This window comes from Plectropomus leopardus, chromosome 9 (genome assembly GCF_026936395.1).
Source record: "Plectropomus leopardus strain MGB_pleo_1.0 chromosome 9, ASM2693639v1, whole genome shotgun sequence".
Classification (NCBI taxonomy): Eukaryota; Metazoa; Chordata; class Actinopteri; order Perciformes; family Serranidae; genus Plectropomus; species Plectropomus leopardus.
Window position 1 is genome coordinate 31402730 of NC_142184.1, and position 144179 is coordinate 31546908.

At 39.0% G+C, this 144179-nt stretch overlaps 1 protein-coding gene across 2 annotated transcripts; it reads right to left on the reverse strand.

Moving 5' to 3' along the window:
• Positions 1–10449: 10449 nt before the first annotated feature.
• On the reverse strand, positions 10450–117807 carry LOC121947225 (vitamin D3 receptor A). 2 transcript variants are annotated; one of them, XM_042492180.2, is made up of 10 exons: positions 117728–117807; positions 116120–116279; positions 52321–52468; positions 49698–49828; positions 35441–35625; positions 31275–31374; positions 28590–28767; positions 25529–25680; positions 24792–24908; positions 10450–20286 (listed from the first exon to the last, which is right to left on the reverse strand). In XM_042492180.2, the coding sequence occupies exons 3-10, from the start codon at positions 52464–52466 to the stop codon at positions 20033–20035; spliced, it is 1263 nt and encodes a 420-aa protein (XP_042348114.1). In that variant the 5' UTR covers positions 52467–52468; positions 116120–116279; positions 117728–117807; the 3' UTR covers positions 10450–20032. The 2 variants fall into 2 exon arrangements, with proteins under 2 accessions (XP_042348114.1, XP_087938627.1); XM_088082501.1 differs by lacking the exon at positions 10450–20286 and adding an exon at positions 20323–22526.
• Between the last annotated feature and the right edge of the window lie 26372 nt (positions 117808–144179).

Sequence of the window (144179 nt, forward strand, 5' to 3'; positions counted from 1 at the left end):
GATCTATGGCAAGCTTTCTAATATTGCTGAAATAAATGAGCCAAAGTTGATGAAATGTTGACCCTCATGAGGAAGATTTCATTGTTTTTGACTCCAAAGTAGGTGGGACATACCGTAAGAATCAATGGGGGTAGTCACTGTCATTTTCAGTCAAACAATATCTCAAATCGCCAGTATTTTTTGTTGAACCTCTGGGAAACTATTAAAGGCCCCCATGAGTTCACGTTTCGGATTGATAGACAAGACAAAGGCGAGAACATGATGATCTGCTCAGCTAGAGTGACTCAACTTCCTTATTTTACACTATGGTATCTTGTCGACACATGGTGTGTAGACAGGGAGGATCAGATAAACACTCGCTGTGTTTACTCTGCTCATTGCTGTAAAAACGTCTCTGACTGTTCTCAGCACTCCCGTTTCCTTTTTTAATGACTACGACCGGACCGACACATCATCAGGTTTCTCAACGGACCAAAACTCCCTTTATGATTCACAGGACAAAAGGTAGAGGTCCAAAATGATGAAATGTTGGATAAAAGTTACCTAATAAATCATTGATAAGATCCCTAACATATTATGTTAACATATGTAAAAATAAATAAAATAAATAAAAAGATATTTATTTTTTTGCATAGCTAGGTAGCTAAATGGTAACCTTACATAACTTCATGGTTTAACGGCAAGTCACGGCAAACTGAATGGACAGATTATCAGCCTGGCCAATTATCAGGGCTGATGTTTGGCAATTATCTGTATCAGTGTTTTATTTTAATGATTGCTGATAAAATGAATTAATGAAAAAGTGGACACATTACACTAAAACCTCAGGAAGCTATTTTTATTCATTAATTTATTATTTAAATTTTCGCTTAACTTTATCTTTAAAAAAGTTGCAGAGAACTTGTTGTATAAGAGGTTGAAAGATTCTGTTTTGATTAAACATTTGCTAAAGGCATTTAAACAAAGTTTTGTGTTGAAGGTTTTTATATACCAAATTCTAAATTTTGACAGAAATATTTTCATGTTTATTGTAAATGCATATCGGTTCCAAATATTGGTTATCAGTGTCATTAAGTATATTAATTGGTATCTGTATCTGCCCTGAAAATTCAATATTGGTCGACCCCTAATATAGCCTTATCGGAAAGCACTGCAATACGTCACATGTATATAAATTCTAGGCTTTTCTAGGCACTAGGGAAGTTACAGAGATATAAAATGTCCATGGATTAAAAAGACGAATAATAGACCTGGTTTTCAGTCCAAGGTGTCCTGCTAACTGTGTCACAAATATTTCTTTTTTTATACCCCTGGTTCATTGAAAAAATTTTATAGGGTTGCAGGGAATCTGTTCTTTGCAAAATCACAAGCCCAAATCACATTTTGTCCACTGGTTTGACATTGCAGACGGCTATAAATATTACAATACCCATGAGAGTTAGCCACCCTTGATATGTAAATGAATACAATCAGAGGCCAAAATCAGGGCAGGAAAGAATTCAAACCACAATGCCAAGTGTCTCTCTGACCACTGGGACTTTCAGAAAGTGTGTTCACGCATCTGCAGTAAAAATGAATGAATCATTTACCATTTTAGTTCCTTTTGGGACCACACCATAATGTTATGCAACATGACCTCTGACAGGGAACATTGGGTCAGTTTAATATTACTGTGCAATTTATTCAGTGTGCTTCAGCCACAGTCTAAAGAGGACAGTCACAGCAACATACTCGTTTGTCACTCAGGAACAAAGTACCAGTCATTAAAAAACATATGACATATTACACTCTAGGTATCCTTTTGCAAGTACTGTTAATGTTCCAGGATATGCGTGGTGGGATTAGGCAACAATAGCTTGTGACGATGTTTACGCAATAAAAGTACATAGCAACCAACACAGTGATGTCATTAAAAGCACATGGTTAGTTTAAGGTAAGAGATAGAAATGGTTAAGTTTAGAAAAAAAAAAAACATGGTTTGGCTGTATATTCAAACAGGAAGCAAACATCAGTCTCCTGGGTGAGAGTCCAGGGTTTGTTGGACCCAATAACCCCCCCCCCTTACATTACATTATTAATGTAACGGATACATAGTTTCTGGCAATGTTTCAACCTGACACTGTCTAGTGGCGCATCGTATGGTCGCAACAGGTCACATCCAGCTTCGGTATAAACTGACTCTTCCCATCTGCATATTATATGGCCATTCCAGGTGCTGTCCAGCCAACCGGGGGTGTACCATAACACCGCAAGGGTTCAGTCTGGATGCAATACAAACTGACGCTGCCTGCACATCACCATAAGCTACTAAAGATGGCACCTTATGCCAAAATCCTTGACAAAGCAGCTGTATTTGAGGACTTTTTGGCTGTATGATTCAACCAGCAGAGGTTCATGTCCATCCAAGCCATAGTGGTGCCTCCACTGTGAGTTGCTGCACACTATTTACGGAAAAACTAATTAAAATCCAACTTCTGAACTTAAGTTGCATGATTTGTTAGCTACCAGAGGGTCCTCACCATCAGTCACAATTAGTGCATTTAGGACACCTGTCATGACATAGCTCTCTCCATTAATCCTTTACAACTTGTGGGTGAATTCCCTTTCTCATGCCAGCGTCTCCACCTGCTGCTGCCGTGTGTCACTCTATTTTCCTTAGTTTTGCTTTACCTCTCATGTTACCCCGGTTATTTGGACTTTTTACCCCTGCCACAGTTTGCTTCTGACTTTGTTTGTTTGGCCTTTTTCTTAAGTGTCAGATTTATTTAAAACAAGTGGTGAGTGTTTTTGGTTTCATTGTTACTTGAGGAGGAGGAGGAGGAGGAGCAGGAGGAGGAGAGAAAGCAGGAGGAGGAGGAGGAGTGTCTGGGGTTTGGTCGTGGTCCCTTGTGGTAATATTTAATAACAAACATTAAAAATACCACAGAAATCCTTTACCACATTCCCACGCTCCGACAGGCCAGAATACACACACACATGTTCACATGAGCGTGCAACCACACACACATACGTGCCCTGTATACATACCGATAAGACTTTCTATATGTCTCACTTGCACGAATACTGAACACACAAACACACAGATGCATGGACTCACACAGCCATGCTAAAATAAAAACACTTGTAGGGTCACGCAAGCATTTGCTGAGAGGCACACCCACCACTCACATGCATGGGTGTGCACATGCTGTCGGACAAAAACATATCCAACATAAAACTCTGTGTGTGTGTGTAGTAAAAAGGTACACAACAAAGATGCTCAGCGAAACTGTCAAACACAGCTACACAAAAAAGCAAAACATAAACCACTCAACACACTGGCTAATTTCAAAATGCATACACACACACACGCGCACACACACACACACACACACACAAGTACACACCCAGAGAGGAAAGGAACAGGGACAGCAGAGTGATGACAGAGATACTTTTTGAAATTATGTCCTCGAAGACCGAAGGTGTGTGTGTGTGTGTGTGTGTGTGAGAGAGAGAGAGAGAGAGAGAGAAGTTTTGGGTTCACTGTACCGTTCCCTCGCTCCTCGTGGTTTTCACGATCATAACCCCATCGATGATTATCACCTATTAAACTACTATTTACTGTTATTATTACCCTGACTTTTGTGTGTGTGTGTGTGTGTGTGTGTGCGTATGTGTGTGTGTGTTCGTCATGTCGCCAGTGGCTTTCTGACCTCGTCTCGAGGTTTGGCGATCCCTGCCAGAGATTCCTTTCCATCCCTCCCTCCCCTCCATGTTTCTCATGTGCGTCAGCAGTGTTACCGCAGCCTTCTCTCTCTCTGTAACCCCATGATCTCCTTGTTTTAAACACTCCACCCTCATGTTTTCAGCCGACACCTCCTCTCCCTCAGTCTCATTCTTCCTTCTCTTCACAGTCCCCCTCTATTTCTTTTTTCCTCCCTGTCCCCCCAATGTTCAGTTTCATATTCATAATATTTAGCTGCAGCTCTTCTTCAGACTGCCCTCCACTGAGTTCAGTAGTGGAGTGATCCTCAACAAGCACGTAAATATCAATTCAGATGTCTAAAATAATCATAAACCCCCTGGTCGTTCCATCAAAAGCAGCACATTTTGTACAGATAACAACTGCTCAAACTCTTTTGTGTAACACAAAGGTACTTTGGGTACAGCTCCACCAACTACAAACTAATACCATACTTTTAGGGTCACTTATCGAGCTAATATCCTGCCAAAACAACAAAACAAAAAAGAAGCGTTAGGGTACAAATACACAACATATTTCTTCTACATCATGTGCGGAAACCAATTCAATTCAGTTATATTTATAAATTCCATTATCACAAATCACAATTTGTCTCAGAGGACTTTACAGCATACACTATCCCTCTGTCCTTAGACCCTCACATCCCGCACAGCACAGTCTTAGTACTTTACTTTAGTTACCTGATTTTTTAAGGTGATAATTAGTCAAAATTTGAAATTAAAACAACTGATTTGAAATGAAAGTTCAGAAGACTTTGAAATCATAGACGCGCATTGCACCACAATTTTACTGCTGTGGATAGAAATGAACACATTTACTAAATTTATACAATTAAAATCAAAAACCAACTGTATCTGCACAGCTGGTTCTACTTGTGATTATAATTGGACAGACATACACGAGGTTATCTTCTTTTTATAAACATCTAAAGAGATTTTGATCATTTTGAATACCTACAGTACTCTCTTTGTTTCACAGTTTCAGTGACGCATGAGAGCAGGCAAGCGTGTGTATGTGTGTGCGTGCACGCACCTGCGTGAATGCGTGCATGTGTATCTGTGTCACATTTATTGTGTAAAGATGGCAGTCTATTTGAGTGCGAGTCTGATTAACTGTGAGAAACAGGAGGCATAAATTTGAACGTAATATTGAAGACTCAACTCCTCCATTTGTCTGCCGCAACAGCTGTGGATGTCGGGACGCTTGGCTTGAGAAACAAGAACCTTATTCACGAAACACTCCTCCTCCACTGGGAAACGCTGCACAGCACTGGGAAATGCTGCTGTGAGGATGATACAAGTAAGAAACACTGGAGGTGACTCCCCTCTGGGGCTGGACAATATTGCACCGTTCTGGGGCCAGAAATAACTCTGCAGACAATGTGTATTCATCCACTGCTGAAAATAGTCCCCAACAAATATCTACTCCTGTTTGGGTGACGTTTGCCAAAAGCTATAGTGACCAGCTCTATTAGGCAATTATTGCATCTTTTTTTTTTTAAAAAATAGATAACTATACATACATTTGGGGCTTGTTTTGAAAAACGGATGTCAGTATTAGGAACTAATGTGATTGATGCTTAGTGTTACATATAGTGTAAGGAGGTACAATGCGATACAATGCGATGCGGTACAATACGATATTAAAGCTTGCATCTCCCGTGGGTGGGACTGAAGGCCCCGAAACACAAAGCAACATCTGTGAACTAGCAGTGATGAAATTCACCTGCTGCATCGAATCAAAAGATGCACAATAACACACCCACAAAGACTACAACCAACAGCTAGTCAGCACGAATGTTCTGCACCTGCGTTAGATAAAATATCCCTCCATACTAGCAGATGGCAACAGTCTAAACCGGAAGACCGTTTTAGCGCTAGTTAGCTTTTAGCACATTAACAACACAATCCAATGTTGAAAACACAAAACATATAAACAGTGCGGCAGTAAACAACAACACAAACCATCAGGAAATGTACAGTATCTGCCAAAGAGCTAAATGGGAAAAGAAAAAACATCTTACCTTAAATGACAAGTATGTTTTGATGTCACTCCCTCTTGATTTTAACCCAGGACACACGGCCAACACTGCCTGATGGCTGACTGTCGGGTTGGTGTGTCAGGGCCTTAAGATGTGAGGTCAGGAGGCCAGGGAAACTATAAAAGAAGGAAGGGTCATAGTGTCAATGACAGCATTCGAATTTTGACTTCGAATGACTTTGGTTCTATAGAAGTCAGTGGGGCGGGAAAATCACACTATTACCCATCATATCTTGTTTCACTTTTGACTGAAAAATCACACACACACACACACACACACACACACACACACACACACACACACACACACACACACACACAAAAGAACCGTCATTATGTGATGTTGACTGACTTTTTGAATCCCAATGTGCATATTCATTTTTGTGGTCCCCGAACACATTATGGCTCTGTCCGTAAACTCCATATAAGTCTGCTCTGAGGTTTCTTAAGTCCGTTATCACAGATCACATTTTTCCTCCGAGAGCTTTACAACATACGACACCCCTCAGGTAAGGAAACCTCCCCCAAAAAACCCTTTAATGGGGAAAATATATAAAGGGTCATTTCTAAAAAAGAAAAACTAAAAAAAAACAAAACATAAAAATCATGTCTCTCATGTGTCTTTTAAAATGAATTCAGGCATATAGACAGTTTACCATAGTGCTCATCAAGTCCTGATTTGTTGCAGTGTTACGACATACTGTAACATCACAGTCAGAGCTGTTTCCCGACACTGCTGCCTGCACTAATTACGCAGGAATGTGACTGCAGCAACACTTGAGACTCCGGGTTCCTCTGCCTCATCCAGAACTGTAAACCTCTTTATATGAGCCATGAAAGCCAGTGAGATAATAGTCAATCAAACACAGTGCAGCGTGAGCCATTTGCATCTGGTTGGCGGTCGGAGGATAACTTAATATGGGAAAAGCAGTTATAATGAAAACCGCAATGAGTGCATTATTGCGGAAGTGTTGACGGCTGCTTTGCTGTAGTTTATTTCAAGCCTGAGAACACAGTCATCTGACCATGAGGAGCTGTCATCAGCATGAACAAAGGAAAAAAGAAATAAACTGATAGCAGTCGTAACCTTTTTGTCATAGCTATCTCTCTTTGTCTCTGTTTCCAGGAAGTCCACACATGTGCATGCGAGGCGTCTTCTACGGGGTAACATGGAGGAAATCGTCCTAATGATGTTTGGATGACTCTCACCACAGACAGGCCAAAGCACTCTGTCATCCTCGTGCTCTGCGGACCTGGGTCATGAAGGGGTTTATACGAATAACTCAAGCGTTTGTTTGATCCTGCTCAAAGGGGCCAGCCGGGTGGGGTTTGTCATAACACGGGCAAATTAGGAAAGTGTCAGATTTGTCTGCAATCAAAGAGAGGTCTGAAATGATTTTCACACTTTCACACGTCTGAGCTTTCCCACTCTTGATGAGTTATTCTCTGTTTGTCTGTCTGGTTCAGTGCATCATGTCAAACAGGCTGTCTTCTTTTTCCTTTCATCATGATGCAGCTGCTATCTTTTCATTGCAAGGGGGAGAAAGAAAATCATAAATCAGGGGGAAAGTAGATGTAACATCTTTCACAAACAAACAATGCAATTTTGTCTGCTGTTGGAAAAAAAAACAGCGATTTGTACAGAACTACTGGCTCTGCAATAAGTGGTAGATGGGTATTTTTTGAGTTTTGGATTAGATTTACAATTCAGATGGCATCAGTTTGGCCATCCATCACAAAAACTTTGTTGCAATAAAATTTTAAATTTCAAGACAGATGTAGATTTCATGAGAACAGAATTGCACAATAATACTGCTAAATAATACGTTTACCAGAAGAAATGGAATGTTTCTATAAAAATAAACAAATGATAGTTTTCATTGTTCAATCTCCACAAAAATGAAGAGAATAATAAGAAAAGTGAGCACTTTAGCACCAGTCTTCTGTTTGAGGGAAAGTGCCAAGCCTTAACCCCTTAACCCCCCAAGCACATTGGCTTGATTTCCTTCAAAAACATGGAAAGAAAACAACAAGCAATTTGACAAAATAGGGCCAAAACTGATCAAGAGATTAGTAAAAAGTAAGCTGCCTTTAAATAAGGGGAAAATAAAACAAAACAAAAAACAAGAAAATGCTAATATTAATATAACAAATATAAATGTAGTTTGCTAGATTTTTCGCCAGGTTTTTATTTATTTATTTATTTATTTATTATAATATCTACTAATTACCTCAAGCTAATTGTCAGGTAATTTCTTTGTTACCTTTTAGTTTTCTTTCTTTTTTTTTTTTCATTTTGCAATGTATCAGGCATTTCTCAGCAAGTTGCAGTTTCTAAGCAATGTTTTTCTCTTTGTTTTCAAAAGAAATCTAACAATTTTATCAAGTTTGAGAGGTTTAAAGAAGTTAATGAAATGCATCTGAACGCAGCACAAGAAAACGGACGTTGATCCAGGGTTTAAAGAGTTAAATGCATTGTAGTCCAGAGTCCCCTGTCTTTTTATATTCTTGCTGTGAAGTGCCTAGATGCATTGTGCATATATTTAGTGTAACACTAAACTGCATTTATCCAGTTTTTTGAGTATTTGAGATTTAAAAAGCTAAAACTAATTAAAACTACTGATATATGTTATACAGAAATTTTTTTTATTAAAGTACAACTAAAATACCTTTAGAAATAAAAAAAAAATCGGGTTTTTTTGTGTTTGTAAACAAACAATAAAGTAGGAAAAGGAGTACACACAGTGCCTTTTTGTGAGTCAAATAGCTGCTCATGACAACAAAAGCATCTGAGTGCCCTCTGCTGAACAAACACATGTACCTGCACAAGGTTAAAAATGACTTGCTTCACTATATATATATAATAATATATTCAGGATAATTATTTGTATGATTAAAAAGAAATGTAAAGCCCTACCATACTTGGTTGACCAATTGTATTTATCTTCACTAAAATCTGTGCAAAATGTACCTTTGTAACTGCAACTAGTGTTCTACTTTACTGAAAGCAAAAGTATTAAAATTAAAAGTGTATGCTTTGTGTCTTTTCCTTCATATTATTTTTTTTTTTTTAAATCCCTATTTTAAAATTTTGGCCTTTTAAACATTTTAACAGTGTTAGAGATTTCAGTTGTGTTGGTCACAGCATAGAAAAATGACACTTAAATATTCAAACAACCGGTCTTTCTTAGAATAATTAAACCCACAGACTGGGAACTTGTATTTCTTCTGTGCTGTAAACATCACAATAGAATTTTATAAGTGTCTGTTTTTAGAGGGATATCTTAGCCCTTTTTTTTTAAAGAACAAACAAAAAGGTTTTAAGACACATAAATAAAATGCATTTTTATTAATTGGGCAAACTGACCTTTTATCAGCGACAGAGCAAGAGTGCTGGGTTGCAAACCTTCGGCATCCTTCAGGATAATCACGTCATTTGCATCAGCTGCAGCGCCACCTGCGTCTGATTCAAAGACAACAGCACCATCATGTGGTTAAATTTAGGTATAACAGCGCACATTAATACAGCAAAGAGATCAAACCAAAACTCTAGATTCATTATAATTTCAATATTCATATTTGTAATAAAAAAAACAAAAAAAAAACAAAAAAAAAGAATAGGGCCTGACCTAACATGGAATCATTTTCAACTCTTTATGAAGTAAAGAGGTGATAATTATCCATTAGGTGATAATGTGTTCAATTCATGCATCAAATATCTTACATGTCAAAGTAATAAGTTCCACATTGCCTTTGTTTGCTTGTTTTTTTTTTTTTTTTAGAATTACATTTTTGAATTGATGTATTTTACTATTGTTGTTGTTGTTATTATTATTATTATTATTATTATTATCATTCTTTTTAGTGAGTGAAAGTGAAAAAAGTTCAATAAAATAATGAAAAAAAAGGTTCCTTCTCACTAAATGCAACACACTTTCTCAAACACCACTGATGCATAATTTTAAACCTTAATAAAGGGTGAGTCATATCAAAATTAACCCTGTACAATTATGATGAATCAGGGAATCAGCTATAAAGGCTAAAACTATTTCTGTACGAGGCTGTAAACATGTTAATTTCTTACATCAGTGTTTTAGGGCAAAGAATAAAGCCATAATATTATGAGAAAAAACTCAATAATGCTGGCAATATGTTTATTTTCGTAATATAATATCCGCTTTCTCATAAAGTAACAACTTCATTCTCATAAAATTACAACTTTTTCCTCGTAAAATTGCAAATTATTTTCTCGTAAAATTGCAACTTCTCTCTCGTAATATTATGAGTTTATTCCCATAAAATTACAACTTTTTTCTCGTAAAGCTACAGCTTTATTCTTGTAATATTATAAGCTTATTCTCAAAAGTATTACTTTCCATCCTGGTGGACAATAAGATATATTCTATTCTATTCTATTCTCGTAACATTATGACTTTATTCCCGAAATCTTTGCCTCTAATCCTCCGTCGTAATTTCTGCTACTAAAGTTAACATGGGGACTGACTCACTTCTGGAGCCAGCCTCAAGTGGCCTTTAGAGGAGTTGCAGTTTTTCCAAATTTCTTTGTTTTCTGAACTAACCTTTTAAACTTTATTCTCGGAAATCTACGTGTCTCTATCGCAGAAACGTGACAACTCTGAAAAGAAAACAGAAACAGGAACACCGGGGATGTTTTGCATCATTATGTACAGCTGTTTTATTTGTGATTTCCCCAAAACATTATCAGTAATTTACTACATACAATGCATGTAATCAAAGTACAATGGATCAACTTCAAAGACAAGAAGAGCAAAAATAAAAGAAAATAGCAACACAAAAACAGGCGGTGATTTTGACCACAAAGAGAGACATTGGTTAAGGTACTGTATGTATAACACTATTTCTTTTTTTTATATATGTAGAGCTATTGATGGTGCCACCGACAGCAGCGCAATGGCAACAGCATATGTTGAAAAGACAAGTTCCTGCCAGAAGCACTGAGGTCTGGTGAGTTTTACTGCATGGTGATGTGCATGTGTGAAGGTTAAGGTACTTATCTTGGGACTCTGCTGAGAACAACTACAAATTTAAAGTTGTTTTTTTTTCTTCTGTTCTCCTAAAAGTTGATGCTGTGGGAGGTCACAGTCTGCTGGACATTCTTTATGAAGCTGAAATTAAGTCAAATCGTTTTAAAAAAACAAGGAGATCTTGCATTGTCACAAGTACTTGATATTTATTCATTCTTACCATGTAGGCTTCATGAGAACCAGCTTTCACTGAAAAAATCATCCAAGGGGAATAAATTAAACTACTGAATACAACAAAAGAACAACCAGCAGTAAAACTCAGGACACCCTAGTCAGGACGTGCACCTCCCACAAGCGAGCTACTTATGACTCATAAAACTGATACAATTTCAGAAACTAACAAATGTGTGGATATGAAGAGAGGAAAAAGCTACTGAAACTAAATGAAAACTGTCAGCAATACAAAGACAGATAGTCCTGTATTCTGGTTTATAACCCCTGATATTGTCCCAAAATAAGGCTGTGGGTTCTAGGCACACCAAGGTACAACTGAGCTGAGCAATATGTGCATTTATGTTTGTTTTTTATAAAGACATGAAACTTTCTGTAGGTATACTGGATGAATTAATGCTCAATTTATTTCTAACCAACCTGGCTAGCCCAGGATTTACTATAGAGATTAGAGACGCTGTTTTTTAAAAAAAAAAAAAAAAAAGAAGAAAAACAAAGATGATGACAATAAATCATTTTTAGACATCACACATTTTGCAGAGCTTTTAAAAAAACACAAGTGCATCATTGGCAAAAACTGCTGGTGAGGGAGAGAGAAGTACACACAAGTGTGCATTGTGTATGTGTGTGTGTGTCTATCTGAGTGTGTGCGCTGTGTTCAGTGTCTGTTATTTTCAGTCAGCGTGAGTGTATGTTCGCCTGTGAGTACAGTTGTTTAAGTGCATGTGTGTGTATGAGCAAGCGCATATTTAAAGAGGTAGCGGAGAAATGCGATCAGAGCAACAGATGACGACCATCCGTCCGTTATGACAGTAGAAAAGCCGACTTTCTATCTACCTGCTCTCCTCAGGTTCGAACACGGGCGACAATATTTCAGTACGAGCCGCAGAGCAAACTAAGGTCTACTCCAGAATCTGTCGAAAAATATTCAGTATGTTGATTTCCATTTTGTTTCCAGGGTATAGCTGATGTAAGTGTAAACACTGAATCACAAAGAAGCTTCCAAATATCTGTTTTGAAGGGCTTTTTGCCACTTTTTCCAAGTCAAATCCATTACAATGTTATCCTTTCCAAAAAAGGTTATGTCAGAGGTAACATGTTGATGCAATAAAAGAATTACATCAATAAACATCAAACACTAATACGAACTGAACTCAATTTCCATATCTGCCCAAAGCTTTCCATCCACAATGGTGAGAAACCTAGAGGAGCGCTAACTTCCACATGCTGTGAGCTGAAATGTGACTCATCAGTCGATTATAGTACAAGAGTGATCACTAAAGGCGTGGCGTGTCGTTCACAGCATATATTTTGAAGGCCTGGTTTCCTGAAAGCTGAGTGAATGCAGCGAATAAACGAAGGATTCAGAACCGGAGCTGGAGGGAGTCAGAGGAAGGCAGAGTGCTGAGGTTGGGCTGCAGCCAGTGTGTGAGACTTGGCTGGTTGCCGAGTAGAAAAAAAAAAAAAGAAACGTAACAATACAAGCTGTTTGTAATCTAGAATATCTAATATGGGATCCCAATGTTACAAACCCTTATCAGACGTTAAAGCCACAGCTGGAGACAAACACACCTGCGGTACGAAAGCACAGCAGACTGAGAGAGACACCGATATGAAGGGTGTCAAGTCCAAGCAGCAGCCACAAGTTTTTACATTTTAGCTGTTAGGACAGAACGGCTATCAAGACTAGCTACCGTTCCCCTCATCCGAGTCGGTTTGAGTCATCTCAGAGAACTCTGTCCTTTGTCTCTGAATACTTGGATAAAGCTGCGAGGGTTTCGCACAAGCCTGATGAAGAGATCTCTAGCACTTTCTAGCACTTTAAACCCTATAAAAAAAAGTCCAGAGTACAATGGCAGCTCTGTGGAGACCCATCAGACAAACAAGTCTTCTGGCCAAAGCAGGTGGCACAACACCTGTTAGCTTAGTAGCATCAGTCTTTTAAAGGTGTCGCTAAAATCTTTCAGGATCAACTGACCCTTCTTAAGTCCCGCCCCTGTTCGCTCTGTGCTCCAATAACAGACGAGCAAGCTTTGAACCTGGCAGAACATTGGTCAACTCTCATCGTACTTGTACAGGCTAAGCTATATGCTAGGCTAGTCAATGTTGAAAAGGAAACCAAACTTTGAGGATGGTTTACAGATGTGGCAGGGGTACTGTCACAATCTTCAGAGCCATATTACATTTTATATAAGTCACATCTTAAATAAGCTAATGTTGGCAAAATGCTAGCTAACGTGAAGCGGCATCAACAGAAGTTAGACTAACATCAGCCGGGCTTACTTCCTCCTCATTTCTGAGCTATTACTTAAGAGATTTGGAAAAAAATGATGTATAAGTTAGTTGGCATGTATTTTTAAGATGACAATAATTATTGTTAGCCAGAAAAGATTAAGGCTAACGTCCACAAGTTCATATTATCTTCATCAGCTAGGTGCCACCCTGAAGTAGCTAGCGTACCTTTCTAAAGTTAAGTAAGCACCGTGGTCTGTGTTCACTAACAAATATAGCAAATGCATGTCAAGCTTGTCCAACCTAGCAACAGTAACTAAGAAGGACAGGACTTGAGAGGGGTCAATTCAAATTTACTTGGTAAACTCAAGCTAGCTAAGTCTCTTATTTTCCGTTAATTAAAAAAACAAACAAATATATTTTCTTTTTCAAGTTTGCAATGACTCAGATTTTGCTTTGTCATTCAGACTGGTACTACTGCTTTCATTATATTTCAGTGTTGTAACTGCTTTGCTGTTTAAAAATAAAATAGTTATAATATGTTTTAAATATGCTTATTTGTTTTCCTGCTGAGAGTTAGCTGAGAAAATTGATACCGCTGATATTTTTACTCTATATATAATGCTATAGCCAGGATACTGTTAGCTTGCCATAAAGACCGAAAAACAGCCAGCCTAGCTCTGTCCGAAGTTAAAAAATCTGCCTATGACTGCCTCTAAAGCTCATTTTTTAACATACAATATGCTGTGTAATCAGTACAGAAGTATTTTGTAAAAAACAGACAATGATTAATGTTTTTCGCTGCTTAAAAGAATTAGAAAGTGTCAAATCTGTGTCAGATATGAAAGAATAAAAAGAAGTTGACACTTATAGCCGCTGTCTGAACGTAACCTTACTTTCATGCAAAGATTTTAACATGCACTTATACACTTCAGAGGCGAAGTGATGCTAGAGAGGCCTCCGATTTACTGAATTTAAAGGATCAGTATGCAAATCTGAAGAAAAAGAATTGATTGTTGGATCCCATTCCCAGGTGGTCAAATGCAGATGCTTTGGGCTGATAGTTGGACTGAACCACAAACCCAAAACTTCTTTTTGGCAACCTGGAAATGAGACTGTGAGGGTATTTGATAACCTGGACATGAGACTCAAAAATCTCTCTTCAAAATTACATACCTGCACCTTTAAGATTTGTAGGCTTATATTGAGATTTGAGGTAAAAAAAATCATCCAGCATTTGAAAAGAGATAAAGAGGGATTTACTGTACATAAACACAAAAATAAATCCAACTTCTAAATTAGTGTTAAAATAAAAATGGATGCTGTATCATAAACACAATCATGCTGCAACAAATATATATATATCTATATACGTATATATAGATACATATATATGTGTGTGCGGAAGGGAGAGGTAGTATGTTTGGTTAAACGCAGCGCCAAAGCTAAGCGGCACGTCAGCTGTTTGTAGAGACCGAGACGACAGAATAATAACACAGAATAATGAGGCAGAGATGAGGATCAAGTGAGTAAAGCAGGAGAAAAATAAGTGACAGTTAACATGTAGAAACATTGGGATCCACTCATATACTGACTGGTCTACTGGCAAGAGGACTCTACTGGACAACCTTTTGTCTTTGTACAACTGGCAACTGGTTTTACCGTACGTTTGACGTAAAAACACTGCAAGAGGAGTTGTGGTGTGTCTGTGTGAGTGTATGTGTGTTGTTCATGTTTGGTTCCCTTAAAGGCTATTGTGAAAAGTCATCCTGTAAAATATTGAGGTATCTGTTAGATGTTTCCAGCTGAGAGAGGTTTCTGTAAGTAAGGCTACTGAGGTGGAACTGCTGACCTGGGTTTGAGGGGAGGAGGGTTTCAGAGGGGAGAGAGAGCAACCTTTTTCGGGATCATTTGAGCGCTAATGGCCTCTCTTTTCAGCTGCAATACTCGGCCATTAGTGAAGAAAAAAATAATTGTGAGTCAGATCTGTCTTTCTGTATAAATACAACCCAAAATGTTAACATTAATTTGGGAAATGTCATTATCCAACGTCATGTCGAAATAGTCAATGTTTCATACTCGGGACCCTTTAAACTGAGTGCCCTCTCCCCCCATCACCCCGCCCTGCATTCCTTTTGAGACAGATGATGTAGATGATGTTGATGCTGTATGTAAAAAGTCCACTTTTTTCTGTATTTCAACAATTTTTCTTTAACAAACAATGATTTTTTTTAAAAATCTAAAATTCCAAGAGCTGCGATGCGAGACATAGTGAGAAAGGTAATGTCACACTTTGGGTTTAGGAGGCGACATCTTGTCAGTCACTGCACACTCTGCCTGTAGAGCACGTCACGACACCTTGCCTGCGGCAATTCTCATTTTTAAAAATACTTTTTATCTCCTAAAATCTTCTATACATATTCTGTACAGTCTTCTGGAGGTCCAATCCAAAGGTTTCTTTCTGGGTCAAACAGGACGAAAGGAGCCAATTCCTGAATCGTCTTTTTTTCACAGTAAAGTGACACGTCCGATTCCACAGCAGCTGTCCCGCTAAATCTCCCGTCAGCCCTTGGTGCACCACAGTTTTTTCAAAAAAGCAGAGCCTGACTGGCTGCTGAGTTAAAGCTATGAAGAGTAATCCTGCTGTAACTGGCTATTGCAGAAGAAGAGGCGGTTAGATGGCTGGGTGGCTGCTGCTGCGACAGTTTGCTGTTGGCTAAATCCTGTGTCAGTCACTTGAGGCAGTGTTAGTTCATGATTGTGTTTGACATCCTGCTTCTGGAAAAGCAGATTCAGCTTTTTCTACTTAGCTTGGGACTGCCTTTTTAATCGACATCGAAAAGATTTTACTCCACTGCGTGCAGCTCCAGGTGTAAAGCAGCTGCACTGACAAGTCTTTTTTTTTTTTCTAAATTCCATCAGAAAAGGGAAATTCGAATGAGCGCCTATGTCCCATCTTTGTCCAAACAAGAAAGTTGAAGCCGCATCTTTAGTTATAAAGGGCTATTTCGTGTTCACTCTGTTGAAATCGAGAGGTCTTTCATTTGCACTTGGAAAAGGCTCCAGGAGTCCACCAGGTTTCATCTCTGCCTCGTGAAAACGACCCCCCGGCGCAGCAAGCCAAGCACTAGCGAGACAGCAAACTCTGACACATATTAAAATTGACAATCTCGAAAAAGAACAAAAACAATAGAGAAGAAAAAAAATAAAATAAAAACAGATTTTTCACCAAAGTGAAAATATTATGGATATACTGTATAACTTTCAAAAGCTTATCGATAGACTTTAGAAAGAGAGAGAGAGAAAAGATGTACATCCATAAGCTTGGAATGGACAGAGAGGACACTCGCTGGGACTGAGTTGTTGGGTGCCTTTAAGAGGCTGTCGGAGAGTTAAGGATGCTCACACTGATGTTCTGATTGTGCATGAGACTCAGCCAGTTGGAATGATCAACACAACCACCACTGGGAATGTTCAGTCACATGAAGCCTTTGCAATAACACATCAGATTTCTGAGTCATTGCACTAGTGAGAGCGCCGACCAAAACAAGGTTGGACCTGGCCACTTGTCAGCGGCTAGATTGGGCAGCTTCTCAAACCTGCTCTCGAAACACCTAAAATCAGTGTTATGATGTTATGAAATTGTTTGATTTGCTGATTTTTGGCTGCCAAAAGTCATGGTCAAAACCAAATCAAACAGTCCTCTTCAGCGCACCCTAAAACAACTCAGTGCCTCGACCAGGATTGCCACCTCTGCCAATTCAAATTGAATACAACATGAGAGTCCATCTCCTAATTGCATATAGTGCTGTATCTCCAGAGCATCTTGCCATCGACAATTGACTTCTCTTAGTATTTTGCCTACATTAATCTCTAACTATGTACAGACTTAGCAAGTGGTATTTACAAAGTTCGTCCACAAGGGGGTGATCCAGGCCTGCATGAGAGGTGAGCGTGCACCGTGTCGACTGAAAAAACGTGATATGATATGTAGTGATGTCGAAAAACTTAACATCCTAAAACCTCGCTTATGTGGCTGGTGTTGAAACGATATAAATGTGAAAAAAGAGGTATGAGGCTTGATTTAATATAAAAAAGTGTGTTTTACCACTCTGTCCAGCTGATTAAAAGCATCTGATCATTCTAATCACACTACATCGTTTTAACTACTGTACATTGCTACCTTCTGAATATTCACTTTGCCCTGAAAAATGAACTTAAGGCTGATATCGATCACATAATTAATCACACGAGGTGACTCTGCACGTTCAAATGTAGCCGTTCAATGAGAGACTTTTAACAATGATCTCTAAAGGATTGTATGATCATGCAGACCATTTCTTAAGAGTTTTTAATAGTTAAGTTCAGGAATGAAAATCTTGTTATTATTATTATTTGAAAAAAGTTTCACTTTTTTTTTAGCTTACTTGCGCTGTTATTTAGTATGTTTAGAAATCACAGTGATGCCTTGAGCTTCAAAAACAATCTCTGTCTTATGATTGTAAGCTTACGCCACACACACCAGAAACACCAAGAACACAATATCATCAGACAAACTTTTTCCCTGAGGCAACAGCCGGTATAGCTGGGTTCTGTCCAACTATCTAGCTCTGAACTGTCTTAGCAGCAATCTAACCAGCCGAACAATTTTTTTTTTTGGATAATCGACTATCCATGAAACATGACGTTGTGTTGTGTCAGTCTACGAACTTCACAGGTCCAAAAATCCAACAGAGAAGTACTTCCCTGCACTGAACCCTCGCTCAGAGCCTGTACATGCACCCCCTTGTGGTCCATCAGTATTCTCATATACTGTACACACATCACAAAAATAGAAGGACTCCTCGCACACTTGTCAGTGCTTACTTATGTGTGTGTGCATGTCTTTTGAAAGACGACTGACACACACAACCGAGGAGGTTCCTTCAGATCCTCTACATTATACAACACTCTTTGCTTCCACTGAAGCAACCATTTCGTTCTCTTAAATATATATATATATTCATATATATCAGCTTATACGTATTATATATATTTATATAGCATTATACATACATTCTGGTTTTGTGAAGTTCCCTTTTGTCTTGTGAACAGGGAATTCCAACCGAAGCAAATCCCTCCATCAACCCAACCTCCTTTACTAATTTCTCCGAATCTCCCCTTTCTTCTCGCTGTTCCCAAACAGACACATTCCCACTTGAACTTCCTGTCTGACCATCTAACACCTCTCTTTGCACATACACAGATACACAGGGCTGAGCAGCCCATCCTAACCAAGGATTTTAAAATAGTAACCTTTACATTGCTGTGAGCTTGCTGGCCATGTTGATGTTTAATATATTTGGATGTCTTTGCTGTCAATAAACTGTAAACAACGATAGTTTTTAAGCTAACACAAGTGACGCAACATTGCAAGCAGGTTAAATGTACCTCACAAGTGCCAGCACGGTTAAAAGATCTGTGTATCTACTCCTGTCTGCCATCGCCATGATGTGAATATGAAACAATGTAGGATGATGGCCATCAAGCTGTCTTCGCCGTGAAGAAAATGGCAGGAATCGAGAGCTGATGTCCGGGCGAAAGGTGATGATGAGGAAAAAAGGCATTTGGAGTTTGTGGATTTGGAGAGGATGTCTGTCTGTTCCAGAAGTCTGTGAGTCAGGACATCACGCTGTGTTTGCGAAATCCAGAGGTTAAAATATAATCTGGTTATTCGAGTGCTGTGAAAATGCACAGCATATTTAGGTGTCCATAAATCCAGAGGTCCAGGCGTTTGAGAGTTGCAGCATGAGGTCAGGAGGAGGAGGACGATGGGCAGATGATGAAGAGGTTGCTGTTTACTCGTATGATTAGCCATCTTTTCCCTTCATGTCCAGGTATAACAGGGCTGGGGTTCTCGTGGGGGAGAAGGCGGTAAAGGTTGAATAATCATCCTGTGATGTGTGACGTATGCGAGCGTGCCTCCTCCTCTGCTATGTAGTGTTCATCTTGTCCGGTATTTGTAATGTAGTCTTAGTCTTGCGTCAAATGTCCTCGTTAGTCCTTATTTAGTCAACCTCATCCTTTTTTTAATCACATTCTAGTGACTAAAAGTCTACATTTTAGTCTTTAGTCAAAGAAAACTGTTTTATTCCCCTTTTATCAATGGAATCTGGAATCTGCCAAAACAAACATTTTATTTATGTGAGTAAAACTTAATCCACATGAGATGTTATTGTATTATCTGATGATTAAAAATGCAGCTTTGCTGATTCTCTGGTCTTGTGGTCTGATGGTATCATCCAAATGAGGAACATGTTCTGAGCCTTAATGTGTCTCGTCATATTTGTGGTTTTCTTATCAGCTGTTTTATGGCCACATTGCTTCCCCTCCCTTCCTTTTGTTTGTTTCTTAGCCTCACTGTAACAAAAAAAGGCCCAAATATCACTGTGTTTCTTTCTCTCAAGCACTGTTGTTGTCATTGTTAAGTTAAGTTACTCTGCTCTTCCTAACTGTGCTCATTGTGTGCTGCTGGAGTAGTCTTAATATGGGTTAATATGGACTGTTAAAACTGTCTTAAATCTTTCAACTTTTTTTGTCAATGAAAATAAAGAAAGATTTTAGTAAATTTTTAAACTGCATTTTAGTCACTTTTCTTCAGCGACACTGCGTGCTGATGTACTCACAATTAGTGTTGTTTAGAGTTTGTCGGCGCTGTCTCGTCATAGTCTCGTCTTAGTCACGGAAAAATAAAAGGTCGTTGTCAAACATATTGAGTCAAAGGTCAAAGTTAACACCACCGCTATGACACCTCGCTGCCGAACACTTCCAGCACCAGCGGGGTGAGCTGCAGGCTGTGCTCGGGCTGGAAGGAGAGCGAGCGGTACTGCTTGGAGTGCTCCTCGTTCAGGCTGCGCAGGTCGGCCAGCTTCTGGATCATCTTGGCGTAGAGGAGGCGCCCGCCAGGGTGGTTGACTCGGATGTAGGCCTGCAGTGCGTCCGACAGGTGATCCTGGAGCTGCTCGATGCGGCCGTGGTCTTGGACACCGGGACGATCTGCCGTCGTGGAATGAAGAGGGTGCAGCGTGGAGGGAGTGTGTATGTCCATCATGAGGAGAGGTCACAGAGCAGAGGAGGGAGGCAAGTGGGGAGGTGAACAAAGAGAGAGGGAAGGGCACAGGGAGAGAGCAGAGGAGAGGAAGAATCAGGTGGGGAGGTGGATGGATAGAGAGAACATCAGTCAGAATTTTTTGTTGTTTTGTTGTAATGGATTGTTGGATATGTTTATTGTATTACAAATTGTGGTTACTTCTTAGCTACATTTTCAATGAAAACAGATCTCACAACATGCACTTTATTATCATGCTGGCTGATTACAGTTAACAGTAGTGAAGTACACTGCCACAACAAAATATAAACACACCACACCTACTCTCCACTTTCTCATGTGGTTAGTATCATGCTCACAACATGTTCTGGCTTCATCTTTTGAACCACAGATTGTATATAAAGACAGACACATGGCAGTGAAGTCAAAACATCTAAGTCACTCCCCTGGTGGCTGGCTGCAGTACTGGTCAAAAACCCCACCGCTTCCATGTTAGTGAATGGGACATGATGCCAAGCTCTTTTCTGTCATTTTAGGTCTCTCACCACACTTATGTTTGATGAGTGTTCATTTTTCTGATACCTTTGTTTTCTAATTGGTTATTTGTGCTATAAAAAGGTTGTATGATCTTGTGATTGACAGCTATGTGTGCCAATCAGTGTGCTTGCAATCAATGGCACCGCTAACAATTTGTTGGACGGATGTATGGGCAAGACCTCAACAACACAAAGATTGTCACTGCGCGAAATCTGGCTCCAAATGCCATTACCAGGGAAAAGATGGCTGTGGCCAAAACTATTTTCAGTTAGACACAGTCCATGTTTTGAATCCCTATATTTTGCCTGGTTTTTACTATTTTTATTTATAATTGCAAATAGACATCACATGCATACTTACACAGACAAAAAGTTATTTTCAAGATAAGTTAGGTTACTCAGACATTTCTTCAGAAGGCATATGTGAATGGTACATGCTCTTAAAGAAAGAAAGGATTGGACAGAGGAAAGTATCAGTGTTAATGAGAGAGTCCCGCCATCAGGGGGAGCACCAGAGGGTACCCTGGCCCGAGGCCCAGGTGGGCCCATGCAAAGGTCTATGGTTGACCCTTAAACAACCATTTACTCACAAACATACATCCTGACAGTACAGGTTATATGTATTTAAATGATTAATAAGTGCATCATCATTAAAGCACATTTTAACTTTATATCTGATGCCCCGACCCCCACACAGCCGGGGTCAGATGGGCAGAACACACACGTACCACTAAAATAAAGATGTACAGAGAACTGCCACCTGACGAGCTAAGTCAAAAAGCCACAGCAAATGTCAGGGAGAGAGAACGAGGAAAAATAGATCAGAGAGGCAATGGCCAAATTTCTGGCCAAAATAAAGTGTGAGTAAGCACCAGATATTACAGGCTGAGCTGAACATGGCAAATTGAAGCCTTGGGGCTTTATTGTGTTATCCTGACTTTTACTGTTACTTAAGCCTCCACAGCCTTGGCTGAGTCGCTGTTTTCACAAAAGTAAAATGTCCAATAACATCAAATCAAAGCAAAGGTGAGGAGCACATTAGCAAAGAAAACCTGCTGTAGCAGGCTCCGTTTTAAAGCTAGAGTGAAGATACTGGTTTTATATGACTCTATGACTAGACAACCTAAGGCACACTGGCACACAACATGTCCTCCTATCTTGTGGCAAAGGGGCACATTAAGGTTGCAAAGTCATGCCAAATATTGGCGAGGGAAAAAAGTGGAATTGCCACTTTTCAAAATTGTGTATTTGAATATTTCTGCACACTGCAGTCCCTAAAAGTCTTTGAAATGTTTTAAAAAGGTGTTACTGGAAAACTTGTGGACCCAATGACCCCACTGTATTTATGGGTGATGATGTTAATCCCCATAATAGTCATTTTATTGTAGTGACACCGTTTGAAATTGCCCATGTTGCCATTAGAGTTAAGGGTGGGTTGGTGGTGGGGGTGAAGTGGGTGTGGATGAGGAGCCTAATTTGGAAATATTTGTCCCCTCGTCTACTCCTGGGACATTCTGAGCCTAACTACAAAAAAATGTACAGATTGTATAAAACTAAATGCACATTTTATGGATTCCATCACTGCTACTGTTTTTCTTTTTTCTTGTGGGATGGATACACCTGAAGAATTCTTGCTGGAATTTGTTCACATTCTGAAAGAAGGTCATAAACAGAAGTTTAAATATCACATTTGTTTAAGCTATTTGGCTCATAAACTTACAATAGTGCTGAACAGGGAAAGCAGAGATGTTTTAGATGGTGAATGAGACTGCGTCATCTATTCTTGCAGTGGCCTTGCTGCTTGTTCACCTCACTCAGTGATTACGTTCATTCACTGTTTTCAACTTGTCAACAGAAGCTCACAAACATTCATTTCTGACCTTGTGTGGTACCTTCATGTTTTAACACATGATACTGCAATCATTAAACAAAAACAAAAAAAAAAAACACTCAATCCCAATACACCCCTTTGCCCTCCACTCAGCCCTTACCCCTCAGATTTGCACATTCACATGTAGCAGTAGGGTCCCTGTATTTTCACTGTTAACAGTTATAAAAATATGATAACCACCATATAGGGTTGAGCAGAGTTGCAGATGAAATGAGTATCCTGTACAGACAATGTTCTTTTTATGAGTACAAGTATCAACCAAGTAAATTGTGTCAATATTTGTACTTGTGATGAAGGAAAAATTCTTATTTGGGAAGCTCCTTTCTGTTCCTCTTGTGATCAAAAATGGTCTGAAGCTCAATCCTGAGGTTCTTCTGCAAATAATTGTCTAATAAATAATAAATATAGTAATTTCTGATCAACCTATATCAATATCAGGTTAAAAATAACTTTGGGGCAACCTCTAGCTCACTGGGTAGAGTGTGCGCCCCATATGCCTCAGGCTCTTGCAGTGGCCTGGCTTCGATTCCTGTGGCCCTATGCTGCGTGTTGTTCCTCCTTCTCTGTCCCACCTTTCCTGTCTCTCTCAAACTGTCCTCTAAAATGAAGGGAAAATGCTCCAAAAAAATAATCTTAAAAAAAAAACAAAAAACAACAACTTCTAGTTAGTTCCCACCCACTTCCAGTTAAAACCTCACCCACTCTGAACATAGATACGCATACAGATAATTTAGCTGGTTGAACAGATACTAGGGCTACCCCCTAAAAATCAATGATTCGAATCATCATTTAGAGACCCATAGAGCAATTTTGTTTTTTTTGGTTTTTTTGTTTTGCTAGTAAGTGTGTATGCAGTGTACTTCTGGGGATATTTTGGTTTGGTGGATTTTGCTGCAGAGAGAGCGCTCTTGACTTCCATGCTACCCCTTGATAAAAGCTGCAGACATGGAGGCAGTGAGTGACACGGAGGACATATCTAGCAGACAGGGAGGACGCGGCTGTACTTCTGTTTAGAAGTGGTGAGATTACAGCTCACAGCAAGTTAATACAACACAGACTCTGGCTTTTCTTTTGATAATTGTTGAAAATAATCGTTAGCGCCATTGGCTTGTTTACTATTTTACATGACACTGAGCATCTTGCTGAACCCCATTCAAGCTTTAAAACTTGATATGGAAAACAAAACAGATCATCGAATATTCATATTGAACTGTCAAATAAGTTGTGTCAGGTACAACAAATACCGATACAGATACTCTCATCCATGCTATCATAGTTTAATGTTGTTTCAATGTATTAAGCATCACAAAAATACTGGTGTCTCAGTGGCTAACTTAGTAACTAGCAAACCTCCCATTGTTTCTGCTGATATATGCATAACAGTCCCAAATTTTGACATGTTTCAATGTAGCATTTCCCACCTTTGATGACATATGACACCTGAAATTTAACTTGAGTCCAGCAGCAAAGCTGCTGCACTTGTTACTACTCCTCTAATATAAGTTCAGAATGGCAGGGTAGGAGCATGAGTTGCTAACATTAGCTTATAGAGAACTGCTAATGGCCTGGTAATGAAGCAGTGCATTTTTATTTTAGAATTTGTTTGATAGCATTGATAACTTAATTCTGAACAAATCAGGAGTGTCTGTGCTTTTCTATCTCCATCAGATGTCATTGAGGTCCATTATTGCCAAAGTCGTGTCTGTTTCTGTAAGCGGCTTCTATCACTGCTGATGATTTGTCAGAGTTTTAAAGAGTTGGTCCATGTCACAGGAGAAGATTTCAACCACTTCAACCACCCCTTGTAACGCTCCTGTTCTGACTGGTAAAAATAAAAATTGGGACTGGGTCTAATTCTTGAATGAATATTATTCACAGACCCTACGCTACACTGTTTTTTACTTCTCCTGACATGTGTTGTTAGTATTCAGTCAATCCACCAAAACTCTCACTCTTAAAAAATGCCTCAGCTGGATACTCACCTCTACCGAGAACACACAAATTAGCACACTAATACAAGCAGTACCTGGGGAGAGCAGGCAGATGGCCATGAGCAGCACGTGTTCCTCCTCGTGCAGGTTGAGTTTCTTCAGACCAACCTGGAATTTCACCAGCGGCTCCAGCAGCTCCAGAGTGTGACCCGCTGTGGAGGACGACACAAACACACGGTCAGTACTGCAGAGTCAGTTACATTTATGAGGGAAACACACTTTATCCAGCAGTGGGCAGTTGGGGAGAATCATTAACTTACTATGTATATTCATACATTGCAGAGAGAGCATTACTTCTTGCCCTGTATGTGTGAGAGTGTGTGTTTGTGGCCGCTTTATTGCGTCCATCAAAATACCTGGAGTCTAAACCTCATAGTAATGTGCAAGTGTGCATAGAAAAGGAGTGTGTGGGTGATCCTTGTAAGGCTCCGTTATATAAAGTGGGAGAAAAAAAATCCCAGCTGTGTCATCAGCGCTGACAATGAACACTTTTCTCTCCTTGAGAGTGCGTAATTGTGTGCGCAGGCACGTTTTACCAGTGTTGCGGCCTTGATGGAAACTTCCGGAGCATCGGGTACACAGGGGAGAAGAGGAGTGTGTGCATTCAGAGGATGTGTAATCAATAAGCGAGGTCTCTGGCATGCTTTGTGTGTGGTCCAAACACGCTGCATATGTGTTCATGTACTGATTGCAGGTAAAACTTACAGCGTGCAGCCTTTAATCATGTTTTATTAGTTTCACTGTGGTGCTCTAACAGTGAGATGTAACCAACCCTTTGTAACGTCATTGATGCAGTATTTGAAGTCAGGTCCCCCACAGCTCCAGGACATGTCTTCCAGACTGAAGGACTGGTTTGAACGGAGCATGATGATCTCAATGGCACTCGACTTCAGCAGAGCAATCTGGTCCTCTGCTGTCAGATCCCTGGAACACACAGTCATAGATGTTACTGTATAAATGTTTAAATTAAAGCATGTGCACACATCTAATTTAACCAAATTATTTTACTTTTCATCTTCTTTTAATTTCAATTTCAGGAACAACAGATTTCTTTGTACTGCATTAACTCCTCAAGAATAAAAAAAACATTCTCTCATACTAACTCTACATATATCCTTCCAGGATTTTGTGATGTTGGCCCTGCAGGACCTTGCGATTTTGTCCAATCGCTGCAAATTTACCCAAAATTTGACCATTTAAAACAGGTAAAATCCCATTTCACTGTTGAGCTGCATGCAACGTATTGATGCGCTCAGCCTCTCTTCCACTGTTTCTCTCTGTTTATCATGAGACTACTACTGTGCCTGTGACAGAGTTACACAAGCACCAACAGGAATAATCACACAGCTAATGTTACCCAATGTTTATCAGCAGCTTTAATGACAGTCGAGCTGTTTTGCTGTTGATGTGAGATTGTTTAAGGCCTTTTAATGGCATAGTGTCCATTGCTCGATGCTGCTGTAATGTTGGCTTGTGCCAGTCTGTCAGAGAGTGGGAGTAGAGTGGCTCACAGAGAGTCAGTCCTTCAGAGCTGATTAGCAGCAGCTGGCCTCTGTCCCATCCATCCCACTTACATTCATGAATAGATTCTAAGGGAAAAACTGAATGCTCAACATAATAAGCTCAGAATCTAAGAAAGTATCACAACCATTGGGTGAGGGTGAGAGGCTGTTCTCAGTTATTACGTTGGTCTCAGGGAAACGGAGGTCCATGTGGATACATGGGATAAGAGAAATTACAAGAAGCCTCACCTGGATGATCGTCATTACAAGGCTAATATTAGGATGAGCAGGGGGACAGTCTGACAATCTGCTGTCAATCTTGGGGCCTAATTGTGGTTGGTAAGCAGCTGAGGCAAAGATTTGTTCAGATATATCAAGGGTGACGATAAAATCATGAACTGTTCGCTGCACTTGTTTTCGTCAACACAATAGAAGGCCCACCTCTTTTTTTCACTCTGAAAACATGAGCAGCACAAAAACAGCAAGCTAAATGCATCCCTGAAAACAATAATAAAAAGACCATCAAGGCTGCTTAAACACACTGTCTAACTGGGGCCTCATAGAATCCCTAAAATTCAGTCATGGCTTTTGGTTTTGGTGTGCCACCCCAAGATTTTCAGTGGCTCGCCCTTGCCATCCCAATGAAAAACTGCAGGATCTTTGAGGTAAACAGAGAAACCCCTGACTCTTTCATACTCCCATAGGAAATCCCCCTAACTACATAAAGCTGATACTCCGCTCTGGCGAGTGGTATGAATAAATGTAAAGCAAGCTGCATATCAACAATTATTGTTTCATTTTTGTTTCATAACATGCGAACACACACACATGTATGCATTATTTATGCCCATGTGGGTCATCTGTATTCTTTTATTACATGCTCTCTGTACGTGCATACATTTACTAACTTATCTGTCAGCTCAGCGTGTGTTTATAAAGCTACAGCCTGTTCCAGCGTATTCCTGGAAGAGCTTGTTTTGGGAGTGATAATAGCATCTCACCTCACCCAAAAACGTCCCGCATACATGTAGGCAGCAGATCAATGTGCTCTGCGTGTGGGTGGGGAGCTCATTTAGGCTGCTAGCCTCGATGTTTGTACGTGCTACTGGTGGGATTCAACTGAATTTTACTAGTCAACAAATCATTACCAGAACTCAGTAAAGCAGCAGATAGCTGCAGGGGTAATAAAGTTTAATTTTCAACATAACCAGAGTATGATTTAGGGCACCACAGGATAATAACATACCGATATCAGAGTCCTTCTGAGCCAATAAGCGGTACAGGTCAGCTTAACTTGCTTTTTTTTGTTGTTGTTTTTTTTTTTTTTATCAATTAATCTTTTTGTCTGAAAATGTAATAAAATGAGGAAAAATGTTTATCAAGATTTTCCAGAGCCATGGTGATACATCATATTATTAGAAAATATTATTATTATCTTTAAGATGAACAAAAGCAGCAAATCCTCACATTTCTGGAGCTGGAACCAGCAAATGTTTGGCATTTTTGCTTGATTAATGACTCACATGATGAATATATTATTACAATAGTTGCCGTTTTAATTTTTTAAATACAATTATATCAAATGAGTCATTTTAGATGCAGTAAGAACAAAACAAACAGGAGTAAAGCTGACTTGACTCTGTGACAAGTGATTAACAGCTGTTCAAATTCAGAATAGCAACAGTTGGGTTTAGAAATTACCATCACATTTTTAAAGTTCCACTGTTCCAAATCAGGAACATTTTTAACCTTGTTGAGTACTATGATATAAACTACAATTACAGCCTTGCAGTTGCATGCCTCCAGGAACCAGTCATGCTTCACTAACAGTTTACATCCATGTCTGAAAACACAGATACTTCACAAACATCTTCAACCTGGAGCACACAAGATCTGTACAATCAGCACAGTTTCAAGATTAATGTTACCAATTCAGTATCAGACCAAATGTCTCCCCCTCTATTCCTGAGTTATGATGTTAAGCAATGGCCCAAAAAATGATTTCGCAGAATGTTATGATGTCACAGTGACCTTGACAAAGAGGGCGTTTGTGCCAAATTTGAAGAAATTACCTCAACGAGTTCTTGAGTTATTGCATTCACGAGTTTGAGACAGATGAGGTCACAGTGACTTTGACCTTTGACCGCCAAAATCTAACCGATTAATCACCCAGTCCAAGCGAACGTTTGGGCCAAATATGAAGAAATTCGCTTAAGTGGTTCTTAAAATTTCATGTTAGCCAAAGGCATAAGGCCACTGCCAGCTGCTCTCTGCTTCCTTGTAATGATAACTCAATATCTACCAGCAATTGCAGATGTCCTTAATTTGTACCTGAAGCCCGGGATCATCTTGGCGAAGCCAATGACCTTCTGGATGCTGTAAGAGACCAGGTCAGCCAGGTGAGGCAGCATGGAGAGCTTTGTGTCCTCTTCACTGGAGTCCGGACTGCTCGCGCCGTCCTGGTACATCATTAACAGGTTGCTGAAGTTCATCTTGGTGTCCACAGACTCTGAAGAGGGGATTAGGAGACAAGATGAGGTCAGAGAAAGAAGGCAAGGAGGGGGGAGGGGCTGAGCAGTGAAGCAATTTATAGGAGGCTTTTGGATCACAGAAATAGCAAAGAGCCAGTGAAAGGTTAAACAAGATGACAGAGCAGGTGAGCTGATGGTGGCGTTAAAGATCTCAAGATGGGAAATCACAGCATTGAGTATTAACTGTTTTAACTCCACACGATGTAGCAGGGTCAAGGACAAATTGTTATTTCATTTTTTAAACTACGAGTCTGTTTAAAAAATGATGAAAAATCTACCTTGTGCCTTGTAAATGTGTTCTACCTGGATTTTGATCATATATGAAATTAGCAAATAAGTAAAAACGGAAACAAAATACTGGCAAAGAATGTCTTTTAAACTCAAACTTTTAAACTAGTTTATTTCTATTATTTACCATTCCCATTAGCTTCTATCATAAAACAAAACTTATATGAGCACTATTACATATATAGAAAACAGGACAAGCCTCCGTTTTTTTAACCTCAAGCCTTTACAGACTTTCAAAGACCTCTTATATTGACATAAAACAACATACAATATGGGGGAAAAAACATACTGCATTGAATTTTTAGTGCAAAATAACACACTATGACAGATATCTGACTGCAAACCACTTATTAGTAAATTACAGCAGGAAAAAGGACACCAAGGACAACACTGTAAAGACTGTCAATAGATAAATACACAACTGCCTTCGTAAATGAATATAACATTCAACAAAATTGATTTTATGCCATGAATTTAGCAATTGGAATAAAAACAGTATGTGCTTGTTTCTCCAGTGAGGAGCCTTGCTGAGTAAAACAGTAGTGGTTATACAACTATAAATGGGAATCTCTGGGCCCCTCATGATTTGATTGGACTTTTATTCAAAGGACTATGATACAATAATAAAAACAATAAAAATAAAATATGCTTGATTTTTATATGTGATCAGTTTTGAGTGTGACTACTTGCTACATTTAAAACACAGCATATTTGCAATGAGCCATAACTTGAAAAAAAAAAAACCCAACATGAATTTCCTTGGATATATTGTGGCTCCTTTACAGGTTTCTTTTCCCTTCAACTCCACAGGAGACAGGATGCATCCATACCCAGCTTTTAAGCCAGAAGGCTGTGATATAGACTGCATTTATATACGGTTTGTCACGCTCTGCCAGCCTCACCAACACCAAGTAAACTAGCTTAGAAAATAAACACGACACAGATATTTATGTCTTTTATACCTCACCTTTCAATTGGTTCAACTGGTTTGTCTTACACAACCGGCACAGGGGATCATAAAGTCCAGAATAGGATTTTATATTTCTGATTATTGAATTTTCTGCAACAAGACTAAGGGCCCTATCTTAAACTGACTAGTAGAGTTCTCAACGGGTCGAAAAAATTACAACCCGAACTGAACCGACCCATGTGAGCTGAAACCCCATTACATAAAATACTGAGCCTGAGCCCGATCAAGCCCTAAACCCCAAAGCACTAGTTGACCCTGTGCTGAAACAGAAGATGATATCAATCATGTGAATAAATAAATATCTAATATCTATAGATTAATATTTGTTGGATTTACATTTAAAATGCACAGCCCGAGTCCTAATTGACCCAGCCATTCAGCACACATTTTCACCCTGAAGTGTCATACTTTTTGGTGCAGTTGTCATTTCCACAGCCAGCGCCCACATTGTGTTAGTAGCAAATGTACTTGTACCCACCTGTGTACCCATGGGCGTGTAGGTCTTAAAAGGAGGTGTGGTTGGGAGCATTGTTGGCATATTTCAATTTTGCAGCAGCAGAAAGCAATAGCATCATTAACCAGTGAAAACCTGGTCTAAAGCCAGCATTGCTCAGTATTTTCCTGCTATTTAAAAGGCACATTGCTCAGATAGATGAAGATGAGGCGGGTTCACAAGGCAAGTACACTCTGCGTGTTACACACACAATGGATGCACAGACGAGTTGCAGGCAGGTGATATAATATATCACTAATGAGGAAAGTATTATTTTTTTTAAATGTGAAAAGAGCTGCTGGCTGACTCCCCATTAAGAGACGCTGTGCACATTTAAGCATGAGGAGTTCATTCATTATTTCAAAAGGCAAAATTTCTGTTTCCTGTCAGGTTTATAACAACAGTGTGTAGTTTTGCTGCATAATATCCTTCAATATTTGCTGCAGTGACATTCCTGCTATTGCACTTTAAACTATGCACTGTAGATAGTTAAAATAGGGCACATTGTCATTCAAGAGAAAATCGTGATGCACATTATCGATTTGTTTTCCCACACTCCTTGGTTGGGGCTTTCATTGGCATACTGAAACTCAGTATGAAAGCAGAGGCAAATGGTTTATGCTTATACATGTTTTTAAATCAGTAGATCTCCTGACGACTGCGTCCTTCTTGAAGTCAACCTTGAAGCATGAAAGAGAACAAGGACGGGAGGAGAAGGACTCTGTGCATCTCACCAGGTGAATGGTTGAATGAGTCAGAGGAGGCATCAGACAAAGAGTGGAGGGAGGCGGCTCTGCTGGCACTGCGTGTTACTGGGCCTTCACGCACTGGAGGCTGCAAATACACAGAAATACCCAAATATTAATATCACAACTGATATCTTACTGTAAAACATTCACAACACACTGCTGGGGCTCCTGCTGCTGCGAGGGTTTCAAATAGAGGTTGGTGAAGCAGTGAATATCGTTGATCTATCATGACTTCTTCCACATGGGGTTTATAAAAACAACTACATCGCAGACATCTAGTATAATCTGTCATGTCATTTTTTTAAGCCAACCACATGAGACACGCTGGAGCGAAAGTGCAACTTGCAAATGTTATTAATATATGAACTAAAGAGCTGTTAGTTTGTTTTCAGCTCACAGTGAAAAAATGCTTAAAAGGCGCTCTGTTAATGATTTAACTTTCTGATAACTAACATCTAACAACAACACTTGCCTGAGACAAGCCGAGTGCTTCAAATAAATGAACCACTAGTTCCACTTTGATTTATTTAATTATAATAGTATTTTGTTTAACTTTATTATAACAGTATGCAATTTATTTCTATTATCACAGTACTTCAATTATTTGTATTTAGTTTAGTTTAGTTTTATTTGCACATACACATGTATAGAAAAGGCAGAAAAAAATGTAAAAACAATTGAAACAGTCAAATTTACTACAAATTCATCAGTTAAATGCTATAAGTCTTTGTGTAATAGTTTTCAGATTTTAATCTTATTTTATTTTTTATTTTATGTATTTTTTATTTATAATACAACAGCACTTGATTTATTTTATTATATAATAGCAGCTATTCTACCTACTTTATACTTCCTCCATGATACTTCACTGTACCTGTAGTTTAACAATTTTACATGTTAACAGTCTACAGTAATATTGAGAAGATTTCAAAATATTGAGATACACATTGTGTATCACAATATTGCAATATTATTTGTAAATCATAACTCCACACCATAGTTTAAAATCAAGTAGAAATAATCACCAACACTTTGTTAGCTGGGTAAATCTGCTGAGTAAAATCTGGGGTTGTTTCGTTTAGTTTTGCCTATGTTTCATCTTAAAAAGCATTCTGGGTTTTATTCAGCGCTATCATCAAGCTCAGTAACTCAGTAGATTCTGCTTTGTGAACCAGCATCTAAGGTTAGGAAGTTAGGTTAGATTTTAAGGGAGCGTCATAAAACCAAATGTAGTTCTCTAAAAAACAATGTGTGTTTTTCATAAAAATACCAGTTTGTTTGCATTGTCATGTTCTTATTAAGTGTGCATCCTCTTTATATGATCCCAAAGGAAACAACTGGTAATCATTACAAAAGCACAACCTAGTTTTTAAGATGAAATGCTTCAACATTTGGGTGGATGTGCCATCTGTACAGTGTGTTCCAGAATCACGCTTGACACTAATAAATCACAAACAAAGAACAAAATGTGCTGAGACTTTCTCAGATGTTCCATCCAATCTGCATCCTCCATCTCATTCACTCTGGACGACCCACTTGTTGTGTCCCGCAGAGAGGAAGTCATCTCAAAGTATCAGATTCATGACGTAGAGGAAGAAAAACGATGCGGCTGTCGGGCGGATAAACACCTTCAGTGACTCGTGTTACGGGTGTCGAGTAAATTGAAAACACTCACAGGCAACGGTGGCTGATGTGTTGCTCAGAAGTAAATATGACTTTGGTTACAGACATTATGCACAGATATCTCCAAATCAAAGGAGTGTGGCTTGAAACCAATACACAGCACAATAACTTAACACCACACATTAGTAAATCTGGCTGTCACTACATGTATGTGTGTGCCTCGTGTGATCTTAACTGGTGCAAAGATCAGAGAAAATGAATTAAGAGGAGTACAGTCAAGTACACAAAGATGCAACAAAAGTTAAGTGTATTTAATGGCTTTGACCAAAGAAAGCACAGCATGGATGTGATTGCATCCTTTAGTATAGTTTAGTATATATGTATATATTATTACGTGCTTATTATCATACCATTTAACTCGTTTTGAGATCTTTTCAAAAGTTTCAGTTTCAACCAAATTTATGACAGATTTTTTGGATAATCCTCTTTTTCCTTTTTCTTATTAAAGCATTGCAGGTAAATACAAAGGTGAGTAGTATATGTAGCCATGTGCAGATATTTTAAGTAGGAATATGGTTATTAGAGTGAGTTGCCAACAGGTTAGTGAAAGTATGAAGTAAAAATACAGAATTAGGTTCAGAGGTAGGTTTAAAGATTTCTAACATCAGAAATGTGGATTTTCATTCAATAAGTCACCCAATAGAATTTAATAGATTGATAACTTTATTTAGATAAAATGTTTGTGGCAACTGAGACCTCACAAATTCAAATTTAAGACTATTAAATTACGTTTAAGGCCTAATATTTATAAAAATTGAATAGACTTAACCTGTTTATGATCAGGTTTTTGGAGTATCCTGTTACGCTAGCTGAAGTAATCCAAAAGAAACCAGGATACTGTTGCATGTTTGAACTAGGGTTGGGTGCTGTCTACCAAATTGGCAATGTCCAAGGGGAAACATCCCAATGGACAATGACTGTTGTTTGGGCCAGTGAAGGGTGGGGTGATGACGCAAAAATATGTGTTAATCAACTACCCGAACCGTGCATTTTTTGTTTGACAGAGAGAGAGACAGAGAGAGTGAGAGAGAGAGAGAGAGAGAGAGAGAGAGAGAGACTTTTTTTTCTTTGACCTCCTTTATTAAAAATATGTCCACTAAGCTAAGAGTGCAAGACAGAGACACCGAGAAGAGGGGAGAGAAGGTGTAAGGTGGACTATTACATGGGATGTATCTGTTGGCTATAGCATTAGTAGTACCTCACTCAAAATGCAGCCAGAACCTGTGATATTTATATAATTTTACCAGTGAATTTAATTAAATTTAAAAAAAGAAGTGAGCTATCATCTCAGCCTCAACCTTAGCAAGCGTATGTATTTGAACTCCGTTTATGCACTCCACTGAGCAGAGACTATACGCAAGTTCTTCACCAGGCATGTTGCTTATTCATGCCTAAGACTGTATAATCAGAATTGTTTTAAATAGAAAGGTCTGATATGAGTGAAAATGCATGTGTTTGACAAGCATTGGGCATACCACAGGATAAATGAGACTTGGATTATACTGCACATTGCACAAGTTCTGTGAGGGTTTGTAAATGGACGTAATGGATGATGCGATATGAATTTTCTCCTCATTTGGATTCGTTATGTACCGTGAAAGTAGGCGAGAGGTTCTCTTAAAGAATTAAAAGTAACACAGGATGAGTCATTGATATACTGCACACATGATCATTTTTGTAGTCAAAATATTCATTTAAGTCTCCAACAGTTTGCTGGTTTGGTTGTCCAGATTATTTGGAACACCAAACGCAAAAATAAGGCTAGCTCCGTGATGTTTAAGCCTCACTGATGATGTGTTTCCCACAATTTAATCCCGGTGCACTCATATAGAGCTAAAAACACCCACATCACTGGTGTTCGGTTATACTGTCTGATTACTTATGTGAACCCAGCCAAACAACACTGAGAATTCGCAGTGGCCATGGTAGAGAGGAGTTGTTTCACATACAGTGACATACATTGCCCCCCTGCTGAGAATCAAACAGGAAGAAGTGGCCGCTTGTCCTGCAGTTTTAGCTATAATTATAGCCTACTTCAGCCAATTACAGTCATGGGTACAAACATAAGAGAGCATGCCAAGGTCTCTAGTGTTGTGGTAAACCAGAGCAAGTGATATCCATATCCTATTATTACATTTTTGTTTGTTTGATCTGTTATTAGCCTTTAACATCCGAGGAATTTAGTTTCTGTGGTGGCAGGCTGCTAACGTGAAAATGCACAATGTCCACCACCAGTCCACTGTGCTGAACTTGTGTCGAAAAGCATTAGGCTTCTATATCAGTGAGCTTTTTACTGGAAATTGTAGCATTGCAGCCTGATGCCGTGATTCACAGAGCCCTCCTCATCTGTTGCATGACATCATGACCTGCTCCACCCATATTTCTGGTGGTTAACAGCAATTTTGGCTGCACAGACGATAATGTGAACGTGGTTTTGGTGAAGAAAAGAAACTTTGTACTGGGCTCACCCTGAAGCGGGAGAAGTCGGAATAGGAGGCATCGTAGGTCTTGTGGTGAGCTTCCACCAGACTGGAGATGATCCGGGCCTGCTCTTCATTCAGACGTGGCCTCATCGCCTCCCGGGCTGCCTCTTCCTCTTTCCTCTTCATTATCATGTCCTTCTTTCTTTGGACCTCCTCATCTGTCAGGATGACTGCAATAAGGAATGAAATGGAGGACATATTAAAATATCTTGCAATGAAGTGATAAAAAAAAGTCACAAGCACACACACATTCACAAACTCCTCATATTTAAGGGCTTGCATTCATACCAATGTGATTGCAAAATTCGTTTGAATCCATCGCTGCTAACATGTCTTGAATTTAATCAAGAGGCAACTCCACTAACACTCCACGTATCATTAGGTTGTAACTGATCTGAGCTCCTCTCATTGTGTCTTATCTAGTGAAAGTATTTGAACAGCTTCTTATTTAAAGGGGTTGGGTTTAATAGGTTTAGTAGTGCTTTTTCCCCCCATTTATGTGTTATATGACAAGATTGAAGAGAAAAAAAGGGAAATTAAAAAGTTAAGTTATGATCCACAATGAAAGAAAAGCAGTTCTTAACTGTTAATAAGCTTTACCTTAACAACAGTTTGGATGACTTGATGACAATTTCAAAATCCATATCTTCCCATATATTTTTCCTGAGCTGGCTACAACAACAGGAATATTTCAGTTTTGGGATGCATTGTAGCTCTAAGAAAATAAAAGTTAGCTTTCAAAACTAAGTGAGGGAGCCGCAATGTTAGCTCCAAATATTTCCATCCCCCGTTACATGAACCATACATCTCCTGAGCTTCGCACGCAGAAAAGGCCTGTCATGTCCGCTGCCTTTTTATATGGCTGATGCGGCGGGTGTTGGATGTTTAAGTGCCTTTTGCCTTATTCATGCTGCAGAAGGAGAGACTTCAGGCAGAGTGGAACAGTGGTGCAGAAAGGATTAGACACACTGTTTATAGTGACTCTTCAGTTTGACTAGATGAGAGGACCTTTTGGAAACTCCTGGGTTTGCATGCCACTTCCACATGTCTCAAAGCATCACATTACTTTGGAATCTTATATTCACAACATTATTTACTGCAGATCACAACAGATTTACATCTATCTCTACTGGATTTTAAATAAAATGCAATCCGTGACATTAAGAAAGTATATTGGGACTTTAAGTGATTTCATTTTTATGACTGAGGGACTTTTACATGTAAATGAATGTCCCTTTCATTCTAGTCATTGCCAAACCAGCTCACACATTGCTGATTATGCCTATGGCAGCCAGGGAAAGCTTTCTTTCACAGTGTACCAGAGTTATTGAGTATGCCCGTGCAAACCCATTGAACTGGCATCACAATTTACATCCATGTCTGGCCAAACTCTTTTGTAGCCATGATAGCAGACACTGCTTCAAGTATGGGTGTTGCTGCAAAGAAGCTACAAATTCTAAAAAGTGGATGCTTCACACACATCTTCAATCCAGCAGCATTGAGGATCTTTATGATCAGCACCGTTTCAAGTTGACTAGTGTCACAAATTGAGTATCTGACTTAATGTCCCCCCTTCTGTCCCTGAGTTATGCTGTTAACTAATGGCCCGAAAAAAATCATCCAACATGCTGATTTGTTTTTGCAATATACATTATGATGTCACAGTGAAGTTAACCTTGACCTTTTGGAAATAAAATGTCATCACTTCATCAATTTATTCTATTAGACATTTATATGAAATAGACATATATATGAAACAAGGTCACAGTGACTTTGACTTTTCACCTTTGAAAATAAAAATCTAATCAGTTCATCCTTGAATCTAACCAGACTTTTGTGCCAAATCTGAAAAAATTCCCTAACGGCATTCTTGAAATATCACATTCACGAGAATGAAACGGACATCCCAAAAACATCATGTCTCCAGTCACTGCTATTGCCATCAGAGAAAGTCAATTAGGCAATTTTAGCTAACCTCACTGAAATTGTCAACATTTACTGAAGTGGCATCCAGGTATAGGCCAAGCATGGCCTTCACACTAAAATACTGTGACTGGGAGGAAAGCAGGAGGTGAGGAATTAGTGGCAGCTTGTCCTATGGCTTTACCCTTTGAGATCACTTTACTGCAGAAAATGAACAGAAAAGGGCAGAAATGAAAACTCTGGCACCTCTGCTGTGAAAATAAGGTATAAATGACAGAATGGCTGCTGCCAAGCAGTGACAGATAAGGCAGTGCTATGCACTGAGTGCTGGAAATACAACTGTGATGGCCCATTAGAAGATAAATATAGCGGAAAGACTAAGTTAGTCACATTAGCAACATCACCTCTCTCTACTGGCTTTGTAAAATTTCAATTTTAAGTCATAGTGCAGAGCGAGTCTCTGGAGGTCGTTCTATGGCTGGTATCTCAGAGCCCTCTGAGATCTACCCAAACCAAACAGCTGCTGTTAGTCTGGTTGCTCCAGTTAAAATTGTTGTGATAGAAAGGCTTCTTTCAGCGCTCAAGGGAGAATGGCCTATACCTAACCCAACACACAATTCCCACAGTGCAATATTTTTTCTTTTAAAGACACCTCTCAGTCAGCAACAGAGTGAATGACCAACATCTGGATGTGTGTTGCTTAGTGGCCACTCGTGGTGTGAAACAGGAAACCTTGGAATAAAAGCGGTGCCTGAAGAGGTTTTATAAAGATGAAAAACAGGCGGCTCCAATGTTCCATATGTGGATGTGAAATCTCTAATGAGGTGGTTTAAAATAAATATCTCCTGTGTTACATTTCTTGTTAGACTACATTGTAAAAAGAAAAAGAGTGAGTTAATTACTTAAATTGAAACATATTCAAACATTATATCTCTGTCATTGTTTTAAGTTGCGTTTTAAGGTTATAGATGTCATAAAACACAAACCATGCAAAATATGTGCCTGTAACTGCTTATTATAGAGAACCAAACTAAACAAATACACACCCACATGCACTATATTAAAGTACATGAGTACATGGATAGATTAAAAATGGGTCTACCGGGCACAGGCCCAGGGTCCCAGAGTGCCAGGGGCTCTCTGGCCTTCACCTGCACAATGTCACTCAAGTAAGCACACAGCGACTAGGAGGAGACACAAAATGACCACAGAGACACAAAAACAAGACAAAGGGATGCAAAGGAACTGCAGAGAGACACAAAACAGCAACAAAATCAGCATAACAGTCACAAAATGACATGAAGGAGATAAAATAACTTCAAAAAGACACAAAACTGACCAGAAAACACAAACTATTACTTCAAAGAGACACAAAACGACTACAAGGAAACACAAAACAATCACAAGGATAAAACCACCACAAAGAGACAGAAAATGACAAAAAAACCCACAAAATTACCTCAAAGACACTAAATGTAATCAAAGAGACCAAATGACTACAAAGACAAAGACAAAGACAAAGACAAAATGACCAAAAAACACACACAATGACCTCAGAGAGAAACAAGATGACATCAAAGAGGCAAAATGAAAAACAAAACTACCACAAAAGGCCGCAAAACGGAACAGCAAAACGACACATAACAAAAACAAAAACAGGCAAAACAGCCAAAAAATGACTAGAAAGAGACACAAAAGCCACACAGGCACAAAATGGCTTCAAAGAGACACAGAGCAACAAGAGACACAAAACGACCATAAGGACACACAAAATGACTCAAAAGGACATGAAATGACAGAAAAAACTGCGTAACTACTACGAAGACACATCATCAACACAACAACACAAAAAGGAGGCAAAATCACCACAAAGTCTTTGTCTTGTTCCTTGTGCATATCTGTGCCCAGGGGCCCACTGTCTCATTATCCACCCATGCATACCTATATATTAAACATACTTGTTTCAGAACACGATGTATCTGTTGAGACCAGAGAAAGAAGCACGAAGAGTGTTATGTCATCAGTGTCTGATGATAAGAACACATTGCAAGTTTCCCAGCACACACAGGACACTGAGCAGAAAATGAAGAGCTAATATAACACAAGAAGAACTGCGCAGTAATATATTCAGAGCAAATATTTACCACTCAACCCAAAAAAAAGGATGTATTTGCTAAACCACATTTCATATCTCAATCGCAAAATCTAGCAAGTAAATAGCACACAGATTTTCTTCCTCAGTACATTGTGACAACCTTAAAATAGCACTAAGGGATCAAGTAAACAGAATATAGAAATACTGCTCAAAAACATAACAGAAAATGCACTACTATTGTAGTATTTAAGTTTAAGAGCTGAAGCCTGGCTCTGTCTCTCAGTGCTGGAGCATTGCACTGACCCCTGAATGCCTCCGCCCATATTATCCCCTTTGACTCGCTGCCACGGTGACCGATTGCCCGTGAAGCACTCAACTGTGCAGACAGACAGACAGACAGCATGACTGCCTGAAAAACCACGACTGCCAAAGAGAGACAGGCCCCGAGCCATGAGGTCACGATATGCGCACATACAATCTGACCGTCTGGCAGCAACAGAGACGCTGTCTCACTATTCATACTTAACTGACATTAAATTTAGCTCCATCAAATGATGCTATTTGTTTAGGTTTTTAGGCATGCCGTGTGCTGCTTTTAAGAGATAGAGACCTTGTTCATGTGGGCTGAATGCAGGATAAAAGCTCCATACACTGTTTTATTGGTCTGCTGTAGAAGCCTCCTCTAAATCTGCTTTTAACTCAACGTCTGTTAATACAGCAATTTCTAAATCTGCTGCCAAAAAATTTCAGCTTGACAATGGTAAGTACATATTTGGATCAAAGGAATAAATGCACCAAATAAATACACACTTTACAGTAACTGCTAATTTAACCGACCAACGAGATGGCACGGATGAGTCTAAATTAAATAGTGCTTGGATCATGCACCTCATACTAAACACGGGTTGCTTTCCTGGAAGCTGTAAACAACTATATTTGAAGTGGATTTTCAGTGATTGCACCCTGGATTGCAACCACAGAAGAAGCGTTACATAACCGCGTAATGTGGTGACAGCGACAACAACAACAACAGTTTGGCTACACAGGGCTTAAAAAGGCAACTGAATGAATCTGACTGCTTAGCTCACCAAAGGATTTACTTGGCTTTCATTTCTTTTAACCCACCGCCATTAATTAGGCTTTGGACGCGCTCCAATGTCCATCCAGTCCCGAGCCAGGAGCGGACTGCCGAGAACCACTCCTTGTGGTGAGGACGTCCAAGTATGCAGCACGGAGCCCGATCATGAATAGGCACAGTTTGGTCAAAGTTTGGCACCGGCCGTCAAAGCAGCTATTCTGAGGCCGGGGAACATGATTGAACCAGTCAGCCTCCAGCCAAGTTTGAGCCCTGGATGGCATCATTAAGGCAGGAGTCCACAAAAACAACAGACCATCAAAGGAACATCTTGACCACCCCACAGCGCTTGGCAGACGCGCAGCAGTTTACCAAGAGAAAGTTTGCTGTTTGGAAAGTGACTGATTGGATGTGGTGATGTGGTGCTCTGCACGGCAGAGACAAGCGAAGAAAGAAAGACAGAAAACAGAGAGGGAGGGGGGTGGCTTGGTCAACACCAGTAATGCCAGAGACACCGACAAGGAGGGAGAGGCAGGGTCTCCTTGTTGTGGAGGTCTGAGGTTCGCAGCAGGCTTACTCATTAACCAGCCAAGCGACCAGTTAAACACAAAGGAGGCCACTAACACTCAGATTTGGTGTGATATATGTCAAGCTGGATTTGGTGTGAAGCCAATATTTTTCCACTGCTACCCACCCTGGGAGTGTGATGTTTCGAGAGGTAAATTCAGGTCAGCCAGGCACCAGGGCACCCACACACGCTGAGTGTCTTAGCATCAGCTCAAAACACAAGTGTGCATGGTGGCAGGAAGATGTGGGATATAAACACATTAGGCAACACTTGACTGTGCCTACTTAGCAATTTTAATGACATGGCATTATGTGGGCTTTAGTCTTTTCACACATGCTCCTCTCTCCTTTATTTGCAGTTTATTTGCCGGTTGAGTTACCATTAAAACAATTGTGCTTTATGCGCAATGAAACCAAACGCATCAACAAAAAGTGCTGAGATCTTAATTTCAACTGTAACCTTCTGGTTTCCTACAGAGGAGAAAAATAAAGGGTGTTAGAGTTGCAGGCTTTACATAAGTGGCCAATGCTGTCGTGAGTGTTTATACTTGTGCGCTGGCATTTCTTCGTCACTATGCGATTATTCCACAAAAAACACTGTTTGGCTGTAGTGTAGGGTTTCTATGCCTTTGTGTTGATTGATTCAAGTGACAAAGCTAAAGCACACACGAAACATGGCTAAACAGCAAAAACATTTAACAAAAGTATAAAATGCAGCTCCATTATAACTCACAAGGTTCACAGAGAAAAAATGATAGAGAAGTTTCTCCACAAATGCATCACAGTAATATTACTAGCATAAAGCCTATGAAATGTTTTATTTTATAAATCATCCGAGCAGCTAGAGGACTTCTCCCCTACTCATATGAAGATGAGAACAAAAACAACATGCTACAAAGGTAACTTTACAACATTTTAACCAAAAATGTTCACTGGAAAATAACTTGTCTTATACTACACATGTTTTTCCCAGAAATACACTTTTACCAAGACATACAACATGCTAATGTTATTAGCATGAATATTTTACATTGTATACATTCGTCTTCCAGCTAGCAGACTTGTCTTCTATTCATATTAAGCCTGGAACAAAAGAACATTTAACAAAAGTAACACTACAAGATTTAGGACCATTATTACTCACAGGGTTCACCAACACTTGTCTCACACCAGACACTGCACAACGTTGGATTTTTGCCAATATCTGATATGCTGATATATAACATATCATTTGGCAAATTACCAATATTAATATCGATTTATCCACTTTTCTTTAACCACCTAATTTTAAAGATCACCAAGTCTCCTCTGTAGTGGAATTAATGTAATATTATGCATACTCTTATTGTGAAGGCCCACCAGCAGATGTAGACATGAAATACAATGCTTTTCAAAGTACGTAATGTTCATATTTTGAGCAAAATAAGAAAATACCTCATATTGGACTTATGTTTTGTACATGTTCACTATGTTATTAAAAAAATTAAATGTATTGGTTTGTGATATCAGCATGTTGGCTGATCTGTTTTTTTTTTTTTTCATTCTAAACCAATATCTGCCTGTAGCGATATGAGCATAAGCCTATGACGTTTTGGATTGTATAGACATGGTTTCCCCACAAATACAACATGCTAATGTAAATAGCATAATCCCATGACTTTTTACATTGTATAAAATTAGCCTCGCAGCTACTGGACTTTTCCTCTACTCATATGAAGCCAGGAAGAAAAGCTACATTTATCAAAGGAAACTTTACAAAATTTGGGTCCATTAAACCTCACACGTTTCACAGATAAAACACCTGTCTGACAGTAGACGTGTTTTCACCATGCATAGTTCATGCTAAGGTAATTAGCATAAGCCTTGGACATTTCCCTTTGCATACATTAGCTGAACAGCTAGCGGACTTTTTCCTCTACTCATATGAAGGATGAGTAATAGAGAGAGACTTGAAATGGTATTGTGGAGGGGATTTATTGTCTTCAGGAGCGTATGCCATAGTTAGGGTGTCGACTTAACGCAGACGTATAAACCCCGCTTAAGAAGCACACGATGTTTGATTCTCAAAGTCATGCACGTCTACATGGATGGAAATGCTTTGAAAGATAAGCGGAATAGTTTTGGAGACCAAGCCATTGTTTGTGGATGCATTTACACCTCCGTTTGGCATGTCTATCCAACTATAAATTAAGCATCTGGCACTTATGGTAATGCAGGTGTTATGGTTGTCACAAAGGCAGAATACAAAAGACTCAGAGGGAGGATGAAGAATATAAATTAGGGGGGCGAATGGAGGGCAGCACCACGGGAGAAGCTTTGCTACTGAAAGACAGCGAGGGCGGGGATCCAATCATGGAAAGGCTACAACATTTCAGAAACTCTCCTGTGACTCTAATCCTGTTAGGAATACACACCCCCGCACAAACAGACAAACACAGCAAAGCATGCAAATACGTACGCTCACACACACAAACGGGGAGGTCTTTTCCTGGCATCTCTCTAACCTCTGTCAAACAACGACAGCACAGGGGTGTTTACTACCAACTCAGCTGGCACCGCTTACAGAGGGCACATGAAAACACACACACACAGCGACACACAGTTCAAACTGAATGATGGGGAAGCTTAGATGAAGCTGCCAATATAAAGAGAGGGCAGCATAAAGGCAGACAAAACACATAGCAAAAAAACAAAGGGTAACTGAATTGTAATTTATCCTCAAAGATGCATTCTTAAACATAACAAGTGTTATACATCCTTACACCTAAAATGGAAATGGGTGATTGTTTTTTCTGTTTTGTCAGCTTTACATTTGCAAATATTCGACAAAATATCTATCAATAAGTCACAAACATGTTGTTTAAAAGTTAATTATCTCAGGGCATCAGCGGCTGAGTGGATAAAGCAAGTGCCCCATGAATAAAGGCAGTGTCCTTGCCGCAGCGGCCTTGGGTTCAATTCCTGCTCGAGGCCCTTTGCTGCATGTCATCCCCACCTTCTCTCCCTTTTACACTATTGACCTGTCCTATCTAATAAAATGCAAAAATAGAATCTTAATCAAAAGTAAATTATCTCATCAAAGATATTTTTTAAGGCTCATAGTGGCTGTATAATTATACCCACATTATAACATAATATATACACCCAGTTTTATATATATACTATATATCATTCGGTTATACATTGCACGACACTATCAGAGCACACGGCCTACTCTTTGCACAGATGGAGCAGCAGAATACTAGCCACAGCAAAAGTGAAACTTCACTGTTCATTGAACTGGGTCTTAAAGTTTGCTTTCACTTGCCTCTGCAGCAGCTGTTCCTCTCATCCATTGATCTGACCGGCTCTGACCAGATTGACAGATCAATTATCCACCCTGGGACTAAAACTACTGCTGTGGAGAAAAAGAACTCTGGCTACGCTGCATTGACAGAACAACCAAAGTGTCCAAATGTGGAGAGGGGACACGAAATGAAAAAGAATTAACGCACACAAGATTTTTTTTAAAAAAGCCCCTATATTCTGAATGTATGTAATATATGTGAACCACATATTCCATTTGGGTTTTCTGAATTAGGCCTTATTCCACATGTAGCATTATCCACATTCAGAATATATGTCTCTGATGGGCATTTTACCAAAGTTTGGCATTTTGTCTGTTTATGGTCAGCTTTGTGTGTTATCACAGATGCCGTGTACACTAACAGCAAAAATTCAAGCCGAAGGTTTTTGGATAAATGCAAATATCCTAATAATGACCTTTTCAAGAAGGTGGTCGAAGGAATGAAAGATGGAGGCTTTGTTCGCACAAGCTGACCACAGATGGAAAACTTTGTAGTATGCAGAGCTGCAAGTAACAAGGATTATCAGTGGAATATTCATTTACATTAGCCATGTAAATGGCTAAGTAGGAGTACTTTCTTTTTTTTTCGAATAAGGGCACAAATATTTTGTTCATGTAAATGTAGCCAAAAACCAGTGTTGGATGAAGTACCCGAAACCAACACTTGAGTAAAAGTACATATATCTTACCAGAAAATGACATATTTGAAGTATTACATATTTTTTGTACTTAAGTATCAACATTAATTTTATGATATTAAATGTACTTAAGTATTGAAAGTAAAAGTGTAAGTAACAGCTAGTAATTGAAAAGCATGTAGTCAGAATTTGAATGACTAAATGTATTTCCTTGTAACATACACCAACTTAAAAATGGAGCGTACATTACACTAGAAAAAAACAAGGTCTTTCTAATAACTTGAATGATTTAAAAAGCAAAATCCAGGTTTTACTTCCCACCCATACCTTCATAAGTCCATCTGTCCCTTCCTTGTTCCTTCTCTGCTTTGTCACAAGTACCTAAAATACTTAGGGTGAATGTACTGAAGCTCAAATACTGCAGCAAAGTATTACTACATTACTCCACTTTTTAAAGACAAACATAACAAAGATGCGCACAAAGTAGACACAGCGACACAGGCTCAAAATCAAGCAAAGATGGTACATTGACAGTGACTTGCTGAAGTTATTCATGAGCACATGCACAAGACCACATCTACATGGGAGGAATTTAAGAGCACTTTTTATATTTCTGTGACTGGAGGCGCACGCCACAGTCCATACTGTCTTTACGACAGTTATCCACAGTGTTTCTGTGTTTCACAGTAAATAAAAATTGCCCATTTTAAGGGTAGGAATGCAGATGCAATGTGACTGCTTTTGCTTTACATTTTCAATCAGTTTTCCAAATACATACTTCTGGACAAAGGGGGATCTGTGCATCTATCACGAACGAAAGTAAGTCAATTTTACATCAGGGCAAAGCCATTAAATTAATGAATGTGCCGACTTCAACATAGTCACACCAGCACAATTCTGATATAGACCAATTCAGTTTCTTTTTAAGTAAAATGAATTTGCACTGCATGCAGTAGTGCAACACCAGAATAGAAACGATTAGTTACACTTGCACCAGAGCACAGACATATTTGTGGTCATTTTGAAGCTGCCTGTTGCACAACATAACACAACATGACTGTGCAACAGTGAAAATATCAATATTTTGCCAGTGCACGTCACTGCAAGTCGACACATACTGTACCTGCAGCCTTCAGATGACGGAGATGGGTATCAATTTAGTTTTTAATGTGCATTACGCTTTAAATGTCAAGCACTAACTGCTGGAGTATTATCCTGTTTTCTTTTCAATGCCACCCTGGAGTGACTCTGCCTTTGCTGCTGGCATGAATGCCACATTCTTGAAACAGGTTTATTACTGCAGAAGGTCAGGTCTTGAACAGGCGGAGTAGAGTATGAACAAAGCTGCTGCCTTGAAGCTCTCTACTTGGAACAAAAAATGGCCGCATAGTGTCCATAGATGCTGTGGAGACAAGCAGAGCAGCTGTCACACTCAACAGCGAGTACAGTGGACTTCCTTCACCCAAACGAACCTGAACACTAGCTGCTAGAAACAAAGAGGCCATTTTATACTGATAGGTCTCGCTCTGCCCGCTCGCTCGCCTCTCATCTTTTGTCAATGAAACACAGACACTTCAGTGTCATGTGGCTATTTGTGGTCAACACGGTGGTTATCGGCAGTCTGAACCCTGCCCCGCATCATCTCTGTTTCACACAAACATACACACAGTCTGTTTGTGAATGGAAATGTGGGCCAGACCATTGTGCGTCTCTTTGAAGAAAGAGAGCCATTGTTGAAGAGGACTTAAAGCCCCCTGGCTTCCTTCCTTCCTTCCCTTCTCTCTCATTCTCCCCTTGTCATCTACTACTTGTAGTGGTGGTGCTGCTGCACTGCTGTTGGTGCTGCTTCCTATTAGTCTTGCAATCAAAGCGCACCTTGACTTGCAACCACGTTATGGAGAAAAGTGACAATTCCTCTGAACTCTAATGACTCTAATGATGTCTGTATAATGTGATAATTAGTCAACATGTAGAATAAAGAGTCTGTAATTATGAATCAGTTGTGACAAGGTGTGTTAACGTGGGGTGAGGTGATGTCTCCCTTCTCCTCGTGTTACATCCTGGTGCTGTATGCATAACCAACATGGTTCAGAGCAGAACTGTGTCAAACATATGAGACAATGCAATTTCCATGCATTTAAGATACATTTTTGCACTTTTATTCACGCTATCTGAACCACACTGATAGGATAAAAGCAGGATTAAATACATTAACTATTATTCGCAGCATCTATTTAAACCAAGTCTGAGTTTGCCGTATGGTTCAGCCTGCTTTATGTATATTCATTATTGCGGGTCTCCATGTTTCAAATCAGATCAATTTACACCTGACTCACTGATTCTATTGGCTGCTGTTCTTACCCAATGTCTTTAAATATTAAATTAAATGTAACACGAGTGGGAAACCAATTTGCTGCTCGCACCGGTCAACCTGACACTAATGTCTCCAGGGAGTTGGTACATGTAAAACTGAGTGAGCTTGAATGTTTTGAGCTTTTATGTTCCCTCATAAAGCTTTAGAGAGCTGATGAAGATAATACGATCAGTGAGTATTAGATAGTATTAATGATGATGATAGCATAATAAAGAGCAATAATTAAACAATTACAGTAAAAAAAAAAGATTCTATGGCTTCCAAATTACAAGCTTGGTTGGGTTGATTTTGAGTTTTGCACTGATTTAAATTGTGGATTGCAGATTTTTTTTTCCACTTTACTTTCCCAGTTGGAACCCGACATGTTAAAAAATGGACAAAAAGAACAACAACACTGAACAAAGAATGTTCAATGAGCACAACAACTCATTGAACAGGACTTTAGGCTGCCCTCATCTACCTGGTTTTATGTGTAATAAGAATGGGAATCTGTTGAAATGAATGTTGCCATGACACTACAATTTTTAACTTTGACACAACACTAGCATTATAACAATTCAATTTCAAACATCTTTTGATACCACAGTAAAAAGTAAAAACACTCCAAGGCACAAAGAAGTATTTCATTTATGGAAAGATGGTTTTTTCACAAAACTGGGTTTTCAATGGGGTAGAAAGATGCAATTTATTTTTTAAAAATTGGTGCTACATGACCACAAAAGAAATAGAAAAAGGGCTGTGGCATTCGCTTTTGCTCAAGAGTTAGAAAACCTACAACTACAAGAATGCACTGCATTGCACCAGACCATTAAACACTGCTGCAAGGTGCACATCCAAGAAGAATATGGCAGCCAGCCAGTAGCTCAAATTCTAGCTAAACAGTACAGTAAAAAATACTTCTGAAACATGAATAAATATGCACAGCACTAACAGACTCTTGGTTCATATTTGAGCAGCACTGCTTAGTTTTTCTGTGTTTTTTCAGCCTCTGTTTTCACTATTCAGGAAAAAGTTCGGGATCCACTTCCTGTTCACAAACTTTCGTATTACAGCCAAATATGGCACTTAAATATGTTTCTGGAAACATTTTAGGTGAAAAAAGTCAAGGCAGCTATAGAATCTTGGTTTATATTTGATCTGCGCTGTTTAGTTTTAACGTTTGATTGAAGTTTGGTCTGAGTTGAGAGAGAGACAAAGAAAGAGAGAGAAAAAACGAGAAAGAGTGGCAGGACTCTTTTTTCTCAATACGCTTCTACAATCTTTTGTGTCCTTGCACAGGCATAAACAAATGAGGAACAATCTGTAGTTTAAGCAACAGCCCAACCCAGAGGAAAATAAAGCTGCTCACAATATATCAATTGGTCTTTTGTTGTGTTCATAGGCTTCTCAGAAGTGAGACATGCTCGATGTCTCTTTAAAAAGCTGCACATAGTGCTGACACAAAGTCACTAAAAACCCGCCTCTGGTCGCATGGTGGATTCGTTGCTGGGGAGAATATTGTAACAGCCACACGTTGAAGACCAATCACTTTTCTTCCCAGTTGTTTTATCTGTGCAGCCTTGGGTGGAAAATCAGATTTTAGGTCTTTTTTTTCTGTACTACTGAATGTATAATAAGGAGAGACTGTTATGTTATAAACATTGAAGAAGTACTGATGCGTTTGACAACCTTAGCTGAAATATGCCTCAGACTAAAATACCATCTGGTCTAATGAAGAAATAGAAAAACAAAAAAGTGAACTGTATTTCATGCAGCAGTGACTGCAGGTTTCAAGCTAAGCAGTGATCCTGAAGCAGCATCGGGAGCAGCTTCAGATGCCTGAATTAATATTACATCAAAGGACTGTCAAAGATCTTACACACTGCCTTCATATGACCTCAGTCTCAAATCAGCAGAAATCCTACCTACTGTATGTGGCAGCTGAATGACATTAGTATGTTTTATCGACTCGTTTCCATTTTTATCTGTCTATAGGGTAAGATGTGAATTTATAGAATTGTTTTTCTGATTCTATCATTTTCTTAAAACATTTGATGTGACCTAGATAGTACTGGATCTCTCAAGTACTGTAATTGCTTCAAGAAAACTGTCAGAGTGAAACTGCAAAGAAATGGTTGGAAATAAAGTATTTGCAGCTTAACTTCACACGTCCACCTCAACCTGCAGGTCTTTATGAAATGAGCAGCGCTGCAAGAATGTCAGCCTTCAGAAACAGTCTACTCACACTCTTTCATCATGCCGATGTCGATGCAGCGTTTGAGGCGACAGGCCTGGCAGTGACGCCGGTTGTCCTTGGTGATGGTACAGCTACCGTTGAACGGGCAGGTGAAGGAGGCTTTACGCTTCATACTGCGCCTATAGAAGAGAAAATCAATGACTCACTTAGCATTGCTTATTTCCTGTGGTGCTTTAAACATTCCATTGTATACTGATGATAATAAAACTGTCAGTGAAATGACTTCTTAATGCACATTTTTTTTTAACTCTTCCAGATGTTTAACCATTTCAGAACCAGGAATTAGCTGCAAAAATCACTGAAATCTGCATTTGAGGCAAAATGAATGCCCCTTTAATTATTTTATGTACAGTAACATAAGATTTAGGAGCATCACAGCCTAAATAATGCACTACCTAATTAATATTTTTCATCTGAATGATTACTAATTAATTCTACCTGAACCAGCTCATTCCATTCTTAATAAAAATGAAGGTCTATTTGAAGTGAAGGCCTCTTTTGCCTTCGGCTGGAAGATTTAAATTAATTAAAGTACTTCATTAGTGAATCTTTTTCGAAGAGTCCTTGATATATGAAAAAAAATCACGTGTTACGCATGTCTGTTTGTGTGTTGGAGTGAATGTGAGAGAGCATGTGGACTCCACGTCATAATGTGTAATATATTTAATGTACATTGTGTGAGCAGACATCAAAACACATACTGTACAATAACATCTTAACATCTTATGGTCAGACAATGGAAACAATTTAAGTAGGAGCAAAGCACCCTGGACATGAAAGCAGTAGCATATATTCATTTTGCTGACAACTAAGACATTTACGTCATTAATATAGAAATACTTTAGGAAGGATAAATATACTTGGTGGCCATTTGTTTCACAAGTTATATAAAACTGATTGCTCGAACAGCCAACAAAAAGTACCTAAAGTGTTTCTGAAAGACAAGTTCGATACCTGCCAGAGCTGCCCAAAAGTAAAAATAAGCCTTATTTCTGAACCTTAATGGTTAGCAAAGAGTTTTTGAAATGGGGTTAAATGAGGTACTTATCCATAGTCAGTGTATTACATATAGTAAATGTCAGACAGCAGGCACCCTGTTGTAAAAAGAAAGCAGGCTGGAGTCCGACGCGGAAGCTATGCAATGTACCACTGTGGATGGGTTAAGCAACAAATCGCAATTTTCAGGCACCTAAAAGAAGCCCACCTCAAAAAAAAATCAATATCATTTTATGTGTACGCTATACTGATAGTCCTTTCACTGCTTTGCCTTCATGTCAGTCAGCCCATTCTGGCAGAGAACTCCATCCATGCTCTCATCAAACAGACCACACTCTTTGACATAAACAGTCATTTTAGCTCGCTGAACACAAGAGATGCTGGTCTGCCACTGCTTTGATCTGCTTGTGTTATTGCATCTACAGTGAATCTGAACCAACATTTTTAAACACCAAAGTCACACAATGACACAAATTAGACCAAAGGCTCCTATGTTCAGCAATACTTAATCACTGTTCCTCTCAATGGAGTCAGGCTGTAAAAAGAGTGATATAATAGCTTCCTTTTTTAAGTTGGACATTTAGGTAAAGCAGTGAGAGTACTCTCAATAGAGCATACATTTGAACTGATTCAGATTTTTTTTAGGTGGGACATTTTTTCAGGTGGCTAAAATGTGTTTTGTTCCTGACACCTCCACTGCTGGACAATGCTTGCCTTCTGTGTCTGCACTCCTGCTTGTTTATCCAAACTGGGGGCGACTGACATCTGCTGTATGTAATACACTTTCATGTATAAGTATCCCCTAATACCCTACTTCAAAGTATCTAAATTATCCCTTTAAGAAACCTGAGCAAATTGGCTTGATTTCTTTCAAAAACATGGCAAGAACACAATTAATAAAAGAAGAAATTACCTAAAAATTAGCAATAAATCAGTAACAAATACAAAAAAAAAAAAAAAAATAGAAATTTAAAACACAACAAATGAGGCAAACAAGACTTGGCAAAAAGTCCTTAAAAATATTTAATTCTGTAACAATTGTAAATATGTAATTACTATAAATATAAAATAGTTTTTCCTGAGCATTTTTTCCTTCCTTCCCTTTTTTATCCTTTTCTTTTTTTAGAAAATAATTTTCAAAATCTACTAATTTCTCACAATTTCTGGAACTTTTCTTACCAAGTTGCTTGTTCTTTCCATGTTTTTGAAATAAATCACATCAGTTTGCTCAGGGCTCAAAGGTTTAAATATCTGTGAATGGCATCTGAAAGCAGCACAAAAAAGTGATGTTGCTCCAGGTTTCAAAGGATTCGTGTAGAATATTAAGGGGAAAACCTAGTTATTTGAAACTTAAAATAACTGAGGATAATTTTGGAATTTGAAATGTACAGATTCAGTTGAAGTTTAGAAGAAATATCACTTTTAAAGTAAATAATGACCAAAAAAAAGCAAGCAGGCAATACCTCCTCCGCACTGAAAGGCTGTTGGTAACACTTCGCAACAGAAACACACACACACACTCCCCATAAACCCCAATCGTCGGACACACTTAAAAACTCAGAAAGAAAAATAGACAACATATTCACACAGCTCTCAACTCAAGTATGACACCCACCTGAAGAATCCCTTGCAGCCCTCGCACGTCATGGCGTTGAAGTGGAAGCCGGTGGCCTTGTCGCCGCACACTCCGCAGATCCGTGGGGCATTGCGGTCAAATTCGTCCGGTCCGACCACAGACGTCGTCACCGTCATGGGCTCCATCACTGCCGAGAAAACAAAACAAAAGGGATTAGAGCCCCTCTTGACACTGCTCCTTGTATATGAGAGAAACGTTTACACAAAGACATAATAGAAGGTGAGGACTGCGTCTATATGCATGTAGGAATTTCACCGGTCTCACTCAAAGCTCCCAAATCAGTTTGCTTCCTCTGCTCGTGTGTTGTGTGGGAGTGTTTGAGTGAGGTATGTGTTTTCCTCTTCTTATACAAACAGGTGTCAGGCTATTAGCATATTTAGCAAAAGGCATTGACAGCCACACTCACAGCTATTGGCTGAATGACTCAGCAGACACACACACACACACACACACACACACACACACACACACAAAAACACACACACACGCAAATACATACACAAAGCACTCAGAATTGTGAAATTACAATGCTAATGGGAAGGAGAATTAATGACAGAGAGAAGGTTATTTGCCGTAGGCTAAAAAATGACTGATACATATAATACTGTCGAGATGAAAGCGCTCATTTTTCCACGCTCTCACCATCTGGCCGTCCCCCTGCCTATGAAATAAACAGCAGCGGCGTAACACAAACCGACGAGCCGACTGTGAGCAAACTAATCCGTGTCAATCTGTGCGGAAAGATCCTCTGACTCAAGTCTGATCGAAGTGATGGGGATACTTTAAAGAGGTCAAAAAACAGAGGAGAGAAATCCTGCAAGATGAAAGCAACACTGTATTGCAGGTTTGATTAGTGGGTTCAAGTGTGCAGAGTGTGTGTTTTATGGTCAAACAGGACTGACAAACGCACTCTGGCCGGGCCTTCAATCTTGATGCATATGCTGATGTGACCTCATAAATGTGTTTCAGCTGAACTGACCGTCTGCAGGAGTTTGTTTTTTAATGTGCAGCTTTTACTTATCTACTAAATATTATTAGATAATTGATAGCAAAGATACAGAAAGGAAACAAGGGAAGAGGGAGAGTGGTATGATATGCACCATTCGACCACCAGACTGCCCTCTTTTTGTTAATTATTACTTTTAATCATTGTTGACTGAATTAAGCTAATGAGGTAAGAAAAAGGTGACCAGAAGCCTCTTTACAGAAAAACATCCTAACTGCTTTTCCTGTTTCATAGTTAGAAATTTAGTAAAACTCCTATCTTGTAATTCTGCAGAATTACACAATTCTGCTGCTGTTTTTGTCTGTTACTGTGAATTTAGCACAGGGTTTAGGTCATAACAACATCCTTGCTTTCTGTTCATAAAACTTCTTATTTTCTATACCTAGGGTACATGCAGCTCCATATATATATATATATATATATATATATATATATATATATATATATATATATATATATATATATATATATATGTGGAATGTTCTGCAGAAGGACGTAACGCTGCACTCATTGGTTCCTCAAGACCATTTCAACGAACAGTTGCAAGTTGTTTGTCATCGATTGCATGTCAGTGTCAAGGTTTATCTTAGCTGGTCTTAATTTTGTAGTTTTTAAAGTTCATTTATAGCATATATTAACACGCTTTTGTCCTTCCTTGTTGTTAATAAATGTTGTGTTCTTTTTGTGTTTTATGTTGCTTCTTTTGGAGTTGCATATTTTGATTTTTTGATTTTTTTTCAGTGTTGTCCATCTGTAACTTTTTTGCTGCACGTATTGGCCAGGACACTTGAAAAAGATACTTTTAAACTCAAGAGGGTTTTTCTGGTTAAATAAAGGTTGAGTAAATTTTTTTAAAACAGGTTAAAAACATGAACTTGATAAATAAACTTGATAAATTACTGAGTTAGGACGATTCTCTAATAGCCAAATTCCTATACAAGTAAATAAGATTTCTTCCTATTTTTAAATGCGGTTTAGAAACATTTCTGTACTATCAAAAATCCTAAAAATCATACTAAATAGGCATCAGATTTGATTTCAGACTTAGTAACTTTCTTTAATGAGTCCCCAAATACTTACTGTACTACTTAAGGTTTATTTATTGTCATTCTACAACACAGGGCGGATCAATGAAATGCAAATTGTAATCCTTTTATGTTACATAAGAAATAAAACTATTTTTACTGGTGGAGTAGTGAGGATGAGGAGTCTCGCAGCCTGAGGGATTGAAGCTGCTCTGTAGTGTGACGATGCTACAGTGGATATTCTGTATCATCCGCCAGACGGCAGCAGGATGAGCAGGCTGCTGCTGGCAAGGGTACTGTCTTAAAATATCTTTGGAGCTCAGCACAGGCAGCCAATGATGCTCTGTGGACGGGCAACAATGATGATACTATTGTCTATGGCTGTTAAAAACACTTTTTGTATTTCAACACCTTTAATATTCATTAAAAGGCACAGTTATGTAGCTTCAGCCAGATGTGATTTCTGCAAAATAATAATATTGCATAAAAAAACGTGTGAGAGTAGCACTGGTTGTTTTGATTTGAGGGGCAGTGGGATTACTTAAAAATAACAGATGGCTTTACAGGTTTGATTCTACACTCACATCTACTCGTAAAGGATGATGTTTGAATTACAGATTCACTGTTTTCCAAAATTTGACCAAGAAGTTAATATGTTCATTTTATTGGGACTTTTAGACAAATTCAAGTTCAAATTTATCATTTTATTATACCAAAATATGCTTTGTTGAATTCAAGGAAGATGACAGAAAAAGGAAAAGTCAAAACCAAAAAAATGGCAGAAAAAAAAAAGAAAGAAAAGACTCAGACACTCAAAATGTAACAAAGAGATCGCAAAAGAGACATCTGGGCCTGCAGACAAAGTACGGAGAGGTCCTATGTGTGAGAGAGGCAGAGGTCATCTGAGGAGAAGACAACGAAATGAGGACAAAGAGGGGAGGGGGTGCATGGAACGAACATAGACCCAGCGTGGAAGAACAGTCACGTGGCTGCAGAGTATAGCCTGTGGGGAGTTGATGTGCATAGAAGTAGGACTCGGATTGTGTCAAACGAGGACAAAGAGATAGGAGGAATTGGCGTGGCGGAGCGACGGATGGCGAGGGAGAGAAATAATGAAAGAGGGGAGACGGGAGGCAGGTGAGAGCCCAAGTGAAGGATGGAGACAAACATAGTCGGACTCCATTTACTCTCATTACATCTTGGCTAGTTGGAGCTTCAGTGCCCGTTCCCAGGAAAAATACGAACACACATACACACACGCAGCGAGCTGCTGGCTGTGAAGCATAAGTCCCATTACCCAGAACACACTTTCATTTTAATGCATGTTGACCATCTTTGCCGGGTTTGTGTGGAACCCTGAGTGTGTGTGTGTGTGTGTGTGTGTGTGTGTGTGTGTGTGTGTGTGTGTGTGTGTGTCTGTGTGTGTGGTTTACATGCTGATTCACAAACATATGACTGATTTCAGGTGACAGTGTGTGTTGGTGTGGGTGAGGAGCCCACTGACAGACACAAAAACAAGACACACACCATTAGTCATCCTGTCATAAAAACAGCTTTTTTTTTTCAAACGCAGCATCAGGTGAATAATGAAAAGGATGGTGAGTGCCAAATGGCAAAACAGCATGTCAAACATCTAAACGCATCTGCAAAAACAATGGCAAAACAAGCTGCAGTTTCATTACTGGTGCTGATTAACAGCAGTGCGAGTGAGCTACAGCTCTGTAATTAACAGTGCTGGTGTTATTTCTCCTTTAATCACTTCTTTGTCACTCTTTTTTCCCTCATGTTCTTTCTTTCACTTGTTTCTCATTTGTAACTGCTCTTGTAATTAGCTATTTTATTTATTTATAGTCAGCATGATTAGTTGGTAGCGAAAAGGGGGTAGAGTTTTTAGTCGTCGGTCTAACTGGTAATTCCATTCGTTCATTATAAAAAGTTCTTTTTTTTCTCTAATTTATACACTTGTTTTCTATATGTTCACCTATATCTACACCTTTATCATCACTATAATCACTTTTTTTTCTCTTCAGGAGGTAGCAGTCAGGTATGGAAATATGGTGTATGTGATCATTACAGGGAGTGTCATGGTTAAAGCTGGGGTAGGCAGTTTTATTTTGGTGGTATTGGACAAAAATCCCATTGTAATCTTAGAGCATATAGAAATTCAAGTGGACGGAGAGAACGCTAGACCTCTGCACCTCCATTCGCCTGTGTTTTCGGGATTTAGAAAATCTAGCTCATGTTGGAAGATGTTGGCCAATCACAGGTTAATTCAGAGAAAGGCTGTGATACAAATGCAGATGTGTTTTTATGTCCCTTCTGTAAGACTCTCATTTTAAATTCTTATTTAATGGCAGAGATTTCTGCAGAGAAAGTTGTTATTCCCGTATTGGGGACAACTTCCAAAAGTGCAAAGCAACCAGGGCTGTACTCAAATTCAACTGAATTATGTCCACTGAACGATGAGTTGTTTTGTTTTCCATACAGAGTTTTAAAATCTGAATGGGCTCCATGAACCATTGTTCAGTGTGACAATGGTATCCATGTCATATAGTAAACAAGCTAACGGTGCTAACAACTGATCACAAATGCGCAACAAGATTTTTTGCCAACATCAGATATCAAACAAAAGCCAGTCGTATTGACTTGCTGCAAACTATAAATTCACCACTTGGCATCTCTTTCTCCCTCTGTGCTGCTGACTGCATGTATGCAGGTGCAAAGAGTGGTGTGAAAGTCAAGAGCACTCACTCCGCAGCAAAATCTGGGGACCAAAACATCCCCAGAAGTAAAATGCACAGAAAAAAAAACAAAAAAAAAAAAACAATGATGACTGAGGATCTCAAAATGAGCCTCCAACTTTCAAGGGACAGCCCTAAAAGCAAACCAAAAAAAGCAGATGGACTTATCCAAAGTCTAAAAGAGAGTCTGACAATAAAGTAAACAAAACAGTAGTCAATGCTGGCAAAGTGTTTCAGAGATGCAGAGCGTTAGTGCCACAAACAGATATCATCATATACTGTATAACCCTGATGAAACCCCAGGAAGGTATGAAAAAATAGATACTGCCCAAGCCTAGTAGCTAACATTAGAGCCCTGAATAACGATGTGGCCCCTGCGTCATTCCCCATTGCTACAGACTATCTGCCGTGAGATGGACCACAGATGGACTCCAAGCCAGCGGTCACAAAGCCAGTAACTGCAAACACCAACTCCTTGGGGACCTGACCGATCACCGCACCTTTTTTGCCATTATTTGGTAATATTGTAGTACAACTGTCAACCGTAAACATGTTACAGCTGTTATGGTAGATAAGGAGATTAGATTTACCAAGCCTTAAAACTAGCCAATTCTAAAGATCAGCATTGGAGTTGATTTCACTAAATCAATTTTGGGCTGAGTATTTCTATTATTCATTTTTCTTGTTTATTTTGATATACAGGTTCCAGTTACTATGACACCCATGCCGACAAACAAATTGAACTGAATTGGAGGACACAAGAAAGGAATGTTGCTGGACAAAACAGCCCTGAACCGTGTATAATGGATTCTTCATGGATCCATTTTCATTAAAAGTGAATGTGTTGACACTGGAGAACTGATTTATTAAACATGTTGCACAGCTAAACTCAGGTCAACTCTGTGTATGAGGAAGACAAGATATACTGTAAGCACATACTCAGATCAAGAGCCGATTATGATCATAGTATTACTTGTACAGTTTTTTCTCCCTTTGGCATAATAAAAAACATAATAATTTAGAGTTAACAGTAATCTATAATTTATAATACATGGCATTCTTTGCTTGTTTATGCAAAAACTCATGTATGTCCTTAAGCAGTTCTAATACTGAGCAGTGCTGCCCATATCATTAGAATCTATGTGTATGTGTCCCTATTTTAAAAAATCATTCTGTGTCCCCTCTCTAACTTCCTTTGTTTTCATGAGTCTGTGATCACAGCGCAGGCAGAACTTGTCATATTTTTTATTCCTCAGCAGTTTGAGGAATTTGAGTCATGGAACGGAAAAATGATCTGTTGATTTGGTCAGAGCTGATAAGATCGATGGACGAGAGGAGCAGCTGCTGCAGAGCAGATGAAAGACAACCTTTAGACCTGGTGCAATCAACAATTCATTTTCACTTACTGCGCCTGGCGTTATGCTGCTCTGTCTGTGCCCAGAGTGTGCTCTGCACTTCAAGAGCATGGTACAATCAATAATCAACAACGGATATATTCCAACAGCGCACCTAATGAACAGTCCAGCTCCAAAAATATAAAATCAGTATGTGGCCGCAGGTGTTTTAATCATGGCAGGCCACCATGAATAATTTAATGTGTGGGAAATGCTGTCTGGTCGGTGTAGGAAAGAAGAAGTTATAGAAATTTACTGTAACTGTGACCCTATACATTAGTTGTGTATTTAGGTGGTCTCAGATAAACATTAAGTAAATAGCCATATTGTGCAATAGGGCTACACACACATCTATTTATATTATAATTTTAAAGGAATTTTTATTTTGATATTTGGCAGATAAGAGAAAAATGATATGTTAACATAACTACGCACTTTGGTCATACAAATACCAATACAAATGTGCTATATATTGCATTATTATGTAGTATCTCACCAAGAGAAGAACTCTTTAGGGTTCATGGTTAGCCAGCTGACTGCATCAGGATGGCTTGTTTACAAAAGAAGTAGAAATGTGCTGTTGTGTAGCAAGCCCTCTGCTATTGTCCTCGTATCCCCTGTTAGAGCCTTGTGTCTATTATCACTTGTTGCACCTACCGTCCTTGTTGGTGTTGACACAATAACTAAATTCAATGCTACGTCAATAGTGTTGCGCAAGGCTGAACACTGAAAACAGACTTTTGCAAACTAGTTTTGCCAACTTTGACTGAATTAAATCCATGAGATTGATTCTCACTTCAAAGTCGTGTCCTTAAGGTTTGGATGTGCAGACCAGTACAAGTTAGCAAAACAAAACAGGCTTAAATACACAAAGTTTGGATACTACAACATTTGGAATCAAATAACAGAAAGCATAACACATAAAACATCCAATACTCGTAAATTTTCAACAGAGCAAAGAGTCCAGGAGCATCGCGTCAGATTTCTGTGGTCATAGCAAGAACAGGCCTGCCATCGCACCTATAATATCTCAGTTTCATCTGTTTCTTTCTTCCCTTTATGTTTCACTGTGTGGTTTATCCCTCGCTCCATTTCCACTAACCCCCGCCCCCTCCATCCTCAGCTGTAAACACATCATTCTATGTTGCCTCTGAGAGCCATGCAGAGTCGGCCACAAGTGCCATCTAATGTCAACAGATGAAACATTTAGTGAGAGTGATGATCAGGCCGGATTACCGCTGAGCCACTCTGTCTGTTTTTGCTGATGCTGATATTATTTTTCCTCTCTGAAGCAGCGAGTGCTGCAGCAGCTGAGTGCCATCTCGCTGTGCTAAAATTCCTTAAACACCTCATAGCATGTAAACACTTCCCATGTCCCATCATCACGCTGCATGCAAAAGAAGCATTCACTGAAGGATATTTGGCTTTACGGAGTTAGTTTGTTTATTTTTTTCAAAACAAATTACCTAAGAATTTAATTCAGAAAATACATCAAAATACAGCCAAGCCTGTTGAAAAGCAGTTAAGACATTTAAGCTCTCAAAAACAATTACAGCCATTATAGGACCGGCCTGTACTACACATGTAAAGGTTACCAACAATGCGCTTGTTGCCCATGGTTAAAAAAAAAAACAAACTTTCAGTTTTTAGGTATTTTAGTGAATTGTGCAACACCTTACTTGAAAACTGGCAAAACAAATTTGACTGCCTATTATTTTTCCAGTCACAAACAAAAAAGAGGAAAAAACACCACATCTGTAACGTTTGCGCATGATAAAGTTCTTAAGTGAAGATATTAAAAAATTTAAAACTCATCTGTTTTCTACAAAGCTAAATATCCATCCATATTTAGACCAATAATTGCAATATTGATAATAAACCTGCCGCTACACTGAGAAGTGCTTTACCAACTCGGACAAAGCCCACCCAGGCCAGTTTACACCAGCATCGACACTGTTGTATCTCCTTTGAAAGTTTCTTGTAGCTCTCTTGTGACTTTCTGTCTTCTTTTCTTTTCTCTTTCGCTGCAACCCCTTCAGTGCCCCTCGGAGGCCTGCAGTCAAACTACTGTGCTGCGTTTGTTTGGCTCCCCTCCTATCATAAATTTGATGTTCAAGTTTGAAAAAAAAAACTATACAGCCCATGAGCTGCTAAAGCAACAAGACCACCCGACTGGGGAGGAGGAGAGTAAAACATGTACCACGCAGAGCTGGGTAATACACTGATACCATACTGATATTGTGATATGACAGTGAATATTGTCTTAATCTTAATATCTAAAGTGTTTTTCCTGGATTTAAAGGCTGCATTACAGTTAAGTGATGTAATTTTCCCGAACTTACCAGTGTGTTCTAGCCTGTATTTTATTTGTTTTTACCCACTTGGTATTATATCCACTCAAGATTGATCAGTTTATCAGTTTGGCCAATAAATCAGCAACAATGGGATGTTTAATAAACTATTATTATTAAACTTGTGCCTGAGAGTGGTCAATGGCTGTGCAGCCACTATCTATCACACGCAATCTTCAGTTGACTTTGAAGGTTTGAGGACTTAATCGGCTATGTTTTAAACAATGGTTATTAAATCAGCATTTAAATATCCAATACAGATCAGCCTAATATGCAATTTGTCAATCAAAAATATCATTGTGTAACTTTTCTTCCACTGTACTGGCCGTAAGAGATTGTTGTATGCATAATCCTGTATATATTGATCTAAAATAAAAACTACAATAGCTAGAACATTCACGCTGTAAAAAGCTTAGTTTTTCATCTTCTGTTTTGTGATATTGTACGGTACCTGGGATGCAAAAAATGCGCAGTGGTGCCAGAGGAATGGCTGGTGAATCCATTGCAAAGCCTTTGCACGCTGTTCATAAAAAATGAGCATGTTTAAAAACTAGGGCTGTCAGCATTAACAAGTTAGTTGCCAAACGATTAAGGACGGTACATAACTTTTTTTTCTTTTTTCTTGTTTTTAAATCGAGTGTTAGAGCTAAAGTGATTATACTGATATAACATGAAAGTAGAAGACCTGAGATCCAGTGATTCCAACCATTTCATGGTTTTCAAGAAGGAGGCTAAAAAGTGCTCCAAAGTTAGGCTAAATTCTGGAAAAACAGCATGGCCATTTGACAGCGGTCCCTTAACCTCGGACTTCAAAATATCTGAATAAAAATGGGTTTTACGGGTACCCATGAGTCTCACCTTTACAGACTTGCCCACTTTATGCTTCCTGCATAATCAAGACAATCTGGTAAGAATTGCTTTACCTTGTTAATACGGACTTCAAAACTGTTCTGAACCTGAAAATATTGGAATTGAAAATGTGATTAAAATGCGATTAATTGTGATTTACTATTGAAAGTCTGTTATTAATCAGAATTAAAAAGTTAATTGTTTGACAGCCCTACTAAAAACTAAATAGTTTACAAAGTTCAAATAACTCATAGAGTGTTATGGAATATTTTATTTATTTTTCTACATTCAAAATGTTTTTGATTCAAAAGGAAAATAATGTTTTATTTATAAAATCTGATGAAAAAACATTTCCAATTTAAAAAAAACAACAACAATTGAATATTTTTATCAATTACTATGTTTTATTGACTTACATAACCTTTGAGATTAGGTTGTGCATATTTAAGGGGTATAAAGCACTTAAGGATACCAGAAATGGCATGACAATAAGCAAAAATACAGACCATTTCTAATGTATAATGAGTTCAAATGGTTAATATGTACTTTAAATACTACACAATAACTTTAGGTGGGGTTGGTATGCCAGCTTGTGTGTGTGTTAATGTGTGAGGCTCTCGGTTAAATGGTGCATGCATTGAACTTATCAATGTATTGATTAACCCGCACAGGTACCATCAAATATCATCACCATGATTGAGCATTCTGTCACTACAACACTGCGACCAAGCCAATAATTAATGAGCATCTGGTGGCTTTTACCAGAATGTGCTGTTTACACAACCTGAGAAATGCTTTCAGAGGCAGCAGGCCGACAAAACTGATTATGATGGATTTCGTTGAGAAGGAAAGCACTGAAGTAGCTGAACAACAAATTGGATAAAATCAGCATGGCGCGGGTTATCTTTCAGTGGATGAAATGGTTTTGACCATTTCCACTTTGTCTCAATAACAGCTCTAATAGAAGAAAGACTGGCCTTGGTTGTAGAAGGAAGGTTTGTGTAAAGACATATTTAGTGCCACATCGCCCTTTTTATAATATAATCTACCCGATGTGGGAAATTCTTGTTGTTTATGTAGTAGGGCTGGGCAATAAAACAAAGTAAAATGATCAGTTAATTGTGATACTGATTTAGGTATGAGGTTCGGACCTTTGTTGGGAGGAAATTTTAGTAACTGGAGCTCTTTTAGTTTTAGTTTTCTATTTAAGCAGAACAGGTCCACTAGTTGGTGATGCCTGTTCTGCAGTATATTTTTCGTGTTCAATGTTTGACAGAAAATCAATATTTAAACCAAAATTAACCGTATGATATCTTCATATCTCACTTAGGAGTAAAAGGGAAACTTTAAGCTTGACAAAAATCGTGATTTGATGTATATCGTGACATATATCGATATCGATATCGACCGATATGAAAAAATTATCTTGATAAGACTTTTTTCCACATCGCCAAGCCCTAGGATGTAGTACTGAATTGGATTCCTACTGTGAAAAGCAAAAATGATGAAATTCTAGGTTATGCATTGTTGTTTGACTGCTGCCACCTTCATATCAAATGTTTACAGAGAGGCCACGTGCTGCTGAAGTGCTTTGAACTTGGGAGGAGGGAGCCATAAAGGTTAAAGAGATTGTACCTAAACTAAAGAGCTGAGTTCACATCACCATACCAGCAAACAGCAACACTGCAGAGGTGTCCCTGAAGTGCTGCACCCAGACCCTGAGCAGCTGCAGGGCTGCGCCTGACCTATGACCTCCCATTGGTGGCAAGAGAAAAGACAATTTCCCCACAGGGATCAATAAAGTATCACAGCATTGTCTGAAAGAGGATCCTCTTTGTTGAAATCACCATCTGCTTACAGAACAGAAGTTGACTTTTCATCTATGATGAATATGGAAATTTGGCATTTTGGAATTTTGCCGGGAAAATGCAACCCTCCAGTCTTAGCTATAGTTAGCTTTCGTTGCTCTGGACTACACATCAAATGGGTTGTGTGGGAGCTAGCTAGCAGCGCCACTCATTCTGCAATTAGTTTAACATTGTTGCTGAAACATGGCCGCCATCCTGCAGTCATGTTAGCATCACTAACCATGCTGACACTGCTAACAGTGCTGACAGTGCTAACAGTAATAGCAAGGTAAACAATGCTTAAGGGGGGTTTTCAGCTCAAAATTTAGTTTAGTTGGCTGTTGGGTCCAGATGGTGTTACTACTGGTAATTGCCAATTGAGCAGCACTGCTACCTAGCTCCCACCAGACCTAGGTGGTGTGCAGTGAAGTAAACCAAAGATTTGCAAATTTAACGTATAGACTGACATGTGTAACTGGCAAAAAAAAAAAAAAAAAAATCTTGCTAGTCTACTTTTTAACTTTTGGCCACTGACATCCCTAATTCAAAGGCAAACACTGTGGCAACAGAATGAATCACATCCCACCATGAGATGGATGAAAGCCAGACCTGCTGCGAGGCAACATGCTGATGAATCAGAGAAGAAGTTAAAAGACCCCCCACTGCTATTGTGAAGGGGTGTCCTGATGTGAGTCGGTGAGTGGTGTAGTAATTAAATCTAATACGATTCCCGTTAATTCATTTATATTCTCCTACATAATACAGTTACTTACTGTATGCCTGTTAAAATTACCAAGCAATGTAGTTTTTTTTTTTCAACCAAAACTGGATTTTACTGTTGACATTCAAATGCCAAGAGGAAGAGGAAGAAGACAAGCCTCCTTTTTCTCTCTGCTCCCTGAGGTGGGCTTCATGAGAATATCAAGCTGAGTGGTTCAACACAATATTTTACACCAACGTTCCCCAGAATGAGTTATGTACCCCCACTCTCTCCTTCCACACAGTTTCTCTTCAAAGCTCAGCAGTAACCCAGCAGCACAGCCCCGTCCTGTATACGGCTCAGTATAGGAGGGTACCATAGGAAATGGAATTTGTTGCGTATAGAGGGGTTCACTCTATAGGAGGCACAACAGGGCGCATGGCCTACTTTTACCACCAGCTGCCTCACAGTGGGCCTCACTAAACCACCATAAACTTCAGTCCCGGACAAAGCGGCAGACGGGCCAGAGTTTAACGCGCTCACACACAGAAAATCCCAGCGCGCTCCAAAAAACCAAACGGGCCGCTCCTTATGTTTCCTTGCGATGATGTTACACAGAGACTTCTGGCTCTCTTATCTTCGGGGTGGACTTGTTTACTGATGTGAACAGTGAAATCAGTGAAAGTCTGCGTGACCAGGGTGGGTCCCTGGTCACGCAGACTTTCACTTTTTGTTTCTTTTTTAAAAAAGGGTCCGTCCACTGGTGTTCGATTCCTGTTTGGCTCCATAAATCCTCATCAAAGGTAAGTTAAGAAATCACAGAGGAGCAGTGAGGAACATGTGAACCCCAACAACCTACTTTGGGTCCAACCCTCAATGTGGCACACAAAGATCAAAAAGACCTCTCATCTCATATAGGCTGAACATAACACTCTAATCTATCAGTCTGTGTTATTTTGTTCACCCCATTTACAGCAAATAAAGAAAGCTAAATAGCAACACAGCAACAGCAACTTCTGTGTAACACAGTAGGTTCAACAGCACCACAAACCCACATCCTCCAACACCTCTTGGACACAATGTCAACAAAAACTGAACATTACAACTTTCATAAAGGTAGAATTTAGGGCAGGACTGTTGTATTAAACCACATTAGTTTGAACTAGGTGTACCTCATAAACTGGCAACTGAGTGTAGCCACTGCAAACAACATGGTAAAAACAATATAAAGTGGAAGACATTTTTACATAATGCAAGCAACATTTTATGAACTGGAAAAATATGTAAAAATGTATGGAATGTATGGAGGGGAGCAAATATTTATGCAAAAAAAGAATAATCGTTGAATTAAAAATATTTACAATATTTGAGTTAACTAGTGCACATGCAAAAAATTGGTTTGAAACTATAATACAGACACATAGTAACTGCAAAATGTAAAGTGACTAAAATTCAGGAGGCAGCAAAATATGATATGAGTGTCAGTATCAACAGCAGCACCGTGCTTTGGTACCATACAAGACAGCAGGGTCACAAGACAGAAAACATGGAGGAAGGAGAAGAGAATCTCTTATCCAGACAGATAAAATCAGAGTTCTTCTCATCCAAAGACTGAGCCTGAGGGCATCAAAAGGAAGGGGGGGGGGTCTGAGCATGCATGTGCATTTGTGTGTGTGTGTGTGTGTGTGTGTGTGTGTGTGTGTGTGTGTGTGTGTGCGTGTGTGTCCCAAGTCTGTTTAAAAGATACTGATGAAGAGTTCCAATTGGCTGATGAGGTATGCTCCACAGAGGGACTGATGCGATTGGCTGGTTTGTGGCGCACCCCCTGACACATGCACAAATACACACACACAAAGACTCACAATTAAGCGACACTCGCTTCAGCCGATTTGAATGAGTCTTCATGACAAATTGAATTTTAAACACACTTGCACAATTTTCCACATTCAATTAAACGATTTCATACTTTAATGAGATCTCTGTTTGAAATCTGAGATGGTTTTATATATATATGTATATATATATATATATATATATATATATATATATATATATATATATATATATATTCCAATCTATTATTTAAAAATATACCTCTTATTTGGAAAGTCATATACTGAATTGTAGAAGCATGTACAGCTTTCAGATTCAGTCTGTGGTCCACAAAATGTCTTAATAGTTAAAAATAATAGAAAGGTGTTTCACGAAATGTCTTTAATTTATCATCTATTTGTGAATTTTGTGACTACACTCACCCATAGAAATGTTCCAATACCATTTTTTCCTTCCTGATGTCAAATCTGCCTGAGCTTGCAGTGTGAGCAGAGGTGAGGTGTCTGGTTTTTGTATCATCAGAGCTCCAGATGGCGACTATTTAGTCACGTTTTACAACCACTGAGCATCAGTGTGACTTGCAAATATTTTTAATACATCACCTTGAGAGTTGTCAGTTTGTTTTCTGCTCACTGTGAATAAAATTTCAAGCTCACAAAATAGAAAAAAAAAAGCCTCACCCAGGTGCTGAGATGACCAGGGGTTCAAAATAAAAGAAACAGTGCTTCCATTGTGATTTATTTCATTGTTACAATACTTTATTTAACTTTATTTTGACAGTATTTTATTCTACTTTGTTGCAAATGTAGTTAATTTTAGAATTGTGTATTTTGATAGTTTAGAGGAGATTTCAAAATACTGAGATGGCATATATCTTGTGTATTGCCATATAGCCTAAAAATATCAAAATATTATTTCTTTTCATGTTTTGCTTTGTTTTGCTGGTGTCAATATTGGTAACAGGACTGAAGTCTACTGTACATGTTGCCTTTTTACTAGTGGGACTCTCAAGTGTGAAATATTTCCAAATTGCTGACAGTTTGCTGTGATCCACTATTATCGGGAAATCATTTATTCTTCATCCCTCGAAAACAGTAGCTGCCAGTTTCTGCACAGCACTACTTGCTGTGTGACTTCTGTTCGAGAGCAGCAAAGAAGAAAAATAATTCTGGTAAAACAGCCATTTTATCTGGGTGTTGAACGACTAATTTAGAGACATATCTAATACAGGAAACCTTCGCATCAGTAAAGAAACAACTCCAGGCATTAATTGTAGCAGCAGCAACATACACACATACTTTCACTGATACAGCTGCTGTTATACACACTGACAGCGCTACTGCAAAATTCTCATATGTTCTACAAGAATGTCACTGCGGCCCTAGAGGACGCATGTGAACGTTCAGATATACTCCATACTGCCGCGTGTTTAAAACTGATATCCCAGGGATACAACAGGCAACTTTTATTAGTTACAGTAATAAACTTTCAATCTAATTCTGAACAGTGAATAATGGATCATCATTAAATTATTAACATCTGACGTACTGTAATGCACATGTAACATAAAGTGCATTAACTCTAAATACAGGCTTTACTGTAAAGTGCTGATCTTTCATTTTTCTCCAACGACACTTGCCACACACACACACACACACACGCACAACACAATAAAAACTGGTTTTTATCTCCTTCACACCACACCACTGTACCTGCAGGAAAAGTGCTGAAGATTGAAGATGGTGCTAATTGTCTGTATGTCGTGTTGTGTATTTACAAGTGTGTGTTTGTGTGTGTGTGTGTGTGTGTGTGTGTGTGTGTGTGTGTGTGTGTGTGTGTGTGTGTGTGTGTTGGGGGGGGGGGCTGTAATAACAGGAGTTGAGGAAAGCTGAGCTGGGATAAATACAGGTGTCTGTCCGGACTCTTTCTCTCTATTAATGGTGCAGGTGGAGACACACACACAAACAAACACACACCTCTGTCTCAAACACACACACACACAGATTCCAACATGAGAACGGCCCAGAAAGACCCAGCTGGGTAAACAAATATGTTAATGAAACTATATCACACACACATCACTCACACACACACACGCTCTGTGGGAGCACAGTGAGCACTGGACACTGGAATATGAAAATCCAAAAAATTTTTACTAATTCCATGACTTTTCCAGGCCTGGAAAATATGTGTATTGTCATGTATTTCAAGACTCTTCCAGGTTTTCCATCACCGTCTAACCACTTGGTTAGACTTAAAATCCCCCGTAAGGTCGCTGCAAACATGGTTGGAAATATCTCAAACTGTTGTTAAAAAACACCCATTCTGTTGCTCTCGAACAGTGGTCTGCTGCTCTCTGCTGCTTGGCTCCCGTCTTGTCTAGTTGTCACGGCTCATAAACGTGTAATCTGAACTACGTCATAGTTATGAAACATACAAGTGTAATACGTTTGTGGTTTGCAAAAATCTACAATGCCAACATTCTGTTCTGGCGACTGGGGTAAACGACTCACCGATCAAAATAGTTACCCATCAGATTAAAAGCACCAAGAAAAACAGTTTTACACACACACACACACACACACACACACACACACACACACACACACACACACACACACACAAAGTGGTAAATTTATGGCGTCTAACAAGTGTCCCCTTTTGAGGCTATAGGCCAAAACAACATGTCAAACACACTTGATTTGTGTTCCCTGCCCCCTTGAACATCACCTTCACTTACTCCTCTTCCAGCTCCTGTTTCTCCCAGCCTAATGAGTGTCGCATTTCAACAGCTGAATGCATTACAGTCACAGGACAATGTATCTGACATAAACATACACACTCATGTACATGTGCAAACATCAAAGAAGATTTTCGTTTTAATTCCCTTATCTCACAAGTACCCACTTTGGGGCTGATAATTGGATCAATACACTGTCGGAGAATATAACTGGCAAATAATCTGTGTAAATCCTCAGCGTCCCATGATGGTCTAAACAAATTTACAGTACATTTCTACAAACAATACCCACATGTGCGGTGTTTGTTTTAACCGTTTGTGTCCTAAAACTGCAAAACTATGAGTAATCAATCCCCACGCTATCCATCTGATTCGCATGTGCTACGTGTCCTGAAACTGAAATGTGGTGTCCGATTAGATTAAAATTCCATCTATTTAAGATGATATTCAAATCTGTTTTGACCCAAGCCTGGCCTCCTTCTGTGTTCCCTCTCCTGCCGCCAATCCACAACAGCAGCTTTGAACTTTAGACCTTGTTTTCTAGGCAGAGGATGAAAACGAACAGGCCGTCGGGCTGTTGGCAGCCTGACAGGGAGACGGGGGAGAGGGAGGAGCGAGAGCAAGAGAGGGAGAGACAGAGAGGAGCTTGTAAAGAAAGGAATGAAGTAATGAAAAAAAATAAGGCGGGAACTGAGGAATGAAAGGGGAAAGTGAAAGAGAGAGAAACTGACGGGGTAAAGGGGGAAAGAAAAAGAGGCAAAAACAGGTGAAAGAAAACACGAAATATAGAAATAAAAACAACAGAAATGTAGGTTTCAGTAAAGAAAAAGGCAAGGGATAATTATGGGAGGAAAGTGCACAGGATTAAGTCTTTCCATTACACAACACATCTTCCAGTGCCACCCTCGTCAACTTTTGCAAGCAAGTTTTTCAAATGCTCAGTCAGGAAATCATCATTGATTACAGCTGTTTCTTTGTCATGGGGGTGTATGGCGGAGAGTCTTTCTGGGCCCGGGGGGAGTCACGTGATCTGCCCAGCACTGCTCCTGACAGCTTAATTGTGAACCGAGGCTGTAGTAGAAAGTACATGTATACACACTGGGAGAAAGATGTCGTTTTCCAAGCACAGCGACCATTCATCCTCTAAGGGCGCTTCATTTTGTTTTGTTTTGTCAGTGTTAATAGAAGATAGAGGCGCGTGAGGTGTAACCTGAAGTGTTCTGGGCAGAAATCCAACCCCAGGAGAGTTTACGTACTATAATACAGCGGGATATACAGCTGACAGCCCCACCTGCACACATTATACATGTTTACAACGCTGCTATTTATGCTAAATGTTACATTTCCAAAGCAAATCAATAGCTTGACACATCTGAGAGACAAATCTCTCTTTCCTCACATGCGTGCACAGATGAGCCGGAGCTCAGTCGTGGGTGATCGATACATTCTTGTCGATGGCTGACCTAGAATATGTGAATAAGGGCAAAAGGACACCAGCTGATTGACTGGACAGCGTGTCATGCAGACAAAACATGAAAATACAGACACAGCACGTACAACTGAGCCACAAACAGACAGACTAATGATGCAAGCAAGGAGACCAGCATTAGATAAAATACGTTCACTTCAATAAACTTAAAGGGCCATTTCACCATTGCACCACGGATGTTTTTCCTGTTACTGACGACACAATGCTGATAAATAGTGGCTAGAAAAAATGTCATTTTTCTGATTACAGTTAAAGTCAAACTTTTTTCAAATGCTCTTACTACCTTACCAAAGCTCTATTCTTTCAGATCAGACCTCAACACTGTATTAATGTCATGATGCCTATCCTATTCCTGCAGGAACGGTTGCACAATTAATTGAAATATATATATATATATATATATATATATATATATATATATATATATATATATATATATATATATATATATATGTATTTTTAAACAGACACAATGTGGCCTTGTGCAATATCCAAATCCCAAAAGCTGCAATTTTTTTGAGAAGGTTCAAATGTGCCTCAACATATTATAAATAAATCATTGTGGTGCTAAAGAGATGTCCTGACCTACAAATAATATTCTACATGTAAGGAAACATGTTTGTTTAGTGAAAACCCCAACAAAAAAAACCACCTTTTTTTTTGTTGTTGTTGTCAAAAATGTAAATGTAAAAAAATACTATTCCCACTAAATTTGCAACCTGTCAAAATGATCACAATATGAGATTTCTGAGTGGACTGAAATTCTTTCAAGTCCAACAGTTATTTTTTTTTTGTTTGTTTAAAACTTTATATAGAAAAATAAATAAATCGTCAAATGTTTGTATTCAACGGCTGAATCTGATTCGACATAATTCTTAGGCAGCTACAGCCCTATGATTTTGTTTTTTGTCTTTTTTTTTGCAAATCATGCAGCCATAATTGTAAGGTTAATAAAAGTATCCGGCATTGATGATTTGTTAGCTCACAAAGCTATGCTAAATATTTACTCAGAGGTGGCCCAAGTAAAACATACACCACATTAACCCAGGCTGTAATTCTATACTGGTAACTCTAATGTCAGGTTTGTATATGTCCACATAGGTAAAACAAGTTTCTGAGTTACTCCATATAAGCCAAATTCTCCACATACAATTCATAAATCAATACACAACAAAAACAAAATCAAATATGAACGTTTCCTTCCTAAGAAGGCCACCCACTACTTTCACAGAGAAACATTCCCATCACACGAAATATGGCCTAAGCACACACTCTACTCCCAGGCAAAACCCTACTGACAACATTAATATAAATCATTAGTTTTTTCGCTAAAGATTTCCCCTTTTCCTGCTCCGACTCGTTAACAACTGAAAGGAAAGGCGACGGTCGTGGCCGCCTCATTCAGGCAAGAGAAGAAGCTGTAAGAGCATTCATCCAGTGAAGCTGTCAGGACAGAGAGTGTCTGTGTGGTCCGTGTGTGTGTGTGTGTGTGTGTGTGTGTGTGTGTGTGTGTGTGTGTGTGTGTGTGTGTGTGTGTGTGTGTGTGTGTGTGTGTGTGTGTGTGTGTCTAAACAGCAGCTTGCAATGAGCAACTCTGCAAAAGCAGCTGGATGTGCGTATTCATCCTTTCATGAGGGAAAACCAAAAAAACAAACCAGACAAAGCAACTACACTCTACTACTCTATTTACACGACAGGATAATCAAGTGAGGAAAAGAGAAAAGCTAGTCTCAGGATAAACACACTACACTGCACAGTAAACGTGCTATCACCATCTGATCTGGGTCTGATACAACAAATCGGTCGCAGGTCATCTGTTTCATAGTTTTTTGCATTGTTTTTAAGTGTTAGCTTGAATTTTAACGACACCTTCTAATGAGGTTTTATATTAATTCCAATAACCGCTGTCACTGCCAACCGTTACCATCTGAAGTTTTAATGATTTATTGCTTTCATTTCCATCGCTGTTCACAGAATGACAAAGTGCACGCAGGTTATGATTCGGGAGAAGTCTTCCACAGACCAGACCTGTGGACTAGTTAGATGGTGACTCAAGGAAATCCTGACCAGCACACCAAATATAAAGAAGGCCATGGACCTCATGAGACCCTCTAGTCTCTGGTAATGGCTGCTATGAGGAGTATGGATGCAGTTTACAAAGATAATTTCACGCTGTTCTTGAAAGCATACTTGGAAGGGAGCCAGCGTGTATTTTCTCTCGCTGCTACAGTATTACAGATAGTAACCTTTTCGAAACCTGGGAAATGTGAGAAAATTGGTGTGTTTTTTTCTTTTCAAAAACTTTTTTTTTTTTACTTTTTAAAATGAATTTTCTGGTAATTTTCTTGTGCTTTTAACAAATTTCTTACTGTTTTTGGGTCATTTCTTATTAAGTTGCTCATTGCCAAATAAAGCCAGTTTGCACATGTTTCAAGGGGTTTAAGGTATTGTACATGCTTGACTTGTAAGGATATTGATTGCTCAATTAATTCATTTATAGGTGACTTCATTCAAAAGTACCAAAGACTGTAACATTACGTTGACAAAAGAAGGCAAATGTCAATCAAATTGGCAAAAAGGGGTCCATTTAACTGCTTACTTAGATTTACCGAAAGTAAATATTTTTACATATTATTCCATAAAAAAACTGAGATTAAGAATAGAGTACTGAGTGTAGTCCTTACTGATGCTTCCAACATGTCCAAAAAGTACCAAGTAAGGGAAGTGTTTTCTGTTTGTTAGTTTTCTACCCACCTCTGTTTTCTTTGCTTTGATTGTCTGGTTTCTCGTCTGCTTTGGTTTTGGTGAATTATGTTTGTTTCACCAAAACTGCATACTGATTTCATTGCAAAACCAAGTAATCATAATAAGAAATGGCCATTAAAGTAGACAAAATTCATTGGTTGGCATACCCTGTCATGAGTGACACATTACTCATGAAGCTCAGGTTTACGGCTCTATTATTAAAAACAAAACAACAAAAAAATATCTTCATGTATAATCTCTTTACTGTGACTGAGCTGTATATTTTTATCTCACAGGTGACATCCCAGTACCCTCCGTAGGATAAAAAAAACTATGCAACATCACCAGACTATGATCATTAAATTGGCCTAATGCAAAATAATATTGACATTGACTGCATCAAAAATTCTGCTGCTTTTCAGTGGAAATTTGACTGGGATAAATAACAAATAATATCATATAAAAGGAATATCACACCAGAAGCACTGGCAGCTACTGCTAACCTTCTACTACTATGAGAGAGCTCCCTCCATTTTCCTCCCAGCAGCCAAACGCAGCAGCGCACAGTCGACACTCCTCCAAACAAAACCTCCCTGGATCCAGAGCTTTAACTCCTCCGTCAGGCTCTTCTTCTGCCTTCCTTCCTCTGGCTTAACGCTCCAGCTGCTCCAATGATTCGCATATTCATTGATACTCCCTACACTCCCACGCCTTGCGTCTTCCTTTACACCTAGACTATTTCCTCCCACTACTCCCAGCACACCAATAGCTGCCTTTTATTTCTCTTCCTCTGTCTTCTGCCAGGAGCTTGCAAATCTGATGCAGCAACAACTCGTGCAGTCTGCGGCTGTCGGTGTTGACGAGGAGTCGAGGGCAAAGGGCCAAAAAGGTAAAACCTGTAGGTTAATGGTTAACCTGATAATTGGGGTCAGCGGGGTGAGGGCAAACTCCACAAATATAGCACAAGCCACCACTGACACGAGGACAGAGTTTACAAACAGGACTGAAAACGGGGGGAGCGGATAAAAGGGTTAACGCGAGTGGAAGGTTAAGAGCAAGAAAACAGAAAAGTTATAGATGAAAATGCAAAGAAACAAAAATGAGGGGGAATCCAAAAGATAGGGATGTACTAAAAATAAAATGAATAAAAATATAATAAAATACATCTATAAAAGTAAAAAAAGCAGACAGGAAGGAAAGGAGGATAGTGAAAGGAACAGAGAGATTGAAATAAGTCAAAGAAAAACAAAAACAAAGACAGAAGGATTCCCTGAACTCAAAGGGAACCTTACTAAACAAATAACCTCTGGGCAAACAGTCCCACACAACAATCTCAGTAAATGTACGACCACGCTGTATGATGCCATTAAATCAGAGGAGCGTGATAAAAGGTTATAAAAGTTCAAGGAGACTCTTGGCAACTCTGTTTTACAACCCATAATTCACTTAATTTTCCAAGGACGTAAAATTAGAAAAATGTGTGAGACATCGACACAGTGGTTTGATTTTTTGCTCTGATGCAGATGGAGGGCTTTGATGTAGCATTTATTACAGCTATTTTGATTTTTCTTTGCGATAAATACGCTAACAACTGCTGCAACTAGGCAACACCACCACACCCAATTTACTGAAGCCAGGAGTAAACGCCAGTTTATGATGACTGATAATAAAACAGCACTCATCTTTTGTTTTGATCTTACGCTTTGAAATACCAACATTGCTTGGTCCGACGTAAGATATTATGCATTGTTATAAATCCAAATGAAAGTTTAAGAGTTTATTTTGGTTACCACAGTCCCATCTGTGTTGATCAAGGCCATTTTCACAAGTCACAAGTAAATAAAACACAGCGGACAGGATGTCATGTTAGCAGACTACAGGGCTGTTAGTGGTAAGTGGATTTTTGACACGAGCTATGGGGTCGTGGTGAGGTGCATGCATTAAAGCGCAATACATGGAACGCAGATTGATGTGCGTAATGTGGAACCAAAGTTCACAAGCACAAGATCCACAACGCCGTTAGCACCATGTGCTGAAGTCATGCTGCAGTTATGTGATGTCAGAAGGTCGCAGTCTCCGAGTTGGGAAGCCGTTCTTCCGCCTTGGTTGTGTTCATGTGCTCTGAGGTCGTAAAGTGGGAACAGCATTGAAGCTGCAAAGACCATGGGGGTTATTTTAATGCTAAGAGCGTTTTGGCAAGAGGTTGTTAGGTGTTTCCAGTTTATTTTTATATATCATTTTATTTTTTATATACTATTGTTTTATATTCTTTATATTTAGTCTGGGTCACTCTACATGGACAGCAGTTGACATTAATACCATACTACACTTTACATGTGATCAAAAATAGATAGTTATTACGTGAACTAATAAAAAGGTTTCTTACAATTGAACATTGACTTTTGCCCGCCATGTTTATGCATTTATGGCTTCAAGTCGGCAACTCGTGGTATAAAATAATGTTATCTATGTTAGTATTGTCTAGCATGCTTTAAAGTTAAAAGTTTGCTTGCTTGCTACAGCTAATAAATGCTACTACTAAAAGTAAATGATAGGTACAAGGAACAGCGAGTCAGATACACGAATGGAAGCACAAATAAAATGCTGAAGCTGAAAAACAGTGTAGTTTAGCCGAACCAACCCAGTTCAAGTCTTTTGCTTTGGAACACTAATACCAAGCTAACCGCAGATCAACCTGACCCAAAGAAATAACCTGCAAACAACAGCCGTGCCGATAGCATGGCAACATGAGACGAAAAATGAGACCACCTCTCACAAGTTCAAGTTTCCTTAGATCCCCTTTGCAGCCATATGACCTAAATGATTAGGTGGATAACACATTTGGTGTCTCCTTTAGGTTAGTAAAATAGACCTAAGCTAAGAATGCAAACCACATGACACAGGAATCCTATGATGCAATGAGGTAAATTTCATATGCCTCAAATGGCCTGAGGAAGTCCATGCCAAGATCATTTTAAATTAAGATATACTGAAGACAAAAGCGAGGACGTTGTTGTTGATTGTTATGTCTCTGAATGTGATGTACAACTGATGGCAATGGACAAACTTCATCACAACACTCTCCTTTACTTTAAAAGTAGAAGAATTTGATTAATTCAACAATTCCCTTATTTACTCATTTAAATTCAAATATTCCAGTAATGTGTGGTCCTCGAAGTCCAACCATCCCATTTGGCAGGGAGTTAGCAGTCAATTAGCAGTCTTTCCCCATATAATGTTAATGTTTTGACAGCTCACACAAGACCTGCCACAGTGAATTATAGTATGAATTCATGCCTGACGCAGTGATGCAGTGAGCTGGTGGTCAGTCTGATGTTTCCTGTGGATCATTCATGGGAACAGACTCTGGAGAAATGGATTCATAAAATTCGGCATTATAGTGAACTGAATAGTGTATTTTTAATCAGTATGCAGAGTTTTTACAAAACTAGTGATTCGAAAGAGTTAAGGATTCTAAGCCTGACATGATGACAACTGACATGACAGGAAAGTCAGTAGAAACCTAAGTGTGTTGCTTTTTAAGGAAACCTAATGTACAATACATTGTACATTAAAGTGACTTTCTTACAGAGAGAGTAAGACAGCATGCAAGATAAAAAAAAATAAATTAAAAAAGATGACCCTTAAAAATCTCTATCTACATTAAATGGCTTCTCATTTATTGACTTGTATTTGAACGCACTTACTTTCAAGGTGCCCCTGTTGAGAGCTGAAACATCTGCATTTTTCAAAATACTGAATCATGAACTTACAGTAACTGTTTTTCCTACATGAATATACCGTTGTGGTGCTGTAAAATCAAACTTCATTTGCTGACCAAACTTGCAGCACAGTCTACAAAGGAGAGTTACTGTGATTTCATCACATTGTATCAGTCCCAAAAAAGTTTAAAAAAAAAAAAAAAAGAAAGAAAGAAAAGTAAGGCCTTCTTTGCCTGCTGCCAAAATCACCATGTCACAGAGGAGGGAAAAAAAAGGCAACGGGCCAAATCTAACATATTAGCTCATTGAAATGTAAGGTGCTTAATGTGGTCAGGCAGCACTCAGAAAGGAACTTTCTCTCCATTTACCAGCAGAGCAACAATGTTTTTAGCATTCAAAACAAACTCCTTTGGAAAATAGTTTCCTTTCTGCAATAATAATAAATGATTATTGCTCCATTAGATGAGGTTTTGAGGCATCCCTAAAATATCTGAAATTGTAGTCTGTTGGTCTGCTAAAACTAAAGCCAACTGTGCTTATTACATAAAAACACCCATTTTGAATGTTATCAGCCCATTAAATGGCCATTATCAGTTGTTATCACAGCCATTATAATGATTCAGAAAGGGCAAACTGCTCCTACCAGAAGGCAATAAGGTGCATATCAATGTTGTTAAATAGTCACAGTTTCTTTAGTTCTCAGTTTCACTTTTGTTAGGCTTTGGGTCACAAAATTATACAGTTGGGTTTGGGAAAAGATCTCTGCTTGGGTTAAAATAAGTATGTAATGAGTGTTAAGGAAGAAATAAATACGATTGTTACTGAACGTGATGTAACTTGTGTGCATTACATCGAAGCTGACTTTGGGTCTTGAAAGTCCTGTGTTTGTTTGACCCATCCACTTATTCCAACCTCCTCCATCTGTGGACCTTATTGCTTTTATACTACATTAACTGACGTCCTTGTCTGCTGCCGTCATGTTAGCAACCACTACTAGAGGCCACTGCCCAGGAGGTAGAGTAGGGCCATACTACCTCAAATCTATGCTAATGATGACAACTGATAACAGTAATGGGCCGATAACTTCCAAATTAGGTGTTTAAAAATGCATATCATGCTGTTACTGTCCTTTAAAAAATGTTTTTACTTGCCTTTGACAATTTAATGGATTACAATTATTTTTTCTGTAGACAGAAATGTGGCAGCAGTGTATCGGTAAGAACCAGTTTATCTTGATAAACTATAATAACAAAGCATGAGCATCCTATGCCTACTGTTATTCTAGAGAGTTTTCCCTTTGGCAAGTAAAAGACAAATGTTATGCAGGCTTGTTTTATTTAACATGATTGTACTTGCTTGATAGCACCACAATTTTCAAAAAATGCAAACAGCAGCATGCAGGCATATTCCCAGTAACTACTGAACATGTTGATGTTTCGTCATGGCTACAGTGGCTAAAAATAATAACTGTGATTTTAAAAAGCACTGAAAAACTGCCTGAGGTTGCATTTTACATTCCTGATGTTAATAAAAACTGATGACACTCCGATGTGATGATTTACTTAAAACTTCTTTGCTTGGATTAAATGGTTAAAATAACCTTTACGAACCACAGCAAGGACACAGTCGCCCTAATCTTTAAAAAAGATCACGCTACGATACAATCTCTACTGGGCATTATTTGTAAGTGTTGGATTACATTGCATCAGGACTTAGTAGAAGGATCCTTAATTTTCCATTTTTAACTTGGACTGTGGAGGGAAATCCAACGCTGTTCTTTCCTAAATTGAAAGCTTAGAGTGCTGTGCTTTGTGTGTGGGGAGGCCATTTGTATAGAAACCACTAACAGCCAAAAGAACTGGATAAGCCCGCCTGGTATGCAACTCTAGTGCATAGCGGCTTTTATCCTCTCTGAAGGCAGAAAGGTGAATTCCTTAATGTATCATTTCCATGTGTTAATGGGAGCAGGCAGTGAATTGAGGACAGAGATATACACAAATAGTGTCAAACTCAGTAGTACATCATAACCATTGATAGGAAACTAATGAAAACCACACACACACACACAAACACACACACACACACACACACACACACACACACACACACACACACAAGCTAAACCAAAACACACTTCCCATGTTTTCCTCCTCTGATTCCAGTTTCCTGTCATTCTGGGACTTGACACACTGGGCACGGTGATGCCCCTGTGTGTATCTGCCAGCGCCTTTGTTGAGCAGGTAATAATAGTTATAATAGCAACATTAAGCCAAGTATCAGTTTATCTTCCACTGCTGTATTATGTGGGGGACTCCTCCCAGCCTGTCTAGACTGCCAAGTATGCAGGTGTAAGTCAATACACTCCCCCCCGATCCACCAACAACAACACATGCATTTAGACTTCACTGAAATCTGAAGTGTACTTAACAGCATGCTCTCAGCAAGATTTACAACAGTAAAACAAACATTTAGTTCAACAAGAAAATAAACAAATAGATAACAGAAGAGAGACAGAAACCTATTAAATGAAAGAGCACCAGCTCATAAAAACCAGGTGAATGGGATAAGGGACCTGGTTAAGGGTCAGGACGTTGGTTAGGATATAATAAACTGAAGTGACAGATCTTGAGTCTGTGCTTGAAAACATTTTTTTTTTTACATTCCCTGATGTGGCTTGGCAGGCTGTTAAAAGAAGAGGAGCTCTGAAGGAGAAGGGCCTGGCACTCAGTGAAGCAGAAGGGCCTCTTACCGAGGGAGAAGAGCCCGACTCTGTCAAGGTAATAGGGAGCATCCTGTACGAAAAAAAAAATCGAACTGTTCGTCCTCATAATTTCAGATGAAACTGCAGATTTAATTTTTTTTTTTTTTTTGGGCCAGTAATGGCCGCATTTTGATTCCAGTTTTATTCCTTGCTGATAAAATGCTGATGTAGTGGCTAATAGAGGACAGATAAATAATATTCCATATGAAAAGGCTCCAAAGAACCTTTGAGGTCCAAGATGTCAACTGTCGGAAGTGTTGTGATGAAATAATAAACCAGAATTACCACCTCGTAGTTTTATGCCTCTGAAACAGTTAAGTAGCATTTACACTTTACATCCATGTCTGTGAAAATGTGGATGCACACACGCATCTTTTCCTCAACAGCACAGATCTGTACAAACAGCACAGTTTGACAGTGTACTCTCGAGATAAGTGTCACCAATTTAGTATCTGTCCAAATGTCTCCCCTTCCTATCCTGAGATATGGCCTTAAATAATGGCTAGAAAAGTGCTTTAACAGAACATGATGAGCTCACAGTGACCTTGACCTTTGATCACCAAAATCTAATCAGTTCATCATTGAGTCCAAGTGAATTTGTGCCAAATTTTGTCAAAATTCTCTAAAGGTGTTTGTGAGCTATTGTGTTCTCGTAAATTAGAGAGATGCAAGTTCACAGTGACCTTGACCTTTGGCTAAGGTTGTAAATCACTAGTTTCATCACGATACAATATTATAGCAATTCTTTAGACAATGATGCCATATTTGCCAATGTCAAAAAGTCTGCCTTGATACCATTTTGATTTGATTTAGGGGACCAAGATAAATAATGTGCAGAAAAGGTTAATATCAAAATCAACAGTATTGTAGCACATACTGAAGAGTGAAAGACATAAAGCTTAAAAACAGAAAGTAGGGCATGGACAATGGATGCTTTAAATGGGATACAGGAATGTGGGACACAGAATAAAGACTTTATGATGTAGTTCAGACAGGGATACACAGCACTGGGTGGATTCTATGGCATGTACTAATTATATGTATTACATGGAAGCACTTCACTACATTGCAAAAATAAAGGACAGCAGCTGCGTGTTTGCAGAAGTGGAGCCAAGTGACACTTTCACATTTTCCACAACAACCTTGATGTGTAACCACAAAGGCCTCAATTTTTAATGCCTCTAATCCAAGTGAGGGATCACAGCTAAGCATGTGCATTGATGTAGAAAGAGGCAGACAAAGAGAGACAGGAGTGTTGACTTAGATAAAAGATGTCTAACATAGATGAAATGAATGACTTGTCAGCTAACACAACCAATGTAAATCAATGCAAACACTATGCACCTCTGCACCCACCACTAAAGTTTCTGCACAGGGTTTTCACAAAGACAGTTTAAATATAATAAAGATGGATCATCTAAATATACGGCGAAACTGATGTGGTTTGTGTAGGAATTTTCATTGTTTAGCTTTTGAACCTGCAAATTGTGTTAGAAACGTTTGAACTGTATCCCCCTTTTGCTTGTAGTTTTCAAACATCTCAAATAAAACTCTGTATTTCATATTATTTCTCATTAGTTTGCCTTTTTTCTTGTTTTATAATATAATTGTCTCAGTGCAAGGTGGTGAGTCAGAATAGAGGGCATAGAAAATGCAACACAGAGCCAATTATGAGTTAAAATGGCAAAAGTTAAAAACTGCGGTGCAGACATCTGCCTTCATTAAAGGAATGTGAAGTCTATAAACTGATTAAAAGAAAACAAGACAATGTTGTTTCCCTGGAGACCAATGTGAAGGTAACAGTGAGACTAATGGGACTACTTAGTTGGCCAGGAGAAGACAAATGAGAATAGTTCATATGTGATTTAAGATTGCAAACGAATGTGTCAAGTCCTCAACGAGATGGAAGCTTGTTTAAATTTGCAAAAACTTTTTTTTTTTATCATCATCTGTATCCTCAGCTAACAGGTAAGAGCAGTGACATTAAACAAAGTTATATAATACAAGTGGTTTGACATAAATGTGTTTATGTTTCTTCGTAGAGGTCTTGACAAATTTAGGTGTGTGTGTGTGTGTGTGTGTGTGTGTGATGGATGAGCATTAAAGAAGGATCACCTGGTGGGTAACTTTCCAAGCTTGCTACTCAGAATACAGATGACTCCACGAGGTTAGGCTGAAGATATACAGTGTGTGTAGAGTAGTAGAGTCATATTCATATATGCGATGTAAACACATAAGAGATGGAACTGTTAATTGGACCGGTGTGGTGCAGTGCATTCTGGGAGTTGTAGGTTTTTGCCTCTTGAGAAAACGTAAAAGCAGTCCTTTTCCTCTATTTTCTCTGGTCAGCATCAATTTCAAAAATATTTGCATCTTTCTACTGCACAGACATCCTACTTTTATGAAAAGAGCATCTCTCCAGCAGTGAAATACGTCTTTAAATGTGTGTGTTCACCTTGTAAATCCAGAATAACTGAGAGTAGTAGTACACTGCTAACAGACATGTAGCACTACAGATAAAGGACGAATGCCAATGAATGCCATTCCCTACAATGGCTTCCACTGTGAAAAGGCCGGCACATAATCTTAGACGAGTCATGGCGGGGAAGAAGTGGTTACAGTGCAGCGGCCAGGGCAGAGATTAGCTACCGTGATAAAAAGGAGAAACTCTCACAGGCAGATTAACAGAGTGCAAATGGCCTCTTGAAAGAGATCCTTCAGATCCAAACACAGACATAAGCTTCCATTCAAACGCCCATTATCCAATTCAATTCCATCCCATCTGTCTTTTGATTCAGTCTAATACATTCTGCTGCTATTCTAACACTACTCGATTCTTTCCTATTCAGTGTCATAGAGAAGTATTAAAAAGAGGTTTCAAGGCTGACATCTTTAATGCCAGAGTCTGTCACTCAAGCAAAGCCCAGCAGGGCTTTTACAAATTAAATATTCATTTCTTTCATGAGATCATAAAGCTAGCTTTTTAGGTGTTTGCCCAGAGTTCAGTTTTACCTGATTACTGTGAAAAACAATCTCACAGCATCCTTTAGGGAGACATGTAACTACACGTCTGCAACCAGTTCAGCAGAAGATTAAGTCTTTTCTATAGATTGATGAGCATTCCTTTCCACGAAAGTCATACCTGATGAATGGGTTTTATGTACAATTATGACCTGATAATATTGTTCTCTTGACAAAACTTTCATCTGTGCTAGTGTATATTCACAAACAACCATTGGTGCTAGTTTTAACTTTCGAAGCTGACTTCTAAATGAGGTGCAAATCATAATCTATAGCCTATCCCTCCCCCTCGACTGTCTGGGTGTGTACAGTACATTCTGTGCTTGACTGATGTCTGCTGCCACTCTGCTGTTGATCATGTTGCGTTTGTTGAGGCAGAGCAACTTGCACCTTGTCAGTACATGGATGTTGATGACCTTAGGGTGCACTCCTAAACCCAAGCAGCACAGTGCTGGTTTGAACCGGGTGGGCGTGGTTTCCACTTTATTTCAATTTGGCACACAATATAGCGCATGCTGCTTATGGTGACTTGAATTAATGGCTCTGTGCATCACCACGTGTAGGCTTATCAACAGTATTTTACATTATGGATTAAAAAAAAAAACTAATGTCACATAGCTTGGCATGAATGAATTAAAATGGAAAAATGTACTATATTGTCTCCAACACGTAAAAACTTACTGTAACATCTCCACTGCCTGCTTCCACTAATTACCAGCTGGTAGACATTCAGCGTCATGCCTGCCACCTCACATTCTGCCTGCAGACCATTTCAGCAGGTTTCCCCGCCCCTACACAAGACGCCAACATGAAAAAATGGAGCTTAGCCTCACATAACTCCAAGCACATAGCTACACCCAACTTCAACACGAGCTGAGGTGGAATTCACCAAATAACTGAAAACACCTGTGTGTATTTGTATGGCATTTACACTAGAACATTTTCTTTCTGAGCTTTACATGACATGAGAAGACATGACAAGAGCTGGATACCATTCACATAAAGACCTGATACCAGTGCTGGTGCCTCTGCACTTCACTCTTTCTTTTGGCTAATAACAAAACTGAAATTTCTGAACAAGGTACAGTAAACAAGAAATTTTGCACCTCTGCTGTTTTCTAATCACACACAGAGCCAAGTCTCTGTCTGTCTCTGCTTGCCTTTGTGTGTTTGCATTTGCCTCATCAGCTCTCTCGCTCACTGTTTAGACACAACTTACAAATATATGGAATAAGTGCATAATTTAAAAAACAATTAAAAACAGCGACGAAACTAGGCTATTTTCAGAGAGAAAATATTCCAAACTGTCAGAGTGACAGCAATGGTTTTGGCTTGCTGGGAAGCCAACAGACTTTGGGGCTTTTCCTGATGCTTCTACTTCCTGTCTGAACCCGATGTTCACACTCAGGTATGCTCTCAAGTACCAAAATTTGGCACCAGTTCGTTATCATGGATTGGGACACGATAGTACATAATAGCATGTAATTCAGCTTGTACCCTTAAAGGTACCCTACCATGTATGACATTGACTTGAGCCTGTACATTTGTATACTTCAAATGTCAAACAGACCAACCAATGCCTCTATCCAGAGCAACAAATGGTCCAATTGGAGCAAGGGGCTGCTTGTAGTAATGAACCCACGGAGAATTATCACCCAGCTCTGTAGTTATCCTCCGCCCGGTGGACCACTGTAGCTACTTTCAGCTAATTGTTTAGTCTTTGCAGCCTGCAGTTGTACTGTTTTTGGTTCATTCACCACTCACATAGGGTCTTTTTTGGGCTAAGCATACAGCTGTTTCCCAAGAAAAAGCTCTGATAAACCCCATGTACACTACCTTTCCAGCATCAAACAGCAAAAAGATTAAGGCAGCAACCAGCTGGTGAACACAGATGAGCATTTAGCAGCTAAATGTCCACATATTTCCCTCAGGACTTTGTGGAGACCAAAGCAAAGCTCCGTATCTGTTATTTAAACAGGCAACCCCCTTTCATTTGTTTTTACTTTTCTTCAAATGCATAGGCAATATCAACCTCTAAGGTGATAATATGTCAGCATTGTTTTTCAGCTACCCCCAGCAGCAAAAAAAATCTGTTATTGCAGAGGAGAGACACGAATGCAAACTTTGGTAGATCTCAACATACTGAGGCATTATAAAAACAATTAACATTTCAACGTGACCAACCCTGAATTTTCATCTAATTCCAAGTAATTCACAATGCATGTTTTGGTCAATATAAAAAAAATGAGAGAAGAGGGTTACGTAGGGACAAGTCCATGCAAATGTTTCAAGTTTAACCACAGTCTGCTTCCATTATAAAATTACACCAAATGTGAAAACAAAAAAAAGAGACTCTTTCCACCCACTACCTGGCATCCATTTATGAGCGAAAATAACAGGGCTTAGTGGAAAACAACAGTGTCTGACAGAGAAAATGACTCATCTCTCGCTCCATCTCCCGTTCTCTCCCTTCTCTTTTCTAGTTACCAGCACATCCTGTACATAAAAACATAGCTGAGCTTGAATGAGAACATAGACATCAGCGCTGTCCACAACACGTTTACCTCTCGCTTCCAGGAACTGAAGGGGGCGGGGTGACAAAAAGTTAAGGAAATAAACACAGCGTCCAAATGATATATAATATCCATGAACTAGTTATTTTAAAATTAGACAAGGAAAAATAACAAGAGGAGCACAAATAGGAAATGAAAGAATGGCGATTTTAAACTATTTCCATGTATTAGTCATATGAGTAGGATGTTTATAATGCCATATATACTTGCCAAGGTTGATTACGTAGATAGCTGTAGCATCCTAGTTTGCTATTGTAATTTCAACAATGGATGTTAAAAGAACTACAAGGACAGTTAGGCTCAGGCTAAAAAAAAGGATATATGCAAAGACTATACATTAATCTTACAGCATGTTATCAGCAAACAGCATCTTATGGGGCTGAAAAGTGAAGCCAATACTGATGGCCAACGCCTGCAATTCATTTAACAGCTACTACAGGCTAGCTTCAAATCAGGTCAATCCCCTCAGACTGTTAAAATGCCAAACTTTACAGCAGAAATACGTTTACAGCCCAACACAAATCGTTTATAGCTAATTTCCCTATATATGACACCTGTATTTTGATTTTAGTCAGGCTTAAAGATATGCATGATTAAGGGCGTGGCTGCTTTATGTGACTGATATCGTCCCTGTGCTTTCCGTCAAATCCACTCATCGCTCCTCTACAGCTTCAGCCTCGTGTCCAAATCAGGTCAATTCTGGCTCCAAAAATTAAACATGACAACAGTCAAAAAGCCAAATCCAAAACCCACAAAACGATTGGTGACCGTGACATCACCGTTGCTGCATCCACTTTTGTGCAGCATGTTTGTCAGTTGTCATCGGTAAGGAATTAATGCAAAGGGAGACAAAGAGTGTTCGGGCCAGCAAAGCCAGGCTGACCTAGCTTGAGCTTCAATTCTAGCACAAAGCTACAGTGAATCTCCCAGTGGAAGTTTTGTTCGATGTGTACGCCGATGTCGGTGCAGTAGCCATATGTGTTCCCCCATGTTGTATATAACCAGAAATGCCTGCTTTTTGGAACGTACATAAGATAAGATCTCAGGCTAACAGGTAAACATGCTGGGCTTGCATAATGCATGCTGGTATGTGTAGTCACGGTGGGAGATTGTGAAGCAGGAATCTAAACTGTGTAAGACAAACATTTATCTCTTTACATGTGAACAGAACCAAAGAGGTTTAATATCTAAAGACCACCAGCAGACTGGACATCAGTACATCACGCGCAACTTTAAATTAAGCTTGGTCTTTGCTGTTTTCACAATCAAGTGGCACTGAGCAATACATAATAAATCAGAGAAATGTTTATCATATTAACATTGCTAAATACTAATATGACTTATTTAGCAAATGTTGTACCAACTTTTCTGTGAGGAATGCTATAAACAGTATTATATTACATTAATTAGAAAAAATATCCCTCTCCAATTTTTATTTTCCCACTAAACAAAATCTCCTTTTCTGTCTCAGAAAACAGGCCTTGGATGGAGCAAATACGCCATTCTAACTCATTTTCGGTATTTTCAAATTAAAATATGATAGCGTAGGAGAGCCTACAGACAGAAAAATGTATGTCTGAGTCCGTGTGTGCAAGTGTGCAAGTGTGCAAGTGTGCATGTAAAGAACACTTGCAAGGCGCTTGTTTATCTTGATAGACCACTTAGATTAGAGAGTTCCTGCAGATTACACACAGCGGGACATTGCTGAATAAGTCTGTGTGTGTGTGTGTGTGTGTGTGTGTGTGTGTGTGTGTGTGTGTGTGTGTGTGTGTGTTTACGAGCGCATGTATGTGTGAGAGGCCCCTGTAGAGAAAGCTGCTCAGCAATACGGCTCCAGCGCCTTGGCTGGTTTGATAACTCCTACTTTGCCCTTGTCAGCACCTTTGCTTGTTGCCCAACATGTTTTTTTTGCTAAACAAAAAAAAAAAAAGACAAAATTGTCTTCATTTTATGGAGATGGAAAAATGCTGTAAAAGTAGGGAAGAAACAGAATTTTCTCCACAGCGTGCAGTGTTGCACGATTTTCTAGTCAGAGGTTTTTCTTTCACTGGAACTTTTTTGTGAGAAGGGCAAAATGTTAACAATCATGACAGGAAACAGGCAAGACATCTTTGAGTCTTTAAGTACTTATATGGATAATAGGATCTTTTGAAGTGGGTTTGTACGAGGTACTTATCTATAGTCAGTGTATTACATACAGTAGATGTCTGCGCGCTCCCAGTCTGGAGAAGCAAACAGGAGTTCACTGAAGCTACGCAGTGTACTGGTGTTACGACATCAGCAACAAGACTTAAAAAGAAGTCCCACCTGAAAAAATATCCTCTGTTTTTAAAATATTTTCTCTACTTTACCATACCATCATACAGCAACTTTCAACTTTGTTGAACCAAAGTCATCATTAGAGCGTGAAGACTGCTCGCCTGAGCAGCGCTTGTCAAGCGCGTCTGAGCTACATGTCACCTGCAGAACATCTAGAGAAACGGTGGCTCTGTTTTTTTTAAGCGTGACGTTCGCGTTTGCTTGACTGTCACAGAGATGAGGAAATACAAAGATGTTTGTTTTACCTCAACTTCCTTGCTTCCCTTTCAAAACAAAAGCTATCTGACTCTGTCTCTGGACAGAATGCCACCAGTTGCTGATACAATGCATTTTATTTTGAAACGTGTACAGGACGGGTTTGTCAGCTGTGCAGGAGCTTGTATAACTTCATAAATGAATGGAATATGTGCTTATAAATATGAAAATGCAGCACTCATATCAGCAGGCAGCGGTATGCCTTAAGGCCCAGTTAAGACTGGACTATTTTAATGCAGAAAGACTTGTTCTGGACTTGTTCTAATTATTTCTGTTAGAGAAAAGTTACAGTGTTATTCAAATTGCACTAATTTTACTGTAAGATGTTTTGTTGGACTGCTAGATTTGAGGTTTGTTACTGTAACAAACAGTAACTGTTTTGTTAAGTGACTTGAATTTTACATTGTTTTATTTATTTTGCTGTTGTATTGTTAAATGTAGATTGCACTGCATTCCTTTTACTTGAGTGGAACAAGCTCTTGCATTCATTTTATTTGTAGAGACTTTATATCAGACTGTAAAACACAGATTACCAGTTAAGATTGGGCTGTTTTTTATTGGGGAATAATGCCCTGCAGTGTATGACAAGTTTTAGAATGTTAATTTCGGTAAATTCGTTGTTATATTAATTTTATAATAAAAAAATAATAGATCAACAAAAAAAATAATCGATAGATTAATCGAAAAAATAATCGATAGATTAATCGAAAAAATAATCGATAGATTAATCAATAAAAAATAATCATTAGGAGCAGCCCTTGTCAGCACACCACCAGTTTGGAGAAGCAGGCTTAATTCAGACACTGAAGCTTGTCCATGTACTGCTGAGGAGGGGGCAGCAACAAAATATATTTTAAGCAACTTAAAAAAGTCCCATCTAAAAAAGTCACTATCAGTTTAACTGTACAGCGTAACATGGCTAAAATAGATTTTGCTGCTGACCTGTCCACAGCAGTACATTGCTTAGCTTTTATGCAAACAATGCTCTGCTTCTCCAAATTGGGGACCCCACTTCAAATAATCCCTACTATCACTTTAAAACTTTAAATTTAAACTTGTTCTATGAATATTTGTTCTTAAAAAATGAAAACTGATCATAATGTTCTCCCAAAATGGCAGTGACACACAAGTATCTGAATTTTAAAAACGTCAATGCCCAGAAATTCTTCAATGTGAATTCAATAAACCAACCATGCTTTGCAAACCAGGCCAAAAAACAAATAACATTTTCCTTTTTTTTTTAAATCTCTTTTTATTGAGGGTTTTACAGATGAGGCATATACATTTAATTTAGTAGAAGAACAAAATGAATGAATAAATAAAATTCCACAGAAAATGTCTTAAAATGTGGTATCGTGGCCTCTTTTTTTTTAGTCTAGCTTCCATTAATTCCTAATTTATTTTGACTGTGTTTTAAACAAATCCTTTGTCTAGTTTCAAGTAATGATTTTCTTTATATAAGAAGCATTGGGCATTACTGATAACTGGAATTTCTTCTTCACATGACTTTCCTTTGATTGAAAAAGCCATTGAAGTTCCCCCGTCTGCCACTGCTTTTGTGGATTATTTCCTTAACATTTCTGTTATACTTGGAAGCAGACAGAGGAGAGAAAAACAAAAGCAGAGAGGAAAAATTGTAGGATTACTGACAATGACACACCCTTAAAGCCGTACAAGAGCCTTGCCGACCAAAATGTTCACATTTTCACAATTAGAACACAAACACACAATCACGAGTACAAGCCACTGTCAAAATAGGATTTGTGAATCAAGTCTCTGGTGAAGCCATAAAGTACATGACTGTCAGACATGAAGGCTGTTTTTTCAAACAGGCGGTTTGAATCACCACATGTGAAAGCAGAATCTGATTCTGAGTGACAGTTTCAACTCTGCGGTGACCGGCACAACTGTAAACAAGTGGGATGAGGGAGGGATCAGGCAGAGCAAAGTGTGCAGACATTTAGTCGGTTTTCCTTCTGCGAATGTGCCTAAATTAATGGATTTGTGTACCAAAGAAGCTGAGCGCTCTGCATTCCCCAGCCAAGCTCGAGGTCTTCACCAAATCACTACGTACACACAGAGCTGCAGAGTACAAAAACCACAACCGACCGACACCATATGGGGAGCAGAGCGAGAGAGCGGGCAGAGAACAGGGGGGGAGCCCAAGGAGTACAAATCATTACCTCTGTTTAGACTTGTTGTGGCTGTTGTTTGTTGCTTGGTTTTTCCTCTCTGGGTAAACTAGCATACGTCCTCGGAAAACATAACCACTCTCTCCTGGTTTTAGCGGCTGTGTATACATACACACATTTACACAAACATGTACACACAGACACATAGTAGTACGTTCACTGGAAAGGAACTGCATGTTTTCTTAAGCAAACAAACATAACACTGTTCCTGACTGATCCAGGACATGGTAGGGTTGTGTATTATCTGGCAATATGATACGTATCATGATACAGAGGTTAAGAATCAATATATTGTAATTTATTACAACATTAAAAGCAAGGCAATATATTGCCATTTTTAAAAAATCTAACTGCTGGGGAAAGGGACGTCTGGAGTGCTTTGCTCAGCCTGCTGCCCCCGCGACCCAGCCTCAGATAAGCAGACGACAACCGGTAGAAATTGAGCCGTCATTCCACAGGCATATGTTCTTTTTGTTTATGTTGTCTCTAGAGATTGACCGATCTAGGCCAATATAATAGAGATAGTTTGGAACAAGAAAAAGCCAAATACCCCCACTAGGCTTTGGCAGTGTCTAATTTTTCATTTAATTCAAACTCAACAGAAACAAAAATAAACTCATCTAAACCACCTTGGTTACTTTTTTAGTAATCTAGTCAGTGAGTCCACGGTTCCAATAATCATCAACTCAAAATTTGATCGAAATAATAATTTGCCTGGCCACCGGCTGTTTACAGGCCTGTAAATTATCCCCACATCACTGGGTGTTGTGGTGTCTTTCAGCACAGCTGCCTGTTCAACCTTGTGTGGTGCGTGCTGTGCACTACATACGATGGGTTCAACAGAAATAGGAGCACCTGTATTTATGATGGTATTAAAAAACATACCTTCAGGATCTAAATACCCTGGTATACCGCAATAATGAGATACCGCCCAAGCCTGACCCCAACCTCCCTAAAAATGAACACTTTTACAGTGTTGGGAAATAACAGTGACAGCGGCCTGCGCAGCCACTGGCCACTGTTGGAGGCAAGTTCCGCCAATGCTGATCATTTTTAAAAGCGTCCTATTTGCGCCATTATCTGCCAAATCGGTTGACTTCTAATTTTTACGTTGGAGTGGAAGAATCAAATGTTTGGAGAAAGATGACAACCCTACTATCTAGAAGTCAGGGGATTAGACCACAACACAAAATGAACCACTTCCACAAATTTTGCATAACTATTCATTTGAGATCAAAACAGCGTATGTGAGAATCTATACAGTGTCATAAAATATAATATCGAGATAGTCAAATTGTATTAATAACCATACCATACCATCAATCATACCCCTTGTTCATTTGCTAAATGAATATCACTATTATTTTGATCAGTATTCATTGATTTCAGGGACAAAATATCGTCACATTTAGACAAACGTGCTACATTACTGCTTTTGCACAAATCTTCACATAAAGATTAGACTTAAAATTGGGGTCTTCTTCACTTTAATACAGTGCATCTTCTAGAAGCAAAATATAGATTCAATTGCTTATTGGACACACTTCTTTGGCCAAACAGAATGCAACTGCAGTGGTTATTTCAGTCTGGGGGCTGAATTGACGTGATGACACGCTGCACATTGTCAGTGTCACAGATGTCTGAGTTGACGCTGGACAAGAGCAGGGGTTCAGTGAGGTAAAGTTAAGTGACATTAATAGGCCTTCATGCATTTATCATACTGCACTTTGTGGTGATTATTCAGGCTGAACAAGATAGTTGTCTTGTTTTAATTGGCAGCACAGACACACGTCTAATGCGGTCTTTGCACATGATTTGTTCTTGCTTAACATCGCTTGCCCTGAATCCAAAATAATTCCCGACAGTTATTAAATTTTCGTTTGCTCGTCTGTTCTCTGTTATATCCTCTCCTACTAGAGCCGCAGCATTCAGAGGAAGTTTTTCACATGCTGGCAATGCAGCTTATGTGTGCAGCAGCATGACAGCTGCCATGGGTGTTAGTTTAGGAAGCGCTTGATTTGATATGCAGCCGAATTTTCTATGGCATCGCACACATATTAAGCATTGATATCGTAGTCAATCATGTTCATTTAACTGCATGAAGCCAAATGCATGATCGAGATAAATATTTGATTTATTCTGCCGCCTACTCAGTATGACAATCTTTGTCATTTAGCCAAAGTTACCAGTTTCAACTAAAGTAGATAGAGTGAATTAGGAAGCTGTTTATAATTCACACTAGCTGGAAACTTTTAGCTCCATGGTGACAGGCACAGAAAAGCACAGCAGGAGAACCCAATATGCATCACCAGGTGTCTGCTAATTGCATTGGACTGGATCCACAAAAGTGTATCGCTGTCATGAGTTCTGGTGTTAATGACTCGCACCCTCTGTGAATATTAAGAGTGGATTTTCAGTGGCCTGGAATCTTGACAGATCTAGGCGCTGTACAAGAAAAAGTATTTTATGTTTTCTGATTAGGAAGAAAAAGAACTCTTACTAGCCAACAGAGACAGCAAACTTTAATACATTTAATGCCGAGTGACTCCTCAAACTAAACATCTTAATGTTTGATTCAAAGATAAATGTGTAGCGGAAAAAAAATCAAGTAACTCGTATTTGTGGTATTTGTGGAATGACAGTGTTATGTAACTGATTTTGAGTCCAGCCGAAGCTGCCAGCATGGAGGCTGGATAGAAAACAAATGTGAGGCTGAGTGAGATTTAGGTTCTTCAAAAGGTTTTCATTTTTCACTTCTGTTTGCTTTATTTCGGATCACTGGTCCATATGAAAAAAGTGAAATTCCAATCGTACACAACACATATTACACCTACATAAAAAAACATACATACATGTGGTCACAATAAAAGAACTGCCATTGAAAAGACTGTCTGCATCGTAGTCTCCAATCCTCTACAGTACAGTATGGTCTGGATTAACACAACTCACAACAGGAGAGTGGTTTGTTGTGTGCAGCCTTTGACAATATTCTGTATGTTTATGCATACTCCTCTTTTTATACCTTAAGCGTACTAATAGAAAGCCCTAAACAGCCAGACCTTCACATCTGCTCAGCACTTGTGAGCATATGTGCTGCAACATTGTTGATATATATATATTTCCCTTAAATAATGACTCACATGTGTGACCTCACTTCAAGAGACTCCGGATTTTAAGGAACTCAGGAAATACTGGTTTTCGGTCAGATTCCTCTTTACCGCACTGGCTATGATGTCAGAAAAATATTAGGAGCAGAATCTCAACATGTTGCAAAAAAGCATTACAGAGAAAACTTACTTATCTTTGCACGGTTATTTAAGTGGTTATTTTGAGATTAACAAAAACACAACCTGATTTGAATTTTACTGCACAGACAACAAGACATCCATCAAGATTCTAACCACATTACTGACATAAGTTCTGTAACACTCAAAGTTTTTCATGATTGATTTGAACAAACACTTTCATTAAAACAAAACAAAAAATAGGAACAGAATTGTGACTGCCAATAACTGTAATTTATAAACAACTACAGTAACTCTGGTGTTACCCCCACTTTCATTTATTTGTGGCAGCCCACCACGACTAAAATATCCACCGCCACAAATAGAATTTCTTTTTCTGGAGCTGTACCTTTCATGAATAGCACTGTTGCATTATATATACACTGTTTGGTACGGGTTGACAGATTATCGGTTTATTTGATATTAGCTGTAACTTCATTTATTTTAATGATGGCCAGTAAAATGAATCAGTTAAAAAGTGCAAAGAAAATGTCGACATTGAAGGAACTTTTACTTTGTAAAACCTCAGGGAGCTTCTTTTTTTTTTATTTATCCATTTTTTATTTAAAGTTTCACTTGACCTTATAAAAAAAAGTTACTGGGAAATTGCTGTATTTGATGTTGAACGTTTCAGCATAGATTTAACATTTGCTAAAGGCATTTAAACAGAGTTTTGTGTAAGAGTTTGTTATATTCCAATTTCCAAATATTGAAAGAAAGATTGTCATTTTTATTGTAAATGCATACCGGCTCCAAATATCAGTTATCTGTCTCATCAACTACCATTAAACAGTATCATATTGGCCCTGAAAAACCAATATCGGTCGGCCTCCACTGTCTGGTTATTTATAGCACCACAGAGTCTGAGTAGAGAGCGCTCTAGGGGCAGAGATGGAAGAGCAGAACGGTCACGCATTGTGAAACTTAACTGTTAATTCTGCTGGGTCTAAAAGTTTGCTTTCACTTGCAGCTGATGCTCCTCTCATTTATCAATCTGGTGTGAGCTGCTGTGAACAAACAACAGATCAATTATCCGCCCCTGGAGTCGCAAACTGCTGCTGAGGGAAAAAAGAACTCATGGAGAGCTCCACCTACACTGCATTCACAGACTCGAAATACCTCTGAATTTAGAGAGCAGTTACACACTGATACAAAGGTACACACAGACATTTTAAAAATCATTTATGATCGTATTTCATCATATTAAAGAAGTATGCTGTTAAACTCGTCAATATCAAATGGTACGCCACTGCTCTGCACCCAGTGGGACAGGTTAGAGTGATTCATCTGCCATAACTTCACAATTTCATCTGTGTTCAATCACAGTAATGAAATTTATCCAAAATGTTTAGTACTGTATTGGTGCATTACTTTGCAACTCCGTTTCTTTGTGTTCTTTACAACTTCTCAGACCACACAGGTGTTGTGAGGCAAGTTTCTCTCTGTTTGATGGCATATGCACTGTACCAAAAGTTGTTTCCATTGTTTGTCTCACTCCGGTGCAAACAATTTCCTTTCCAGGCTAAGGTGAATTAAAATACCTCTCTTCCCCGCTGCCCCTGCCTCCCAGCCAGCTGAGGGGCCTCTCAGGCTGGACGACGGGGACTGAAAGCCTCTATCTCACCCTGACTGAGTATCCGCGGGTCTCATTCCAAGGATTGTGTGCAGTTTCTGGTGTATTGCATAAGAAAAGTAAGCAATAAAGAAAGAACATGGAAATGGAATTTTTGACAAACTTTGACAAAAGTGTTTTGCTTGCATAACTATTGCTACTAAAAGGTTTTTGTTGATTTAAAAAAAGGTCCGGGCCACATACTATTATTGTGATATAAGACTAAAAATTGTATTAGATGGATTTGGATATACTAATAATATAAGTGTTCTATTTTCCTGGTTTCAAAGGCTGCATTACAATAAAGTGATGTAATTTTCCAAACTTACCAGTGTTCTAGCTGTTCTCTTATTTGTCTTTACCCACTTGGTCTTTATATCCATGTTACTGATGATTATTTATCAAAAATTTCATTGTGTAAATATTTTGTAAAAGCCCCAATAGTCAACCCTTTACCATCATCATGATATCAATATCAATGTAAATGAGATATTTGATTTACATCATATCAACCAACCCCTAAAAAGAACCACTTTTTAAATTTGTACAAGTAGTCCATATAATATATCCTCTCAGAAATGTGTTAATCCTTCCAAGTGACGTCCTGCCAGGTATCTTAACACCCTGTTTGTTTTGGACTTAGTTTTCAGTCTGGATCTCAGTGAGTGAAAAACATGTCCCCTTAGACTGGGGTCAGGCATCCTAACTCGACCAGTCAAAAACATTCCACTGTTTGGCCACAATGGTAAAAATGTCACTGGCTGTTTTTTTTTCCCATGTGTTGAGCATTATTGTCCTAAAGCTTTGTCATAAAATTCAAAACTATGCATAATTAAAGGGACACAAGTCCTACAATGTTCACCAAAAATGTGGATGTGCTACCTCAAACACTGTTAAAGCTGAAGCTTCATAGTTATTATCAAGTCAATACTCACACACCAGAGCAAAATGACAAAACAATCAAACCCTCTTCATTGTCTTATTAATTAATCCACTGAATCTGCATTTGTTCCTTGTTTCCAGCTGCCAGAAATAAATTAATTAGTTTCCGTAACATTTTAAAGGCTAGCTTCACAACAGCAAATATGTCCCAGATCAAATTTTTTGCTCTAATGTGATAGAGATCCAATTTTTTCAGTGTAGTGTGGACACAGAAATCAGATTTTTTACAGTCACATTTGTGCCACTTTCATTTGATGTCCCACATCGGTTACATATCAGATCACTGGCAATGGAGCCCCTGTGAGAACGGTCATATCAAAATTCATGTGTGCTTTTCACATAGATACATTGTTTTTCCACATCATACTTCACTGTGCAGGCACTAATCAATCACCATACAGCGTCGCAGCAGCCCGTTTAAACTGCAGAGGGCTCCCGAAGCCATCCCGCTGCTGTGGTAGGCTGCCACAGTCGCCAGCCAGTAGAGCCCGACTGCCAGGCGCTTTCTGCCAAGGACAACTTGCCTACATGCTGTGACAGCAAGATATTGAAATGTAGCACTGGACATCCTCGGGTTTGGGTGATCTGTTCCTTGGTGAAAACCTCCACATCGCAGCCCCCCCCCCGACTCCTTCCAGCGCCTCTCTGTCAACACAACTACCAGTAGATGCTGCTAACAGAGCGACTGGACTGAAAGCCCTTTGGTAAGACAGCTAGTTATCCTGAAAACAAACACCCATTGCTCTGGCTATTTTTTTTTTTTGAAAATCCACAACGCACTCTCAAAGAGCATGGCATGGTTATTTATCATGCAGAATGAAGTCACTGGACATTCCAATTTATGAGGAGATGACACTTTGTCATTCATTTTTTCCCAAATACCTGTCTTACTCATTCCTCAGCACCCTTAATAGCATTGCTGGAGGCATTTTGTTTTCAGGTTGTCCATGCCAATCTCGTGAACGCAAAATCTCAAAAATGCCCTTTGGAATTTCTTAAAATTAGGCACAAACATCCAGTTGGACTAAACAATGAACTAATTACATGTTGGCCAAAGGTCAACATTACTGTGACCTTGCATCACTGTGTCTTGTGTACACGATATCTCAATCTTCCTTTATTCTTCCATCTCATTGTCATTCTCACTGTCTCCTGACAGTGACTCGTTCATTTGGGTCACCAGGTCTCATGTATTTGCATTGGCATAGGTTACTATTTCTAGTGGCCCACCTGACAAGACGGTGTTTGACATAAGTGACATTTAACCCCGAGGCTCTAATGCACAGCTTATTTGAGTGAATCACATTGACGTGAATTCATCAGTAAAGAAACAATGAAAGATGCAAGTGATCCAGTTTTTTTAAAATGCAGTGATCAACAGCCAGGTTACAATTTGAAGTAGCTAGGTTACAGTGTGTCCATAGAACAGAGTTAAAAACAAAAGGAAACATCCAGTACTGTGACCACATTACACACAGGCTGACCAAAAGGACACAATAATGGCCATGTGCAAACACACCAAAACACGCTACAAACACACTCAAAGGGTAATTGTGTGGAGCCGAGTGGGAGGACAGACGGAAAGAGAAAATCTGAGAAAGTGAGACGGAGAAAAACAATGATAGAGGGAAGTGGCAAGAGTTGACTGGAGGACAGCCACGAAGTGAAACTGTAGATAGTGTGGAGAAAACAGTGTGGTTACTGTGAAACAGCTGTGTCAGCTTTCAGCATACACACTGGACACCATCACACATGCGGCATAGAGTGAGTCAAACACGTATGCATCCCCTGTGATAAACGTTAGACACAGAGTGACCGATGCACACATCTTATCGCACTGCAGAGAGGCCGCCAGATCTGAGCGTGCGACATCTTGAGCGCTCCTACAGCCACCAACACTGACATAAGTGACATCCAGACACACTTCACATCATACTGCTGCAGCCTTGTTTGATGACAGCTTCGAACGTGACACAAACACACAGGCAGAGGAAACATCACGTCAAGCACGGGTGGAGTTTTAGACCATCAGGCCTCTGGGCACAGACATGTAGAAGGCCCAACCACCTCCCCTACACAGAACTAAAAACACACACTCTGGCTCTGTGGGGATTTTGCTTCTTTTTTTGTTGTAGTCATCATATGTGTTTTCCATGGTCATTTTGTGTCATTTTTGTCATTGTTTGTTCCTTTTTGGTTGTAGTTATTATCTGTCTCTTTGAGGATATAATGTGTCTTTGGTCATTTTGCATCTTTTTGTGTCACTTTAAGTTAATTTTGTAGTTTTTTTTGTCGTTTTGTGTCTATGTAGTCCCTTTGTGTCTCTTTTTGGTTGTTTTGCCCAATTTTTAAATTATTTTGTGTCACTTTGAGGTTATTTCATGTCTCTGTCGTTGTTTCATGTCAATTGTGTTTGGGGTTTTTTTCAAGGTAATGTTGGTTGTTTTGTCTTTCTTTTTTAGTAATTTTGTGACTTATTTTGTGTTTTCTTCTTAAAGGTAATTTTGTGTCTCTGGTTGTTTTCACTTTTTGTAGTCATTTTGTGTCTCTTTGAGGTAATTTGCAGGGTTTTGGTCATTTTGTGTGTCTTGATAGTCATTTTGTGACTGTTTTTGGTTGCTTTGTCCCTTTTGTAGTTATTTTATGTCACTTTTTGGTTACTTTGTATCTCTTTGGTCATTTTGATTGTCTGTAATCATAATGTTTATTATTATGTTTGTATGTATTATGTTATTGTTTTTGACGTCATTTTAAAGGGTTTTTCATTTCATCATTTTGTGTCTCTTTCTTATATGTCTCTAGTAATTATTTCGTATCTCTATGAGTTTTTTTGTGTCTCCACTTGGTCTGTTGGTGTCCTTTTGTAGTCATTTTATGTGTCTTTGTGTGTATTTTGCCCCCTTTCTATTTATTTTGTGTCTCTATGTCTTTCCCATGCATCTCTGTTTAACTTTTTGCGTCTCTTCCTGGTTGGTACATGTTAATATATGTGGCATTTTGAAGGTGAAGGCCAGGGGTTGGTGGGGCCCTGACACTTGCAAGGCACCTGCATCTGTGTCCAGTAGGCAGTCATTCATCCATGACATCAAGACAAAGACTTGAAAAACAGCTAAATATAATCATCCATTCATCCAAATATGACTTACTACTCAAAATGTGCCATATAAACAAAGGATGAATGGGTGGATGAGTGAAAGTGAGTGTTGTGAGGGGTAGCCCAGTAAATAGGCCAACTGCACGGCTCGGATCTAATTTTGGAAACGCGGGAATGGGATAAAACGACCGGTGTCAAAACCAGTCTGTCCACTAAAGATGTGACCTCACACAAATAAGGACAAAGCACCATGATAAAACAAGTGGCATTATTAAATAGCTATCAGCTATACTTTACAGGCACAAAATATTATTAACAGACTGCAATATTAACACAACTGTGTGCACACCCATTCAAGATTCCTATTTCATTGCCTTGTGGTGTCAAGGGTAAACCAGTAACGGCACTGTTCTAACCAAAGACGTGTGGGTTAATTCAATGATAGCAGCGCCTGTGGTTTTACCTGCTGGGCCCCTGGGCACAGGTACAACATAAAACATAATCTTGCCTGTGGAATGGAAGCCAGGTTAATTAAGATGAATTTCTCTGTGGTGGCTTTTTTTCTTGTTCATTTTTGTCCATGTTAGTGTGGGCCTGGAGAGGATCAGTGCTTATGATGGTACTCTGTCTCAGCTGCAAGTAATAAGACATTAGGAACAATGACAGTTTATTTCCTTTCAGTGTGGCCAGAGGCACAAGATCAACTGCACACACCACCTTGTCCACGAAAAGCGAATATCATAGACTTTTAAGATAATGGTCAGCATGAGATTTATTTCATGATTAGCCTTGGTGGCTGAGCTTTCTTTTCCTCTTTGTGTTATTGACACCGGTGTGCATCGCTCTCTGCAAACCCAATTGTGGACTTCTGTGTCTGTGTTCTCTATCCGACCTTGTTACCTGGGCCAAACCACTTAATGAACAAAAAAACTCCACTTGTTTCGGATGTGTGATGAGCTGTGCCAATTACTTTTCATTCCCTTGCGCGCACAACGAATGCAACTAACACAATTTGGACCATAGCTTCTGAAAGTGCAGTCTGCGGGCCGAAGATGGCTCTCAGAAATATTTTGTGCAACCTCTGAAAGTGATAGCTTACATTGTATTTGTATCATCTGCACGCCATTTCCAAACTGTCACTTTCAACACTTCATATTTAATGCACTACTCAGCTACTGCGTCAAACTGTACCCCCTGTAAAAGCATCTGTCAGGGTAGGGATGACTTTTTTGACAATATATTGTCCAAGAAATAATTGTAATAAACTATATTATTGTCATTTTGACACCATATTATTCCACTGATATATAATGATAATATAACCCTTTCAAAGAGCAAAGAACGTCTAATTTTCAAGAATATACAGACACAGGAATTGGAATAGGTAAAAAAAATATATTTAGCATATTTTTAAAGTAATTATTCAAGAAAGTACGTATAAAAGGTTAGTGCCTTAATAGGAGTAGCCCGAAATTACTCAGTTTGAGACTTGATACAAAATTTAGCCAAAAAGAAAAAAAACTGATGTTTCTTGTGACTAAAAGACAATCTTAACGAAGCTCCAGGAACACCACAGTTACCTCCATAATGAAGCCGATGCGCTGTAGTAGGCTAACATGAACAGACGGCCTGGGAGGCAGACGGATTGCACTTGGGTGTACAGAGAAGAGGATAAAGTTGTTTACCAACTTTTTGACTCACCGCCAGGGGTTGGTAAGCTAACGACTACAAGGACTGTGCCTGTTCCACTCCAAAAGTGCAGCTGCAGGCTACCTGTAAGCTACACTGTGACATCGATGAAGTATTGTTCAAACTTGCAAAAGTGGGTGGGGTGGACAGAAAAAAAGTCTTCTTGGTTGGGAAAACCCTGTTGTTTATTCTAGCATCATGTTGGTTTGAATGTTGATGACATTCCTATCTGAACAAACAGGCATGTAAAAACAGGCAATATCGAGGCCAGCAAAATGATCAAGGTCATGTCCATATATGGAACACTAAGTTGATAAAGTATCATTACAGGCCTAAGGATGATAACTTGTTAAAGGCTGCTGGTTTCATGAGGTACTACATTCTGTCATCAATGCTACTATTTTTAGCTCAACTCAGCAGTTTAATGTGGAAGTTAGGTGGGAAAGATATTTTGTTTTATGTGTGGACTTTTTCTGTGCGACCCTCAATCATATGCTGGCTCCCTAAATCAGCACTTATTTATAAAAACTTTGGAACCCCCTGTATAAAACAATATTTGTATTTTCCAAACCTCTGGCATTTTTTTAAAAATATTGTCCAGTTGTTGTTTGTATTGTTGCATAGCCCCTGGAATAAAAATATCTGCTCTTTGAAATCCAGGAAGAAAAAAGACAAAAAGGAGGTCAAAATAGCCACATTTATTCTGTGCTTGAAATAATAAGAAAATATTGAATTACATGACCTGAGCGCAGGGTTTAGCCTTCTCTTTGAATAGTATGTTTTATTATTTATTCTATTTTTTAACTACATTAGATTTCTGAAAAACAGAGGTACAAAAAACAGCCGACATATTTGCTGTGTAACATTAAAATATTTTCAATCTTCTGGTTTATGGAGGCTTTCTTTTAAATGTGAATGATTGTAATGTTGTACTAAAATATCAAAATTCCATAAGGTTATCAACTCTGAGCTAAGGAGCAGAGCAGTCAGCCAATTATGACTATTAGAGAGGCAACGATTAGTAAATTAATCAATTCATTGGTTGATTTTAATAACCAAAATAATCATTCTTGTTATTTTTCTAGCAAAGAAGTCAAACTTTTGCTGGTTCCAGCCTTTAAAATGTGATAATATGCCGCTTTTCTTTTTCATTTATTATCCTAAATAAAGTGTCTTTGGGTATTGGAAGACTGACCGGACAAAACAGGCAAATTGAGGTTGTCACTTTGGGCTCTGAAAAATTGTAGAGCAATTGAGTAACAATTTTCACAATTTTTTGATATACTGATTAATCAATTATTCATGAAAATAATCGGTACAGTAATTAATAAATGAAAATAACCACGAGTTGGAGGCCTACAAACTGTCTCAAGAATCAAAAAGCAAGCAACAAGCCACACCTGACCCCAACCCGTTGAAAGAATCTGGCTGCTGATATCCAAAATTTTTAGTTTACTATCGAAACACTTTTCACGTCTAACTATTGTGTGAGCAAAATGCACAACCCTTTCAATTACTGCAAATATTTAGAGAATATTGTGTTGAAATATAGACCACATATGTATGCAGTCTTTGGCGAAAGATGGCATGTGTGGTCTTAAGACAGGGAAGCATACACATCAGCTCTCGCTCACTCTCACACACTCACAGACACACACACACACACACACACACACACACACACACACAATTATAGACCACCTAGACCTATTTAATCTCTTTAATGTCTTGAAGTTGCGTCATTTTCCCAAATGATGACGGGCAAGGCAGCTTGCAATGTGAATATGTTAAAGAGAGAGCGACTACATATGAGTGTGTGTGCGGCAGTGTTTTTCCTTCTCTGGGGCATACACTACAAGCCGTGATCAGTGTAGCACTAAAACAAATCTGACCCAAGCAGGTTCCAGCTCCTGCCAAAAGCAAATAGAGTCCTAAACGCTACATAATACAGCACACAGCAGGAGTAAAAATGGGAATGTGTTGGAGCAACACAGAAAAGCCATAACAAGGGAAAAAAATGCAGTATGCAAAGAGAAGGACGGGGAGGGGGAGAGTGGGACGGAGAAAGAGAATAACAAGCGTAAAATGCTGGCTGTGGAGGGGAGGAAAAAGGGCAAACGACAACAGAAGGAAATGAGGCAGAGGCAGACTGTAAGAAGAACGCGACGGAGACACATATAAAGGCAAATTAAGACTTTACGATTACCAGGAATTTGATTTCAGACCAATTTAGTGACCAAAACAAAACTAAACAGAAAAACAGGAAAAAAGCTGTGTTGCATTAAATCTGTTCTGTATAACGGTATTTAACTGTGAAAAATAAAACCACCACAGATGAAGTAGCTAATAACATTGAAAATTGCTGCATGTCCATTTCTAATTTATTTATGAAAATTTAGTCTTATTTCAACTGCATGTAATACCAAATAAATATCCATGGTGGTGTTGTCATAATACTGGAATTTCTAACTTTCTAACTAACTATCAATTGCTTGAAAATATCAAAATTCGCTATCATTTGCAATACCAACTGATATTGAGAGCATACAATAAAAGACTTTTATAAGAAAGATAAATATAACAAAGATATAATATGAAGACAACATCTTTTCTTGTTTAGTAGCAGAGAACAGCAGAATGAATGTGCTAAACATTGACGCTAATAAAAGTTTTTTACATTAGAGAGATAATAATCTACCTACAGTAGTGCAAATGTTACTCTATGATTGTCATACTTTCAAAGGAAAGAAACCCAAAACAAAACAAAGCCACGTCACAAAAGCCTATTTGCAACCAGAGGGAAAGAGACGAGTGACAAGAGAGGACTGGGAATGTGGGAGAGGAGGCCAGGCAATGGGGGGCTGCAACAGCGTGTGTGTCAACTTGTTGTTGGAGAAAAGAGAGACCTAGAAAATAGTAGGGCTGTACAATTAATTTAAATATTGTTGCAATATTCCAAAAGGTAATATCCAAAGGCTTCAGTTTTTTAAAGAAAGGTCAAATGTGTCACAACATACCATTAAAAATAAAGCTTTGCGGTGCTACAGAAATACCCCGGCCTACATATCATACTGCAGACACGGCGCAGTAACATGCTTGTTTGGTAGAGAACCCAGCAAAATTCACATCATCGTCATTTTAAATTCCTTTCAGTGAAAATGAAATACAGAAAAAAATTACTGCTAAAATTGTGACTTATATTACAATCCCAATATTTGTCAAACTAATATAATTTTGAATTATGAATCTGATTTTTTTTGTTTTTGCATGCAATCATTTTGTGCAGAATCAATTGTATCAAAACTGTAAAAAATGTATGTTATATATATATATATGTGTGTGTGTGTGTGTGTGTGTGTGTGTGTGTGTAAAAATGTATATATACTATATTTGGGGGTTGGGGGCATCAATATTTAACTATGCTCAAAATGTCACTGCCAATATATTGATAAAAATAAAAAGATTAAAATTGCTATGCTACAAGAGGCAATCAAGCACTGCCAACTAAATGTAACATTAATCATAAATTAACTTAACAAAGTGCCCTTATTATTACCACCGGTTCTAGTATTATGGTGTACTGCAGTTCTGAGTGTGTTTTATTCAAGTGGTGTTGGTGTTGCCGTAACCCGGCAGAAGCTGTTGCTCAATTACTGTACATAATTATTATCAATTTCAAATGCTGTTCTGTCTCCTTACTTTCAAACTTATTCAATTTAAATTCTAAACATATTAAAAAGTGGACAAAATAGAATGTTATCTGAGTGTTTAATCATTTATTCAAGTTATGAAGACAGTAGAAGCTTTTATTTGCTGCATATTTGTAAAGGTGTTAATTAGAAATAATTCATTATAATGTGAAAGAAGTGGAATTTATTTGGGGGTGGTGGTGGTGGGGGGGTCATATCTGGTGCCCCTCAGTGTTGACTCCATGGCTCCCTGGAGAACTTTTTCCAGTGTTAATATGTTTTAATAAATGTTTAAATATGTTATATTTAGATCAAGATGAAACTGAAAATTCATTAAAATATGTCATTAATATCTTATCTCTTATCTCTATAAATATCTATAATGATTGTTTTGACAAGACATATAGTAACACTATCATCAATATTATGGACTTTATCTGTAATCAATGTTACCCACTTCACCATCACCTTGACGGTGGGTTTAAATGTACATGGGACAGATTATTGAGCTCAGCCTTTATGTAACACTGCTGTACATACTGTACACGCCACAGTGTGTACAGTATGTACAGACTGTATTCTGCACAGAAGCAAACTCAGATATGATTCGGATTCGGATGAATCTAAGCAGGACCATCGAATCAGTCGAGACTTATTTTCCTGCATTTTTCAGACACTGCTCCTGCATTCACTGATAATGCAAAGTGGAGGGGGGCATGACATACTAACCAGAAAGAGGAGCAGGAGGTTGGACTCTGTTTTAATAATCATACAGCCCACACACGCATAGCTGGGATTTGTGTACTAGACTGAATAGACAAAATGTAGGTAGAAAACCGTAAGGAAGGACACAAGAGAAAAAGACAAGAGGTGCAAATGGATTTTTATCAAGTGATAAAAGATCAAAAAGATGAGAGGCAGAGGAAAGAGCATCAAGTTTGATGAATGCGTTTGGACTTCCTGAATACTATATGGCTGTGTAATTCTGGGAAGTAGCTTCACAGTCACAACAATCATCTGACATTATCACATACTTGTTCCTCCTCTTCATTTATTGCATATATTGAGTATTAGTTAAAATCCTTTTTCATGATTTTATCTTCAGGTTTATGTTAGATCGATGGTACGCATCAAGAACATCAAATATTTGATATCAGATGCATTATCTAATTCACACGGTGCATATTCTCTGGAAACTTAAAAGATGTGACTGATAGTTTACATGATTTATGAATGAGTTTTGTATTTGAGCGCTAATATAAATAAAAGCACAAAGAGAGACATAAAGACAGAGTAAAGCTTTTTTCTAGTTTAATAGATTGACAAATAGGATAAAGAAATCAAGTTCTAGGAAGCCAATTTAAAGACTTTCCAAGACATTTGCAATCCTAGCAGGAGCCAACTTTAAGACCAATTATAAATCCAAAACCAGACATAAAGCTGTCAGAGCTAACTTGCCTTCAGTACATGATGTAACTATAAACCAACAGGATAAGAACAAAGGCAGAACGCTGTTAACAGTTCTCCAGCCCTTTAGTCACATCTCTATCCATTTTAAAGACAGCCTTTAAAAAGGAGATAAAAAGAGACATTTGCTCAATCAGTACATGTCAAATATAATTTTCTTGTTTTCAATTCTGAAGTCCAAGCACTGGCGTTGTGCGAAACACGGGGAGAGCGAGAGTGAGAGGGTTATAGTTGTGAGCCAGAACATGCTTCGTTCTGTCGGCTTCGGCCTGCTGTTCTGCATTTACACTGGAGCCATGGTCTGGATGTACACGTGTCAAAAAGATGCAGGCCGGAAGCAGAAAAGGAAGACGTGAGAGAAAGACTCTGAGGCGAGAAAATATTTACACCAATGGCAATAAAGGATATGGACTTTAACTGCATTCAGAGCACGTGTGTGTGCGTGCATGCACGGGGCCGCCCGGTCAGCCACAACACTTTAGGATGACTAATTGTCCCACAAACAGGATGAGATGGGTGGAGCCTTCTGTGGGGGGCCTGTTGAGCTACAACCAATCCCCCTCTGTGGGCCTGTCTTTCCCTCTCTGTGCTGCAGTAGCATCGGTGAGAGAAAATGAGGAATGGAGGGAGGGAAAAAAAGGTTGAGAAGGGTTAGTAGCTCAGTGAGAGCCCCTTCCACTGGGCCTCAACACACAGACGCAGAAAGAGCAAACGAGAAGACACAAAGCTGAATCTCATTTGCTGGCGTTTTATGTTTCCTTCTCACTCGCGCAATTCCCTGAAATATCCAGAGATGTTAACACCCCCTTTCTGGAGAATGTAATTAAATGATGACGGTCACAAAATGACATCATTTCCTTCCCATTGGTGGAAGCAGGGGGGAAACAGCTCGCCTGCCTCGCTACACAGTTCGAAGATATGCACCTCTAAAGCTGTCTTACTAACAAAATGAAGTTAAGTCGGCTTAACTACTTTTTAAACAGACAAAAAGTACAACTTCCTCATGTGCCGCCCAGTGGGAGTGACAGCGTTGTCAGCAGCCACGCAGCAGAGACGCTCTGTCGTGTGCTACGATTTCGTAACTGAACTATTTTCACAACATAGATAATGACTAGGAGTGTTACAGGAAAAACATCATCCTTGTGTCAGCTGTTAAAGGAGTTCAGTGCAGGGGTGGCTGCGCTGCAGGTGTATTAGACTGCACTGTGCCCGGGTGAAGGAGTGAAAAAAATATTTCTCACAATTGTAGATAAGGTGTGCTGAATAAAAACATTGCAAGTGAAGAAAAAGCATGGACTACAAACACTTGCCAAGCCTCCCCTGGATAGTCACTTATGTTGTCTCACTGCAGTTTGGTGCTGGTCAGTTAACATAGGTTTATCAGAGCGTTTCTGCTGAAAACAGCAGCCTGCTGCTGGAAACAAGGTCCATGAGAGCACTGAGGCCCTGACACAGACTGTTCTGAAAATTGATATTTTTTCCTTTTTGGCCTTTTTTTAGAATGCCTTCTAAGGAGCAGAATTTTTCAACTCCAGTTACTGTATATCTGTGTGAACATGTAAAACAGAGCGTTTGGGGAAGGGATGATGTCATCTCCCTTATTTTGCACATGCCCCTGGTTGCTTTGTGTAATGAACATGTACCAGAAAGGATAACAACAATGGCAGATTACTGGTTGCAGGGTTTTATTTATTTGTGGTGGCCTGCTGCGGTCAAAACATCTGCAGCCATGCATCAATTTTTTTTGGAGCTAAACCGTTCATTAGTTCTATTGGAATATATGTGATGTTCAGTTATTCGTTGCATCACACTCTTGGGGCACAGAGCATACTCTGGGCACAGATGGAGCAGCAGAAAACCAGGGGCAGTCAAAGTGAAACTTAGTGATTAATTGTGCTGGGTCTAAAAGGCAAATTAAAATTCTTAAAACTGCTACTGGGGAATAAAAGAACTCACAAAGAGTTATGCTGCGCTGCATTCATGGATCTGCAAAACATCCCAATGTAGAGAGGGGACAGAGAATGATAAAAAAAAAGAGAGACACACAAGATTGAAAAAGAAGTTTGCTGACCTACACAGACAAAAATATCTGTAGAAACATGGCCCAAGATAGAGCCAAAACCTTATTGTTTTGGCAAACCCAAAACAATGAGCTGAAAGATGTACAAACATCCTCCAGTCGGAGACTCCTAATAGTCATTTGACACATTGTAAGTATGAAGTATTGATGCAGTTTTAAGGTATAATTATATTGCAAAAATGTTGATTTTGTGCAACTCAAAATCAGTCAGACCTCATCTCTCACACTGGATTGAAAGCAGGAATTGCGGAAAGTCTCAGAGGAGAGACATTTAAATGCCTGCACCGCTGCACGTCCACGGATGACAACTTCAGACAGACATACGTACACTCTCTCTCTCTTTCTACCAGGTTTAATGAGTGGCTGCACTAATGAGCCAGTCGTGCTTTTAGTGTGGCAGTAAAAACACGTCCAAGTTAACTCTCACATCAGTCTAATTAAAAAGCCTCAGTTTAAATCAATGGAAACACAGAAGGCACTGATGGTTACAACAGACGTTTAGCTGTTTAAGTTAATTTCTTTAGCGTGTTAGTCTGATTCCAGTTAAACTGAATCAGAGTCAATGAATGAACTGTGCATTTTCAGAAACAAGGGCAGACTTTGATTACTTCTTGTTAAAGGCCTGTGTGTGTGACATGGGGAGCAGTTTTCTTTCTGTCTATACCATCACAAAGCATAAACTACATAATAAAATTGGACCAGGTTGTTTTTGCCAACCTGTGGCCAAATATCTCATTACACTTCTCACGCTGGGAGACAAAGGCGACAAAAAAAAACTTGTCTCTGTAAACGATGTTTCCAGAACCTTTAAGAATAGAGTTGGGCGACAATATATCACGGGCAGGCTGAATTCACGGCTGGTGAGCTGTTTTTCTGCCAATTTAAATAGCCAAAATACATTCCTTTATATTTCAGCCTCCTCACCATGAAAACTGTAAAATGTGAAGCAAATAATGGGCCTCTAAATGCGTAATTTGTGTGAGATCAGGAGTCGCGAGGGAACTGGCAATTCTTTAACAACCTGTGCCAGCACAAAGTCCTATGCTTCACAAAAAGAATACTTTCTGCAAACCACTGTATCTTTAAAAAAAAAACTGTAAGGGGTAGAAACACATTATTCTTTTTTGCTTTGTCACTTGTTATCTACAGTTTCATGATCAGGCATCTTATCTGTATTTACAGAGATCAAGAAGTATCAAGTCTTTGCTGTTAAATGTATTATTTTAGAGACTTGGCATATGTTACCGTCACCTGCATCCAGATCTGCTGTCAAAGATACCTCTGCAAAGACATACTGACGGTGATTTTAGCCTCTTGTTAAGCATTTAAGCCGCTCTCTAGTCATGTTAAGCCCTGTGTGGCCCTGCTAAAGGAGAAGTGGGCCTGTGCTTTATCTTAAATCAGCCTGACAGGTAAAGTAGATGCTGATGAACATGACATGAAGAGCTGACTGGTCTCAGGTCTGCACCTGAAGAAATAGCTTGGTCCTTCTTGCAAATTTGTAGCCAACTTAAAGCTAATTCAGCTTCTATAGATTTGGCTGTGCTGTTCATTGGCAGTGTATTTTAATATTTTGCTGTCCCTAGGTACATTGCATGGAGAGATGTAATCCTAGTATTAATGTGTGTCTCAAACCTATTGTTCAAAGCTTTAGTACATAAATACTACACGTAGGCTTATCCCATATTTAACTCATCCCATCCAGCATTCTTGAAAACTAAAATAACTAGAAAAGGGCACTCAGAGTTGGGATCTCTAACAGGAGGCCGCGTTCCGGCCGCTCGAGCCGTTTGCGGCCTTTCTAGACAATTCTTGTAATTCCAGCAGACCCGACCAAGTGCTTTTCAGGAAATACAATGTAATCATGAAACACAATAAGTAAAACACAGCCACAAATCTTGTAAGTCCTAACTGGACTTCTTACAGTATTAACTTTGTCTGCAGGCTACAGCACAACACATTAGGAAATGACAATAAACACAATCAAAACAGATAAAAAAGAGACAGTTTAGCCTTTTTTGCATGCTTGCTTACTTATAGTGGAAGCTCAAAGAAAGGAAAAATGGCCAAAGCAACAAAATATGCAAATCTACAAATTAAACAGGCAACACACTCTGCCAATGCAGTACAGCGAAGAAAACAAAACTGGGTTGCAGCAGATATGTGATGTCGGCGAAGATAAAATGGAAATTTATTCATCTCGTATCGTGCCTAACATAAGTGGATCATAACATATTGGGTATGGAATTAATTTTCAGATGCTCCTGTTCCAAATGAGACCAAACTTTCTTTGGATGTCAGTGTGTGAGCCAAGACAAAAAATAAAATGTTGCCTGCAACAGATAAGGCTTGTTGTTTATAGCTGAGGCTATAACTTGCAGCCCCTACAAGCCTCTTAAAGGAGTGAGAAGTCAGTGGCTACAGCTTCATGCACACCAGGATTCCCCTGTTATTCTGAATAGGACAATATTTGGAATTTGATGCAGGTCATGTAAACAGCATATTTAGTTTAAATATTCTGATATAGGCTGTTTTACAAATTTTGCATTTTCTGATGAAGACATTCGGGATATGCTGGTTTGATTTGGGTTTTAGGATTATTATTTGGGCATGTATACTGCCAACTCAAAGCCTCAACTGGGGTTTTTACTGCAACACACCACCTCTCATTTATTTACGGGCAGCTCAGTGTGTTGTCATGGACACGCTGTACACAAACCAACTAATCAACAGTTTGCAAGGCTGGGGTAGAGATGCATGCGAAAGAAAATCCCACAATTCCGGTCAAAAGGTGAACTACTCCTACTTTCAAACTTTATGAAAGAGTTGGATATCAACAGGTTTTTGGATATGCGCAAATACCGCAGCACCGACCTTTTCAAGAAGTTGACGGAAGGAAAGAGTCCAACGAGTCCGCCACCGGTAGGAAAGTGTGAAAAAAATCCTCTTTTGATACAAAAAAGCGAAATGACATGCGGCTTTCTCTCCATATTTTAATGTGATAGGCAGCATAACGGGGCACGTTAATCAGACGAGACACAGCTGCATGCAAAAAGGAATGTTAGCGGCATATTCATTTTCATTAGACATGTACGCAGCACACGTGCGCAGTACATTTTTGCCTCGTGGGAATTGAACCGTTTACCCTCGCAGTGCTACTTTTGTGCTAGGCTAACCCCGACCACAATATGCAGCACGAACCCTGTGATCTTATGATTGTTTACCACCACTGAATCATTCATATGTCGAACCCTGAGAACTCGAAATTCTGTATGCACCAGTGTGACCTTAGACTGTGAGGTGAGCCGTTACTGACATCTATCTCAAGGAGCCCCTTAGGCGCTTCAAACAAGACCTAATCACACCAGCCACAACACCAGAGCCTCTACTATATTTATGTTGTAGCTACACAATTACCTCTCATAAGGAATCCATTAGCCCCTGTTTAACACGTTCACATTAAGGAGGGAGGAGGAAACTGTGACTGTAGAATAGCGCAACAATAAAAAAGGAGTAATCTGCTGCATGTGAATGACAGAAGTGTGTTTTTTTCCTCTCTGTTGCCAATTCATTCTTCACAAAAATGACTCTGGCCAGCTTATGAAAGCTTACACATTTTGCCGTTGCAAACACCTAGTGTCTGCAGGTCTTTCCTATAAGCCAGTGATGTAGTTTGTTTGAAATAAGCAGAAGAGCAACTGGTTAGTACGAGCACTATGGTTTAACGGACAATGGGAAAATTCAAGAGAAAAGACAACAGAGTACTGAGCTGTTTGAATGACAGGAGAACTCAGAAGTGCAGGGCAGAAATACTGCAGCAATCAGCACTTACAACAAAAGATGGAGGCCAAAACAAAAAAAAAAAAATGTAATCAAGAGATTATTGCTTTTGGCGCTCTACTTCAGTTTCATCTGTAATTGTACTCTTGTGGATCGCTTCAAGGCAATTTCAAAACACGCATTCTCAAAATTAAACTTTTATTCACATCATATCAATAAATGAAGCTTGCAAAGTTAATGCACTATTAAATCTGACAAGTTGATTTTATTGTTTTTAATCTAGGAAACCGACTGCTTTGAAAAATTTAAGTAAATGTCATAATTAATCTTAATTTATGTTTGCCTTATATCTAATTAAGATTACTTAAAAGTTATATTTACTTATTTTTGTCAAGCTGTCGCTACTTAGAAATGATAAGTTTAATTTAATCAATCTGTCAAAGTTTTAGCAACTTCAGTAAACCAAGTTTACTGTGCTATTTATCTGTATTCTGCTGGTTGCATACATGTCACCAGCAACCAGCAAGTTATAGTCTCAGAACTTGCAGCTCTCCTAACTTCATCTGCAAAATCCTCTTTGACATTATCAAGTTAAGTCAGACTAACTTGGTTTACTGAAATTGCTAACAGTCATTTTTAAGTTGCAACAATTTCACAAAATTTAGTTTATACAGCTAAACTTCAAGTAAACTTCTCATATAGATATATAGTAAACATAAGTTAAGATTTGTAGTTATATTTACTGTAGGATAAAGTCAGGAGTGTAAGATTAAGTAGCCACAGTTCAGTAAGTCAGACACGTTTCATTGATGTTTCAGTCAATAGACGCATCTGACTCATTATTATATGAAAAAGAACTTGGATTGGGATCAAGGACAAAACTTAATCGGGACATCCCGACACATTATCAGTTGTTTTAAAACATCCTTCAGCTAAGCCTGAGCCTCAGTCTGTTAAAGGGGATTGTGAGGCAGGATCATCTAAATCTGCGAGCAGGGCAGATTAAACTGGAATCAGTATCCAAATATTTGTCTGAACTTTGAAAAACCCCTTTCTACAGTGTTGATTCAGGACAAGAGCAGCATCACAGCCAGCATCACAGCTTGCCAAATATAAATAAATTACTGACTGACACCAATATGCCCTCAAACCATCACCAACTGTTGTTGAACATGGCCGACTGGAGTCTCTGGTCAATATAACGGTATAATACCTTGTAATGGCAGAAATGTGTCCATCAGAAGTGATTAGAAGGAAATAGGATGCTCTAATTGTGAAATTCTGGTGCTGAAAAGAAGGCTAAGCAGTAGGAAAGGCCAGCGAGGAAAACTAAATTAGTCTACCATCAAAAAAATTCTGCCATACGGCTCTCCCTTTAATATCGTTCAGAAAATGTTTGCAAATCAATAAGCAGCACTGCTTTATTGTTATACTGGATTGATATGATTTTTTTTGTGTGTAAGAATGCTGATTTTTTTCAGGTGTAAAAGGTCTTTTGGGGCCTTTAGTCTGACAGCACACACAATTTCTTTTATAGACCAAACGTATGATCAAGTAATGAGAAAATAAAAACCAGATTGATCCGTAGTTGATGTAACTGTTAGCTGCAGCCCTACTTCTCTCCTATGGGAAATTATAAAAACATCCTCCCACCCCTTTTTGCTCAGCCATGTTTTGATAAAACTACAAAAACCTAAATTGTCCATCCGTATCAGGGCAAAGACTCAGTTTGCATATAACAACACTATTTATTTTAAATGTTCTGAGATCACTTTCAACATAAGATGATAGAATCGGTCTTAACAGTCTGGCTGTATCCGTGTATTGTGAGGAGACGTCCCAGTACTGATGTCTTTAAAAGCGGATAAGAAGCAGCACCGACTTTAAACTCCATGAGCTGAATAAAGTCACTGGAAAAATTGAACTCACAGCAACTAAGTTTGCGAGTGTGCAGACCTGTAAATATTTGTGCAAATGTGTGAACGTACGTGTGCCTGTGTGTGTTTGTATGCGCGCATATGCACACATGCATTCCATATTCCCTGGAATTAGCTTATGTTTCAAAAAAGTGTGCTGCACCTTGAGGCCCCCATGCATCTGTTATCATTTTACAACCTGCCCGTAACTCAGCAGAGTACAAACCTCCTGAGCACAATGTGCTCCACTAAGCACCTCATTACAGAAAAAGACCCTTTGTCCCCCACTGAGGTAATAGGTGGGTGGGAGGAACCTTTAGATGAAGGGGTAAACACAGCAAAGTGACACAGCGATTATCCTTTTCATGACAAAACCCCTTCAACTCGCATCTTTTTCTCCAGATTTAGAAACCTGTGATAAACTGTTCGTTGACTCAGAGCATCGTGTGTGTCACCTGCGCTGGCAACATGGAGCGGGTGACACTGAGTAACACAAGGCTGTTTTATACAAGCAGAGATACAAGGTTATGGTCCAGCAGCAGTGGGGGGTGAGTGCTGAGTGAATCATGTTATCATAGGGTGTAGCATGGTGTGTTTACTCACAATGTAGGAGAGCAGCAACCCCGGAGAAATGTGCCAAAACAAGCAAACACACAAAATGCAACATAACCACAAGAAAAGTTAACTTTCCAATTCCATAGCTATCGCTGCATCAAATTCACTGAAGCTCCTTGTCTTTCATCATATTCAACAGTCACCACTCCAAGAAAAAAGAGACTGGAACAATCCCTGTAATTCCAGCTCAGCACTACAAACATGGCAGCGCGGCTTGTGTTTTTAGAAAAGTCCACACAGAAAATCAAAGAGATTGTGGAAAAAAAGAAATCACACATATTATTTCCCTTAAGTATGATTAAAATGCAGTTTCATCCCTCTAAAGCTGAGGGAACCACTCTCAGCCACAGTGGAAACTCTCATATATTTCCATTATGCACATACTAAAAGATAATGCTCAACTTTCAATTGAATCAAAATAATTATGGTGGTTTTGCTTAAAACTTCAGCCTCAAAGTGAAATGCAGAAAAATGAAAATTCACAACACAAAGAACACTTAATGATGACCACTGTGCAGAAATGATTTCAGATCACAAACAGCACATACATACAAATTATGCACAGCAACAAGCAGGGTTCCTACAGCTTAAGACAAGATCATTTCAAGGCTTTTAAAGACTTTTAATGCCACTGTGTATAAAATTTAATAGCAACTTTACACTAACCAAAATTGAACAAATAAAATAATCTCAATTGACATTTATGTAGGGTTAGGAACAATTTTGGGAGGTACATTAGGGGCTAGCAGGCAGAAAATTGTCAGATGTACAATTCTGCCCAAATGTTTATTGAAACATAAACATGACTTTCTTTTTTTTTTAATCTGGTGGTGGAGATAAGGGAAGAACAGAAGTGGGAAATACCTGGCGTCTGTTGACAAGGTTTTTTTTTTTGCAGTTTTGTGTTTCTTGCTCTCAAATAACATCTTTTATTTTGAACATGGATGTATGATTTTGAGGTGCCATCAGCATAAGCACAGTGTGCCATGGTGATAATCATCCGTGCAAAACACAGCATGCTGTATACAGTTCTGTGGATTAAATGAAGCTTTGATGGACATTATTTGCATCAGTGATTTTCACTTTCAGCCCCAGATGCCATATCAAAACAAAAAATAATTCATACAATCCTACCTCCCACATCTAAGCATTTTAAGACTTTTGAAAAACTGATTTAAGACATTTTAATACCAACAAAGGCCTTAGTTTTTACATATGAATTCATTCAAAGCCTTTTAAGACTTTTTAGGGATCCACAGGAGCTCTAAGCAAGGCAATTAAGCCAACAGTCAAATACTTTTTCTTAACACTGGATGTTTTACTCTGACGGCTTAATAGTTGTTATTATCTGATAACACACATATAAGATGCAATATAGAATAGAGTAAAATACTCATCCAGCAACATCTATTGTTCCTGAGACACACAACAACATTTGGCCAAACTGCAGTGACTGGCTTAAGTCTCTGGGGTCCATTCTACTCCACTCAGCTCCATGCTGATCTGTCCCTTTGTCTTCCCCGCCTTGCAAACAGGAGCAGCCTCCTCCACATCAGAGGCTGACAACCTCCAGGAAGGAACACTTCTAAAAACCACAACACAACATCCATCTGCCTGTCACTTTACACACAAATACCGGAAATACCATGTGCATTTAATGCAGTGGAATAACCTCCAATTCGGTTTATTTTCCTCTGGGCGTTTTTAGGATTTGCGCACTGGCCCTGCTGCAGGCAGCCAGGCAGGCATGCACATGTGGAACGTGGAGGGAAGCACCCGCCTATAACAATAACACCACACACACACACACACACAACATAACCGGGACATTGCTCGTCCAGAAGTTGTGCTGGAATGTGAAATGCATGTGAAATGTGAAATGCCATGTGGGCCGAGTGCATGTAAAAGCGGTATAGGCGAGGAAACAAAGAGAAAAACTGCAGGATTTTTTTTTTTTTTTTTTGCTAATGTGCAGCGACTAGCTCATAACACTACATGCTAACCGGAGTCTTTACATTTCTGTCACAAAACCAGAAAGCTCTCTTACCTGATGTGGCATATCAACCTTCACTCTGTGCAGTAGCAGAGGGGGACCCAAATGTTGGAGCCAGGTCGCCAAATTTTCCGAGCTGGTGGACTTGAAGGCGGCTTTTTAACAATTCCCCCCACGCCGAAACGAAAAAACTTTTCCTCCGTATAAAACAAAACTGTCAACAGAGAAGAAAGGAGGAGTGATTAGGCAGGGCTATCTAACGGTCAGTCGGGGGGCTGGGGGTTGGGTACAGCCCCGATGACGTCCCGTTATTTCTTGCATGGACATACTGTTACGCTAAACGTCATTCAATAAATCTGGCAATTCAATAGTTGCCTCGCTCGCGCGGGGGTAAACACTTCTGAGAACAGGACTTTAGACTTTTCGCGAGACATTTCGGGATTTCTGGGATATTCGGCACCCAAGTTACACACAATGCGGCACTTCATCCAAACAAAACTTTAAAGTGTTCTCATTCACACCGCTTCTTGCCACCCTCCTCCACTTTGCAAGTTTGTTAGGAAAGCGTGGGGCTAAAAGCAGAGGCAGCATGTGTGTGTGTGTGTGTATCGAATTGAAGAGTGTGTCCTAACCTGTGAAATCATGTTACTACTTCTGTACATTTGCCAGCACGCGCGGCCATGTTCAATTGCCACATTATTAAAAGGGGGGTTTCGCGGGGCTCGGACACTAACAAAAAAACGGCAGCTACAACATGAAAATGTCCATAAACATTTTCTGTTCTTGCGTTGTGTGTGGAAGGGGGAAAGTCAGACGTTTAAATTGGGTAAATGGAGCAAAATCAAAATGTAGAAATACTTTTACAAGTGCTGCATTCAAATGTTTTACCAAAGTAAAAGTACAAAAATATTAACTTAAAAATACACTTAAACGTAAAAAAAAAAAAAAAAATACACAGTGATCCACATTAGAATCACATATGTTATATTATTGACTGTTGATGTATAAATGTGTAAATTGCATTAATGCTGAAGCTGCTAAAGATGGGGCTGACTTTACCTACATAATAGATCTAAACGTGATCTTATAGGTATCTTATAAATCCCACAAGGCAACAATCAAGTTTTATCTTAACCTATAATATTCCACCACCATTTGCCTGTTTATTGATAATATTTCGTATTATTAGACTAAATCTGCAAAGTATCTAACTTGAGTTAGCAAATAAACGTAGCGGCTAACGTTACAATATCAGTCTATGAGATTTAGTGGAGTAGAGGAATAAAGTAGCAGATACTCATGTTAAGCACAAATTGTACTTAAGTACAGCATTTGAGTGAATGCACTTCCAGCCAGTATGTGTTGTGTGAAATGGCCTCTCTAATATGACAGTAAACCTAGGCTCACAGAGAAGGTTATATTGTTTGTGTCAGCCGCATGTCAAAATATTGCAGCCCGCTAGAGAGCAATAACAACAGCTAACGCGACGTTAACAGCAGCACACTTCACTGGCCTGGAAAGCGCGTGTGCCACTCGGCCTGAAAGCACTTCTCAGCAAAAACCAAACGAGACAGAGCGAAACTACAACGCTACTATATCGTCACATCACCGCTCACAACACGACGCACTCGTAAAGGTACAGGAAAGTGGAAAATAACTTACATTAGTCCATGCGAAGCGCAACGTAAGCAGACACTAGATCTGTATCAACATAGACGGGCAGCACTTCTCTATAGTCCCGCCCCCGCAGTTTAACACTCAGGCATATCTATACATATATATAATCCCCCCGGTGTCCAATCACAGCTCTCCACTCCGGAGTAGCGTCTGCTCTCATTGGTCTAGAGGGTTATCAGTCTCGAGCCGAGTCCCCAGCTGTCTCCTTACCATATAGGGGTGTGTCGTGACGTTGCGGACAGCCTTATAGGTAGTAAATGATTTTATCAAAAAATAATAATAAATAAAACAAATAAAAATACATCATGTAATTCAACGACAAGAACCACATCCCAGAGCTTATGATTGCCAGAGCTTTTTCCTTATATTTATGGAGACAGGAGAGATGGTGACACACAATTTTTGTTCTTATATAAATTTGTATGTACAAATTTGTGTTTTGACAATGTTTAATTTTCAGTGCCGCATGTACTTAGTAACTCCACATTTCTCCTGATTAATTATTTATGATTTACCTATACATAATATATGAAAGTTCCAGCATCCTCTTCTCTCTCTTTCTGATGTCTCTGTCCTGGAAACTGTCTGTAACTGATAGTGTACACATTCAGACAACAGTGAATAATGTTTTCACTAACCCACTAACTAACCAGTGTGTGTCCACAGTGTATATATGGAGAAGGGGTAATTTGCCTACTTGGTGGAAGAATTCAGAGGGAATGATAGGGCCCTGTGGTGGTATACGATGTCACCCCTGGGAGGTTTTTATTATAGAACTTCAATCACCACATTACCTACTCTGTAATTAGGAGTGATTCTCCTCTGGTATCCACCTCGTGTCATTTCTCTAGATGGGCTATGCGATGCACAGTTCCAGCCTGGAGAAGTTGGACTATGGTTTCTTTTTTTATCGAGTGCAACTGGATTTAAGGCTATTTGGCTGTTGCAGGGATCCAACCTATGACCTTTCAGTATAAGAAGGTTCATGTTGGCAACATTCCAGCGAGTAATCCATAACTGCATGCAGTGGTATAGATGAGAAAAGCAGTATTAGCCCCCTCCTGACAGATGGAAAAAAAAGGCAACTTGAAGCCTGCTTATTGGTGGCTTTGGGTCCTCTGTGAACAGATTAGGGTATTTCAAAGCTTGCTCTACGTGCTTTGTGAAAGGAGGCTTTTAGAAAGACATCCCTCTTTTTCATCATGTGATACATGTGATGTTAAAAAAACTGTCATCATGGAAGTCAGGCTTCTGATATTGTAAAGGCACTATGTATGAGTCGAGAGCTACTGTTGAAGAACATCATTTTGCGAGCCGTATACGGGGCTGTCGTAAGGCCGTGGAAATGTATTCATCGTGGATAGAGTTTGATGTTGTTACAGTTACATCAACAAGATTATCACAGTCGGCTGCATGGAACATCTATACTAGCAAACAGTTGTAATGGTACTGTGATCTAATTATCTTCAAATGGCATTCATTACTAGACTAGAATACACTGCTATCGTATTCTGTACAACCCACATTACACTGTTGTACATTTCTACAAACCATCGTTACCAGCATTTCCCCAAATCTCTCCTCAAGTACCACTCGTCCTGCATGTTTAAGATCTTTGCTGCAACACAGCTGAATTAAATGATCAGCTTGTCATCAAGCAGCTTCAGGAGTTCATAACGAGTTGTTAATTTGAATCAGCTGTGTTGGAGCAGGGAGAGATCTGAAACATGCTTGACAAGTGGTACTCGAGGAGAGGTTTGGGACGTGCATACGTTCTGTCTTGATACAGAACTATAGTGTGCTATACTTTCTATAGTATACATTCTACTGTTATACATTACCAGTGTGCTATACTATCTATACTATATATTTTATACTTCTATACATTACTAAGGTTTTCTATACTATCTATACAATACGATACATTATATGGTTTTATATTACCATAACTGTCTATATTATCAATATTATACATCATACTGTTATCATTACTATAGTATGCTATACTATTTATACTATACATAATACTAATAATTATAAATTAATCTAGCATGTTTTGCTGTATCTATACTATACCTTATACTGTTTCACATTACAAGAGTGTGCTCTACTAACCATACGATAAATTATACTGTCTAAAGTGTGCTATACTATCTATACTATAAATTAAACTGTTATTAATTACAATAGTGTGCTATACTATCTATACTACACATTACACTGTTACAAATTTCTATAGTGTGCTATACTATCTATACTACACATTATACTGTATTACATTACTGTGGTGTGCTATACTATCTATACTATAAATAAACTGTCTTAAATTACTATAGTGTGCTATACTAACAATACTATAAATTATACTGTTATACATTATTAAAGTGTGCTAGACTCACTATACTATACCTTATATCTTTATACATTACTACAGTGTGCGTCACTATATCGATACAGCCTACTGTTATACAATACCATTGGGGTTTTATGCTATCTAAACTATTTATGATACTATTATACTTACAATAGTGTGCTTTACTAAATCCATATTTTACATTATACTTCCATACATTACTATCAGGTGCTACATTATCCATACTATACATCATTCTGTTATATATTACTATAGTGAATTTTACTATGTCTATATTATACATTACTGTAATTTAGTGCTATACTTTGTGCTTTACTGTACTGCACTGTACTGTAATATACATTATCATAGCCTATAATGTAAAGTATACATTTCATCCATTACAGAAATGTTGGCAGGGCTCTGGTTCTCATGTTAACTTCCTTCAGGCTAATTCAACTGCTGCAATCATTATGATGCTAATCTTGTACTGCTGTTGGTCAAGAGCCTAAATATAAATGTCACAGCTAAATGTTTATGGGCAAGTATGTTGCAGTCATACAATGGTTTGACCAAGAGCCGCTGTAGCTTCAAAAAAAACTTTGCAGCTCCAAAAAAAAGCATAAATCCTATTTAAAAACAGCGTGGGTTTGTACATCTTATTTCTCTGTGTTCAAAGCCTCCAGTGATTTGACCATCAAACAAGAGGATTTTACTTATCGAGCATAGATCCGTGTTGACTTTCTTAACTGTTATAGACTGCATTAAAAAAATGTAACTGTAACTGTGTGTGTACATTATACAACCTATATTACTTGACATTCAAACCTGTATGTGTGCATGATATTTTTCCTTACAGCTTGCCTGTGTGTGCATGTGCTGGAATCTAGGCCACCTCTTGTGGCTTTGTGTCTGAGAGGCGGATCAGTCTATATGAGGGGCAGCCAGGCATATGGGCGTGTTTGCGTAGGGGCATGCGCACACAGGACTTCATCCTCCTCTGTGTTTGTGTGTGTGTGTGAAAGAGGGGGAGAGAGAGAGTTTATACTGTATGAGGTACCTGGGTTGTCTCGGGGTGTTTCCACTGAGCAAATACACAACAGCATAATAGGAACAGGAGACACTATCACTTTCAAATGTACAACTGAACACACACTTTCTCTGTAGCTCTTTCTTCCGCTCTATCTTCCTTCCTTGAACTCGGAATCTCTCCATCTCACTTCAACGGCCCCACTCCCCACCTCCACACCAACACGCACATGCACGTACACACCACTTTCTCTCCCACTCACAGGGTGAGTCTAGGAAACAGCTGGAAAAGCAAATAGTCGCAGGCAGGCCGAGCCCCGGCCCACTGGCTCTCACACATGACTGGACCTTTACTTGGATGAATGCAGTCCTCACACTGATTTTTCAGCTGCAGTCAAAAAGCACAAGGAGCAGTTGCAATTGCACAAACCTAAAGGAATGCTGCAGCAGTTGGCAAACACGCTTTGATCAACTTTGCAGTGTGCGGCGAGAAGATTGGTAGCAGTGTCACCCCCTCGTGTGCCACAAGTTTTTCAGGGATATTTTGGCAGCTAAGGCCACACAGAGGATCACACAGTCCAGGGAAGGAGCTGTCTCCAGGCCCTTTTCCGCTGTCCCCATTTAAAATTTCATGCCCCTGAGCTCTGCCTCGACCTCCAACTCCTCAACAATGTCATCATCAGCCTCCAATATCAATAAACCCGGCCCATATTCACTACAAATCTGCTGCATTCTTTCCAATCAAAATTAAGGAATTTGATAGCCGAGCAAAACTGGAACGTGGGGTCAGTAAGTCAGAAAATACTGTTCGCTGCACCTACAGCCCTGAATTCAGCTGACAGAGTTCCATTTGATTCATTTCCAAAAGATTTCATATAAAAAGTATCAGTTACAGCTACCTTTTGTAATCAATTACATTGATACAAAACTGAATGAAATAACATGTTGCGAATTGATTTTATCAGGACACACCATGGGCATATTATGAGACAATGGGCCCCTGGGCACAGATATGCAAAAGGCCCCACCCACTTTCTTACATATGAGCAAAACATAGACACATTGTGGTGATTTTGCATTTCTTTGTAGCCATTATGCATCTTTTTGTAGTTTTGTGTCTCCTTTCAGTCATTTTGTGTGTCTTTGTGGTTGTTTTATCCATTTTGTGACTCTTTACAGTTCTTTTGAATCTATTTGTGGTCATTTTGAGTCTCTTTCCAGTTGGTACATGTTCATTTCAGTGGCTTCATGCAAGTGATGGCCTTGGGTCCCCCTGACACTTTGAGCCTGTGCCCAATAGGCCTGTTCAGAAATCCATCCAAATGGGTAACAGAGTCATAAAAACTAGATTGTGATTTGTGAACAAGGTGTGACCTCACACAATAATGACAATACAGATCAATAATTCCAGGTGATGATACATGTTTTTCTTGTAGTTGATGGAGTCAGGATCACATTTATGTTGCTCTGTAACAAAAAATGAGCAGGACATACAGTACCACTGCATATCTACGTCATACCATCCCAAATTCCTTGTACACATTCTTCTACTTATTCAGTTCTTCTGTCTCATATGTGCTCCTGTAGGAGGGAATACATTAAAAAAAGACGGAACATGTGTTGGACTGGTTTCAAGAATGTGGACATTATAGGAATGTAACATATGCAGTATATAAGAGAGCAACCCACACACAGACAGAGGCTCCCTACTATAACCTGTCATTCCTTAGGTCAAACACTGGCATGCAGCTGTGTGAACCATCATTGCACTTGAGCATACCACAAACCTACAGAAGTATTCAGCCCTACACAGCAGACATCACCTGTTCAACACAAACCACCTTCAACAGTCTGCCCCCATGCAGACATCACTCACTTAGGATCCTCACAAACCACAAAGAGGAAGCTTTAAATGCTGAGACAAAATGGTACAATAACAGTAAAACCTTTGACCACCAAGATCCCACTGACTCTGCAGTCCACTTTAGGGAACATAAACACAAAACCAAAGATTTGATTGTTTTGCCAAATATCTGAGGTCGGTCTGTTTCACGTCATCATGCTTTTATTTCATTTTTTATGTTAGTTTTTGTTCTTTAAATAGTTCTTTTTTCAGTTTGTCACATGTTATTTCTATAATATAATTAGACTTTTCTTTAGATATGATATTATTTTCTTGCACCTCTTAAGAGACTTATTTTGTTTGGCTGCCTGTAACAAGTTTTTATTTAATTCTGCTGGTGTCATTCGTATGTCTTTCCTGTTTCGAGGGACACATACATGTGTGATATTTCCTGAGGAAATGGTGCAGCCTAAAATGCGTCACCTGTGCCGACTGTGTATTAATGCCATGTTTGTTTTCCGAGCCTCTAAAGCTCATTTTCATTGGTGCGCCCTTTGAGCAATTAAACATGCTTGTTTTGCATTTCCACTTCTCCTTTGCTGCCGATCCAAAATAAAATCCAATACATGTTGTGTTACATCCACTCGGCTGCGGGGGAAACATATTTGATGGATTATTTCCACTCATTTCAGCTCTTCAGGAAGCTTTTAATGTGGAGTGGCTTTGAGCGGGAGTGAGGATACACACCCAGCACTGACACTTCCAGCCAGACTGACTGCAGCCCGCTGCACAAAGCTAGCTGGGAAAGCATTAATCAGCTCTATCATAACATGCCACCTGTGAAGAGCAAGTGTCAGCAAAAACAGCTTCCGTCAGCATCCCCAGCATTGATAAGAGGATTTTTTTTTTGTCAGAAAGAGAATGATGTTTAGTTAAATACAACCATTTAAAAATACTCCACTACAACTGAAGGTCCTTGATTCAACATGATATCTACGTGCAGAGGTATTATAAGCAAAATGTTCTTGAAGTATCAGAAGTAAAAGTATGTCCCGGTTACTGATATATTATTATATAAAACATTATTTGATTTTTCTGTGAGACTTTTGAAATGTCACTTCTTTGCAGCAGCTGTGTGAGAAGTTTAAGGGGATGTAGTTAACAAGGATGGGTTTGTCAAACATGTGACAAGGAGCCAAAAGAAGATGTCACTCTTGTACAAAGCGTCACAAGCCAAACAAATTGGCAATGCCTGGTTTAATATATAAAAATGAAATCAAATTTTGAATAATAATAATATAAACCAAGCCAATTTGCAGTTTTCTCAGTTTTAAAAGCATATTTTCAAAGGAAATGGTGCACAGTTCCTTTATATTTATTCTCAGCTGTAACAAACATAACGCAGACTATTTGAGTATTGTGTCTGAAACATGTCGACCAATGTTAAAGAAAAGTTTCCGTCAGCTGAGAGTTGCCTTAGATGAGAGAGAAAAGACAGAAACGAGAGGGAGAGGCTGCACGCTGCAGACAGATGAGACAATGGCCTGCCGCGTCATCATTCGACAACACTGATCAATGTCAAGCTGTTGCACAACACCAACACCCCCCTCCTCTCCTTTTGTCTTCCCTTGTTGCTACATTTCTTGCTGCCCCGCAAGCTCTCAGTCTTCCTTGTTCTGCTCAGTCTGCACAGCAACAAGAATTCACAAAAACAGAAGACACATGGAATAAATGTGGTTGCAGTGAGGAGAACATTATTTAATTATATTAAATATAATCAAATAGTCGCTAGTTTTCCAATTGTGTCTGATCCTGAGACAGAATATTTTCTCATTTGGGTAAATATTTGAGTAAAAATGACAATGCGGGTTTTTGCCTCCTTTCTTAGCTCGCTGTTTCAACCCCTCCCTCTCCATCTGGTCCCCTGTGACCTCTGCCCTAGTGGGATTTGTCATGAGTGGCGAAGCGGAGGCCCGAAATCACAGCTTCAAATAAATCTGCCTGTGTTTGGAAACAGTGACGATCCCTTCCCACAACAAACAGAAAGGAGGTATTTGACTTTTGAAACACAGTTGAAATTCCAGTGTAATTGGTGCGATCCGTCGCGCTCTCTTTATTTACCACATGTGATCCTGTGCAAACATCACTGGGATGATTCCATGTTTCATATAACGGTGTAATATAACGCCTCCCCCTGGCATTGCGTCAGACTCCAAAAATGGATCCTCACATGACAGGAGTGCCAGCATTAGTTAGAAACACAGGTCCACAGACAAACAGTTTCTCATGAGGATCCCCAGCCGGAACAAGCTTAACAACTGCTGCTATAATATAAACTCCATGCATAAAAGATGAGGATTGTCTTTTTATAACACAGTGCATGCAGAGCCGCCAGCAGGGTAAGACTTTTTTTTCTCCTGAGTGCATTTCTTGCCCCCTATTTTAGACTTTTCGTGGCATTTTTGTCCCTTTTTGATTTCAGTGAACTATGAAATCATACACTTTGACTCTACACTGGCAATTTCCTACCGCTAGGATGTCTGTTTTTATGTAGTACGCCACAGCCACATATCCCACACTAGTTCCCCACAGCTGGAAACTGACAGCGGGCTTCAAAGAACAGAGCAGTGTCATTCTCCCTTCAACAAGTCCGTCCTCAACCTACCATTGTTGGTTATTTTATTTTTTGTTGACATAGTGGCTTGGGTTGGTCAGCATTTTCTTTCACTGCCGGCTGTGTGGTGTCGACGTTTTCTTGATTTGTCTTTATTCACTGTATTTCTTTTTTTATCTTTTTTATGGTTATTTTCTTGCCCAGAATGCACATATTATTCCCAGTTGTAACATTAAAGGGGTAGTTTGGATTTCTTAAATAGGGTTTGTATGGAGTACTTATCCATAGTCTGTGTGTTACATATAGTAGATGTCTGTCAGTATGTCCCAGTTTGGAGAAGCAGGGTCTAGTCTGACACAGGAGCTAAGCATTTTACCGCCGTGGATGGGGGCCAAAAACAAAACATATTTAGCCACCTAAAAAAAATCAATATAAGTTTAAAGAAATATTCCACCACTGTAAGAGAGATTCCTCACATAAAACTAGGCCGTCTCTGAAGTAAAAAGATGCAAATACTTTTGAAATTGGTGCTACATGACAAAATAAATCAGAGAAAAAGGATGATTTTGCTTAGTAGGTAGAAAACCTACAACTACCAGAATGCACTGCGCCAAGCAGACCAATTAACACTCCTGCTGGTGGCCCGTGTGAAACAATGGCAGTCAGCGATCTCAGCAAAAACATGTTCCTGAAAACAATTGAGGCTAGAAATCGGCAACACAGTGACAAAATCTTGGTTTCTATTTGATTAGTGCTGCTTAGTTTTACCGTTCGATTCGTTTTGCACTCTATGTTTACACTGTGCAGGTAGCAAGTTGGCACCCACTTCGTGTTTGCAAACTCTCGCTATTACAGCTAAACACGGCACTAAAATTATTTTTGCACTGGTCTGATAGAGGAAAGTTCACCGCAGTTAATCTACACATACCACCCATTTTGTTTTGATAAAAAGCTGGTTAAAAAGTGGCAAAGTATCCCTTTAAGTGTACACTTTATTGAGAGTATTTACCTTTTACCTTCCAGGCAGACAGCCCATTCCAATGAGGGCTGCTAACGGCTTCAGTTCCCCATGTTCTCAACAAAACCACCAGACTCCATCAAAAAACAGTAATTTTAGCTTTAACTGAGAACGGGCGCTGCTGGTCTAGGGCTGTCTCGATTAGTTAGGTCATTTGTGTCATTGCATTTAAAAGGCGTGGTTCCAATTCACCAAAGTCACATAATAACACAAACAAAAAAACAGCTACTGTGTTCAGCGATGTTAAATCACTGTTTTTTTCTCAATAAGTCTGGCTGTGAAAAAAAGCAGCATAAAAGCTTAATTTTCCAATTGGAAATTAAGGAGAAGCAGTAAAAATACTCTCAACATAGTGTACACTTAAACTGATGCTTATTTTTTTGAATGGGACATTTTTAGCTGGCTAAAATATGTTTTGTTGCTCATCTTTCCACAGCAGTAGATTTCATAGTTTCTATGTCACACTCCAGCCTGTTTCTTTAAACTGGGGGCGTAGATAAGTACCCACTTTTAAAAAAAATATCCAAACTGTTCCTTTAAGGCATATTTATCCCTTGATTTTAGATTTCTCTTTAGTTGTTTGAGGTATTTTATGCAATTTAAGTGGGTTTTTTTTTCTCATCTTGACTTTTTAATTCCACATTTTTGCTTTTTTAAGAGGACCCCAAAGCATGCTCACTATACCACAGATCCCTATTTGCTAAGATCTACTGCTGTGCAAAGCTATGTCTTAATGCCTTTAACGATTTCTGCAGAATTGTAAAATTACTCTGAGTTTTACTGAGAACAGTCCACTGTTCAGACGAGAGCACAAACAACTTTTCCTTGATGTCAACAAGAGACAGTTTCAATGCAGCCATATGAACGTCTCAGTTCACAACCTTCCCCAGTTCGTCATGCATAGCTGTAGCATGAACATTAGTCCATTCATGAGCAGACGCATGTGACACAGATCACAACATCCTGAAGCACATGCTAAGCTCTATGTAGAGGTTAAAGAGAGCACAGAGCATGTGACTGCAGGATCATTCACGAGGAAAACAAAGCAAAGGTGATGAGATGGATTGTTATTGAACATGTATATGTGATATATTGCTGATATGTATTGGTTACTAGCAACTGTTAATATTTTAAGTGTAACTGTGGCAGTACTGCACAGACAACATATGGATGTTTTTGCTCTATAGCATTAAGGTTGAATTGAATTGAGCTGATTTGAATTTATCTGAACTGACCTGAATTGAGTTTAACTGCACTAAACAGAGCTGCTTTTCACTGTAATTTTAACAAATGGACAATATCCATCACATTGTGCACACATGTGACTTTAAAATGCTTTAACTGCATTATGCACAGCAGTAATATAGGCACTTATATAATATGAAATTGTCACTAGTTTAGCTGGCACAACAATACATTTAATAACTGGTAGTGACCCCTGGGTTAAAGGTAGAGTTGACATTTATTAAAGTTTTTTGGCATATTTGCTGAAACAGTCATTACATCCAAACAGTTGTGCATGAGACTGAAAAAAACATGTTCATAGTGCTTCTAACGGCATTTGCTAGAATCCACCGCAGCTGAAGGGAAAGAACCAATCAGAGCAGAGGATTCTCTAATGCAGCTGTCAATCATATCAAGTACTGCTCATAGACTTCAGTCAAACTAGGCAGCACTGATCTAATATGAATCAAGTTTCTATTACTCCATTGCCTACATCTAACCTCAAATGTTTTCAGAAACATTATTTAGTGCAGTGGTTCCCAACTGGTCTAGCCACAGGGTAAGGTACAAGGTAGATTTATTAGTCTTTTTTTATACATAGTTTAAAAAATAAAATAAAAAAATTGCCCTTGATCCTGCTACATCTTTTAGAGTTGGAGAAGTTTAGGAGTCTCACCCCCTGGGAAATAATGCTGCTCCGTAGTCTAGTGGTACAGCAGTGGATACTTCTGTATCTTTCCAAATAAAGTTTTTTCCAAAGTTTCACAAGTCACTTGTGGCGCATTCAGAATGGACCCGCAACCTGCCAGTTGGAAACCACTGTTTAAGTGCACTGGGTCACAGAGTTTCTCATATTATTATATGTTATTATTCCAGCAAACACAACTCGAGGCACTTGATATTATCACTTAGGGCATACACTCATCTAAGGCTTCCAGGACTTTGCCGCCTGTACGTATATTACAAGAGAGTGAGCGTTTATCTGCCAAGCTAAAGGTAAGGGATGTCGGCCTACCTGTGGCCTTGCTGTCCCTGCACTGATCCATCAGCTGTCACTCGGTCAGCTTTTTCTCCCTGTGTATACATTTAACACAAAAACTTAAGCAAAACTCCACGGCCATCCTCCTCACAGGACTCACAATCAACTCTCATCAACTGGTTCACACCTGGTCTGAATCGCCTCTCTTAATTGCTTCAGCACGCCCCTCTTTAAAACTAACACAGGCTCTATGCCTAGATAAGCCCCACCCACCACAGCTGACAGCCAATAGAGACAGTGTGCTGTGACATCAGGGATGTTGTAGTGGGAGGAAAAACGGGACTGATCACCCAGGCCTCCAGTGGGAGGACGGGCCCTCAAAAAGTCTTGAATAAAAAGTTTTGGTTTTGTTTGGAATTTTTTTTCACCAATAATTAGAGTCATATCTGAATTTGCTGAATAAATCTGTTGAAAGACTGAACTTTATATAAGGAAGGGGCCCTTCCATAGACTGAACATAAAGATGGACAACATAACAGCTCCCCCAAAGTGAGGCTAAAACATCTTGACACCTTGGTGCCCATAAACCCCGCCCCCTCCATGTCAGTGAAAGTTCTCAAGGAAGTTCTCATCACCCTGATGTTCGTTCACGTATTCATTTTTCTCATAAGTTTGATTTCAATAAGTTAATTAATTCTATAAAAAGGGGATTTTCCGTTACAACTGACAGCTGTGTCAGCTAATCCGTGTGTTTGCATTCAATGCTGCTGCTAATGATTGGTCGGACAGGTGTTTTGGGCGGGAACTCCTCCACCATATCGATAGGTTTGTTCCAGCCTGCCCAGTTCTGCGCAGAACCAATCACCGGCAATCGACAAGCAATGCATGCTGGTTAGTGTTGTGTCCAAGCCTAACCCGACTTGCTCTGATGTCATGCAAAAGTGGATGCCAATAATTTAGCGATTTTGAGGCGGCCCCAGATTTTAGAGCCAGGCGACGCAGTTGTTCTCCACCAACTGCTAACGTCTGGTTCTCGGCTGATCGAACAGCTTATTGGTTTAGATGTTGACTCACCAATATGATGTGTCAGATAAACTTTTTATTTTTGTTGAATTTCATCATAAACTACATAGAGTCTATTGTATAGTTTTTTAAATTATTTTAAGCACAGAGACTTGTGGTCAGTAGCTTTAGTGATATGTGAGGATTCTTGAAATAACATCTGTACAGATGTGAAGCTGGCTGTCAGATGTCTGACTGATCTGCACTGAAAGCTGTTATGATGTTTGTGATTTATTGATTTAAGGGCGACAGGTGCGCTCAGCGAATGTAAATACAGCAGCAAACTGATATGATGCTAATTTACATGAGAATTCATGTAAATTAAGGCTGAACCATGAACAGAAATCACATATCGCTTGTATAATATTTTAAAGTTTACACTGTCATCAATACAATAATTGGAGACTGTAAACAGAGTGATAACAGGATCTTATAAGATTTGACTGAATAGGAATCAAATCTAACAGGATGTGGCTGCTCCGGTGACTTCCTGCACAGACTGAAGGCTGCTGGAAAAGTCAGAAAACTGATCGCAGCTTTTTGTCACCGCCTCCTGTTGCGGCCACCTGTTCTCATGTCCAGGCGAGGCACGGCTCAGCTCGAACAAACCTATTACTTCACAGACTCTGGCTCCAAATGAACTCACCAGCGCAAGATGGCAGCAGCTGTACCCACTTAGGCATAGTGGGGGTAAGTCAGGAAACATCATCCATCTTTCTGAACAATTTATGGGCCAATTATTTAAGGGGTGGCCCGTGCCACCCCAGGCCACTCCCTAGACACGACCCTGGATTGTTAATGGTTGCATGTGGCGTCTGTCCCTCAGTTAAGCATACTTTTGGTAAAATGAAAAATACTGCACGCCATAAATCATACAACAGCCTACTCTTTATGTTAAGCGTTAATTTTGACAAAGCATGCAGAATCATGTTTTTTTCCTGTAGTTTGGAAAAATGGTACATTATTGCAAGAATTTGGTCATATTTTTACAATTTTTTTATAACTAAAGTATTAAACATAATTTTCTTTTTGGCCTTTGGGTTGTGTTTTGTTTATTTACAGAATTAGTTATATCATTAAAAGTAAATAATCCAAAAAGAATCAATAATTTATTTTTTTAAAAATTGCTAGATGCTATACTACTACTTGTACTGTGCCTTCCGCCTTGTTTGGGACTTCTGAAACACTTTGACCTCTGAATCAGTGCAGACAGATGGCCATTGCATGTCTCTTGGATGGGTGGATGCATGAGTGCATGTTTACATGTCTTTGGTTTTGTATAAGGATAACTGTGAGCAGCCGCTGAGCTTATTTCCTCTGCAAAGTACAAACTGTCTCACATGTTTCGTTCTCCTCCATGACAACAGGTGTATCTATAAGCTCAACTGCTTTCTGCTGTACATTATCCTGTATAATTTCCCCAGAGGGAAACAGAAGAGGTGGAGGACTAAGAGAAGGTAGGGAGTTTTCATAAGGTGCTGTTGGGTTGTTTTTTTTTCTCCAGCTGCAGAGACAAATAGGAAGATTTATGTTCCCAAAAGTTACGTTAGCATATTTGTTTGTATCCATATGTTGACAGTTTGCAAAAATTTGTGTATTTTCTCTGCTTTGTGTGTGGCGTGTGTTTAGATCTCGTTTTCAAAGAAAAAAAAAAGGGAGAAAAACATATTCTGGCAGCCCTGACCGTAATGCCTCGGAGCCAGAGTTATACATAGAAAATTACACACTGGTGTGCCAACCCCTCCTGACTCCAGCCTGCAACACCGGGATACAAAGAGACACACACAAACATTTAAATGCTCCGCACAGATGCATATCAGCAAATGCATTAAATGAGGCAACCATATGGTGCGTCCTCACACACACACACACACACACACACACACACACACACACACACCCCCCAGAATCATGATGCTCACTGATGCAGTGTCCTTGACCTTTGTTTTTTCGAAAACCAATCAGCATGAGCATTTTTTACATGCTGGCTTCACATTTACACCGCAGATGAAGTTCTGCTGCTTCTACACAACCACCCGGCTGTTATGCAATGCAAGCCGACTCGCTTTTTAATTTTTTAAACGTGGAGTTTTAAAAAGCCGTGAGGTTAAAAAAAGGGAAAGTAGTATTGTTGGAGTTCTCCAGGCAAAGAAATAAGCTCCCTGACATGCCTAGGGTAAATCTTTTATGTGAGAGGGGAAAAGAGAGTTGTATGTTTGTGTTTGTGTGTGTGTGTGTGTGTGTGTGTGTGTGTGTGTGTGTGTGTGTGTGTGTGTGTGTGTGTGTGTGTGTGCGTGCGTGCATGAGTGACAGTGACGGCAGATGACGCTCGGTCAATCTGTGAATACATTTTTAAGACCATCTGTAAATCTTCACGTTTAGGTAGTGGAGGAATAAAGCTATAAGCTCTGGTGTGTGAATGTTTGATGCAGACTAATTTAGCTTACGTTTTAAATGTGTGGTCGGACAATTTGACTCGGGAGAGAGAATAGAAACAGGGCCTGCGAGGGCTCCCCAGACCGCGCTGTTAGCTCCCTGACCTGCCTTTGGGTAAATGTTTGACAAAGAGTGTCCCTGCTTGCTGTGTCTGTTGCACGCTAGTGTGCAGAGGAGGCCTGAGAGGGGGAGGAGACGCTGCCGCCGCCGAGAAATCAGACAGTGGGATAAGCACGCATGGAGTTAACCTAAACTGAACTTTTCACAGCTTCCCGTGTAATTATTTCAGCTTTAGCTGTTCGCACTGCGCATACACTTCTATTTACTGGGGCTGGAGTATGTACTTATGTGGGTTTTTATTTACTTAATCACTCCCGTATGTACTTACCCGCCACCTCACTACACACTTACTCCTTTATGTATTTATTTAAAGCCACAAACGTGAAAGACAGACACAGACACATACAGTTGGACGTATGCACAGTAATTAATCATGATTCTGAGAAATCAAACGTTTCCTGTTTGATTTTGAATTTAAGTTGTGTCATCAACGCAAAAAACTGCGGGTTAATTATTTTTTTCTTCCTTTTTTAATGCTGCATTTAGTTAATTTGATTAAAAAAAATACTTTTTTTTTGCATATCTACTGAAACTGTCACTATCATGACATGTACATGAGCCCGCTAATCTGTGAAAAATAATAGTTTTCCTCCACATCCTGATAGTGTTTCTAACGGCATCACTGCAGCTGAAGAAAAATAATCAATCAGAGCTGAGCAGTCTCTAACGTAGCTGTCAGTCACTGCTAGTAAACTGTGGTCTGTGGTGAATTGTCAAACTAGGCAGCACTGATCAAATATGAATCAAGATTCTGTTAACGCATTGCCTAGTTCTCTCCTTGAATATTTCCAGAAGTATATTTTAGAGTACTGTAGGTTTAATTTTTGCTTTTTTAATGGGAAATGCTGTAAAAAAAAAAAAAAAAAAAAAAGAATTATTATAAGAAACCTTCTTTGATGTCTCTGCTTCAAACTCAGAGACTCTCAACTTGAGACAAAGGATCACAAGCAAAAACAGTCCCAATCGTCCGACACACATATACTTGTGTGTACGAGTGTATCTCATTTGGCAACCACCACTGGTGATTTTGATTCTAAATGGGGAAAGAGATTTAGAGTCTTGTCAGTAATTGGTTCTTAATCTAATATCCCGGGTTTTCCTTTCTTTGAATGGTTGCAGGGGGTCACCCACCCTGTCTTAAGAAGCTGCCAACCTCAAAGAAACCTCATTAGTCTGGCTTTCAGTGGAAAGTTAATGTCTCATGATGGTCCACATGCTGCTCCAGAGGCTTTTCCATGCCTGGCAGGAAACACTGACTTCTTGTAATTTGGAGGCATAAAAATAGAAAATCTTTAATCTTGGTTAAAATTCTGACATTACAGGCTTTCAGTCACCACAGACGTTTACGTGGACCTCTTACAAATAAATAGCATGAAGTTTAGTGTGTGGTCACACATCTCTTAAAGTGCTAAATTGAGACCATTAACACTGTTCCTCTGTTAGGAGGCCACTTAACCTGCCTGAGATGGATTACAGAACAAGACTTTCTAAGCCAATCAGACAAGAGGGTGAACTGTTAGGCCAGCTTTTCACCCGGGCTGGAAACCCTGTGAAACTGCTGCTTTCTGTGATCTAAATTAACTAACTAAAAAAGTCTGAATCATCTGAAACTTTGGCAAAAACTTTGACAAAATCTGATTTTCTCAAGGTTCATTTTATGCTATTCAAATAATATTCCCAAGGTCAAGACTGCACTTTCACAGTTTGGTAAGGATCTACATGGTTCTGCATATCTGAGTCGAGGAGGAAACCTCTGTTGGCCAAAAATAATTATTTGCTGGTGAAACTTAATTGATGTAACAATCACAAGTTAAAGGCATGGTTTTGTTTTTTGATAAGCATGCTTACTGACTTTCTTGGATCAGATTATAAAAACAACTTTCTCCCTAAATATGAAGCCAGAGCAAGCAGGCGAGTCACTTTTGTTTGTTCGTTTGTTTTGTCTGTTAAGATAAGCCAAAATTACTTTCATGCTGCCAGTAACCAAATACATGTTTTATTACAAACTACGTTGAAATGCTATGGATATTTTTCCTTACTCATAGTTTAACCTAAAATGTGATATATATTAAGTCCAGATGTGATTATTAAGGTTGGGAAAAAATGGGGATAAAACTGAAAATCTGCATTCTTTAGAGTTAAATCTGTAAAATGAAAGAAAAGGTTCTGGCACCTCTACCCTGACTTTGTCCCTATTATTTAATGAAAAAAACAATGATTGTTTCTTAAGAGGACTTTTTCCCTTATTAATTAACTGATATTTTTTACTATAGATACACCAGTATATAATAATAGTTCCTCCTGTTTTTTTAAACAACAGATCCATCATTAAATAGTAAAGTCCTTTATTTTTACTACAGATACACTTTTAATATGTTTTAATGTCCTCTATTTTTACCATAGATACATCATTAAATCATTTTTCAAAGTCCTGTACAAAATGTTCTTGCTCTTTTTATATATGCATCTATTTTTTTATCCTATGGATTGTTGTTGATTTGAATATCATTATTGATTTTTTTTCTTGTATTTATTCATATCATCATTTAATTGTATCTGAGCCTTTGACAATATTGTTTTACAAACATTCATGCCAATAAAGCAAATTGAATTGATACACCATTGAATAATATTTTTTAAGTCCTGTATTTTTAACATAGAGACACAATTAAATAATTTTTGAATGTCCTGTATTTTTGCCATAGATACAACATTAAATATTGTTGGAAAGTTCTGTATTTTTATCATAGCTACACCATTAAAAACATTTTTAAATCATGTATATTTTTTATCATAAAAAACACCATTAAATCATTTTAAAATGTCCTGTATTTTTACCATAGATATACCAAGTCTCGTATTTTTACCGTAGATACACCATTAAATAATAAAATGTCCTCTATTTTTACTATGTTGCATGTCATAGTATATTAATGATTTTTTTTTTTTAATTTAAAACTTGTTTTCATTTCATAGTGTATTTATAATACAATACAGGACATTTTCTATTATTTAATGGTGTACTTATAGTTAAAAAATAGTTGCAGTATAAAAACTGCTAATGTTAAATAAATCTATAAAATTACAACAACAAAATCATATCCACCACAGCATTTAAACTTTTCTGTTAACTGTGATAAAAAATGAGCCCTCAAGCTCAGTGGTCTGCAGCCTTCCTGAGTCTCCAGATGAGTCTCCAAGTCCAGTTTATTATTTAAACACTCCCCACGACCCTCACTTTTGCAATAAGCACGCTGTAGTACACATGATGATGGCGTGGTTACATGGAAGAGAAGAGCAACATTAATTGGCTTCCCTTTCCCAGAACACCAAAAGGCAATAACACATTCTGAGTTATCATCTGTACGCCTCTGTGATTTCTGTTATTATCTCAGCTGCTCTGCGCAGGAACCCTTCACAACACTCTCCCATGTGACCAAACCCTGCTCTCCACATTTAATCAATCCCAATCATTTTCTGCTGGTCTGAGAATTTTCTTACAACAACTGAAAGCGTAGATATAGCATATCCCTTCATCTCTACACATAACACATAGCATCTGAGTCAAGAAATGTCTATTCACAGGTTTATATGGTAATAAATATATGTTTGTCATATTTTACACCACTTGATTACACTGAATAATTTAAGGTGCATATACATTTATTTTCTTGCCTTAGATGCTTTTCCTTATGTCTCAGTTTTATTTGTTTGACAGTCTCGCTATTCCGTCTTTACACACACACACACACACACACACACACACACACACACACACACACAGTCTTCGCTTACAGTATAAGCCTGTCTGTGGGAGTTCTCCTCGGTACAGTATGCAGTCTGTGGGTTTTATCAGAGGTGTCCCACCTGGAGGGAGTCTGGGAGCAAAAACACAGCTTCAGACAGATTTAGAGCTCTTTCTGCTCCGCAGGAATGAATGAGCAGTGTTTGTGTTGCGTGGTGTTTGAATAGTGCTCTTTTTGGAGTGAGCCTCCCATTGGTAAGTGGCTCCCGGAGTGTGAGGATGCATAATGATGCTGTTGGGGAAAACGCTTGCATCTGTAAAATGTCAACACACAGAATTGACCTAAAAAAAAAAAATGAGCAGGATAGACAGTGATTTGTGTGTGTTCTTTTAATGATATTCAGTCAAAAGCTGGTGTTAAAATAGTTTGTTGCCCTCGTCAGCGAACGTATCCTCACCCATAAACAACAATATGTTCTTCGCAGCAGCTTTTGACGGAGTGAGAGAAATGACAAAAGCCCAATCGGAGCATATTTACAGAAAAAACACGGTCGGATTCAAGTATGTTCTTGGCCTGTGAGTCATTTCTCTTCCCACATGAGCTCTTTTTTTTCATATCGCTTGTTTCCTGGGATTTTAGCACCTCATTCGATGCTCGGAAAGAGGGCACTTAAGGAATGAGGGCCACATAAATATGTCAGGTTAAGAGTCAAAATGAAAACACTATAAATTGGAGCTCCAGGCATATATACACACACATATATATATATCCTCTAGATGGATGAACCGGCCATGTGTGCAGCAGCTGTCTGTTAGAACTGTGTGTCTTCTTAAAATATAGTCAGGGACCCAAAATAAGTCACAGGCCTGTCTCTGGGTCTGGTGCAGCGTGTGACTGTGATTAAATTAAGTCAGGCTAACTAAGATTGAAATTAAAAGCAGGTTGCTCATAAAAAGTGTTTCTTTTTTCAACATATGGTTAAAATAGAATACATTTATGTATAGCATGTGTATTACGCTCTTTTAATTATTTGCTAATATCACATATGGTTCCAATCTAACATGTGTAAGCTTTGTAAAACATGAAATATGACTCAGATTGTAAGCGTTTGCCTAATTTTACAGAGTAATGACACGTTATCCTCTTTTATCTTCAAACACTGACACTAAATGGATACAGTGCATTTGTGATAACGCAATGCATTAAGCACATACATGAACTGCTATCTTATCAAGTCACTATATATGTAAACATGCATTAAGATAACTTATGATCCTAAAACTGTGTTGGAAATTACCCTCCCCCACAAGGAAAAATCACGGGGTAGGGCAGTTCTGCTGGCTAAAGGGGTTAAAGAGATGCTGACCATTTAATCCAGTCAGGGACCTTTGCTGCATGTCAACCCCCCTGTCTCCAGTCACTTCCTGTCATCTTTGTCCTGTCTGTCTATCAAATAAAAAAAAAAAAAGTTTCGAAAATTCCCTACAATATTTTTTAGCAGTCGTATTGTGAGTGATTTGTGGCATAATGTTTAAAAGCATCAAGTGAAACTATGGTCTCTACCTTTGTCGCAAAACACCCTATCAGTTTACTTTAATTTGTCTTAAATGAGTTCATTGCACATTGTAACATATTAATTACGAGAGAAAAAAATCTATAATTTCAGTTTATCAGTATATCACTTTTCTTGCATGTATACAAACATCACTGATACTCATGTGAACAGTATTTTTATGGAGGGAAATAAAATCCAATCTGCAAAAAAGCCATACAAAAACACAAAGGTTCAAGCACAACTGGGAAATTATAACTTTATCTTCAGTGTTTTATAAAGACATTTGCAACCAATGTTGCAATGTTAACCTCTTAGGGTAAGCAAACTGATTGATGGCTCAAGTTATGGCGGTTCTTTGGCTGTTTATTGTATATTTCTGTTTTAATGACTTTTAAATTTATGCATAGTTGTATAAAATTAATGATGTATGGTAAATAAAGATAAATATACATATAGATAGATAGATAGATAGATATAGACCTGGTTATTCAAGATATTCCACAGATCTTGTTGTTACTAGTTTCATGTCGGAACTATTTTAATTCGACCAAAATACACTGCACCAATTATATCACCACACAGAAGGAAGTGTGCGTCTACCTATGGATAAGAGGCTTGTGCTCCACACAGCACACGATCTAAACATTCATGGTGTCCTCCTTGACTGAGCTGCAACTTGAGCACCACAATCCGAGTGCCATCTAGTCCCAATATACTGGAGAGAAGATAGACATCGCACATCTCTACGGCCAGTATCTCCAACACTCTCCAACTCACAGCTAAACAATTTAAATTGATAAATAGCACCAGAGGTAAGGGGAAAAACATGTATTTTGGAGGCGAATTGTCCCTTTAAGTTTGCTACTGGGCTGTTAGTAGGTTGTTGTACATGGTGTTTGTCACCAAAGTATCAAAGCCACTGACTGCAGAGAATCATTGTATGAAATAAACACCTATGAGCACAGTGGCAGCTTCACAGAAAAATTACATATGCTTGCTTTAGATAAACCTGCAAAATAAGCAAACATATTCGCTGGTTTTACTTGAATTTATTTGCTCCATGGTGAGTAACTGCAGATATAATTACATCTGTAGTTGACCAAATTGTCATTATCACCATAAACTTAAATTATAGGGGGTGTTAAAATTTGATTCAGAAGTTGCTATGTTTGCTGATGTTACTGGGCTGGTTGGTATAGGTGTTAATTTCAGGCTCTGACCACCACACACACATCAGAGTGTCAGTGTAGGTTAATAATGATCCTTTTAAAGTAGCGCCGCAGCCCTTTATTCTACACATCGATTACAACACAGCAAGTGAATGGATCAGACAGTCAGAACAAAAGAGAGGACAGATGCAGGACAGCTGTGTGACAGCAAGCATTCGGACAGGAACCAAGGACAGTCCTGGGACAAATTAAACACAGCGGTGAAATGAGTTGTTATTGGGAAATCTTGTGAATTGTGTCCAATATTGTGTTTTTATTAGATTATCAGAGACAACTCTCATGTGGTCTGCTCAGCAAAATTCTAGTATTATGGAGAAAGGGTGGGAAAATGGGGGTGATAAAATAACTTGCTGAGCACTTTCAATTGACCATAAAAACTGTTTCATGTCTTCACATGAATAACAAAACAGTAGCCTCAAAACATACCAGCACACTAAAGAGAGGTGAGAGAACATGTCTTCTGGAGCAGTTTCAAGGTAACAAATCATCATTTTGTGGCACTCATAGTCACTATTTGTGCTAACTTTTGTCCTTACTGTCACATATCATGTATGTATTGCTATTCTGGCTATTTTCTTCATCATTGTCAGTAACATTTTGAATATTGTTGACACAGTGCCTGAGTCTGACAGTGACTGAAGTTCAGTCAGTTCTGTTGGACTAAGCTGAAGATAACTCTTGAGCAACAATGCAGCAATCAGAAAAAAACACACTAACATGTTTGATTTGATAACAGTAATGAAACATTCACAGCAAAACAGGCTTAAAGGAATACTTCACCCACAAAATGATAACTTGTATAACAATTACTCTCGCCGCTTTACACTGAATTTTGGAGGGAGAGTATTTTTTTCCAGCATCTCTCAATGGAAAGAAAAATCAAAAAATTGAGGAAATTCTTGATGAATTGAAGTCAATGGGGGGCAAATTTAACAACAACAACAAAACATCCATGAACAAGCTCTTACACTACTGTACTTCTACCTTTGTCTTTTCTCTCCCTCTCTGTATTTGTATGTATATATACATTTACACTCTTAATTAATTCTAGTTTGTGCATATTTGTTGTGTGTGAAGCACACTGAGCCTGCATTGTGTTAAATCTGCTATACAAATAAAGTTGACTTTGTTTAAAGTTGACTCATGTTTATCCAGATGTATGCACAATTCTTTCCAAACACACTGATATTCACCAATCCCTACGATTTAAAACACTTCCACATATAAGTAGCCATGCCATAGACATGCATTTAGACTGGTTTACCCCCTTACACTACTGTTCTTTTCAGTTGTGACATGATGCTGATTCACTGGTCATATATTGATCTGTTGTCTCTGATATTGGATATGTTAATATTATAGTAGTTCTGTATTTCTTTTGCTCTCTCTGTGAAGTACTTTGAGCTGAGTTCCATGTTCGAAAAGGCGCTATATAAATAAATTTTTATTATTATGTGTGAACTCTGAGTCATTTTAAGGTACCATGTTTTTTTTCCTAAACCTAACCACAGTAACTTTACTTGCCTAAACCTAACCTTGGTAACTTTACATTAAATACGTAGCTTTTTGTGAAAGTATGAAACATCACGTGAAAGTACAAATTCGTAGGATATTTTAAGGTACTGTGTCACCATGTTTTTTTCCCCTAAACCTAAATACAGTAATTCTTATTTATCTTAACCTGACCTTGGTAATTTTATGTGACATAACTTTACATATTTGCAAAAATACAAAATGTCATTTATGGGCACAGATTCATAGGATTTCAGATGAACCATTTGGTGTGGATTTTCGTAGGATATCATATGAACCAATGTAGAAAATACTTTAACTGATATTCATTATCAATACTGTGGGTGAGGCATTTCTTTAAAAACAACTATGACCAACACAATATCTCAAATTCTCTTTTGGCTATCAGGATAAATCTCCTAAAGATGGTCAACAATGTGTTGTTGCAGTGACTTGCCAACCAGAGCCAAGGATGCCTGTTTTTGTCTCTTTTACATTACTTGTCTCCTCTGTGGAGGTCGAACAGGGTGACTCTCACCACAGCCAGGCAGGCGTGAAGCAAGGACACTGAGTGACAAGATCACATGTGGCAGAACTGCAGTAAAGGAGCTTTGCGTGTGAAAGTAGAGGGAGGCAGGAGAGTGAGAGGATGGGGGGAACAAAGATGAGGGGAAAGAGATCTAGAGACACTGAGGGAAAAGGCTAGTCATGCCCAGGGGGATGGAGGGGGTGCTCATATATATTGTATATCATAAGATACACATAAAGGATTTTTACCACACTGAAAGAATGGTAATATAAGGACATACAAACCTAGTCGGCTACTATCAGGTAGTGAGTCAGTGTGAACAAAAAAAAATCATTAGGTGTTGGTTGCCATGAGACCACTTCCTGCCCACTAGAATGAGGGCGAGAGAGAGAAGTGTCAAAATGAGATCAAGAGAGATTATAAGAGCGAGACTGAGTCGGGAGCAGGGGGTCCAAAGGTGCTAATCTGAGGCTGTGTGTGTTACATAAACACTATCCCTGCTTTTCTGCCAGGTTGAAGTGAGGTGGCAGCAAGATCCAGTCAGAGCATGCAGGGTCATGGTGACAGCCAGGCCACTATGTACAGCCAAGAAGAGACACAGCGGGAGGAGACACCAATAACATAAATAACACATTGGGGTCATCTTAACAACAGGGGTTCACCAAACAGCTGGGAAATCGATTCCTTATGGCTTTTTGCCTCATAGCAGAATCCCTTTGTGGTGCAGTGTTTACATGAGTTTATGCAGACTCCACAGTGTGGTGAGGCATTCAAGGTTGTACGAGGTGATTCAGATCAACAGGATTAGTAGCTGGTCTTTTGAAAACTGCACTAGGTTATCAGGTTTCTCAACAAGGTTTTGGCCATTGTAAATAAACTGTCCATATTTTGGTAATTTCCTTGACTAAAACTGTGACAAAATGTAGTGTTAGTCAAGGAGCCTTTTGCCAAGACAAAGAGGCACTGAGAATATGAAATAGATATCAGCAATAAAAAAATTAGGCTATGACAAAATCTGATACTGTTGGAAATAACAAGGAGACAAAAATGGAGGCTGTACTTGTGATGCATTCCTTTGTACTGGAAAAATGGAAATATCAACTGCAACACCCGCTGAAGTCAGATTTCTAACTTGGGAAGTCGAAGGAACCTCAACAACCCCAAACTCAAAATCCAATATGGCTGCTCTGTGCATCATCAGTTGGCTAGTGAAGGCTGCAGTAAAATACTGTTTTTAAGCATTCTGTCTTATTTATTGCACTGAAAAAGTCATACACACAGTATGTCTGACCTCTAATTGTGGACATGTTGCTGCACTTTTTGTATGTGCAAAAATACAGCATAATGTGTTGTTATCAATTGTCATTGTTAACAATGGCTAGCCTGGTTTGAACTGGTATGCTAACAACATCTTGATTTACCGACTTGTTGCAGGCAACTGGATCACAAACAACTCAAGCATCTGGACACAAACCAAAGTATTGGACACATTAAAATGTTAACATGATGATGATACAAAGTTAAGGCATCACCAAAGTTATTACAATTCCTCCTGAGGAGCAAACATATGTGAGCACCAAATTTTGTTCCAATCCATCCAATATTTATTGCACACTTCACTTAAACCTCAGATGTCAACCTCATGGTGGCATATAGACAAAAAGCCAAGTCTCCATAAAAAAATGTGGATGTTTAAAATTTGGATGTTTGTTGGCAACCCGATATCTAGCAGCTTGTGTGCTGCTAAACGTGGGTGTTTTCTAGCGACCCGTTGCAGCTTCTCCGCTACATAATAACATGCAAATGTAACGCATCTGCGGTTTGCAGAGATGAAAATGCCATGGAGACTGGGCTGTCTCCAGAGTGAACATGCCTTATCTTTTAGTGACTACAAATGCCTGTGCAAAATTTCAGTGCATCTCGATGCACTGATGTTGTTTCAATCTGGATCAAAGTGGTGAGCTAACCGACTGACATTGCCATCCTAGAGTGTGGCTGAAAACAACTGACAAACTGTGTTGTCATGGAAAGACATGAAAACAGTTGATGACAGCTGACTGACCCATGAAACATTTTTTGCATTCTATCTTGTTCATGTGTTTCTCGTTGTCATTCAACCCTGCCAGAATTGTCTGTTTCCTGTACACCTGCGATACCAGCAGTGCTGGAGCTACACAATATACATGTTCAAAGCCTGGCGAACATCAGAGGCTGACAGATAAAATGCATGATCGGAGGGCTGATATTTGGACACACCTCACCTATAATGCCGCAAAGGGAGTGAATGTGTTGTCGTGTCGGGAGAGAGGCTTTTGGAAGGAAACCTCAAAGGACACCTTAAAGCGCACCTGCACACATAAATGTGGGTTATCAGGGGTGCTTTCCGACACAGTTTAAGTTTGGATGAGGGCTACATTTTTTAATGCTGTCCTTCTCATTCCTGTTGTTTTCTCCACACATGTGAGATATCATCTTGTTCAGTGCCTCTGTCCTTTTTGTTCTTATTGACATTTTTGAAACCTTATATTAACCAAAAATAAGTCACAGCCGCAATGGGATACTTCCACTCTTCATGTTTGTCCAGTTTGATATTTGAGAGGCCCGCGTCCAGGTCAGCTGAAGTGCCACCCAGTAGCGACGTGCACACAAAATAAAACCTTAATCTAAACCTGTTCCAAAAACTGTGTACACCATAGCTGTCCCTTTTTTGTCCCCCAGCTATAAAGACTGGTATACACTGCAAGACTTTGGGCTGTCCCAGAGGAAAGATGACCAATGTGAAAAAAACATAGCGATATCTTGGTTGTGGCCGAGCAGTCCTACGAGGTTCAGGGATGGTCTTTCCCTGTCTTGTGATAAAATTCTTACAGTTTAAGAAATTTGGGATGTTCATAATCACTGTGTGACTGCTGTTACATGAAATGACAGATTGATCAGACCAACACAGTAGACGCTGAGTCCTATCCTCCTAGTATCCTAGTGGATGCTAATAAACTCCGAGCTCTTGTTGCAAAATTGGCATGCCAAGTTGGCCACTTTTCCTCACCAACAACGGCATCCTCCTCCTCCTCTTCTTCAGTCTTTATTTGACACACCAAAAAGGCCACTTTAGCAAGGGCTCGACTCATGTTCATTTTAATTTTTCTCTTACCACTACAGCGGCATGGATGGATGACGCATGCTGATGA

Excerpts from the sequence above, each read along its gene's own strand:
- LOC121947225 (XM_042492180.2), bottom strand. The coding sequence starts at position 52,466 with ATGGAGCCCATGACGGTGACGACGTCTGTGGTCGGACCGGACGAATTT. Across the intron at positions 49,829-52,320 it reads GGCTGCAAGGGATTCTTCAG|GCGCAGTATGAAGCGTAAAG; the intron begins GTGGGTGTCATA and ends TCTCTTCTATAG. Across the intron at positions 24,909-25,528 it reads CATCAATGACGTTACAAAGG|CGGGTCACACTCTGGAGCTG; the intron begins GTTGGTTACATC and ends CGTCCTCCACAG.